We start from the raw sequence: 144,179 nt of genomic DNA on the forward strand, positions 1-144,179 counted from the left end.
ACTCTTTTTTTTTTTTTTTTTTTTTTTGCAACTTACTCTTGATTTTGGCTCAGGTCATGATCTCATCCTTTGTGAGTTTGAGCCCTGACTGGGGCTCTGCCTTGCTGGTGTGGACCCTGCTTGGGATTCTCTCTTTCCCTCTCTCTCTCTGCCCCTCCCCTGCTTTCTCCCCACCTCTCAAAATAAGTAAGTAAACTTAAAAAAATAAAAATAAGAATACAGAAAAAGAAAAATAAATCTATATATGGGGCACGTGAGTGGCTCAGTCGGTCGTGTGTCCAACTTCAGCTCAGGTCATGATTTCATGGTTCATGAGTTCGAGCCCTGAGTCAGGCTCTGTGCTGACAGCTCAGAGCCTGGGGCCTGCTTCAGATTCTGTGTCTCACTCTTTCTCTGCCCCTCCTCCATGCTCGCTCTCTCTCTCAAAAATAAACATTAAAAATAACAACAACAACACAGACCATATAAGATGATGATGAGGATACGGGGCAACTAGAACTCTTAAACACTGGTGTGGGAATATGAAATAGTAAAACTATTTTGTGAACATAGTCTAGGAGTTTCTTAAAAATTTAAACACATGCAATAATATGACCCAAACATTCTACTGCTAGGTATTAACCTGGGAGAAATGAAGGCATATGCCCATACAAAAACTTGCACATGAATGTTCATAGCAGCTTTATTTGAAACAATCCCAAACTGGAAACAATCTAAATATTAAAAGGTAGATAAATTGTGTTATATTCATGTAATGGAATAGTACTCAGCAATAATGGGCAATAAACTGTTTATACACATGACAAAATGGATGAATCTGAAAATAATTATGCTGAGTGAAAGAAACCAGACAATATACATAGTGCATGATTTCATTAACATCAAATTCCAGAAAATGCAAACTAATGTATGGTGACAGAAAGCAGAACCTGTCACTTTGAGTGTGTGTGTGGGGGGGAAGCCAAGTATTTTTCTGGGGCATGAGGATACTTTTGAAGGTGGTGAAGGAAATGTTTGTTACCTTGATTGTGAGGATGATTTCAACAGTTGTATACATATGTTCACCTATAAAATTGCATACTTTTAATAACTGCAGTTTACTGGATGTTAATCATACCTCAGTAAAGCTGTTAAAAATTAACAGGGATGGGGTGTTTGGGTGGTTCAGTGGATTAAGCGTCCAACTCTTGATTTTGGCTCAGGTCATAATCTCACAGTTTGTGAGATCAAGCCCAGAGATGGGCTCCATTCTGAGAGGAAGAGAGAGGAAGAGAGAGAGAGAGAGAGAGAGAGAGAGAGAGAGAGAGAGAGAATGAAAATGTTAAATGAGCTCATGCTAAATTCACGTGACATGAGCCGAAATCAAGAGACCAGGGCTCAACCCAGCTCAACCCACTGAGCCACCTAGGCGCCCAACAGAGATAACTTTCAACTGTTGTGCAAAGTTTGCCACAAATAGGTGCATATAACAGCTAAGCTCTACTAATTTTTGTTCCTTACTGTTCTGAAAAAAGGCCGCAATAAGAGAAAGATCTGATGCCAAGGTTTGGCTGGGAAGTGCTTGTAAAGCTACTGATTTAAAAGTCACATTTCATTTACTTATTTTCCAACTTGTATAACAAATGTTGGGATTCTTCTATTTCGGTTGTTTTAAAATTTAAATCAATATGAGCAAATTAGTAGACTGTGGAATCCAAACCACTCTCTTCCGTCATTATTTGAAGCCTTGTAAAATTAACCTCCCACCTGCCATCGCGCGTGGAGCCCGGAAGCTCAGGAATCCCCGCACTTGCAGCCTCTGTGCGCAGCTTTCCCCGTGCGTGGCCCCGCCCAGCACGCCGTGCCCCAGGCCCCAGGCTTTGGCGGCCACGTGAACCAAGCAGCGGCTCCCGAAAAGCCACGGTGATGGCGCAGCAATGTGGGCGCAAGCGCAGTGCGGGGCCTGAGCGACCTAGGCACGCGTGGTAAGTCTCTCTGCACGTGCGCGACGGCGGGCTGACGGCAAGCCGCGGTGGCGGGCGGTGGAGGGCCGAGGGCCCAGCATGTGGGGTCAGGGGCACTTTTCTGGAGCTTCTGTGGTGGAAAGTGTGAGGTCAGTGGTAGTCTTTTTGGTAGGTGCGGTGGTAGCCGCCGCAAGGACCGTCTTTTCACCTCTGCTTGCCTTTTAGGTCTCCCAAGTATGGGGTAAGGCCCATTTCCTGGCCTTCCTTCGCCTTGGAGCCGCCCACCTATTTCTGAGGGTGCCAGGCACCCCCGGTTTTGAGTGCAGGGCTGCGAGGCGAAACCTGTTTACAAATAACTTGGGCCTACATAGTCTCGGTGGAGATGGGGTCTTGCAGGCCTGTTGTGCGGTGGAGTTCTCTTTTCCCGCAAATTCTGTGCCATTTAAACTTCAAAATCCCTCATAAAATAGGTGTCAAGGGGCAACCTGGACTCACTTATTCCGAATTTTGCCACGAATTGGAGATTTGGAAGTGCCATCTGGTAATCCACTTTTGCTGGAAGCGGGTGCAGCGTCGGTTTCTTCATAATCATCGCGGGAAAGTCTTTTTGACCCCTTTTAAAAATCAGATTTTATGATGAACCATACAGCTTCTCGGCATTTCCAGATATTTTCAGTTTTACTAAATCTAAGCCAATGGCTTACAGAGAAATACAGTCTCTCTAAACATTTCATCTTGGTTTTACGACTTTTTGCTCAATTAAATAAAAAAAAATTTTTGACCAGTAGTGGAAGTAGGATACGTATTTTGAACACCTTTTCATGCAGCATAATGTATGTGAAAAAACTATATAAGGTATAACAAAAACCAGAAGAATAAAAGTTTAAAATTTTTGACTTTTTTTTTTTTTAACCTGGGACAATTTTTCTCTTCTGTAAGTACTTGAGGGAGCATTTGAAACTCTGGTGTAACACAGTTCTTCGGTAACTTTTAAAGCTCTTAAAAAGTCTGTTTTCTGTTTCCTTCCAAGAGCTAACATTTATGTAAAGGGCAGTATTCTAGTATATTAATGATAAAGTTATAAACGAGTAGACATTTATTTTGAAATATTTTGGAGTTAGAAAGTATAATACTATGTAATGAAAATTAGTTTTGAAGTAATAGGCAAAATTTGATTTGATTTTGCAGTCTTTAATTGAAATATCTCTTCAAAAATAGAAATCACTGTACCTTTTAAATAAAATTGATTACCAGTCTGAAGCGTTTGGTCTCTATATATTTGTAGTGTTTCTTTTTGTTTGAATTGTAGAAGTCCTGCTCTCCTTTTGGGAGGGCATCAATTTTTTTGAAAGAATATGCATATTGTTCTGAAGTATTGATTTATGTAACTGACTAGAATATGTCTAGATATCTACTTCAGTGTAAATTTGTAAAATCTTGGCTAAAAGAGATAATTTCAAAAGATAGAGATTGTATATGATGAAATTGCAGAGTACAGTATACTCAAGACAAGAATTACTGGAGAAAATCTCTCAGGTCATGTTTGATATAGAGGTTGAATTTTGATAACTTTATTTAGGAACAAAACATACTTGCAGGAATTTGAACATTATACAGTTTAGGCTTTCTTGATTCACTGTGAATGGACAGATTATTAGAACTTAATTTAAGGTATTGAATTGTTTTAGTTTTTCAGGAATTGCCCAGATGGATGAAGATACACATTACAATAAAGGTACTGACACTAAAAATTATTTTTGGATGTAAGAGCTAGATAATCTTGATTAATTTCTAATTTTCTTTGCATTTTGATTTGGTTTTAGTTGAAGATGTGGTTGGAAGTCATGTGGAAGATGCAGTAACATTTTGGGCCCAGGTAAATAGCCTGGTTGATTTCTTTCCCCATCCCTTTCCTCCACCAACCCAGGTCCTGCTCAACAGAAACAAAAACAAAAACCCCAGAATATAGATATCCTTGTCATTCTCAGTGCCTAATTATTGAACATTTAACACAAGCCATTTTTGGAAGCGCACTGGTTACAGCTGGGACTTAAACTACCTGAGTTATGAGTAGTATGCTTATAATGCACTGAGTTAAAAAAGAAAGAAAGCAGCAAGATTATAGTTGTGGTTTCAGAATTACACTCAATTTAACACCAACAATCTAGGCTGCATAAATTACTGAATGCGCTAAGAAACTTATATTTGTGAAGTTATAGCCCCATCTAGGGGTCTTTTATAAGATTGTTTCTTGAAAGATATTACCTTTTTAATGTAATTTTTTTTAATACTTTAACTTTGAATTTGACATATAATCTCTCTTTCATCATGAAGTTGGAAGCACTAGTGGAACATTTATAGTTTTCTACGGACTTCAAGTCAGATAAGTTTCCTTAGGTTTAAATATAAAGCAAAGTACCAAAGTGCTTGTGTTCTAGAATTTAAAAAGGTGAATTCCTCTAATTACACAATTACTCACTAGTTTTTAATTTTGTGAACTACACATAATATGGGAGGGAAAGGTATGGCATTTTTCTGTAAGAACTGCAGTATGAGAACTCTTTTGTGGTGGTGGAGCGAATTGGCAATATGGGAAATAGAATTTACGAGAAGAAAAGTTGTAGAAGAACTCGATTAACCACTGTTCTTATATCTATATAGAAAACATTGTGGAAGGGTGATATTCCTAGAAAACTTGTGGTAAATTTGTATTTCTGCTTATGCAAATATTTTCTGCTTATGCAAATATATTCTACCCAAATGTTTTATGCATGTTGTCTCTGTATTAATAGCAACTGTGTCACTCAACAATGTCCCAGATTAGATGATAGATATGTTTAAGCTCATAGCTTAAATAAGATTTTCTAGACCAGCACTGTCCAGTAGAAATGTGTGAGCCACATAAGTAATTTAAAATTTAGCAGACTCATGAAAACCTAAAAAGAAAGGGTGAAATAAATTTTAATATACTCAATATATCCAAAATATTTCAAATGCAGTTAACACAGATATATTTACAAGTATTTTATTTTCCTTTTCATATTAAGTTTTGAAATCTGATGTGTATTTTAGATTTACAGTATACTCTATCTCAAATCAGACTAGCTACATTTCAGGAGGGTATTGCCTATTGATCAGTGCAGCTGTAGACTTTGATTTCAACTGACCTTTTTGTGAAGCTGTTGATTAAATTTGGAGTTATTATTTTTTAATTTTTAAAATTTATTTATTTATTTTGAGAGAGAGAACCAACAAGGGGGGGGGAGACAGAGGATCCGAAGCAGGCTCTACGCTGACAGTGGAGAGCCTGATGTGGAGCTTGAACCCACAAACTGTGAGATCATGACCTGAGCCGAAGTTGAATGCTTAACCAATTGAGCCAACCAGGCATCCGAATTTGGAGTTATTATTTAAACCAGGAGTCAGCAAACTATTCCTGTAAAAGATTAGATTGTAAATATTTTAGGGATAGTGGGCCATATAGTCTATAGTAACTATTCAACTCTGTCAGCTCTGCTGTTGTGGTGCAAAGGCTTACGAAGACAGTACATAGATGTGGCTGTGATCCATTAAAACTTTATTTACCAAAGCAAGTGGTGGAGGCCAAAATTTGCCAACCTCTGATATCAACCATGAAGTGGAGGCCTTGTAGAAATTTAAACATTTTAAGAAGTTATGAAACATGTCATAAATGTATGAAAAGATTAAGAGTTAAAGCTACTAATGGCATTCATATGAATTGAATGATTATTTCAAGAAGCAAGTTATAAAATTTGACTGGAGTTGGAATGGGATATAAATAAAGAATAAATATTCACAAATATGTGGAGGCTGATCAAGATGAAGTTCTTCTCACCTATACTCTCTGTTTTTCTGACTCCATGGATTGCTGCCATATAGGCCACTTACATGAGAATTTTTGGTAGGCCAAGTGGAATGAGTAGCAGCTGAAGGAATCATAAGTGGCCTTCACCTTTTTTTGAAAGAAAGATATTTCCTTATTTTAGTCATATAGCTACAAAATATTTTGTTGATATATTAAGAACATATATGTACATTTAATTATTTATTTTGAAATAACTTTAGATTTATGGGAAGGTCATAAAATTAGTACAGTCTTTCTTTATACCCTTCATGTAGCTTCCAGTACTGCTAACATTTTACATAACCATAATACAGTTAAACAAAGCCAGATAATTAGCTGCAGCCTGTATTCAACTTTCAACAGTTTTTTATTGTCTTTTTTCCATTTTTTTTAAATTAAAAAAATGTTTATTTATTTTGAGAGAGTGTGAGCGCATGCATGCATGAGTGGGAGAGGGTCAGAGAGAGAGAGGAAGAGAGAGAATCCCAAGCAGGCTCTGCACTGTGAGCAAGGAGCTTGACTCAGGGCTGGATCTCACGAACCTTGTGAGATCATGACCTGAGCCAAAATCAAGAATCGGATGCCTAACCAATTGAGCTTCCCAGGTGCTCCCATCTTTTTTTCTAGTCTAGCATCCCTCATTGTATTTAGTTGTCATGTTTTTTTAGTTTCTTCTAACTTTGGTTTGTTCTTTTATTTATCCTTGTCTTTACTGATTTTGACATTTTTGATGAGTACTGGTCACTTATAGACTATTTCTCAGTTTAAAGTTTTGATGAGTACTGGTCACTTATACAACATCTCTCAGTTTAGGTTTGTTTGATGGTTTTTCATAAATAGATTGGCTGTAATACTACAGAAATGATACTTTGTCCTTTCTAGTGCATTATCTTGGGGATTCATGATATTGATAAATCATTATTGATAATGTTAACCTTTATCCACTTGGTTAAGGTGGTATCTGCTGGGTTTTTTCACTTTAAGGTTACTGTTTTTCCTTTTGTAATTAATAAGTGTTTTAGGGGTGCCTGGGTGGCTCAGTCAGTTAAACGTCCAGCTTTGGCTCAGATCATGATCTTATGGTTTATGAGTTTGAGCACTGTATTGGGCTCTGCACTGACAGTGTGGAGCCTGCTTGAGATTCTCTCTCCCCCCCACCCCCGCTCTGCCCCTCCCCCACTTGTGCCCTCTCCCCCCCCGAAAATAAATAAATAAATAAATAAATAAATAAATAAATGTTTTAGAGGGAGATACATTAAGATTGTCTAGTTGTGTTTCTCTTCAACTTTTCACCCACAAATTTTATTATTTATTACTGTAGTCATTGTCTAATGATGATTTTTTAAATTTTTCGTATGCTTTCTGCATGTATTAATTGGAATTCTTCTGTGAGGAAGCACTGTATCTTCTCCAATCATTTATTTACTCAATTATTTAGGTTAATATGGACTCATGGGTATTTATTCCATGGGCTATAATACAGCACTATCACTACTTACTTTGTTGTTTACATTGTTGCAGCTTTGGGCATCAGGAGATTATTCACATAGGCTGTTGTGCCTTTTAAAACATATCCCCATTTCTTTTTTGAGCATTTCTTTACTTTCTGGCATGACCAAAAATTCCAGGATCATCTTTTTTTCCCTATCTTCATCCTGGAATCCACCACTCTCCAGAACCCTGGTTCCTTTTATTGGAGAATGGTGTTTAGATATCAAGATCTGGGCACTAGGTGTGCTTTTTGCTGATGGTGTCATTGCTTTTAGGCCCTGTCGGCAGACAGAGCTGGAAAAAATATGTGTATAAAAACGTACACATGTACATATCTATATTTTTGTATCTTTCATATATGCATGTATATGCACACAAATGTGTATATATACACATACATACTATGAGTTCATATGAATATCTTCCAATTCTACAGTGCAGGTTCATTTTAGCCTTCTTTCTTTTTTTTGTAACTTCTTTCCTGCTCTCATTGTCTGTGGTATATTTACTTATTTGTTCGATCCTAGTATACACTTCAAAATTGTTAGCCCATACCCATGACAAATGAATTTACTAACTAGATTGCAGTATTTGTGTATAGAGGATTATATACATTTAACTTTTTTTTTACATCTGTTTTATCCAACAACAAATATATGAGAAGACTCATCATTTGACCAAAATATGCTATCCATTTTGAGCCATTAGATGTATAGTAAAATCCAGACACAATTGTTTATATTACATTTTAGGATTTAATAGTTTTTGCTTTCTTAGTTTGAATTCCAAGTAATTTGAACTCACTGCAAAGTAAAGATTTTCTAAAGCGTAGTACCACTTCTTAATAAAGAACTCATTTGAATTATGAAAAAATGTTACTGTAAGAAATTGATTTAATCTCTAATGCTCCAGAATCTTTTTAATGTTTATTATGTTTTGAGAGAGTGCATGAGTGAGGGAGGGGCAGAGAGAGAGGGAGCGAGAATTCCAAGCAGCATCTGTGCTGTTAGCGTGGGGCTTGATGTCCTGAACCGAGAGATCATGCCCTGAGCCGAAATCAAGAGTCCCAACGCTTAGCAAACTGAGCGATTTAGATGCACCTTGAATGCTCCAAAATCTTTTAAGTAATGCTTAGTAGAACTCTCAGTTGTATAGCACTGTCAAATAATGTATTGAATTTTACACTATAGCTATTCTTCCTTCTAGAGTATCAGTAGAAATAAGGATATTATGAAGATTGGTTGCTCACTGTCTGAAGTTTGTCCCCATGCCAATTCAGTTTTTGGGAATCTTGATCCAAAGAAGGTGAGCCATATTCTCAGGTATAATTATTCCCTCTCTCCTGATGGCTTTCTTATGTCTTAGATTTTATAATTGTTGGAAGTTTTGATGTATTTGAAAAAGAGAGGCAAATTTTTAGAAGTGATAGAAACTATAGTCATAATAAATTTATTCTTTCAAAAATACTATGGACTGTGTGCTCTTAAGGTGGTAAGCATTGAGTATACAATGGTGAACAAAACACAATCCTTGTCTTCGACACTGATTGACAAAAAAAAATCTGTAAAAGTTATCTTTATGGAGAAAATTTTGATGATTTTTTCTTTTTTTTTAAAAATTGAGGTATAATTTACATACAGTAATGCATACAAGTCATAGCTGTACAGCTTAAAGAATTTTTATGCAGATCAAGATATAGTAATCACTCAGATCAAGATATGGTTCCCTCTTCCTGGAAAATTCCTGCAGACCCTTTCTCAGTCAATTCTTCGTCAGTAGTCCTTCTAACAAGATGTAATTATTCTGATTTCTGTCACTGAAAATTCACTTACCTGTTCTTAAATCATACAGTGTGTACTCTTTTGTGTATATCTGGCTTCTTTCATTCAGCAGAATTTCTGAGATTCTTCCATATTATTGTGTGTATTGGTGTTGGTAGTTGTTCTTTTTCAAGCTATGCAGTACTTGTATAAATACACCACAGTTGATATGTTTGTTCTCCTTTGATGGCCGTTTGGATTGTTTGCAGTTTTTGGCTACTGTGAATTATGCTACTATGAAATACTTACACAGTTTTTTGTTGGATGTATTAACTTTTTTATTTTGACTGCATACCTAGGAGTAGAATTGCTAAATCATGGGGTAGGCATGTTTCACTTTGGTAGGTACTGGCCACAGTTTGGCAAAGTATTGAACCAATTTTTATTCTTACCAGCAAAGTATGAGGATTCTAGTTCCTCACTGTCCTCATCAATCCTTTGCATTGTCATTCTTTTAAATTTTAGCCATTTGGTGGGTGTAGTGTGGTGTTCTGATTTTATTTTCCTGAGTACAGAGCTTCACCATATTTTCATAGTTGTAGTTTTTCATAGGTTTTTTTTTTCTTTTTTTTTGAGAGAGAAAGTGCACATAGGGGTGTGGCAGAGGGAGAGAGAGAATGAATCTCAAGCAGGCCCCCATGCCCAGCACAGAGCCTGATGTGGGACTCTATCTTACAGCTGACCCTGAGGTCATGACCTGAACTGAAATCAAGAGTCGGACGCTTAACCAACTGAGCCACCCAGGCGCCCCACTATTTTCATAGTTTTATTAGCCTTTTGAATATCCTCTTTTGTGAAGTGCCTTTTTACATCTTTTCCCCATTTTCAAGGTTGTCTTAATTGATATGTAGGAAGTTCTATATATATTCATTACATAATTTGGATATGAGTCCTTTGTCTTACATGTGTATTGTTAGTATGTGCTCCTTATCTGTGTCTTCCCTACTCACTTTCTTTATGTCATTTGTAGTCTAATTTATAATTTTTTTTTTTTGGTATATACTTTTTGTTTCCTATTTAAGACCCCTTTACTTAACCCAAGGTCATGAATATATTCTATGTTTCCTCCCAACACCTCAAGCTTTTATCTTTTGCATTTGGGGCTGTGGTTTAGCTCCAGGAAAATTTTGGTTATGATGTGAAGTAGAAGTCAAATTTATTTTTTTTCCCATATGGTTATCCAGTTATGCCAGCATCACTTATCAAAACAGTCATCCTTTCTTTATTGAGTTGTACTGGAGTTTTTGTTTTCAACCAGGTGATTATAAATGAGTGTTTTTGAAATAATAAATGCTTATATTCTTGGATACATCAATTTCTCTGTCAAAAATTTACCCTTTGGACATTTTTATAAGTACACAAAGAAGGGTGTTTTATGATTAATTGCAGTATTATTTGTAATAGGTAAAATGGAGATTAACTAAATATCTACTAGTAGTAGTAGTAGTAGTAGTAGTAGTAATAATGGTAGCTGGCATTTATTGAATCTTATCCTTTGTGAAACAGTGTTCTAAGCACTTTACACATATTAGCTCATTTAGTCCTCATAGCATCCCTATGAAGCAGATGCTGTTATTTTATATGTGTTTTTGAAAATTGAAGCATGGCTATGATAACTTTATGAAAGTCACCCACTAGTTTATAATGGATCAAGTATTCAAACTCAGAGAGCCCACCCCCTTAGATGTTAATCTGATACTGGAATAATTAATGAATTGTGGTAGATCCTTATTTTGGAATACTTAGTTATTTCAGATGCTGATACTATGGTAAAGTAAATTGAAATTTTAAGGAGGCACTTACATTTAAATTAAAATTTAAGGAGGCACTCTAACGTACACCTCAGAGTGAGTGCCTCTTTAAATTTTGGCCATGGGTGCCTTGTTTGCCTCACCCAACTCTAAGCTCTGTTTGTAAATAAGATCTCTTATTTAAGATCTCTATATTTTAATATGGAATTAGGTATATAAAATAGTGGATGTAAAATGAGCACATTTGTGTAAATAAACATATCCTAGCATATATGTAAAATTAGTGTAAGTGTAAAATTATTTTTAGGAGGTGTATGTTGAAAAGTGTTTGTAAGGAAGTCTTACTTTTTTTGATGTGCTTTGATTGTCTTTTAATACTATGCCTCTATTACTTTTATTTTAAAATAATTACAACCCCAATGGCATATATAAAAATGTGTAAAAAGAAGAGATTAGAAGGAAAGAATGTAGGTTGGAGCTGAACATTAGAATGGTTAACTAGAATTTGTGAACTTCTAGGTTTTTTTTAAGCATCCTTGTAGCCTAGGACTGTGTTTACTAGTGTTATAAATTAAAATATACCCACTTTTCCTCTGTTGAATGCAAAATAAATTACTTGCTTTACAAAATACTCAAACTAGTTTCAATAATAGATTTCCTATTATAAATGATTACTCAGCCACTCTGGTTACTTATGAATGGATTATACTTTGTAAATTTTCCGAAGTGAATGAGTATCTGCCTCTCATCCTGTAGATGGGTCATGGGCTATAAATAGTGGAGCTGTGAGAGGAGAAGATTGGTACCCGGCACAATGGGAGTGCATGTGTAGTTATGATAGCGTTTGAAAGTTATGAAAGTGTTGAAATTTCCTCAAGATAGAGTTGTATTTGTGCTGGTTTTTGTGATTATTCACACTAACAGAGTCAAAAACTTCAGATTCCTCAGCTTTGTTGGGTCCAAGCTCTATTCTTGGATACAAGTATCCCCACCTCTATGTACACTGGGTTGCAGTGATGCTCCATTTATGTCACTTACTTAATATTGAATTTTTAATTATATTAGCATATTATTACAAAGTCTTAACTAAAGGTTAATGTGACCTTTTTCAGAGTTTGAAATTGGATAGGAGCTATTTTTGCTACTAAACCTTTTTGCTTGCTGAAAAATGAAGTAAGATGGTTGGGAGAATGTACCCTGCCATTTGTGCTCTCTGTTGCTCTCCAGTTTTTGAATGTTAGCTGAGGGAACCAGAGTTAAGTGCTAATTTCATACCTATCCTTTGTAATATTTGCTTTGTTAGATATCCATTGTGTTTCTGAATTGATTTGTACTTTGTTGCTTTGGGAAGTTGAGGATTTTTGTATTTCATACTGTATATATCTTTGCTTCAAAATCTGTGAATTTGTCTTACTTCAGAGTGATACACTTAAAATTAATATTTTTTATTTAAATGTTTATTTTTGAGAGAGAGAGAGAGAGAGAGAGCGAGCATGCGCATGCCTGAGCAGGGGAGGGGCAGAGAGAGAGGGAGACAGAGGATCTGTCCCACGAAGTGGGCTTTGTGTTGACAGCAGAGAGCCCAATGCAGGGCTTGAACTCACAAACTGCAAAATCATGACCTGAGCCAAAGTCGGATGCTTAACTGACTGAGCCACCCAGGCACCCTCAAAATTAATTTTACACTTCACTTAAGGCAGTGTTCCAACCTTTCATATGCCCTTTTAAGGTATTTTTTCTCTAATGAGTCTCCTCACCTCAAGACATATTAACACCATAGATACACTATTTATCTGTTTATGCTGTCAGATAGGTTTGAACTTTGGAGGGCTACAAACAATTGTAATATTGAAGACACCCCTCTCTTCCAAACCAGTTTTCACTCCCTTGAGAATAGTATTTACCCTGTTGAGAATGTATGATTAAAATGAATGATTTAAAATAGCTGTGTGGCTCAGTCGGTTGAGCATCCACTCTTGGTTTTTGCTCAGGTCACAATCTCATGGTTCATTGAATGAAGCCCATGTTGGGCTCTGCACTGACAGCATGGAGCCTGTTTGGGATTCTTTCTCTCCCTCTGTCTCTGCCTCTCCCCCGCTCATGTGTGCTCTTTCGCTGTCTTTCTCTTGATTTCAAATAAACTAAAAAAAAAAGAAAGTCATTATCAACCTAGGGTGATTTTGTATCCCCCACCCTCACCCCAGGTGATAATTTGGCAGTGTCTCGAGACATTTTTGGTTGCCACACCGGAGAGGGTGCTTCTTGGCATTGTAGGTGGAGGCTAAGGAGGATGCTGCTAACTATCCTACATTGCACAGGACGGGAATGAGCCCCTGCCCCATCTTCCTACCAAGGAATTATCCTGTTTGAAAATGTCAGTAGTGCTAAGGTTGAAAAATTGACATAAAGTATGTAAATTTTCCTTTGTTTTTAAAAAAATTTTTTTAAATGTCTATTTTTGAGAGTGAGCAAGTGAGAGAGACAGAGTGTGAGTGAGCAAGGGAGGTGCAGAGAGAGAGGGAGACACAGAATAAGAAGCAGGCTTCAGGCTCTGAGCTGGTAGCACAGAGCCTGATGTGGGGCTCAAACTCATGAACTCGAGATCATGACCTGAGCTGAAGTCAGGTGCTCAACCGACTGAGCCACCCAGGTGCCCCTCCTTTGTTTTTTATATTTAACATAATTAAGTTAAAATATAAATTTAAAATAAAATTCAGTATTAAGAATATTATCTAATTTAATTCTATCCATTTAATAACACTAGAGTCCTTACATATAAAGTAAAAAGTATAAGAATCTTTCTTGGCTGGTAGGATGTATGGATCCCACATGGTTGAGATTTATGGTATGTACTTGGCATCTTTATATTTTAAGAACAATTAATTGTACCAGTTATGTCTTCAGACATTAAAATAGCATGATTTTAAGTCTTTGATGCATATGCTTCTTTTTGAATTTTGTTTTTTATGTCTTTTTTTTTTTTTTGAGAAGCAAAATTGAATTATGGACTCTGAAATCAGATTGCCTGACTTTGAATTGTAGCTTATGAGTTTGGGGATATAATGGTGAACAGAAAGTATCTGCCTTTTACAGTTATTGTGAGAATAAAATAAGTTATTATATATAAGGTGCTTATTGCCATTTAGTAAGTGCTTAACAAATGCTAGCCATTCTGATCTATGTAGCATGCTTTGAATCATTAAAGTGCCAAATAATTTTACTTTCTTTTTCTCTTTATAGATTTATGGTGGATTATTTTCTGAAGATAAATGTTGGTACAGATGCAAAGTACTGAAAATCATCAGTGATGAAAAGGCAGGAGCAAGTGTTTCGGTTTTTTTTTTGCCCCGAGTGACAATTATTTTGGTTCGAAAATTCGATGCTTATTTAGCCCTTCATTCCTTATATATAGTAGTAATAAGATCTGAAGATCTGGTTCAAATGAACTTATAAATTGATTAAAACATTTTTTTTTTTTTTTTTTTTTTTTTTTTTACCTAGTGAACACAAAGGAATGAATTGCTTAAAAAAAATCCAGGTTAGATTCAGGAATATCCTTCTGAATTTAAGTTGTCATATAATTACTGCACATTGTCCTAGGATAGGTTACGTAATTTGTGAATGATTTTTGCTGACCAGTGGGCTCTTTGTGTCTCGGTTCTTAATTGTCATGTTTGGTTCTTGCTAAGTAACTTTAAAAGTTCATTCTATTAAGATTGAGTAGGAAAAGAACATTTGATCTACCCAAAAGAAGTTCTCTTTATCTTTTGCTTAGTTGATTTGCATATTGTTAATGAAGATTGGCTTACTGCTTTTTCATGCTTTGGTTAAATGTGATGAATTTTCTTTATGTTTAGCTATTTGATTTTTTTAAACTGAACTTGAGGGAGATTTTAAGGGGATTTGTGGAGATGAGATTCTGAATGGCTGTTTGATGGCAGTTGCACATTACAGGCTGTGTAAAAGCATCTCTGTAGGCTTTCCTTTACTTTTTTTTTCCTGTATCTGCTTTACTGGAGTTAAAATATTTTCTTTTTTTTTTTTTTTTTAACGTTTATTTATTTTTGAGACAGAGACAGAGCATGAATGGGGGAGGGTCAGAGAGAGGGAGACACAGAATCTGAAGCAGGCTCCAGGCTCTGAGCTGTCAGCACAGAGCCCGACGCGGGGCTCCAACTCACGGACCGCGAGATCATGACCTGAGCCGAAGTCGACCGCTTAACCGACTGAGCCACCCAGGCGCCCCTAAAATATTTTCTTAAATGTATATGTTTTAAAAAAAATTTTTTTTTTCAACGTTTATTTATTTTTGGGACAGAGAGAGACAGAGCATGAACGGGGGGAGGGGCAGAGAGAGAGGGAGACACAGAATCGGAAACAGGCTCCCGGCTCTGAGCCATCAGCCCAGAGCCTGACGCGGGGCTTGAACTCCTGGACCACGAGATCGTGACCTGGCTGAAGTCGGACGCTTAACCGACTGCGCCATCCAGGCGCCCCTGTATATGTTTTATAAAATATTTTTCTTGGTGTAAAAGGATATGATAAGATAAAACAAGTAATGCTCAGAGTAACTTAAAAAAAAAAATCTCATGATTTATTACCATCACAGGTAATGGTTTATCTTGGTGAAATAGATCTTTCTAATTAGATGTTTTCCCCACAATTTGACACCTGGAGATGATATATTGTGTTTGCTTTTGCTTTAGCTGTAACTTTTTAAAATTAAGGGGCAAGATGGCTTTGACCTCATGATAAACTCATTTTCTTTTTTACTTTCTAAATAGAGCTGGATGTGAGGGTGAATTTAATTCATATCCTATGTCTAACACCTGGGATGAGCTTAATTTTACCAAAGGAAGTTTGAGAATTTTGCTTTTCTTTTCAGGTGTTACTGTTTCCAACTTGGATTTAGAAGTGTTGATTGATTTTAACATTTGAGATAGGGGAGGCCATAAGCTTCATAGATTTGTTTATTTAAATATTAGCTGTTTCTTTACCTTTTTTATTTATTATTATTATTTTTTAATTTTAGAGAAAGAGAGAGAGCATGAGTGGGGGAGAGGGGCAGAGGAGGAGAGAGGGAGGAAGAGATAGAGAGAGAGAAAGGGAGAGAGAGAATATCTTAAGCAGGTTCCACACTCAGCATGGAGCCTGATACGGGGCTCAATCTCACAATCCTGGGATTAAGACCTAAACTGAAATCAGGGGTACTGTCTGATAGTAGTACTGTTTGATACTAGTATAACTAGTTTGATAGTACTGGTTGATACTAGTATAGCTAGTTAACTTACAACCAAACAGAAATCACTGGAATCTCATGAACTATGGATGGATTTTCTTTACTTTGGGGGTATTGTTTGAGCTCTTGTTTCTGAATACATTTTGTCAATTTGAGGTGAAAGGCTGTCTTGATTTACAGGTAATTAACAGAAAGCAGCAAATTGGTGGTTTCTTTGGAGATGTTTAATCTAAGTTCCCTTGTGTTAGTATTTGTCTAATTTTTTCTCAGTGTCTGGTGAGATACATTGACTATGGAAATACTGAAATTCTAAATCGATCTGATATAGTTGAGATTCCTTTGGATCTGCAGTTTTCTAGTGTTGCCAAAAAGTATAGACTTTGGGGACTACAGATTCCTTCTGGCCAAGAAGTTACCCAGTTTGATCAGGCAAGTCACAGATTTTTAATATTTTTGATAATAGAGGTAAAGCTGTGTGCTTGAAACAAAATATAAATGTAGTTAAATTCTTCTAATTCTTTAATATAAAAGCCTGTATAAATTAGTGAAAAATATGAATTATAGAACGATTCAAAAACAACTATTTGTGCTTATCTTTGCCATGTAAACATTTGTGATGATCAGAGTGATATGTATGTGTATATATATTTACATAATAAGTGTAAATAGTTTCTTCTCATGTGAAAATTTAAGAGTCTCTTATGATGGAGAAAATGATAATTATTGTTATCTTTTGCTTTTGAGAGAGTATTAAATAAGAGTGATCTTTAACCTAACCCTGGCCATAAATACCACAAAAAGTGGAGTTGTGAATTAATCAGATTTTATCATTTTGGCAAGGGTTCATTCTGTTTGGTATAGCAGTTGGCAGTGATGTTCTACTATCTAGATTCTAGTTTGTATTCATTCCATTAAATTTTGGATTAGTAGCCTAATTCTGGCCGATATTTCATAGTTTCAGGGGTAGTCTTAAATTCTACCTCTTTTTAAATCTCCTGTGCAGTAATGATGTTCTTTTGGTGGGTGTTACTGTTGTTGAGGACATACTATACTGCTAAGTAATCAGATTTATATTTTTTAATTTAGTAGCTCAAATAACATGTTAAAAATGATTTAATCAATACCATGAGGAATAGTAAAATTCAGAAACCTATTTGCCTCCTTTTTTCTTTAATTTGAGAACCTTGTAGGTTGTTGGGTGTAATTTTGTCTGCACTATAGTTACTTCGAAGAAACATTTCTGTACTTGGAACTTAAGACTTTCAGAAATACAGAGTAAAGCATAGATATTATTATAAATTGATAGCCCTAAGTTTCTGGTTTAAAATCTGAAGTTTATTATGTTTCCCTTTCATGTAGATGTTTTGACCAAGGTAGAGGCTTGTCTTGAATTTCTTGCAAGCCTAGAAATTTATTGACCTTAGAATTCATCTGCTCTCACCTCATCACTTTACAAATAAAGAAATTGGCTCTAGAACAATTAGATGACTTATTTAAAGTCATAGGCTAATTATGGCTGAGCTAAGGCTGGAACTCAAGTCTGTTCTGTTCTCATAGTAAGATGATATAAACTTTATGTTAATTGAAACAAACATGAATAAGAATAAAAGGTCATTTTTAAAATTTTTTTTTTTTTAACGTTTATTTATTTTTGAGACAGAGAGAGACAGAGCATGAACGGGGGAGGGGCAGAGAGAGAGGGAGACACAGAACCGGAAGCAGGCTCCAGGCTCTGAGCCATTAGCCCAGAGCCCGACGCGGGGCTCGAACTCACGGACCGTGAGATCGTGACCTGAGCTGAAGTCGGACGCTTAACCGACTGAGCCACCCAGGCGCCCCTAAAAGGTCATTTTTAAAAGTTGTTTTTGGAACTGAGGAATAAACATTAGTTATTGGTAATGTTTTGTATGCTTCATAGGTTCTTTACAGGTGGTACTATTTGTGTTTGTATGTTTAAGTTCAATAAAAAGACTGTTGATTGGAGTTCAGCTAATTAGCAAACTGAATGTTTTCTGGAAAAAAATAGTTATTCTTGAGTGTCTCTGCTCAAGAATCCCATGTCTAGCCATTAATTTTCAGTTTAAGGCTCAAATAAAATTTCCTGTATAAGGTCTTTGCTAATACCCACCATCCATTCCCCTGCAGCTGTTTTAGTCATTCAGTGTATAAGGCATACAGAGTTGTGGTCTTTTTCTTGCTCCACAAGATAGTGAGCTTGTAGAGATAAGACTGTCTTAGTAGAGAAAAGTATTTTATTTATTTTTGTATGCCTGATCTCCCTGCGTGTTAGATCACCATCCAATTTATCTAACATTTGAACAAATGAATAGTAGAAATTTAGTTAAAAAGAGAGAGACTTCCAGAGGGTGACCTTGGCCCTAAAATAACTTCAATACATTTTAAACCATTACTTTTATACCCATGTTATAACACAGTTGAAATTGATACTCAGAATGGTGGTTACAAATGCTGATGCTCAGAAGATTTATGCCCTAAATGCCTCCCTTGTTTTAAAAAATTTACATAGTATCAGGGAATGAGAGGTACAGATTAGAATTTGGGTATAACAGATTAAAGGCCTTTTTGCCTGTTTTCTAATATATCCAGACAAGATTAGGTAGACTAAAGTAGAAAGAAAGTTATGCTTTCTTGTTTCTGAATAAAGCTTACCAGTTTGGGAAACAGAATGAAATATGTCTTAGAAAAATGACATCATCTTTTTAATCATTGAAAGCTCTGTGTTCTAAAACAATGACCAGATTTATTTAACAGGTAAATCTTATGCCTTTTAAATGCCTAAATATGTTTTGAAAATAAATATATCTCTTTCCAGCATGCAAGATTTAATGAGAACTATAACACATTTCTCACTATAAAAATTAACTATTTGACATTTAAAAAAGAATATGTAGAAAATATATTTATGGTAAGTTATAATATTAAAATACCCATGTATCATCTACTGGGTCATTCTTTCTGTTAGTTAGAATTTAGGAGAACTTAGATTTTATTCCAAATTTAGGGTTCTTTCTTTGTGATTATAAATGATTCAGGGAGAATTTTGTTGAACAACTAATTGTTATTGGTGGCCATAACTAAAAGGAATTTGACTTCAGAGAAAAGTCTAAAATCAGATTTTTGCATAAAATATTCTAAGCAAGGAGTAGTATACCTTTGGAGCATTCAGCTTCAGGTAATTGGAACTTTTGTACAAAGTAGATTATTTCCATTTAAATCCATATGTTGCCCAAAGACAGAGTTACTTGATATTAAGAATTCTACATATTCCAGTAATAATTTTCAGACACTGTCACTTCCATTAATATTGGTTGGGAGTGGAAGTTGTACTTGATTTTATTTTGTTTTTATTAAAATCTTTTTTTAATGTTTATTTTTGAGAGAGACAGAGCACAAGCTGGGGAGGGGCAGAGAAAATGGAGACAGAGAATCTGAAGCAGGCTCCAGGCTCTGAGCTGTCAGCACAGAGCCTGATTCAGGGCTTGAACTCACAAATTGCAAGATCATGACCTGAGCTGAAGTCAGATGCTTAACTGACTGAGCCATGCAGGTGCCTCAGTTGTACTTGATTTTAGATAAACTTTCAGCATAAAGGGTTGAAACCAAGGGGTTTTGTATGAAAGAGGTTAATCCAAAACTGTGTTCTGATTGATCAAAATCTTAATCTGATATGTTTCTATGAGTTGTATTTTGAGTTTGTTAGCTTTGCTTGCTTCATCTCATTTATTGGTGATGGCTTTTTTTTTTAATGTTTATTTTGAAAGAGAGAGAGAGCAGGGGAGGGGCAGAGAGAGAATCCTAAGCAGGCTCTGCACTGTCAGCACAGGGCCAGACTTGGGGCTTGATCCCATGAACTGTGAGATCATGACTGGAGCAGAAATCAAGAGTCGGACACCCAACCAACTGAGCCACCTAGGTATCCCTCATTTGTTGGGGATGCCTACTGAACCACCTTTGCTATCTATATTGGTATTCTTGGTAAATTCAAGCCTCTCAGGATGTGTGTATTTAAACATTTTGTGGTTTGAAAAATTGATAAAAACTGTGTTTTTATAAACTTAATATACTTTGTAATTTGGTTTGTGGATGCTTGATGATCCTTGAGCATATATAGTTTGCCTTCCTGTGCCCTTTCAGATATATTCTAGGTACAGGGTTTCTTAACTGGGGGTTAAAATGTATCACAGTGAAATAGTTTTCTCTGCATTTAAAAACATTTTTCTGAGGGGTATTCCAAAAGTTCCATCAGCCTGATAAAGGAGCCCATGGCACAGAAAAGGTTAAGAACTTCTCCCACACAGGTTTCACTTTTATTCTTTACGTACACTTTTCTACTCTTCAGTAATATTGTATAGTTAAAAAAGAGAAGATAGTTACTTCCTACCAATGTTATTTAGTTTCTTGACATTTTTTTTCTTTCTGTAGCTCCTCTTCCTCCTTGGACCTTGAAATTTTTTCTTTTCCCTCCCTCCTCCCCCTCTCCTGCCCCCTCCTTTTTTATTTAAATGTAGCCAGCTCATATTTTCTAGTTTTTAGTTTGGTGTTTATGCTCTTGTTACTTGGATTATCACTGGTATGATTTCCTTTTTTTTTTTTTTCTCTCCTGTTGTCTTACTTTAAAACCAGAGTACCTAATTCTTTTTTTTTTTTCTTTTTTTTAGATTTAATTTTTAAGTAATCTCTACACCCAAGGTGGGGCTCAAACCCACTACCTCAAGATCAAGAGACACATGCTCCACCCACTGAGCTAGCCATGCACCCCTAACCAGAGTACCTAATTCTGATTCTAAAACTATTTTTATTTATTTTTTTTAATTAAAAAAAATTTTTTTTTCAACGTTTTTTATTTATTTTTGGGACAGAGAGAGACAGAGCATGAACGGGGGAGGGGCAGAGAGAGAGGGAGACACAGAATCGGAAACAGGCTCCAGGCTCTGAGCCATCAGCCCAGAGCCCGATGCGGGGCTCGAACTCACGGACCGCGAGATCGTGACCTGGCTGAAGTCGGACGCTTAACCGACTGCGCCACCCAGGCGCCCCTCTAAAACTATTTTTAAAGTTTTGTTGAATTTGAGCCCCTTAACTAGATACCAGAATTCATTTTTATGTGCTGTACTCCTCAGGACACCATTTCATTTCATTGGGGCCAAAATGGTCAACACAGTCTGCTTGCTTTAAAACAACTATTCTAGGATATTTAATTGGTACACATTTAAAAATTTAAAATTTATAAATATGGCTGCCTATACAGGTTCTAGTTCTACTTCTGGAAAGGAAGATTTTATTAAGTGTGTAATTGGAATATATGCATACACATACAGAAATATATTTGTGTACAGTCAACAACAAGGTAAGACTACTTTTATAGAGATTTCAGCATGAAAGAAGTATGGTTGTTTGAAAAACTGGGTAGAAACAAAATAAACATGTTGGTGTAGTTGGTTTACCTCTTTTTTTCCTCCTCTTCTTTCTTAGGGAAGAACCTTTCTGGGGAGCTTGATTTTTGAAAAGGAAATAAAAATGAGAATTAAAGCAACTTATCAAGATGGAACGGTTATTGCTCAGGCTGAGTATGGCAGTGTGGATATAGGGGAAGAGGTGGCTAAGAAAGGATTTGCGGAAAAATGCAGACTTACTTCCAGCACTAACATCTGTGAGGAAAAAAAATCAGATCCTGGTCAGCTTGTCCTCAGGAACCTCAAAAGCCCCATTCCTACATGGGGACACAGATCAAACCAGTCAGCCTTTAGCCGACCAAAGGGGCGTTTAAGTGGGAGGATGATTCTGGACTCGAAGAATGAAAATGATGCAGGAAATCATGTGACGTTTCCAAAGTAAGACTGTTGTGTGGATTTTAGTCTTAACCTAGTTTCTAATTCATGGAAGAAGCTCTTCTCATAGTAGAAGGAAGGCTTATGTTTTGGAGTCCTCATCTACATGTCAGTGATTTTGAGGGATGATACTCATTTCTATTTTTCTCAAACATGTATTCCTGTCTGTTTTAGCAGGAATATTTTCATTAAAAGCCACTTTGAAAGAAAAGTCATTTCTCAGTTGTTTAAAGTTCACATACCAACTCCTCATACTAATTCTTTTGAATATGTTTATCAAAAATAAAAATCTGTCCCTAAATCTGAATTATTTGGGCAGGGCCAGAATTTCAGTTAAACTTTGAAGTTTTCCTATGGCTTTAAGAATATTTTAATGGATTTCAGGGAATTGCCTTTCCTTTTTAACAAAAGAGAAACTCTTTGTTCTTCCTGTGATAACTTACTGTGGTAAAATTTGATTATTATAAAGGGAATTCACTTTTTAGTGAATTTTAAACTTTTTGAATTATAAACTTGAAGCAGAAAGCCAGGTTTAATGTTTGTAAGTATCACACCATTTGTATACTTCTGTGTAATGATCCAACAACTGGAGTGGGGTTGATGGGGAGGAGGAATTGGAAGAAACTGATATAGAATGCACTTTACTGTATTTGCCTGAGTTGATATTGCTACAAGGCAGTTGGAATATATTTGTTGATAGCATTGTTTTTGAAGTGTGACCTTAGTTATAAAACCTAGTTTGCATTAAAATATTTTATAATGTTGAACTAGATAAAGGTTAAAAAATTTTTTTTTAATGTTTATTTATTTTGGGAAGACAGAGAGACAGATTGCAAGCAGAGGAGGGGCAGAGAGAGAGGGAGACACAGAATTTGAAGCAGGCTCCAGGCTCCGAGCTGTCAGCACTGAGCCCCACGCAGGGCTTGAACCCACAAAGCAGAGGATCATGACCTGGGCTGAAGTCAGATGCTTGACTGACTGAGCCACTTATGTGCCCCAAACTAGATAAAGGTTTTAAATTAGTTTTCAAAATTAAGGTATAGTGTGGTATAAAAAGTCTAGGATGATTTAGTTTGTGATCTCTGTCAGCCTTACACAATTTGGTTTTTAAAATGAGTGAATTTGCTTTTAATAGGGACAGTTTGGCTGTTGGAGACTTGAATCTAGGGTCTAATGTCAGCCTGGCAAAAATTAAGCAGGACCAGAAACTGATTGAAGAAAATGAAAGGCTTAAAGCAGAAAAAGAAGTTCTTCTTGAAAGTTATAAAACTTTAGAATCCAAAGTAGAACAGACCATCCAGGAGCTGCAGGTATGGTATGTTCACTGGTATAAGGTAAAGAATGACCAGCTAGGAAATCTGTGTACTCCTCTGCTCTTCTTTGTTTAATTTTCTGTTACTTTGTGTTGTCTTCCTTTTCTCTCTCCCTTCTCTCACTCTGTCCTTTCTTTATATTTGTTTACAGATGAAATTTTGTCTTATACTCCAAACTAATCATCTTTGGATTTCATTGAATGTTTGAAGGACTAATTAATAATTTCTCATTTACATTTCCTTTTATGTTTTTTAAAAAAAAAACTTAACTATGAGATATTTCAAACATTCCAGAAGGAGAGAGAGAATTGAATAATTGATCCTGTGTACTCATCACTTAATTTTACAATTATTAAACACATGGGCAATCTTTTAAAAAAAAATTTGTACTTCCTGAGTTATTTTATTTTTTTAAGTTTATTTCCTTTGAGAGAGAGAGAGAAAGCACAAGCAGGGAACGAGCAGAGATAGAGGGGGAGAGAGAAAATCCCAAGCAGGCTCTGCACTGTTGGGCCTGAGCCACCTAGTTACTTCCTCCTGAGTTATTTTAAAACAAATCCCATTCATAATATTCTACTGTATATGTTTTAATGTGTATCTCTAGTTGAAAATAATTTCAAAAAAGACAACCATTATACTGTTCACACTTACAAATTAACCGTCATTCTGTAATATCTTTTAATAGCCAATGTTCAGATTTCTTGGATTTCTATGAATGCTCTTTAGTTTCTTCCACTCAGGATCTCAGTCAGGCCTATGCATTGCATTTTGGATGATAAGTCTCTTTAAATTGCTTAATCTGCATCCTTGCATTACTTAAGAGGCTCCTTTATCTCCATCTGTTTCCTTTTATGGTAGTTAGGTCTCAAGGTTTGCTTAGATTCAGGGCATTTTTTCCCCTAAGAATACTGTGTATTTTTTAAATGTGTACATTTTTTCTAATGTACATTAGAATAGATGTACACTAAATGTACTATTCCAACACTGTTTCTACAGTTCATATCACCACCTGGATGTCCTGCATTTCGTTTGTGACACTAAATACCAGGAGTTGGCACAGACCCACAAGTTAAGGACTCAGTCCCATAAGACTTCTGTTTCAGATACCAGCCATAATCATGTCCCCCAGCTACCCCACTTCTGCCTATAAATTGAGGGTTCCTATGATCCCTACTCTCTTTGTTCAATAATTCACTGAAACAACTCACAGAATTCAGGAAGGTGCTATACTTATGATTACAGTTTTATTATAAAGAATATAATGCAGGAACAACCAAATAAAAGGAAGAGATGCACTGAGGATGTTATGATGAGGGTGGAGGTGGGGTAGGGGAGCAAGGGTATTTTATTTTAGCTTGCCACTCTCCCAGTACGTTGGTTTGTTCACTAATCTGGAAGTTCTTATTATTTTAAAGTTTATTTATTGAGGGGAGAGGGGCAGAGAGAGAGTGGGAAAGAGAATCCTTGGGATTCTGAACAGAGTGGGGCTTGATCCTATGAACCATGAGATTGTGACCTGAGCTGAAACCAAGAGTCAGACGCTTAACCAACTGAGTGAGCCACCAGGCATCCCTGGATTTTTTTTGTTTGTTTTTTGTTTTAATCAGGGTTTCGTTAGGCTCAATAAATCAATGGTCAAGATTGGTAACTGAACTGAATTTTCAGCCGTTAAATCCATAAACCCATATCCATAGGGAGCTCTGCCTCATAAATCCATAAATCTTGGGTTCTAACTATTATAAATACTATTCATTTATCTAGGGACATCCTCCTAAGGGCATTTCAGAGATAAGAACTCTTTCTCTTAGAAAATAGTCTGTTTTCTTTAGAAGTCTAATTGACAAGGAGATTAATCACCTGCCTTTTCTTTTCTCTGAGTGTGTTCCTCTGTCCTTTTCCATGAAGACTGTAAATGGATTAAAGGCCATTTACTTTACCTACTCAACATTAAAAATGTTTAGTTCAACTTCATAAAGTTCCTTGGTGCCTCCTTATAGTCTGTTCTCTTCCTCCTACCCAAGGCAACCACTATTCTGATTTATATCACCATAGTTTAGTTTTAGTCTTGTACTTTATATAAATGGAATCTTCTGATACATACTCTGTTGTGTCTGGTTTCATTAACTCAACATATTGTTTGTGAGATTTATCTATGTCGTGTGTATTAGAAGTTTGTTCATTTTTTATTGCAGAGTAGTATTCCATTGTAGCAATATACCACAGTTTGTATTTAGGTTGTTTGTTTCTGGTTTTAGTTGTTATGAATGAAACCACTGTGTACTTAACTTTTGTACACCTCTATTTGTGGACATATGAATTCACATATTTTGGATTACAAAGATTCTTTCCTCAGCCGTGTCCAGTCTACTGATAAGTGCATCAAAATGGTTCATTTCTGCTATAGTGTTTTTGATCTCTAGCATTTCTTTTTGTATGTTTCTTAGAATTTCCATCTCTCTGTTTATAGTGGCTGTCTGTTCTTGCATGCTGTCTACTTTATATGTTAGAGCCCATAGCATATTAATAATACCATGTTTAAAATTTCTGGCCTGACAGTTTGAGTATCTACCCATGCCATGTCTGAGTCTGATTCTGATTCTTGCTTTATTTTTTCCAACTGTGTTTTTTTGTCTTTTACTATATATTGTAATTTTTTATTGGTAGTTGGGCGTAATGTCCTGGGTAAAGGGATTTGCTGTAATCAAGCCTTTAGTAATGTGGTGATAAGGTGTGGGGGAGGAAGGATCATTTAATAGTCCTCTGTCTCTGGACTTTGAATTTCACACAAGCTTCCCCCCACCACCCACCCCTTTTAGGTAGGACAGGGTGGCTAGAGTGGGCTAGAGTTGGGTATTTTCCTTCCCTCAGGTTAGTCTCTGATAAAACCCCAGCAAGTTAGGCTTGGTTTAAATAGTTTCCATGAGGGCAGATCTTGTTAAGAATAGAATACTCTGGCATATTTCAAAATGGTTCCTTTTCCCCTTTCCCTGGGAGCTTGAGGGGACTTTTTTATATTTATATTATGAGAACCTGGTAGATATTCACAAAACAGATGGACATCCTGATGACATTCTGCCTGGAGTTTCTAACTCCAAGTTGTTCACCTTGAGCCTTCAGCATTTGTCAGTTAAAGTTGAGGTGTACCTATACCAGACTGCTTCCCTCAGAAGTTTCTGCTCTAGTTAAGTTGTGGATGGCTTTTATTTGCCTGTCTCTCTAGTTTTGGGGGTAGCAGTTTTGCCCTGTGACCTCACCTCATGTAAAGTTTCAAGACTTGTTGCTGTTTCAGTTTATTTAGTTTTTTTTACTTGTTAAGATGGTGTGGTGATTTCTAGGCTTTTTACATGCTGGACCAGAAATGTGAAGTTTTTAGTGTTTTCAAAGAACTGATTTTTGGATCTTTTGGTTAAAAACATTTTTTTAATGTTTATTTTTATTTTTGAGAGAGAGACAGTGCAAGCAGAGGAGGGGCAGACAGAGAAAGGGAGACATAGAATCTGAAGCAGGCTCCAGGCTCTGAGCTGTCAGTACAGAGTCCTATGTGGGGCTTGAACCCATGAACAACGAGATCATGACCTGAGCTGAAGTTGGACACTTAACTGACTGAGCTACCCAGGCATCCTAGATCTCTTGGTTTTTTAATTTGTTTCTTTTGTATTGATTTCTTTGCTTTATGATTGCCTTTCTTCCTCTTTAATTTGCCCCTCTAGTTTCTTTAGATGGAAATTGATATCATTTTTAAAAATCTTTTGTTCTTTTATAACATTTAAAGTACTTTTAAAAAAATTAAAAAAAATTTTTTTCATCTTTATTTTTGAGATACATAGACAGAGTGCAAGTAGGGGAGGAACAGAGAGAGAGGGAGACACAGAATCCGAAGCAGGCTCCAGGCTCTGAGCTGTCAACACAGAGCCTGATGCAGGGCTCGAACTCACAAACCGCAAGATCACGACCTGAGTGAGATCATGACCTGAACCAAAGTCGGACATTTAATTGACTGAGCCACCCAGGTGCCCCGAAAGATACTTCCTTTTAATCATCACTTTATTTGTAGCCCACAGATTTTGATATTTGTGTTTTATTAATTAAACATTTTTGTTTTTTAATTTATTTAATTTATTTTACTAGCTGTGTGATTAAAAAAATTTTTTTTAATGTTTATTTATTTGAGAGACAGAGAGACAGTGTCTGAGCAGGGGAGGGGCAGAGAGAGAGGGAGACACAGAATCCAAAGCAGGCTCCATACTCTGAACTGTCAGCAGAGAGCCTGACCCAGTGTTTGAACTCACAAGCTGTAAGATCATGACGTGAGCTAAAGTTTGACACTCAACCAACTGAGCCACCCAGGTTCCCCTAAATATGTTTTTAAAATTATTTTGTGATTTTTTTGAATTATGAATTATGTTGCCTAATTTTAACATATTTGGAGCTTTCCCCCCAATTAATTTGGGGGAAATAGTTAATTTTTTGGTATCAGAGAGCATACTCTATGATTTCAGTTCTTTAAAATTTATTGTATTTGCTTTATTACCCAGCATATGGTTTGTCTTTGGAAATGCTCCTTGTACTTTAAAAAGTTGTGTGTATTCTATAGTTGTTGGGTAGAGTGTTTTATAAATGTTAGGTAGTTCGAATCAGTTGATAGTGTTGTTGAAGTCTTTTGTATCCTGACTGATTTTCTATTTGTCTGATCCATATCCAGGGAGGAGTGTTGAAATCTCCAAATATTATTGTGGTTTTGTCTGTTTTCTCCTTTTTTGTTAAGTTTTACTGTGTGAATTTGAAACTTTGTTATTAATTGCATACACATTTAGGATTACTGTGTCCTCCTGATGAATTGACTCTTCTTTATGCAGTATCCCTGGGAATGTTTCCTGTGTTAAAGTCCACATTGCCTGATATTAATATAGCCATGTTTGCATGGTATATCTTTTCCATCCTTTAATTTTTATCTTTTTGTGTGTGATTAGTGTGTCTTAGCATATTGTGGAATGTAAGCTTTTTTATCCAGATTGATAATCTCCTATCTTTTAATTGGAATGTTTAGCTAATTTTCATTTAATGTGATTATTGATGTGGTTGGGTTTAAATTTGACATATTTTCTGTTTGTCTTACTTGTTCTTTGTCTTAAAAACCATACTGTTTTTATCTGAGTTCTATTTTTTATAAGTGGATTAATAATAAATTCAAGATATTTGAGTTTAATTTCACAGTTTTTTTTTTAGATCTAAATGGTTCTTTCCCTCATATTTTATAGTTCTCTTCCACATATAATTCATTAGCAGCTTGTGTTAAAGATTTGTTTTAATGTAGTCTTTGTAAATCAGTAAGCACTTTTTCAAAGATTTAACAACTTTTTATTTTCCCACTTCTATTTCTTATGTTTATGCAATTTTGGAGTAATTATAAGAACAATTCCAGTAGTTGTAAACAGAGTTAAGAACAAACATAACTGATTCTTCATGTCTCCTGCTCAACAAATGAGAGCAGAAGGGCATGAGCATACCTGAGTATAGCATATTAGTAATAAACATTCAGTATATGCTGGTTCTCTCTCTCTTTTTTTTCCTTCAGTTTTTTAAATGTTTTATTTTATTCTTGAGGGAGAGAGACACAGTGTGAGTAGGGGAGGGGCAGAGAGAGAGGGAGACACAGAATTTGAAGCAGGCTCCTGGCTCTGAGCTGTCAGTACAGAGCTCGACGTGGGGCTTGAACCCACAAGCTGTGAGATCATGGCCTGAGCTGAAGTTGGTCGCTTTACTGACAGAGCCACCCAGGCGCCCCCTCTCTCTTTTTATTTAACTGAAGAGCATGGTGTTCAAATACTGAGTAGTATTTCTATGTTTAACTGTATAATATCTGGTTTGTAGTATAACTGGAATAAAACTGCCAGATCTTTATATTATTGCTCTGTATGTTATTTTGGATGATTATGGTAGACATGTATTTGAGATACCACTCAGAATCAGGGAGTTTAATCTAGTTTGGGTCAAGTAAATAATGTTTTTGATTCTTTTGTAATGTAGAATGACATAAGACTTTGTCAGAAAATAAATTGTCATTGAGAATCATTGGGTTTCTATGGGGATCTTTTACTTATCTTTTTAAAATTTAAGTATTAAGACATGTATTATATGAAATTTGTTTCTGTTTGGCTTATTAGGATGAATCCTAATCTGACTCAGTGAATGAGTCCCTAATCTGTGTGAAGGTAGAAGCCTGGAATATATTATCTTTTTCAGATCCCAATTTATAGGGAAGTCAGTTGTCCTCTGGCTTACCATTAAAAAAATTTTTTTAAAGTAATTTCAGTGCCCAAAGTGGGGCTCAAACCCATGACCCCAAGATGAAGAGTTGCATGCTCCACTGACTGAGCCAGCCAGGTGCCCCCCAATTTTTTAACCTTTAAAATTTTAGTTATGCCTTAAAATCATGTAAGTGACAGTAGAAATACAGTTTCCTGTTTGAGACTCACTAAGATGTGCTTATTTTTTGTTGCAGCAAGAGAAAGCAACTACCATGGATTTGACTAAACATTTAGAAAGCACTCTGAAGACTCGTGTAGGTACCAGAATGAAAAATCTGGCAGCTAAGGTTGAAATACTGAAAGAAATTAGGTAGGTTTTTTAAGAAGGACAATTTAAAATAATTGCAATTTGTTAGTACTTTATTTAAATTGTATGCCCACCATTTTTGCTTTGAGACTTAATCTTTATATTTTTATGCCTCAAAGAGAAAAGCTAAAACTCCTGAGATAAATTTTATAGTATTTTTGTCAGCATTCCTTTGTCATTACATGTAGTTATATTCTTAAAAAAAATTTTTTTTTGAATATTTATTATATATTTTTTGAGAGGGAGAGAGAGAGAGACAGAGCACGAGCAGGGAAGGGGCAGAGAGAGCCAGAGAGAATCCGAAGGAGGCTCCAGGCTTGGAGCTGTGAGCACAGAGTTCGACGCGGATCTCGAAATCACCAACCATGAGATCATGACCTGAGCCGAAGTCAGACCCTTAACCAACTGAGCCACCTTGGCGCCCCCACATGGAGTTATATTCTAAAGTCATCTATGAGAGTGAAATGTAAAAATTAACACAAGTTCTAAGTGGTAGTTTGAAGGGAAACTACGAAGTCCAGTTGGAGTTCTTAGTGTTATTTTCAGGCTTATACTGAAACTAAAGATTTCAGTAATTTATTTCATTTTATTTTTTAATGTTTTATTTATTTTCGAGACAGAGAGAGACACAGACAGACTGCAAGTGGGGGCGGGGCACAGAGAGAGGGAAACATAGAATCTGAACCAGGCTCCAGACTCACCAGGTGCTGACAGCTCAGAGCCTGATGTGGGGCTTGAACTCATGGACTGCGAGATCATGACCCAAGCTGAAGTTGGGCACTTACCTGACTGAGCCACCCAGGTACCCCATAGATTTCGGTAATTTAAATACTTAATAGTACTCTATCTAAAGAAAGAAAAAAGTGGTTTTCATACAGTCAGAAAAGTAGTCTTCCTAGAGTCAGAAGAAGAAGAAATTGATAAGCAAGTCTTGTACACAGTTTATTTGGCTTTTCTTAGACTCCATATATGATTTATGTAGGTATTTTATATTAATAGAAAATAGCTTTATTGTTGGTTAGTGATAATTTGTCACCCTGTTCTGGAATGTGGAAAAAAATAGTTCTCAAGAAAACTTAGTTCCCTTTCCAATCTACACAAAGAACTTAAATCAGTAATTCATTTTCTCATGTACTTTCAAACACTAAGAAGTTGGTGACCTGAATTAATACTGTGTGTTGGTGTTTTGTCCAGTAGAAATTTATATACTCCAGTATAAATCCATCAGTTGTCATCTGGTTTATAAGCCTTTAGGTAGTTTGAGTAATTTTGTCCTTCTAGAACCTAATCAACTTTTGATGCACTACCAAAAATTAAGTGGCTACACTGGCACAGCTGTGAGTCAGACTTAGGACCAAAATAACCCAATAATTTTAATCCATCTTTGAGGAAATAATGTGCCGTTAGAATGGTGGCAGTCTAGTTGGAAACTAGAAAAGAATATGGATGGTCCTCATTGGTTTTGCTAACTGGCCTGCTTCTCCAAATGTTTTTTTGTTTTTTCTTTTTTCAATTCCACAAATGCTAATCTGCTTATTAAGGTACAAGAACTATGTGGCTGTAGTCTTGGTAAGCAAGATTGGCCAAGTCTAACATTTTTAAGGAAGTATTCAGAAATCTAATTGTAGACCAAAATTTAAGGTCTGTTTGATATCATTTAAAGTTCTGCAGACTTCCAAAGTTGTCCTTTATGTAAAGGTTTTTTAACAAGTTTTATTTGCTCTTTTTCTCAATCAAATATTTTTAAGTTTTTAATGGTTATTTTGAAAGAGAGAGCACATGCGTGTGAACAGAGGAGGGGGGGTGAGAGGGGGAGAGAGAGGGAGAGAGAGAGAATCCCAAGCAGGCTCCACGCTGTCAGCACAGAGCCTGATGTGGGGCTTGATCTCATGAACTGAACAGTGATGTCATGACCTGAGCCAGAATCAAGAGTCATATGCTTAACTGACTGAACTACCCACATACCCCTCAACCAAATGTATGTTTAATTATAAGTTATACTAATTATTTATGATTTTACGTAAGGTTTTAAAAAGTACCTCTTCATGTTAATGTTGTACATAGTTACTTTAGACCATTATTATTTAAGTGTAACTTCTTCCCACATCCATTAAAAAAATTTTTTTTTTAATGTTTATTTTTGAGAGAGAGACAGAGCATGAGCAGGGGAGGGGAGGAGAAAGAGGGAGACACAGAATCTGAAGCAGACTCTAGGTTTGGAGCCTCATCTGGGGCTCGAACTCAACCAATGGCAAGATCATGACCTGACCTGAAGTCAGATGCTTAACTGATTGAGCCGCCCAGGTGTCCCGAACTTAAAAATGTTTTTTGATCTTTTCCTTTTTACTTTTGTTTTTGAATAGACGTGTCAACATCAATGTTCGTTTTGGAAATGACCTTTCAGATGCTTTGCAAGTGTTAGAGGAAGAGTGCTTTACTAACCCAGCTTCTTTGACTGAATTAGAGAGAATTTGGGCAGAATACAGTCTTGCTCAGGAGAACATACAAATTTGTGAAAATGTGGTAGGTCAAGAATTTTTTTCTGTTATGGTTTTATTTGTTGAACATAAGGAGATATCTTTTGAAAAAGAAGAAGGATTGTAGATACTGTAGTGCTACTTTGTATGAAATCTTTAATTTTTATAGCATCTTCATGTTAATTTGATATCTTTTATTGCCTTGTTAAAAAAAAATAGGATAGATAATGGTGACTGCGGATAAAGCGTCAACAAAATCTTTTCCCCTTTTGCATGAGAATTTGACCTTTGGATAATTCTCTTTCTGTTCCCTTGGTAATTTGATAAAATGATAATTCAGTCATGTTACTAGTTTAGATAAATAAAACTTCCTAGTTGGTAATTTATATCTGGACTTGAGGAGCTATAAAGTACAAAGAATTGGTGGAGGCTTTTGCAACTGGGCATACCATCCTTGAGGGATCTTGGAAGCTATGCCTATAAAAGATGGTGGCTTTTGAGGGGAGTGAAGCTTGTAAGCCAGGGTGACTTTGACACTTGCTAATGTATCTTGTTTTTGGGTCTGATTGGTGTGTTTTAAGCTTCAGTATTCAACTCTGCCTTACTATTAAATGCTATTAAAGCACCCCTTGTTTAGAGGTGATTATTTGTGGGTAGGGGAGGGGTATGGAGAATGGATTATTTCCGATGAATTCTTTATTAGCATAGGTACAAGTATATTTATTTCCTCTCACAGTTTTCTTTAGTTTATCATATTGAGCTGAACGGAACCCCTTGTTTTTCATGTAAAGATAATTCACCACAGTCATAGCTTTCCAAAGTACCTGTAAGCTCTATACTTGTGTTTGGAGTTGCCCTGTTGTAAGTATTGGTGATTTCTGCCTCTGGGGATTGTACTCTGAAAGTCGTCTTCCCAGTTCATACCTGGGCTGCCCAGTTGGCAACCTAGCTGGCTCTCAGTTGAGAAGTGAACAGAATCACTAGGCCTTTGGAAATGTCGGGGATGTTTAATTTGGAGAAGCGATTATATTTGTGTCATTTTACATATTTGACCCTAACTGATTAATTCTGATGATAGAAGAAAAAAAAGTGACAGAAGCAAGAAGTTTTGAATCTCTATGAAACACAGGTAATGTTAATAGGTACTTTATAAACTTTTTCTTACACTTACTTTTGAAAGGACATTTTTGCTCTTATTTATAAATGAGGAAATTGAGGCCCACGTAGCTTAAGGAAATTGCTGAAGATTACTTAGCTCTAAGTGTTAATATGGAATTTCAACCCAGGTATGTCTGACTGCAGAGTATATTTATTCTCTCCCCATTTAAACTGTACCATCAATATTAAAATATTTCATAATGTATTTTCATGTAATAAGATGAATAAGAACTGTTTTTTAACTTTTGTTTTTCTGGTTTGAGCATAGGACAGTGATTCAAGACAGAAAGGAAGAGGGCTTAATGTAGCTCCAGGACTTAGTATTTTAGTAGAACAAATGTGATTTTTTTTTAAAAGTGATATTTGTTTCTCCTTATTGCTAATATTTTCAGGACTTACTTTTAGGCTTCATTGCCCTAAAGCTCATTTGATAGGCCGAAGAGTGGATTATTGGATAAATACAGTCATAACTGCCACTCAGAGTTGCCATTTTATTTCCCTTATTGAACTTAATTTGGGTCTTAGCATTGTTATTTTCATTTATGAATTTGTATTTTTGATGAAGAGATTCTTTTCTTTAGTCTATAAAGCTATAAAATGGTCTGGGTGGACACAAAAAATATTCTAAAATTCAAGCTTTAAAAATTTTTTTTAATGTTTATTTATTTTTGAGAGAGAGAAAGAGAACACAGCATGAGTGGGGGAGGGGCAGAGAGAGAGGGAGACACAGATCTGAAGCAGGCTCCAGGTTCTGAGCTGTCAGCACAGAGACCAATATGGGGTTTGAACCCATGAACCATGAGATCATGACCTGAGCCAAAGTCAGATGCTTAACTGACTGAACCACCCAGGCACCCCTAAAACTAAAGCTTTTAAGTGTTCATGCCAGATATTGTTACAGGTAGCAAAGATACAGATTTGTTTAAGACATGATCTTCTCTATCCTTCTTGGGTATGGGAGAGATATACAAATAGTTTCAATATAGTTTGATAAGTACTATAATAGAAATCATGTATGGGGTTCTTGGATATCTCTATATACCTAGGCAAATTGGAGGTTTTACTATGGTGATTAACTGAATCTTGAAGGATAAGTAGATGAAGGAATTGAGGGTGGAATGGGAGTAGGAGGGAGGTAGTATGTAATAATAGAACTTGTATAATTTTCTTAAGAAAAACAAAAATTTCATTGTTGCACAAATAACAGGAAAAATTAGGATTGTTAAATATCTTATTTCTAATTAAGGGAAAGAACTCTGTGAGTTTGGCGATCTCAGGAGAGATATATTTGTCTTTTTTTGTTTGGTTTTGAGAGATTTGTCTTAAAGGCTACTGTGTTTGAAGAATGTAATGTTAAATTTTTTAAAATTAATTTATTTTGAGAGAGACAGAGACAGTGCAAGTAAGGATGGGCAGAGAGAGAGGGAGACAGAATCCCAAGCAGGCTCTGCATTGTCAGTGCAGAGTGCAACCTGGGGCTTGAACTCATGAAACTGTGAGATCATGATCTGAGCCAAAACCAAGAGTGGGATGCTTAATCGACTGAGCCATCCAGGCGCTCCTATAATGTTAAATTTTATTCACTTTAAGAGATCATTTTTTTTTGATATAGGTGAGTATGTTAAAAAAAAAACAAACCTGATATATTAATGACGGTTATTCTTTGTTTTCTTTTTCCAGAATGAAGTGAGTATTTTGATTGCCAAAAGAAATGAAGTGCAACAGAAGCTGAACATGGCAGTAGAAGTTTTTATTCTGGAAGTAGATGAGTTACCTCTTAATAAACGCTTGAGAACATTGCAGGTTAGAATTCAAAAATATATTATATATACATTAAAATACGTTTATCATTTGAGAGGTGAAATGAGCCGAGAGACCTCAGATAGTACTGATGGCTGCTAAATTTTCTCTTGTCTTCTTTGATGAATTCTGATTTTTTTAATAGAATTAAAATTTTACATTTATCTATTTAATATTTATATATATGTGCGTGTGTCTATCTTGCAAATAAGGTAAAATGATCAGACACATCATGCTTGCTAGAGCAGCATTCACTGGGAAAGCTCATAGAGACAGAAGCAGTAGCAGGCATGTGAATCCCTGTTTTTAGCAGAAAATCTGGTAGGGTCATGTCAAGAGTTACAAGAGTCCTGATCCTTGAGTTTTAGGGCTTTTAAGATCCAGGATTAGGAGCTAGAGTATAATAGCTATAGGATGTCATGGCACTTTGTCTTCAGCCCTTTTCCTCCATCCTAGCAATGACTTTAATTTGGAGTGAACGGGCATGACAGTATTATCATTCTACCTATTAACATAATTTTTCTCCTCACTTATTCAGATCTTTTTTTTTTATTGTCTCCTTTAATGATGTTTAAAATTTTTCTCTGAAAGTCCTCAGCATTTCTTCATTTAACTCCAGGATGTTTATTTATTTCTTAAAAAAATTTTTTTAATGCTTATTCGTTTTTGAGAGAGACAGAGAGAGAGAGGAAGAGAGAGAGGGAGACACAGAATCTGAAGCAGGCTCCAGGCTCCAAGCTGTCAGCACAGAGCCTGACACTGAGCTCAAACCCACGAACCATGAGATTGTGACCTGAGCCAGACTCAAATGCTTAGCCAACTGAGCCACCCAGATGCCCTTAAACTTGGTTTTCTTTTTAACCACTATATAACTTTGTTTTTCCCTTGTGGTGTTAAAATACTGTTTCCTTTAAAAATTCCTATTCCACCTGTTTTTTTGGTTAATAATTGCTTTGTAGATCTTTCCTTTTTCCCATCCTTTGTTTTAAATTAAATGTCTTTCTTAGACAACATGCTAATGGATCATTTTTTTTTTTTTTTGAAGTTTACTGATTTTGAGAGAGAGAGAGAGAGCGAGAGAGCGAGCGCGCGCTTGAGCCGGGGAGGGGCAGAGAAAGAGGGAGAGAGAGAGAATCCCAAGCAGGCTGCACACTGTTAGTGCAGAGCCTGATGTGGGGCTCAAACTCATGAGCTGTGTCATGACCTGAGCTGAAATCAAAGGTCGGAGGCTTAACTGACTAAGCCATGTAGGTGCCCCAACTAATGGATCATTTTTTAAAAGAATCTAATGTATAAAATTATCTTTTGATGGGTAACTTGATTTATGTATTTGTAATTACTGTTTTAATAGAACTTATTTCTGTAATTATTTTGTATGTTTATCATGGATTCTTTTTTTTCCCTCCTTTTCTACCTTCTCCCCCTATATCTTAGAACATTCTCACTTGCCTGTGGTGTGTCTTCCTCCTTTGAATTTCCCTTTCCCAGATCGGGTAACCGAACAACCACAGTTGTTTAGGATTTTAGGCACAGAGTGTTATGGGTATTGTATAGCATAACTCAGATAAAAAACTTTAGAGTTATCGCCTCATTCTTGTTTTATAAATTGTTGGTATCTTTTGATTTTTCTCTGTGTATGAAAGTATTTTCTCTAAGAGTGCTTTCAAAGATGTCTTTGTGTGGTTGATTTTTGTGAGGTATTAAATGTCTCAGGATATCTTATTTAAACACTAAAATAATTGCTTACATTTAAGCACTTTAAACATTTGTTTAGTTGGCTGTAAAATATTAGGTCCAAAGCCCATTTTTCCTTCAAGCTTTTGACAACAGTAATCCGTTGTTTTCTTATTTCCATTGTTGTTGGTATCAGTCTGCCTTTTGTTCTGTGACCTTTTCCCTCACTGGAAACTTTAACATTTGCCCTTGACTTTGTTCCTTAAATTGCACTCAACATATTTAAGTTTAGATTTAATCTGAGTCAATTTAGTCTGGGGTTTTATATCTTTCTTTAACTCTAGGAAATATTTGATAACTATTCCTCCTTTCCCCCCATTTACTTTTTCTCATTCTGAGACTTCTGTTAAATGGAGATCTAACAGAATGTTCTCTACATATTTTAATTGTTAATCCATTTTTTTCTGTTTTTTTTTTTTTATCCTTTTCTGTGTCTTTTTGGAGGTATCTGAGAAATCCTTGACTTAACCATCTAGCTCATTAATTGGTTCTCTAGCTGTATCCTTTTTGCAGCTTAGCCAACCCATTGTGTTATTTATTTCAAAGATTATTTTTTTATTCTTAATAACTTCAGTTGGTTTTTGTTTGTAAATAATTGGTTTCGCTTTGTATTTTCAATATTTCTTTTTGTTGAGAGTATTTGTTATGCTTGTTTTGAGTTTGTGACTTTCCTTTTTATAAGATGACTTAATTTGTTATATTTCTTTCAGAGTTCTTGTTTTATTCACACATTTCACCCTCCTCTGAACCTCCCTTCAAAGATCTTATATTCCCTTTGAAAACTATAAGTTGTCTTAGTTTTGTGCTGTTTTGTAGGTATGGGATAGGGTGGTAGAGGGGTCCTAGGAAGGGGTGAAAGTTTGGACCATAACTTAAAAGACTTCGGGTGGTTTAGGGAATAGGATGAGATAGTTTGTCAGAGCTTCTAGGGTTACAATCTGGGTTCAGATACTTCCTGTTGGCTTTTCTTGTAGAGGATCTTACTGTTCAGTGGACCTCCCAGTCCCTCTGCCTCAGCCACTAACTACTGTTTTCCAGGGCTACTACCCTTGGGTGTAAATGGTACCAGGTATTCATGGGAAAAGAGAAGAAAAGTGTTTAGGAGTGGGCAACTTTTCTGTACTGGTTATCAGTTTTTGCCTCATCTAGGTTCCTATACTGTACTTGTATAAACCCATTGCTTCTTGTTTTGTACTTCTGCTTTCCGGTGTGAGAGAGAAGGGCATATGAAGAAGGTTTTCTTTTCCTACATGCTATTTTCTGTTGCAGTGCAGGCTTTTTCCCACTTTGCAGTGGTTATATTCATTATTTGCTAAGCACCAACTGTCTTCTGTCTTTCCAAAGGTTTCTTAAGAGTTTTGTGATAAAAATTTCTGGGACCTTTTAAGTTTTCCTCTTGCTTCAGTGACATTTCTAATTTTTAAAAAAAATTTTTTAAAAAAATTGAGAGAGAGAGAAAGAGACAGAGCATGAGTGGGGAAAGGGGCAGAGGGAGAGAGAGAGAAAATCCCAAGCAGGCTCCACACTGAGCATGGAGCCCAATGTGGGGCTCAATCTCATGATCCTGAGATCATGACCTGAGCCGAAATCAAGAGTTGGATGCTCAACTAACTGAGTCACCCGGGTGCCCCTCAGCAACATTTTTAGAGTTTGATTCCTAGAGAGAGCAACTAGGCTCTAAGGTCTCATCTAGTCCTTTTAAAAATGCTTTTTAAGTACATGTATATGTTCAGTGTCTTCCTTAATAGAATTGTCTAACTTACACTATTATAGTCCAAGTAAATCACCTTCTACGTAGTTTTATGCTTTCATACCTAACTTTTCTAAGTTTTATTTATAATATTCTCAAGGATAGGGATTCAACATACTATTATGTCTCATAGATTATAATATAGTGTTTGAATCCTAATATGAAGTTACTAAACTTTAATAAACAGAAATATCTTTTTGTAGGATTTGTCAACCTCTTTAGAGGCAGTATATGGAAAGGCCAAAGAAGGGGTGAACTCTGAAGAAATACTTAAGAAATTTTATGACTGGAAGTGTGGTAAAAGAGAGGAGTTCACCAGTGTTAGAAGTGAAACAGAGGTTTCTCTACAACGTCTTGTAGGATGGTTCCAGAACACTGTGAAGGTAATAAGAGCTCCTGCCCAGTGGTGGTGTTGGTGTTGCAGCATAAACCAGGGAATGTGGGCTTTTTAGGAATAATTTTTCAAATATAATTTACTACTTATCTGAGGGAAAAAGGAGGAAAGGGATTGAGGAGAACAGGGCTAGGGTGAAGGAGTGAGGGACCTACCTATTTCTATTCTCTAGGAGTATATATGAAAACAGCTTCAGTAAGCTGTTGTGGGTATAAGACAGTATTATTGGAATTTATTACAAGTTGTAGTGTATATTCTATAGCTGTAGTGTAACTGTATATACATGTGTTTTAGAGGGTAGTAGCGCTTTCTCTTCGTTTAGTTTCCTTTTTAGCAAGACGTGTTTTAACATTAGTTGACTGACTAGTCATGCTTAAAATATGTGAATTGTTTGGCAGTGTTTAAATCTTTTCTGTTCTAGAGATCTTAAATATCTTAAAGATATCTGAAATAAGTGAAGAACACTAGTCTTAGTTGATACTAGATATTAGAAAAGGTGTTTTTTGTATCATTCTTTTTAGTTCTTATTTATTACTGTAAAAACACCATGTAATTTTCTAAAAGCTATGGGGGCATATGGTTTTGTATAATGAACTCAGAAACCTAGTTAAATTTCAGCCTCATTTTGATACTGATTCTCTGTTTTTTCTGTTCTTCTGTCTGCTTTACAACCTTCTCAGCAAGGGCAGGGATATCCGTGGTGGCATTTATCTGTGTGAATGATTTACAAACATGCATTTCTAGCTTTGTTTTGGAAAAAAAAGTCTTTAATCTCCAGCTACTTCCAGAACTCTTCATTTTTGGCACTTCTTAGTAGATATATTAGTATAACTAAGTTATTTCTTTATCTTCTTATATTATCGATGAGCATTGTGTCTCTGCTTAGGTTAACTCTCACTTACCCTTTTCTTTCATTTCCATATCCCAAATCCATATCTCCATAATCACATATCTGAATCTCTGAAATCAAAGTGACTAGTTATGACCTTTATATTCTATAATTTGGGCCCTTGATTTTATTCTGTTTAACACTTTATTTTAATAAAGTCTATTTCCTGATAGAAAATACCTTTGTTTTCCTAATGAGATGGAAGTCATCTGGGTTTAATCTTTAATTTTTAATCTCCAGATTGCTAAATACTTAGCAGGTCACCACCAAATAGCAGGTATAATTAAAGGCCTTTTTTATTTGAAAGGCCTGACATTGTCTGCTTACTGTTTATCAGCTTTTAACTTTTCACCTGAGCACTTAAGGTTCCTACCAGTTTTTTGTTTTTTGTTTTAGATAGTGTGAAAGCATGTGTGTGCATGCGTGTGTGTACATGCAGTTGGGGGAGGGGCAGAGGAAGCGAGAATCTTAAGCAGGCTCCACCCTCAACATGGAGCCTGATGGGCTCCACCTCATGAGATGGACTGTAAGATCATGACCTGAGCTGAAATTGAGAGTTGGTCACTTAACTGACTGAGCCACCCAGGTGCCCCAAGATTCCTACCAGCTTTTAGTCTGACTGCTTCTTTTACTTTCCCCCCTCCCCCCAAATCTTGGTCTTATTTCTGTTTGTTTGTTTTTTTTCATACTTTTCCTCTGTATTGTCCTCTTCTGTCTCTTAACCACAGATTATGTTAAAAAAAATCTGTATTTAGTGTGTAATATGTGTGTACTTTTTTTTTTAATGTCTATTTATTTTGAGAGTGAGAATGTGCATGTGAGCAGGGGAGGGGCAGAGACACAGGGAGAGAGAGAATCCCAAGCAGTCTGCACAGCCCAGCGTGGGGGCTTAGTCTCACGAACTGTGAGATCATGACCTGACCCAAAATCAAGAGTTAGATGCTTAACTGACTGAGCCACCCTGGTGCCCCTTACCTTTTCTTCTTTGATGTGTAAGTTTTGTGAGGGTAGTTTATCTTTCTTGTGTATCCTTATTTCCGCCATATTGCCCAGTGCATAGGCTAATGCTCTGTTCTAGGTATAAGGACACAATACTAATTGAAATAATTAAATGAGATATTTCATGTTTTAATTTTTTGCAAATGAGGCTTTCGATCTCTCTGTGGAAGAACCACTAACTTCTGAAGACACAATTGGTGTTATTGATGAAATCCTAGAGAAGACTGAGTCAAGTGTCTGCAAAGAGCTGGAGCTCTCTCTGATTGTGAGTAATGTTAGTCTATTATTGCTTCCTTTGAAGCAATATAGTTTCTCTTGCTATTTAGAAAGTATGAAGACTGATCTTAGTTTTCTTCTTATAGACCTATTTAAAATAGTAACACCGTCAAGTTCTTTTTTTTTTTTTTTAACCCTGTCAAGTTCTAATCCAACTTCTAGTCCAAGAACAATGCAAACTCTTATTCTACCACAGAGTAATATTTTCATTTAATAGGACTTTTCACATTAAAAATAAAGCCTAATGTTTAATTCTAGGAAAACTCCTAGGAAATTAATTCTAGGAAAAATTCTAGGAAAATTCTTCTTAATCTGAGTGTATCAGCTTTCTGTGTCATTTGATTCTTGGGTTTATCATACTCAAAGAGAAAGACTCTTTAGAATTTGTGAAAAATTGAAATAAAATCTGGGAGAGCTTTCGAAGTATATACACAAGACTGATTAGTATCTTCCTTTAGGTACTGTGTATGTTCTCTATTGCTGTGCCAAGTTAGAAATTAGTATAACTCCTTATGTTATTATTGCTTACTGGGACTCCTTCCCAGTTTTTCAGGCTGCTTACAAAAGTTTCATTGCTTATGTTGTTCATTTTACTTATTTCTTTTTTACCTCTTGCAACCTTATTCAGATTAGCGTTAAAAAATACATCTATGTTACTGTATTTCCCTATTTTCAAATAGTCTGTATTTAGAAGGTTTAGTCAAACTTTACTTTTATTATTTTATTATTTTATTGTTGAAGTATGATTAACATATAGCATTATATTAGTTTCAGGTGTACAACATAGTAATTTGACAATTCTGTACATCACACAGTGCTCACCAGGATAAGCTTAGTCACTGTATGTTTATTTTGTAACATTATTGCAGTATTATTGACTATGTTTTCTGTGCTGTACTTTTCATCTCCATGACATATTTATTTTATAACTGGAAGTTCTTACTTCTTTGTCAGACTTGATTTTAGAAGTGTTTAATAGATGATTTCTAAAAATAATTTAAAGTGTTGAAGTTCTGTTTAGTTCCTACATTTAATGGAGTGGTATCCCTGATTTCCTTTAATACTACTCTAGAAAGGTATAGGAATAATAGTGTAATGGGAGCAAAATTTCCTATATGAACATCTTTGACATCAGTCTCCCTTTTGCTTAGAAAAATATACATGTTTAAGAAATACTTTGAAATAGAAATTTCTTAAAGGCAACATTTTAAAGTTTATTCATTGTTATTGTAGGTTTAAATTATTTTGGATACTCTTTTGTCATTAATTCCATATGTATGATTTATTTCACTTAGGAGCAAGGTGATGCAGACAAGGAGATCATTTTAAATACATATAGTCAAGTACTACAAAAGATCCGTTTAGAGGAAAGGCTTATCGCTACAGTACAATCCAAGTACAAGGACAGTATTGAGGTTGGATTATGCTTTATTTTTTGGTCTTATATGTTGATGCTTTGAATTTTTTAGGACTTAAGTTTTTTTTTCAAATAGTTTAATATCCAGTGTGTAGGTAATTATTTATTATTGCTAGGAAAACAGTGTAGCCATTGTTAGCTGATTTGTAATTAAATTCATCCTACAGTGGAAACAACAATTTAGTTGATAAAAAATGTTGAATTTTTTGATTGTTATAAATCTTTGATTTCCTTGTATTCTTTAAAACCTAACCTTTACCACATCTTCTTTATTAATTCGTTAGTTGTTGGACATTTGGGTTCTTTCCATAATTTGACTATTGTTGATAATGCCACTGTAAACATCAGGGTACATGTGCCCCTTTGAATCCCTATTTTTCTATCCTTTGTATAAATACCTAGTAGTGCAATTGCTGGGTAAAGATGTGGGGGGTGTATATATGCATAGACACACAATGGAATATTAGTCATCAAAAATAATGAAATTTTGCCATTTGCAATGACATGGATGTGTGGATGGAGCTACAGTGTATTATGCTAAGTAAAATAAGTCAGAGAAAGACAAATACCATTATGATTTCACTCATGTGGAATTTAAGAAACAAAACAGATGAACGTAGGGGAAAGGAAGAAAAAAGAAGAGAGGGAGACAAACCATAAGATACTCTTAACTATGGAGAGCAAATTGAGGATTGCTGGAGAGGAGGTGGGTGGGTGATGCGCTAAATGGGTGATGGGTATTGGGAGAGCACTTACTGTGATGAGCCCTGAGTGTTCTATGTAAGTGATAAATCACTAAATTCTATTTCTGAAACTAATATTACAACTCCGTGTTAACTAAGTAGAATTAAAATAAAAACTTGAAATTTTTAAAAACAAAAAAGAAAGAAATCTGTGAGTCAGGATCTGTGAAGATCCCAATTTGGTAAATCAAAAAACAAAACCAAAACCAAAAAACCTTATAGTTAGAATGATACTTTTGAGGTTTAAATCTGTATCATTGGGGTTTAACATTTCCCTGGTGATGGGTATCCAGAACATGGATAATGTTACTTGTGGTAATGTTACTTATGTTTAAACTTAGTGTGGTTTCATCTGTGGGACTGAATTAGAGGTGGTATGTAATATTCAACTAAACTTGATGAGTCCTTGCTCTATTCTAAATGTCTGTGTAGAATAAATAAGCAAGAATAAAAAAATAAATTAAGTATAATGGAGACGAAACAAAAAAAACCATTGTTATCTTTATGCCTATACAAGTTTACAGTAGAAAATTTGCTAAAAACAGAAAGATAAGGAGAAGTAAAAATATCAATTATAATCCCCTTGCCTAATGATCAGTGCCAGTTTCAGAGTATTTTCTTTTTGGATGGTGACTTATACACACACACACTGAGATATATATATATATATATATATATATATATATATATATATGTCTCGTGCATTGATTGCACTGTGTTGTAAGTTGTTTTGAAGATGTTTCTTCATTTAATGGTGTATTATGAATATTGCCTATGTGATTAATGATTCTTCTATACTGTCATTTTGAGCAACTATAACATCATCATTTGCATAGATGTATAACATGATTTAACCTTTCATCTGTGTTAGATGTTCAGGTTACTTCTAATTTTTTTTAACCATGAATAACACTGTACATACTCTTTTGCATAATTTTGTGTGTTTTTAAGATAGATTCCCAAAAATTGTTAATTACTAAGTCAAAAGGAGTGAACATTTGTCTTTAGGGCTTATTATGAGAGAGAGAGAGAGAGGGAGAGGGAGGGACGGAGAGAGGGAAAAAGAAAGAATCCCAAGCAGGTTCTGTGCTGTCAAGGAGCCTGATGTGAGGCTGTATCTCACGAAATCGGAGATCATGACCTCAGCTGAAATCAAGAGCATACACTTCGTCTACTAAGCCACCCAGGTGTCCCAAAAGGAATGAACACTCTTAAAACTTGATACATACTGGGGCGCCTGGGTGGCTCAGTCGGTCAAGTGTCTGACTTGGGCTCAGGTCATGATCTCATGATCCGTGAGTTCAAGCCCCACGTCGGGCTCTGTGCTGACAGCTCAGAGCCTGGAGCCCGTTTCAGATTCTGTGTCTCCCTCTCTCTCTGCCCCTCCCCTGTTCATGCTCTGTCTTTCTCTGTCTCAAAAATAAATAAACGTTAAAAAAATTAAAAAAAAAAAAAAAAGAAAAACTTGATATATATTGTCAAACTACTTTGGGGAAAGGTAATTTCAGTTTACATCCTCACTAGAAATCCCAGTTTGCATCATCTCTAGCAAAATGTGTCTCATTGTGGGTCTCAGCGTGAAATATTTCTTTGCCCTTTGCTACTTTGATTGCTGGGACTGATATTCTTCTGAAAAGAAATGTGGTAACTAAGAAATCAGTTAGTAGAATTGTCTTGTTGAAAATTGTAGAATTTCTTATTTCATTCTGAACTCAGTTCAATACTAGTTGAATTTTAATAGAAATATAATAAATGGTCAGTAAGTGACTTCAATAAATATTGTTGTCTATGTTTTGAAAATACAATAACTTTTTTTCTTACTTAGTTTAAGAGGCAGATTATCGAATATTTAAATAAAAGCCCCAATGTGGATCACTTGCTGTCCATTAAAAAGACACTGAAAAATTTAAAAGCTCGACTGAGATGGAAATTGGTTGAAAAGAATAATTTGGAAGAAGTAAGGAAACTCTTGGTTCTTGCTGAATTCTGTGTGTACCTCATTTTACTCTGCTTCGTCAAAGTAATGTGTACATACATTCTTTAAAATAGGAGAACCATTATTTACATTTTGTTTTATATATTTCATGTTTTTTCTTTGTATGTAAGTAAAATTATTACATTAATAGTGTGAACATTTTACCATGTCATTAAATGTTCTTTAGAAACATTTTATATTGCTGCCTTGGTTTTTAGTAACTGTAAATCCTTGAGAATAATTTAAAAATTCTTTTGGTTTAGACTGTTACAATACCTGTTATAATATACACCTATTAAAGCAAGGTACTCCTCTAAAGGTAGAATTTTGTCCTAAAGTATTTTTAAGATCATGATGTTTTTTGTTAGCTCTCTTTTTAATGGCTGGACAAACTATTTCTTGTGAATATACTAAGTTGTTTTCATATGATAATAGAACTGGAAGAATTAAGACACTCTAATCTGGACTAACCTTCTGCTTTAGGTTTGAAATTGAATAAATTTGTAATTCCTTGGGTTCCCTTGAGGATTTGATTTACAGACAAAAGGAATCCTCATTATATCTTAATCCAACTTGAACTGTCTCTCTTCCTCTTTGGAGCACTTAATTGGGCTTGAAGTGAAACTAATTTAATGGTTTAAAGATTTTTCTAGCTTCTTATTCTATTTTGGGCTGTGGGGAATGGGGTCTTTTTTAGTTGAAATTTTTTAACTTTTGGAGAAATACAATGTTGAAAACATATGTACTTTTTAAGGTGGCTAATTTATTATTGGAGTTTTGTGGAGTCTTTGTGAGTCCTACATTGTCTTTCCTTTAATAGACATACCATACATTTACTCATTTTTTTTTTTTTTTAAATTTTTTTTTTTTTTTCAACGTTTATTTATTTTTGGGACAGAGAGAGACAGAGCATGAACGGGGGAGGGGCAGAGAGAGAGGGAGACACAGAATCAGAAACAGGCTCCAGGCTCCGAGCCATCAGCCCAGAGCCCGACGCGGGGCTCGAACTCACGGACCGCGAGATCGTGACCTGGCTGAAGTCGGACGCTTAACCGACTGCGCCACCCAGGCGCCCCTTACTCATTTTTTTTTTTAAACAAAATCTCATGTAGAAAACAATTCCAGGGAATGTAATTGTATTCTTGTTCCTATTCTTGACATTTACTTTGTGATGGCAGTTGGTCATCTTCTTGGAGAAAATGTATAGCAAATTAAGAGACCAGAAAAATCTGTGTTCATTTATGTCTTTAGTTTTTAATCCTTTTTGTAGGTTTGGGAAAAATCAGTGTTAGAATAAAGTAATAAATATTAATTCAGCGGGTGTTATGAGGGTCTGTTATGTGCTAGGTACAGAAGGATACATAGAAATCAGAGCGATTTGTTATAGAAGTTATATTCTAGTATACTAGGAAGACTTGTTTTGAGTCTACTTTAATAAACCTGTAAGGTCACTTTTTTCTTTCTGGTTAAAGTCTGATGACCATGATGGATCTGAAATTGAGAAAATAAAACAAGAAATAACTGACTTGCGCAATAGTGTCTTTCAGGAAGTTTATCGTGAGCAGGAGGAATATGTAAGTATTTAATTCTTTGAAGTTTTGAATTAGTTTTTACTCTAGAAATTGAATTCATATATCCATTTTATGAAGTAGACTATAATGACAAGGCTGGAGATTATATTGGCATAGTTATGTTTGCATAGTAATGTTTATGTGACTTTAGAAATTAATTTCTGATGAGAAAATAATTCATAACCATTGTACCAAATGTGGAAATCACAGAAAATTATAAAGAGGAAAAAAATCACCTGTAACTTTTCCATACAGTTATAACAGTAGTAATCACTGTTAACTTTTTACTTAACTTCCTTTTAGTCTACTTTCTGCCTGTTTTTGCAAGAATCAAGATTATAACACAAACATACTTTTGCATACTGCATGTTTTCTGTTTCATACAAAGCTAAAGATTTTTTCCTTTATTAAAATCTAAATGAACACTGTTTTAACGTAATGCTGCAATGAAAACACTAATGGGGCAGTGTAATTTAGTTGAAGAATATAACAGAATGCAACTACCTGATTTTTGGGGGCAAATTACCTCTTTAAGTCTCTATTCTTTTTTTTTTTTTTTAATTTTTTTTTCAACGTTTATTTATTTTTGGGACAGAGAGAGACAGAGCATGAACGGGGGAGGGGCAGAGAGAGAGGGAGACACAGAATCGGAAACAGGCTCCAGGCTCTGAGCCATCAGCCCAGAGCCTGACGCGGGGCTCGAACTCACGGACCGCGAGATCGTGACCTGGCTGAAGTCGGACGCTTAACCGACTGCGCCACCCAGGCGCCCCCTTAAGTCTCTATTCTTATGCTAATATTTAGGAGAGTTTGTGAGTGTATTTTCTTTTTAAAATGGAAGGATCTTTTCCATTTTAAAATGGAAAGACTATTTTATGTTTCATGGATGTTATGGGGAACAAGTAAGGTAGACACTGCTTTGAACATTAAAAATACAATGAAAATAATACACATTTAAAGTGTTATAGTTTATAGTAATCTCATCTGACTGTGTATTTAATTATTTTCCTTATGTGTATTTAATTATTTGCCTTATGAACCTTGGATAAATAGCTGTCTCCCAGTGACTTGACAAGTATCCAAAAGTTTTACTTAATAAATGTGACAAGTGACTTTTCTAAGGATCCTCAGTTTTCACATTTGCTTCACAGTAGCTTTTGTAGGGCTGCATATTTGTTTCTTCTTTCAAGGATTTTATGATTTTTTCTCTCCTAAATGAAATAGCTATTATTTTAAAATGTTAAGTGTGTTCTTAATATTTTGAGAAATGATGACAATTCTATGATGCAAATTGATGTTATCAACACATTTTCATTTTAGCTGGGAAGTGATTATATACTTTGATTTTAGGCAAGATATTGTGCCTATTTATGTATACCAAGAGTAAAATTGGTAATTAAGTTTTTCTTCTATTAGTAAGATGGTAATTGAGATCCAAGATGACTGGTAATTGAGATCCAAGATGATATTTCTTGTGGTAGAAGGCAAAGTCAGTGATTACGTATCTTATTAGGCTATCTATATACAATAGATTATGTATCTTGTTAGAGATACAATAAGGGAGTTACTGGTATGTTTTTTTTTTCCTGAAGACCAACATGTCACAATTGAATATATATGACCTATACGCATACATATAGATCCTTAATGAAAATATTTTTTAAATTTAGGAGAAGCTGAATAGTTTGGTACATAAATGGTTTCCTGAGCTGCCTCTCCTTTTTCCTGAAATAGGATTACTTAAGTACATGGTAAGCTTTGTTGCCCCTGAAAATTACTACTCTGCAGAGAGGGTTAAAAGTGATGGTACAATCATGTGTTAGTGTTAAATTTATCCTTACTATGAAAATGTTCCTGATGAATAGTTTCTGGGTAATGTTAGAACTTTTCCTCAAGATTGTCTTTAGTATTGGCATATTGTATTTTAATGTTTATATTAATTTGCATGTTTGTTTCTGTTTTCTCTTTTCTTCATGTCTGTTCAGTACATTGCATGGCACTTGTTTGAATGACAGGTGTTTATTTTCTTAAATGATAAAACAGTTTTAGCTATTGTTTCAAGAGTTAGAATAGGGGTGCCTGGTTGGCTGAATCGGTTAAGTGTGTGACTGATTCCAGCCCAGATCATGATGTCACAGTTTGTGAGATCGAGCCCCTGTCAGCTGTGCTGACAACTGGAGCCTTTTTGGGATTCTCTCTTTCCCTTTCTCTCTGACCCTCCTCCACTCACATGCTCTCTCTTTCCCTCACTCTCTCTCTCTCTCTCAAAATAAATAAACTTAAAGGAGTTAGAATAAAAGCAGGACAGTGCCACTCATGAGGAATTTAAGCAGAATATATTTTTTAAGTTAAAGCAGGTAGTAAAGAATTCTAGAGAACTGGTTAAGTAGAGATGTTGACATGGGTATAGTTTTCTAGGTAGGCAGGATTCAAAGCGTGGGAGATCAATGTATTAGATAGAAGGGTAGTATAGAGCAGGATTGGTAAACTCTGACTCTTAGGGCAGAGTCTATTAGCTCTGTGTTTTACATTGCCTGCTAAGGATAAGGGACTAGATGAAATATCTATTCTGTAAGATTGTCATTAAACTCATGATAATAGCTTAAATGTAGTACAGAAAGGGTTGTACACATAGACTTATGAACTATAAATATGTAAAATTAAAGTCTCCTTAAATTGTTACAGCAATTACTATCAAATTTTTCCAGGCTAGACTTTAAAATAATGTGGTGTTTTCCTCATAATTATTTAATTCTAGCTTACACACTCTCTCATGTAGGATGCATGGTGGGTGAGTATGTGGTGCTGTGTAGGACTTGGAAATTAGTTTTTAAAAATGTGCTGATCTCTTCATTATGGAACGTTATAAAACATTTTAATCATAGCTGATGGACTCTTTTATTGATTTTAAGTTGTTTGTGATGTATGCCTAGGAAACCCCTGTTGGTTGATTATATTTTGTGGTTTACTTAAATATATTGACAACACATAAAAATAAAAACCAGAAAACACTTTTGCAACCCTTCTTACTAAAACTACACCACGATAAGATTTACCTTGATCTAAAATGTTGGTAGTCAGGTTTTAGTGCAAAAATTTTATTCCTTTTAAAGAGTGGCAGAAATATCTAATAGAATTAAAATATTTGAAAGCCATTTTCACTTTTCAGGATTCCACTTCAGAGGCAGAGGTGTTAGAATTACTTCATAGGGGTCATAATTTTTAGAGTTCTCATTCTCATTATGCAACCTTCTTTGTATTTGTCATCATTTTAATATTTTTTAGGAAACACATGAAGTTTTCCAAGTAAACATCAGGGTTTTTTGGATGCATGTCTGATTAACCCAGTTATATTTAGAATTTGTTCTGGAACTGTAGCAGCCATTACATTTATGTTAATTATACTTTGGGTGAGAGGATTTCAAGAGCTAGGAACTAAAAAAACTAGGAAGCTTTCAGTATTTTTATTTTATTGGTTTCTCTAGTAGGGTTGATGATGTTCAAACCATCTCATAGCATGTAGTTAATTATGTCGATGATTTAAAAGTAGTGGAATTGTTTGGATTCTTCAACTGTAACAAAAATTTGTGCCTAGAAATCTGGTGGTCTTCTTACTATGAGTTTGGAACGGGATCTTCTTGATGCTGAGCCCATGAAGGAACTTAGTGGCAAGCGCCCTTTGGTTTGTTCTGAGGTAAATGGACAGATAATTCTTTTAAAGGTAAGTTTAAGTTTTGATTTATGGGAGATTCAGACATATTACAGGGGAGTGGTGGCATTACTTTCAGGAAAATGAAAATCCACTGCTTGTTTTTTGAATTATATGAGTTGACTAGCCTGATGATTATGCTTCCAGTTTGGCTGCCAGACCTAATTTTGAATTCAGAGTTTCCCTCATTTCCCTAAATAACACATGTCTTTAATTGGATACACTTGGTTTTCTTTTTTGGGTGAACTTATTACTTTCTGTCCAATTCTAGCCTTTTAAAGTTCTTATTTTCTTATGCTTCTCTTAGAAATCTCAGCTATTTTGCCAATACAGTCTTCTCTTTGGCTACTTTACTGATCTGGGAAACTGTTTATCATAATAGGATAATTAATTTGGCCATTGTGGCAGTGTGTTATAGAATATTTATTAAGGTATAGGTAGAATTGTTCTTTCTAAATTATAAAGGAAATTTATATATTCAAAGCAGGTAGAAAAGGTACTTATACAATTAAAAAATAAAATTAGATGTAATTTAATTTATAATTACTATGTTTAAGTTGGAATGATGTATAACTATAGTAGGATTTTTAATGTTGGGATTATCATTGCCTCTTTTTCTGGTATCAGGGCTATTCTGTAGATGTGGACACAGAAGCCAGGGTGATTCAGAGAACAGCTGCCTATCACAGAGCTTGGAGAGAAACTAAAGAAGACTCTGGGTTGCTACCACTGATATTCCTATTTTTGTGTAAGGTAAAGTTTTTTTTTTTAATGTTTATTTTATTTTTGAGAGAGAGAGCATGATGGGGGTAGACAGAGAGAGAGGCGGGGGGACAGAGGATCTGAAGCAGGCTTTGCGCTGATAGCACAGAGCCTGACACAGGGCTCGAACTCACAATCCGCGATATCATGACCTGAGCTGAAGTCAGACACTTAACCAACTGAGCCATCCAGGTACCCTGGTAAAGTTTTTATGCTAATCTCTTACAGAAAACATTTTATTTACAGTTTTACCTCCAAGCTTTAAAAAGGTAGTTCATTCCTTTTAACATAAAGAGAAATTTATTTTGTATAATCACTATATACTGAAAATACATTGAAGAATTTTTCACTTTGAGTTTCATTCTGTTTTGCTTTTAGTCTGATCCTATGGCTTATCTGATGGTCCCGTACTATCCTCGGGCAAACCTGAGTGCTGTTCAAGCCAGTGTGCCTTTAACTTCAGAAGTGAGTAAAAAACACTATTTCTAATAAATGAGAAAATAACACCTAATGTTAGAGGGAATACTACATGCTTTATATATTATGTAAAATTTTGCCTGGTATCAGGCTATTTCATTGTCACATCAACCCTGTGATGCTGTTATATACAGATGAGAAAAATGAGGGTCACAGAGATTCAGTGACTTGCACAGGGTCCTCAGCAAGAGGCAAAGATGAGAATTGAAATTAGGTCTTTTGGTACCAAAGCCCATGCTTACAACCTGTAAGCTGTGCTGTATGTAAATTGCATAGTATAGTGTATTTGATATTATAAGTGCTTAAGTAACAGCTTTAATTTGTATTGTAAATTTGAATTAGTAATAAAAATACAGGATGCCCTGATTCTTCTTATCTGGTAACACTATTTAGTCTCTCTTTCTAGGTGCTTTATATGTTCATTATTTGTAATCTCAATCTTAGGGGCTGTAGTGTCTTAAGTTATATGTGTATGATGTTACATAATCAGGGCTTCAGGTCTTTAATTCCTTCTCTATGCTATATTCTTATTAAAGGATCATTTGGAGGTACTCTCCTGGAAAGTCTTTTAATTAAAGAAGAGATTCAGTGTTAAGATGATTTGCCTACTTCCTGACTTCTTTTTTGTGTGCTTATCTGTAGGAAGCTTTAAAGGTCATGAGAGGTGTTGCCCAGGGCCTGCATACATTGCACAAGGCTGACATAATTCATGGGTCACTTCATCAGAACAATGTATTTGCTTTAAATCGTGAACAAGGAATTGTTGGAGATTTTGACTTCACCAAATCTGTGGTAAAATATAGTGGTTTTACAAATAGGTTAATATTTAATATTATTAGACATTAGTTCAGCCTTTTACATAATATGGTAATTTATTATAAGATCTTTGCCTTGGTTAAGACATGTAGCATGTAATATAAACAATTAACTGTTACCAGCTAGGTGCTAGAACAAGAGTTTCTAAGTCTGTGTATTGTATTTTTTAAACCTAAGTATTAGGAGCAGACTAACATTATATTCATTGGCATTGACGACACTACTTGTTAATTATTTTTTCATCATCAAGAAATATTTAATTCCTTGGATATATACAAGGAAAACTCCTGTGTCCCCTTCTGCTTGTGCCCTCCCCCATGTAGATTGAATGTAGTTATAGGTACTTTGCTATTTTTTGATTAATGGACATTTTTAGAAACTTGGGAACCTTGGACTTTTCAGGGTTTTTTTTTTTTGTTTGTTTATGTAAAAGTATTTATTTTAAAGTTTATTTATTTTCAGATACAGAACATGTGAGCAGGGGAGGGGCAGAGAGAGGGAGAGAGAGAATCTGGGGCTTGATCCCATGAACCGTGAGATCATGACCTGAGTTGAAATCAAGAGTTGGATGCTCAACTGACTGAGCCACCCAGGCATCCCTGGACTTTTCCATTTAGTTTAAGTGCTGGTTCAACTACATTAGTTGCTAATTTGGTGTCTTATAACCTCAGAACAAGCAGTTTGTAGAGATAGGAGATATCAGACAATGAAAGAGCATATTGTGGTCTGTTTTTTTTTTTTGGCAGAATGGGTGGCCTCAAAATATATATGATCACAAGGGAGCAGTTTTTTAAATTTTATTTTATTTTTTTTAGAGATAGAGTGCATGTGCACATGAGCAAGGGAGAGTGGCAGAGGCAGAGAGAGAGGATCTTAAGCAAGTTCCATGTGCAGCATGGAGCCTGATGCAGGGCCTGATCCCATGACCCTGGCATCATGCCCTCATCTGAAGTCAAGAGTTGGATACTCAACTGACTGAGCGTCCCAGTCGCCCCAAGTTTCTTTTTTAAAACAACAGCTTTATTGAGATATAATTCACATATTACAATGTGTACAATCAGTACTGTTTTTCAGTATATTGACACAGTGGTGCATTGATCACCTTTCTAATTTCAGGACACTCCCTCCAAAAGAAACTCCATACAAATTTGCAGTCACTCCTCATTTCCTCCTTTACTCAGCCCTTTGGAAACCGCTAATTCAATTTCATCTCTGTGGATGTACTATTCCGGACATTTCCTATAAATGGAATCATTTAATATGTGGCCTTTTGTGATTGGCTTATTTCATTTAGTGTAATGTTTTCAAGGTTTATGTGTCTTATAGCATGCATCTGAACATCATTCCTTTTTTAAAATGCCCAAGTAATATTTTATTCTGTGGGTATACCATATTTCGGTTTTATAGTCATCATTTGATAGACATTTGGGTTGTTTCCACTTTTTGATTATTGTGAATAATGCTGCTATGGACAAATTTTTGTGTGGACATATACTTTCATTTCCCTTGGTAGTGGAATTTTTTGCTATATATATTTGTTTTGCTCTATAGTAACTCTTCCACCTTTTTAAAAAATTTTTTCTTTTAATGTTTATTTTTAACAGAGAGAGAGAGAGAGAGAGAGAGAGAGAGAGAGAGAGAGATAGCAAGCAGGGGAGGGGCAGAGAGAGAGGGAGACAGAGTCTGAAGCAGGCTCCAGGCTCTGAGTTGTCAGTACAGAGCCTGATAGGGGGCTCTAACTCATAAACCGCAAGATCATGACCTGAGCTGAAGTCGGATGCTTAACCCACTGAGCCATCTGGGCTCTTCCCACTACCCCTTTCTCCATCATTTTCCAAATATACCATTTCCAATGATTTCTAATGTCAAAGGATGATCAGTAACAAGAACATGAACCCTGGATTCAGACAGACCTTGGCTGCAATTCTTACCCTCCCACTTACTTGCTGTGTGACCTTGGGTTTTAAACTCTTTGAGGCTAAATCAACTATAAAATGGGAATAATATCTACCTTAAAGAGTGATTGTAAAGGTAAAGGTAATTAGCACGATAATTACTTAGCACATACCACTAATTGTTAATTATGTCTTCTCCTCCCAGTATGTTTATCCTTGCTTCTCACAGTGTAACCTAAAGACCAGCAGCTACAGCATTACCTGAGAGCTTGTTAAGAAATGCACGGGGTGCCCGGGTGGCTCAGTCGGTTAAGCGTCCGACTTTAACTCAGGTCACGATCTCGCGGTCCGTGAGTTCGAGCCCTGCGTCAGGCTCTGGGCTGATGGCTCGGAGCCTGGAGCCTGCTTCAGATTCTGTGTCTCCCTCTTTCTCTGCCCCTCCCCTGTTCATGCTCTGTCTCTCCGTCTCAAAAATAAATAAATGTTTAAAAAAAAAAAAAAGAGCCTCTTAAAAAAAAAAGAAGAAATGCACAATCTCCATCCCAAAAATGCTGAATAAAAATTTGCATATTAACAAGATCCCAGGTGATTCACATGCACTATAAAGTCTGAAAAGCAGTGATCTTGACAACAGACTATCTTTCAAATTTTTCTTCCTGATTAATATTTCAATCTGAAAGTAGTGTGAAAAAGTTGAGCAAAGGTGAGTTTAATCAGTATTTCAGTGTCAATAATTTTAAATGAAAATTAAAACAATGTTTTGGGGGATAACGACAGTTGACAAATCAGTATAAAGGGGGAAGAATAATTCTTGGAGTAATCATGATATGTATAATATTGCAAATGGCATGCTCAAAAGGTGAGTTAACCAGGACCCTTACCAGTTGAGAACCTTTTTAAACTCCTAACTTAGTTGTTTTTCTTAGGACATTATCTGAATTTTCAGATAAACTAATAGGATAAATATTTCAATAAATATACATTGTATAAATCCTTCATAATCCAGCATTTCTTTATAGTTTTACATTTTCATTTTCTCATCTTTTTGAGCTACCATATGAAAACCATTAAGACTGCATATACACAGGTGGCATTACCCTGTGATTTGCAGATGACTGAAGTATAAAGCGTTATGACTTATACTAGTCAAAAGGGAATTGCTCTGGGGCACCTGGGTGTTGCACTCTGTTAAGCATCTGATTCTTCATTTTGGCTCAGGTCATTATCTCACTGTTCCTGAGTTCAAGACCCACATTGGGTTTGGCTCTGACAGGGTGCCTGCTTGGGATTTTCTCTCTCTTTCTAAATAAACAAACTTCAAAAAAAAAAAACTGGTCAGACAATAAAATGTTCGCAAGAATGCAGAGAAATTGAAATCCTCAAACATTGCTGATGAGAATGTGAAAAGATAGAGGAATCACTTTGTAAAATAGTTTGGTACCTCAAAAAAACCCCAAAAAACAGGGGTGCCTGGGTGGCTCAGTTAAGCGTCTGACTTCGGCTCATGTCATGATCTTGCATGGTTTGTTAGTTTGAGACCTGTGTTGGGCTCTGTGCTGACAGCTCCGAGCCTGGAACCTGCTTCAGATTCTGTGTCTCCCTCTCTCTCTGCTCCTCCCCTGTCACTTTCTGTCTCTCTTTCTCTCAAGAGTAAAAAACAAAACAACAACAACAACAAAAAAAATTAAAAAAAAAAAAAAAAACGATCACGGCGCCTGGGTCACTCAATCGGTTAAGTGTCCACCTTCGGCTCAGGTCACAAGTTCACGGGTTCGAGCCCCACTTTCTGCTCTGTGGTGACAGCTCAGAGGCTCAGAGCCTGGAGCCTGCGTCGGATTCTATGTCTCCCTCTCTCTCTCTGCCCTTCCCTTGCTCCTGTTCTCTCTCAAAAATAGACATTAAAACAATTTTAAAAAATGAGGCGCCTGGGTAGCTCAGTCGGTTAAGCGTCCAACTTTGGCTCAGGTCATGATCTCATGGTTTGTGAGTTCAAGCTTGGAGTCGGGCTCTGTGCTGACAGCTCAGAGCCTGGAGCCTGCTTTGAATTCTGTGTCTCTCCCTCTCTCTGCCCCTCTCCCGCTCACACTCTGTCTCTCAAAATAAATAAATAAATAAACAAACAAACAAACAAACAAACATAAACAAAATTAGAAAGCAAATTAAAAAATAATGATCAGTAAGGAAGAAAAGTACTTTGTTGACTTCCAGTTTTTAAAGTTATTTAGAATTTTCAGAATTAGAAAATAGCACTCCTTCTTGCCCTAATGAACTTTATTTTTACAAGAAGTACCAATTATTTAAATAACTGGTGTTTTTTGGTTTTTAGTCTACTTCAATCTGTAATGTGAAATGTAACCAAAGTCTCACTATTAATTGTATGAGACTAATTTTAAGAGCAATTTATAATAGCAAAAATTGAATAAAAATATTTTAAAGCAAGAGAGAATGAAATATTTCAAATGAATTTGTTTTTTTTGTGTTAATTAAATGCAGAGGACTTAACTCATCTGTGTTGCCTCTAAAATTTTTAACCTGTTGTTTTTGTAGAACCAGCGAGCCTCAGTGAACATGATGGTTGGTGACTTGAGTTTGATATCACCTGAACTGAAAATGGGAAAGCCTGCTTCTCCAAGTTCTGACTTGTATGCTTATGGCTGCCTTTTATTATGGGTATGTAATTTTTTATTGTAATAGATTAGTTTCATATATATATATATGTGTATATATATATGTACAAACATATTTGTATGTACTTAAGTATATAAAGTGATAATTTTATAGTGGTTTTGCTCAACATATTGCTCTGGATGAAAAGCAGTGGTAGATTTTTAGAAGAATTAGAAAAATTTAGTAGAAAATTGTTTTTTCTTTTTTTTGTAGTTTTTTTCAAAAACTATTCATATACTTCCTGTCACCTATTGTATACTTTCTACAATTTGCTTGATATATATTTTACATATTATGCTATTGTTTTACCTTTCTTTAAGACAATATTATCAGTGAAGATAATTTTGTCCTATATTAATCTGTAAGCAGTTCCTGCATATGTGGAAAGTAAATGTTAAATGAGCCTTGAGTAAGTGTTCCTGTTTTCATTATAAACCAAATAGCTGTTTTTTAATCCATGGCTTAAACCTATTCTTTCCTGTGAATTTTGAGGGATTGGTATTAACAAGGGAGGAATATCTGTTTTTACTTCTTTTTTTTGTTTTTCTTGTTTTATATTTTTCTGTTTTTATTTCTTTTGCTTAACATTGTTCTGGAGGTTCTAGCCCAGGGGTCAGCAAAATTTTCTATAAAGGGCCAGATGGTAAATATTTTAGGCTATGTGAGTCATACAGTCTCTGCTGCTCTATAAGGTAGCCATAAAATATGTAAATGAATGAATGGCTCTGTTGCAATAAGTAAATAAGTAAAACCTTATATGGAATTGAAGTTTGAATTTCATATAATTTTAATGTGTCATGAAATAGTATTCTTTTTTTTTTCAAGTTTATTTATTCATTTTTGAGAGAGAGAGCGAGTGAGCAGGGATTGGGGCAGAGAGAGAGACAGAGAGAGAGAATCCCAAGCAGGCTCTGCACTGCCAGCCTGGAGCCCGACATGGGGCTTGAACTCACGAACTGGGAGATCATGACCTGAGCTGAAATCAAGAGTTGGATGCTTAACTGACTGAGCCACCCAGGTGCCTCGAAATAGTATTCTTTTCTTTATTTTACTTTTTATTTTTATTTATTTATTTATTTTTTAACTTTTTTTTTTTTTCAACGTTTATTTATTTTTGGGACAGAGAGAGACAGAGCATGAACGGGGGAGGGGCAGAGAGAGAGGGAGACACAGAATCGGAAACAGGCTCCAGGCTCTGAGCCATCAGCCCAGAGCCTGACGCGGGGCTCGAACTCCCGGACCGCGAGATTGTGACCTGGTTGAAGTCGGACGCTTAACTGACTGTGCCACCCAGGCGCCCCTTTATTTTACTTTTTAAATGTTTATTTAAAAACTGAGAATAAACTGAGGGTTGATGGGGGTGGGAGGGAAGGGAGGGTGGATGATGGGCACTGAGGAGGGCACTGTTGGGATGAGCACTGGGTGTTGTATGTAAACCAATTTGACAATAAATTTCATATTAAAAAAATAAAATAAATGTTTATTTATTTTGAGAGGGAAAGAGCGTGAAGGCAGGGGAGGGGCAGAGAGAGAGAGAGAGAGGAGAGAGAGAATCTCAAGCAGGCTCTGTGTTGTCAGTGCAGAGCCTAATGTGGGTTTTTATCTCATGACTGTGAGATCATGACCTGAACTGAAATCCAGTTGGGTGCTTAACTAACTGAGCCACCCAGACACTCCTAATTTTCTATTAAACATTTAAAAATGTGAAAACCATTCTTGGCATGTAGGCTGTATAAGAAATAAGCAGTGGCATAAGTTTGGTGTGCAAGTGAGAGTTTGCTGATCCTAGTTTTAGCCAGTATAATAAAACTACAAAAACAAATAAAATGCATACAGTTTAAAAATGAAGTAAAGCTGTTTTTATTCAAAAATGACATGATTAATTATGTACAGTCTTGAGGAATGTACTTAAGAGCTACTACGACTAACAAGTTTAGCAAGGTTGCAGGATGTAGTCATCATAATAATTAACTGTATTTCTCTATACTAGCAACCAACAATAGGAAATTGAAATTAAAATCATTTATATAGGTATCAAAAATACAGAGTTTTTAGGGATAAACATGACAAAAGATACGTAAGACCTATACCCTGAAAACTATGATATATTGTTGAGCAAAATTAAATAAGATGTAAATAAATGGAGAGTTGCATCATGGTCATGGACTGAAGACTCAATGTTGTGTGGATGTGAATTCTTTTTTTTTAATGTTTATTTTTGAGAGAGAGAGAGAGTGTATGTGTGTGGGAGAGGGGCAGAGAGAGAGGGAAACACAGAATCTGAAGCAGGCTCCAGGCTGAGCTGTCAGCACAGAGCCTGATGTGGGGCTTGAACTCATGGACTGAGATCATGACCTGAGCCAAAGTCGGACACTCAACTGACTGAGCCACCCAGGTACCCCTGGATGTGAATTCTTAAATAAGTCTATGGATTCAATACAATTTCAGCAAAAATGGTTCTAGGCCTTTTTTTTTTTGAAAAATTGTTTTGATGTTTATATTTGAGAAAGAGAGACAGAGTATGAGCAGGGGAGAGGCAGAGAGAGGGAGACACAGAATCTGAAGCAGGCTCCAGGCTCTGAGCTGTCAGCAAAGAGCCCAGCGTGGCGCTCAAACTCACAAACCATGAGATCATGACCTGAGCCAAAGTTGGTGCTTAACTGACTTATAAGGTATTTTATATAAATTATACCTGGATGTCAATTACTGCCTCAGTGTATTTCTTCTTATTCTGTACTTCTCTGTCAGCCTAAAAATATGGTTAAGTCTGGTGTATCACAAAAACAAAACGGGTGCCTGGGTGGCTCAGTCAGTTAAGTGTTGGACTTCAGCTCAGTCCAACTGAGCACAGCACAGCTCAGTCTGTGCTGACAGCTCAAAGCCTGGAGCCTGCTTCAGATTCTGTGTCTCCCTCTCTCACTACCCCTCCCAGGCTCGTTCTCTCTCTCTCAGAAATAAACATTAAAAAATTTCAAAACAAACAATCCATATTTATTTATTTATTTATTTATTTATTTTAATGTTTATTTTGAGAGAGAGGGAGAGAGTGCAAGCAGGGCAGGGGCAAAGAAAGACAGATACGAAGCCATCATGGTCATAGACTGAAGACTCAATGTTGTGTGGGTGTGTGAATTCTTTCTTTTTTTTTCTAATGTTTATTTTTGAGAGAGAGGGAGAGAGAGAGAGAGGAGGGAGGGAGTATGTGTGTGGGGGAGCAGCAGAGAGAGAGGGAGACACCGAATCTGAAGCAGGCTCCAGGCTTTGAGCTGTCAGTACAGAGCCCAACATGGGGCTTGAACTACCAAATGGTGAGATCATATGACCTGAGCTGAAATCGGCAGCTTAACCAACTGAGCCACCCAGGTGCCCCCACAGTAATTTCTTTACTCATTGTTTTCTATGGCACATCTTCTGAGTTCCTTTTACCTTTGTGACTGGGCATTTCTTTTACTCTTCTTTAATGCATGTTAAGTGTTAGTGCCCCCACCATTTTTCCTTACATTCTACTAAAATTTTCATTGTATAGCCTTTCCTTGGGTTTTCTTATTTACTCTCATAGTGTCTGGTACCATTTATTTGTTAGAGCTCCCACATTTATGACAGTAACCCAGTTCTCTGGCCAGAGTTTCCAGTAGTGTGTACTTTCCTGCTGCATAACTTCATCTTAATTTACTAGATACCTTATATTGTTCCAGAAAGGACACAAGGCAATTCATTCACAGAAGTACTTTAAAATAGAACAAGACATGATAAGTTGAAAGTAGATAAGAAAGAAAAAGAGGGTGTGAACATAAAATCAAACCATGAATGAGAGTACTACCAAATATCCACCACAGAAACCTGTTGAGTACTGCTGATACACAATTCATGTGTTACCATTCTTATAGCAGACACTGCAAAATGATCATGGTCATGTTCATTGGGCTCAGATATGACCTGAAAATAGCACTCAAAAGGAATAGTACTGATTGAAAAACAAGCCTTTTTTTCTATCCTTGATGAATACATTTTCTATGGATAAGCCACTATGATAGCTCGAATCTTTCTTCTAGCAATTATAAGAAAGGAAATCTAGTCTGTCATACAAACCATTATCCCTAAGATCAAAGTGGGCCAGTTAGGATAAGCACAACTATTAGTTTTTGTTTTGTTGTGGAAATTTTTACTCAGAAACAAAGAATCATGAAACTCTATACTCTTCAACCAGATTCAACTATTGTCAACATTTAATTACCAAGCTATTCTTAGGGATAAGACTAGAGGCCCTTATAAAGACAACATTTTACATTGCTAACCCTATGTCCCGAGTTACCTGATACTTAAAAAACAAAAATAGGTAATACTTATTGAGTGCTTACTATATATCTGTTACTTTGCATGTATTTATCCAACCTAATTCTTGCAGTGGCCTTATGTAGTAGACTCTGGGTCTGGAGTTCTCTCTTGTCCAGCAAGAGAGTGGATGCAGGATTGAAATGAGAGAGAGGCTAATATCCAGGAGGAGACAAGAGCCTGAGTAAGGGTCCTTGCTCCATTTTTACTAGGATCAGAAGACTTATAAGCATGATGGGAGTGCACAAAGAGACAATTAAACTGTGAACATTAACTCATAGGTGTGAGGGAAAGGGGGTTTTGAAGATATGTAGTATTAGGGGTTTTGGTCAATAAAAACATATTAGGGGTTTGGGTCAATAAAAAACAAAGTCCTGATGCCAGGCAGATGGTTGTTTACAGCAGGCATGAAGTACCCCATCTGTTTATCTTAGCTAGCCTAGGGAATAAGACAGAGCATGCTACATCAGGGTCAACAAGGCATCTATCTTTTGCTAATTAGCTCCACTCTGGGCAACTTTGCCCTGCTGCTGTCTATAGCCCTGTTTAACTATTTACCTATTTTGGTCCCTCCTTCCTGTGAAAGCAGCTTTCTGCTATTGTGCTAAACTGGGGGGTGCTTCCTCCCTGAATACCTAATCTTGTTTACCCAGTCTTGGGTATTTTCATCCTGAGATTTCCTGTTCCTATACCTTTGTCCTATATTGGGGGCCTTTGCCCTGTTTACCTAATCTTGTTTATCTAATTTTGGATGCGTACATCCTGTGTCTTTCTATTTCTTTATGGCTTGTTGACCCATCGGTGCAAGCTCAGGGAATTCCTAAGCTTATTCCCCACAGCCTTATAAGTGAGGAAACTGAGGCAAAGAGAAATTAGATGATTTGTCTAGGATCCCATGGCTGCTAAGAGGTGGAACCAAGATTCAAACCCAGCCAGTCTGTCTCCAGAATGTGAACTCTTTACTACTATCCCATTTCACCCAACTTTCCCCCAATAGCCTTTTCCAGTCATCTGAGCCAACAACTTGTGTTCTTCTTTGATTCTTCCATCTCCCTCATTTTGCCTTCTAGTTAATCATGCCTTGGCATTTTTACCTGTTATGAATTCTCAAAATTTTCCAATTATCTCTTAGATCAGTGTGCTAGTTCATGCTAATAAGAGGCTAATTAGCTTCTTAGTAAGAGGCTTGTTAGAAGATAATCCTTTGTTAAATAACAAAATGTCAACTGAATAAATTTTAAAGATCTGTTAGCTTTATTAATCAATTCATGGATCTGGCAATATCCCATCTAGTAAGTAGAAGCGAGCTCCAAAGGACTATAGAAAAGGAAAGGTTTTTAAAGGTAAAGTGGAAGTAGAATAAAAGAAATCATTTGCAAAAAATCCTTTGTTTTAGGCAAGATCATTCTCCTAAGGGGAACAAAGGGGATTTGTCAGTAAATTTCCTAGTGCTGACCAGGAAATTCCCATGTTGATTGGCTAGAGGTTACATTCCTGGGGGGAGGTTGAAACTGAAGTTAAGTTAGATATTAATAAGTCTTGGTTTACTGACTTGGGAGCTTAACTTGAGTGATACCATTTTTGGGCCTGTAGTTTTCTTTTTATTAACTTATAATTTGCAATTTGCTTTGATGCTGGATAGAATGTAGTTTTGAGGACTCAGTTAGGGTTCAGTCAGGAAAACGGAAGCCACACTTATTTTACTTCTGAAGAGTTTTAATACAGGAAATTGAAGCTTTTGTTGGAAGGTGTAGGATAACAGAGGTAAGGGAAATAGTAATCTATTTCAGCGTGTAGCACTTGAACCACATGGTTCTTAAGAGTTTGTCTGGACGCTGCTGGGAATCTCAGGAATCAGTGAGCAAATCTTACCTGCCGTTTCATTTTGTTTTATGTATGTTTTAACTTCCTTTGAGATTTCTTCTTGACCATGAATTATTTAGAACTGTGGTATTTAGTTTTCGTGTGTTCAGACATTTTCTTACTGTATTTCTCTATTTCCACTTTGATTTAATAGTGGCCAAAGAGCGTAATCTATGTGATACCATCCTTGAACATTGGTTGAGGTTTGTTTTATTGCTAGGATATGGTCTATGTTGGTGAATATTTCTTGAGATCTTGAAAAAAATGTATTCTGTTATTGGGTGGAATTTACTATACATATACATGTAAATTACATCTTGTTGGTTAATTACGTTCTTCATATCTTTTTATCCTTATTGTTTTTCCATCTAGTAGTTTCATTAGTTATTGAGAGAGCTGCTGAAGCCTGCAACTCTAATTTGAATTTGTGTATTTCTCCTTTCAACTTTACCATTTCTGCTTCCTATATCTTAAGATCTTATTGTTTGGTGTGTACATATTAGGATTGTAATGTCTTTCTGGTGTATTGATCCTTTTATCATTATGTAATATCCTTCTTTGTACTAATTTTCTCTACTCTAACATCTACTTTATCTTATAATTAATATGACCATCTCTTTGTTTTTAAAATTAATTTTGTGTGGTATTTTTTTTTACCATCCATTTATTTTAAAACTGTGTTGAATTTGAAGTCAATTTCTTGTAAATATGGTTGTACATACTATTGCATTGTGTTTTATATTTGCTAAGTCTTTGCTTTTTAATGGAGGTAGTAGACACTTATGGTGATTTAAGAAATATTTTTTTTTTTTTAAACATTTATTTATTTTTGGGACAGAGAGAGACAGAGCATGAACGGGGGAGGGGCAGAGAGAGAGGGAGACAGAATCAGAAACAGGCTCCAGGCTCCGAGCCATCAGCCCAGAGCCTGACGCGGGGCTCGAACTCCCGGACCGCGAGATCGTGACCTGGCTGAAGTCGGACGCTTAACCGACTGCGCCACCCAGGCGCCCCAAGAAATATTTTTAAAACGTGGGAATTTTCTAGTTAACACTAGGAAATTTTATTATTTTTTTAATTGAAATGCAGTTGACTTACAATATTATATTAGTTTCAGGTGCACAATATAATGATTCAGCATTTATATATACACATTATGAAGTGAATCTAGTTGCCATCTGTCACCATATAAAGTTGCTGAATTATTACTAACCATATGCCCTATGTTTTCCATTGCATCCCAATGTCTTGTTTATTTTATAACTGAAAGTTTCTATCTTTTAATCCCTGTCTCATATTTTGTCCATCTCCCCCAAATTCCACCCCTTTAACAATCACCAGATTATTCTCTGTATCTATGCATCTATTTTGTTTGTTTTTTAGATTCCACATTGAAGTGAAATCATATGGTATTTATCTTTCTCTGTCTGACTTTCCTTTAGTATAATACTCTCTAGGTCAATTTATGTTGTTGTAACACTTAAGGTGATTATTGATACTTTGGGGGTAAATCTATCATTTTATTATTTGTTTTGTTTTTTTTCTTCTGTTTCTTGTTTATTGATTTTTCTTGCCTTCCTTTGGGTTACTTGAATATTTTTTAAGAGTTGATCTTGATTTATTATGGTGTTTTTGAGTGTATTGCCTTCTATAGTTTTCTTAGTTGTTAGTATGGATATTATATGTATGTGTCTTATTACATTCTACTGGTATCAGTGTTTCAACACTTTGAGTGAAGTGTAGAAGCCTTTTGTTTAGGTTCCTTTGCCCTCCTACTTTTAACCAGCATTGTCTTGAATGTGAGATAGTGTAATACAATCAGTCATTGTATATGATTTAGGAAACTTATGGTGAGAGGGATAGTCTTTGGTATTCCCTCATATTTCTGTTCTTTCCATTGTTATTCCTTCCTGATGCTCCAATATTCATTTTTCTTTTAAATGTTTATTTAATTTATTGAGAGAGAGAGAGAGAGAGAGAGAGAGAGAGAGAGAGAGAATGAATGAATCCCAAGCAGGCTGTGCATCACAGAGCGTGTTGCAGGACTCAGTTCCATGAACTGTGAGATCATGACCTGAGCCAAAACCAAGAGTTGGATGCTCAACCAACTGAGCCGCCCAGGTGCTGCACCCTGTACTCTTTTCAAAATTTATTTCCTTTTTGGTTGAAGTGCTTCCTTTAGCCAGTCTTTAAAAGTATGTCTTCTGGTGACATATTCTTTTAGTTTTCCTTCATCGGAGAGCATTTTGATTTCACCCTTTTTCCTGATGGATAGTTTTGCTGGATATAGAATTTGTGGTTGAAAGTTCTTTTATCGGGTGAAAGATGTGCCACTTCCTTCTGGTTTCCATGGTTTCACATAAGAAATTCTCTGTTATTCAAATTGATATTTCTCAGTAGGTAATGTTTTTCTTTGGTTGCTTTCAAGATTATTTTGTTTTGTTTTTAGTTTTCAGAAGTTTCATTAATTTGAGTTTATCCTATTTGAGTCACATTTTTTTTGTTTTTGTTTTTTTTATGTGGGGGCCTTAAGACACCCTGTCACTCTCACTCCTCCTGTCCCAGGGTCTCTAATCAGTTTATTTTCCTCTTTTGACCTTTTGGAGATCGCCTTTGGTTGTTATGTTATTTGAAACATAGTTTTACTTAATGGTGAGAAGCAGGAATAAACCAGAAGTCCTTTTGCTCATTAAAAAAAATATTTATTTTTGAGAGAGAGAGAGAGGAGGGAGGGAGGGAGGGAGGGAGGGAGGGAGGGAGGGAGAGAGAGAGAGAGAGAGAGAGAGAGAGAGAGAAACAAGCAGGGGAGGGGCAGAGAGAGAGGAGGACAAAGGATCCATGCTTACAGCAGAGAGCCCAGTGTGGGGCCCAAACTGTGAACTGTGAAATCATGACCTGAGCCAAAGTTGGATGCTTAACTGACTGAGCCACCCAGGCACCCTGTCTTTTTGCTCATTTTTAAATTACAGTGTGTGGAACTTATTTGGGTATGGATTTAAATAAACTTTATATAAGTAAAGTAACTTATGATATTTATGAGATGAGTAAAAATTTGAAAACTAGGGGTGCCTGGCTGGCTCATTGGGTGTAACATGTAACTCTTGATTGGGGTTGTTAAGTTTGAGCCCCATGTTGGGTATAGAGATTACTCAAAAATAAAACCTTAAAAAAAATTGAAAATGATATTTTATACAGGCATATTTAGTTTCATTGTGCTTCACTTTATTGCATTTTGCAGATGCTGCATTTTTTACAAATTGAAAGTTTGTGGCAACCCTGTGTCAAGCATTTGTTGGTGCCGTTTTTCCAACAGCATTTGTCTCCGTAGTGTCTGTGTCACATTTTGGTGACTTTCATAATATTTAAGGCTTTTTGATTATTATTAAATTCATTATGGTGATTTGTGATCAGTGATTATGACTCACTGAAGCTTAGATGATGGTTAGCATTTTCTAACAGTAGGTATTTTTTAATTTATATATATATATAGTTTTTCTTTTAGGCATAATGCTATTGTACACTTAATAAACTACAGTATGATATAAATGTAACTTTTATATGCACTGGGAAAGCAAAAGATTCATTTGACTTGCTTTATTGTGATATTTGATTTATTGCAGTGGTCTAGATCCAAACCCATAATATCTCTGAGGTATGCCTGTATTAAAGAATTACTAAAAAAAATTTACTGATTTTTAATGTGATAATATTGTGTCACAATAAAAGACTTTATCTTTTAGAAATATGTACTAAAATATTTACAGATGAAATTATGAAACATACAGGATTTACCTCAAAAATAATATATATGGGTTTGTGCATAGGGTAAAAGTGATCATTGGTTGATGGTTGTTGGTGCTGGGTGAAATACATAGGATTTGGAATACTTTGTGTATGAAAGAAATTCTCCATATGTAAGAGTTTTAAAAGTTTAACACGTATTTCTTGAATTATATGGGTTAAGTATTAGGGAGGAAAGAAACATGCTTAATTTATTTGTACTTAATGTATACAACCAACATGATATAAACTGCTGAGTTTTAATATATTTACTCAAAAGGTGATGAAGTATTGAAATTGCATGTAGTATATTCATCAAATCTGATTGATACTTGAGGAGCCCCAGGAACTGTTCAGTTATCTGTGAACAAGTAGTTATTAACATGAAAGTTTTTATTCTTTAAAAGCTAATGTGTGTCCTTTGAGTGAGCCCTTCTTTTTTCTGCAGAATCTGAAGAGTTCCAGATTTGACTGGGTTGTAAGGATTAATGTTTTGTTACATTGGGAATTTATTTGTTCTCATTTTCTTTAACAGCTTTTTGTTCAAAATCAGAAATTTGAGACAAATGAAGATGGAATCCCAAAAGTGGATCAGTTTCATTTGGTATGTGGTCTTTTTGTCATTTATTGGTTGGAAACATATGCTGTAGGTGTAGCAGTAATGTAAAATGTAAATATTTGAAAATGCCCTCTACTTTTTTGTAAGAATGCAAAATGGCATTCACAATAAAGAAATACTGAAAAAATTCAAATGCCTTGCTTACACCACTGCCAGAGAATTATTGCTAGAAAATGCTGCTAGATTGTCTATTTTCCACACAAATTATATAAATAATATAAGTAATAATTAAAAATAGTCTTTATGGTATCTTTCAAGATCATATTATATTTTTTTTATTTTTTTTTTTAACGTTTATTTATTTTTGAGACAGAGAGAGACAGAGCATGAACGGGGGAGGGTCAGAGAGAGAGGGAGACACAGAATCAGAAGCAGGCTCCAGGCTCTGAGCCATCAGCCCAGAGCCCGATGTGGGGCTCGAACTCACGGACTGCGAGATCATGACCTGAGCCGAAGTCGGTCGCTTAACCGACTGAGCCACCCAGGCACCCCTGTAGTAGTCATCTTAATGCTCAGCTGAGGAAGATCTACTTTTAAGCTCACATGATTGTTGATAGACTTCAGTTCCCCTCTAGTTGACCAGCAGTTGCCCTCAATTTTTGCCGTATTTCCATCATGGCAGCTTGTTTCATCAAAGTGTATGAGCAGAGAAAGTAGTAGACAGAGTCTGTTAGCTAGACTGAAGTCACAGTTTTTCATAACCAACTCACTAGGTCAATCCTACACTCAGCAGGAAGGGATTGTATAAGGACATGAATACCAGGAAGGAGAAATCATTGGGGAACATCTTAGAAGTTTGCCTACCGCAGGTTGTAATCCATTAGCTGTGTGCTAGGCACTCTGCTAGGTGTATACATAAAGAAGGTGAATAAATAGAAGTCTTTATTTAATGTGGGTAGCTACTTGTGGAAATCAAATTAGAAGAATACTTGGCTTGTGTAGTATTTGCTTGTGTGATCTGAGGCAGCTGTTAGTGCTGGGAATGGGGCTGTCTTTATGTTTTGCAGTCACACATAGTTATCAAACAAATGAGGGAACTGTAGTCTAGACCTTACAGGGGCGATATCACAAGTGGAGAGAAATCATGGAATTATGTAACTGACAGAGGTATTAGAGGATAATTAATTCACTAGTTTCTAGCCCTCAGAAGAATTTCTTCAGTAATAGATCCAACAGATGGCCTTCAGCCTCTGCTTAAGTTCAGAGCAGTTCATTCTCTGTTGTACAGCTCTTATGTTGATTTCAAGGTAGTTCCTTAATATATCATATGTATGATAAAATATTCAAAAGTTATGAAAAGAAGCACATCTCTATCATTATGTACCTCAGCCATCCAGAAGCACCATTGTTATTGTGAATCTTCCCAGAAAAGTCTATGTATGTATCTGTCCTTTTAAAAATAGATTATTGTGGGGTGCCTCAGTGGTTCAGTCAGTTGAGCATCTGACTGTTGATTCTGGCTCACAGTTTGTGAGTTCGAGGCCCATGTTGGGCTCTGTGCTGATGGCACAGAGTCTGCTTGGGATTCTCTCTATCCCTGTCTCTCTGCCCTTTTCCTGTTTGTACTCGCTCACTTTCTCTCAAGATAAATAAGCATTAAAAAAATAAAAATAGATTATTGTTTCATTAAGTTTTTAAAAAATTATATTTAATCTGTAGCTCAGTAAGGGCAGGGACTTTGTGTTGTGCATCATTGTATCCCTAGTGTCCATAGCAGTGTTTGAGGTATAGTAAGACCTTATTAAATATTTTTTGAATGAATGAATCTTTTCTATTGTGGTAAATGTTCTTCATCTGCCATTTTTTGGACTCACTTTTTCCTCTGTTTCCCCTCTGTATTTTTAATCTCTCTGGAATCCATTTTTGTATATATTCAGTAAGGTTCTAATTGTATCTTTTTATATGTGGATAGATAGTTGACCCAGCACCATTTATTCAAGTGTCAGTCTGTCCCCACTGATGAATGATGCCACTCTGTTCTGTGCCAAATTTCCATGTACTCATGAATCCTGGGCTCTATTCTGTTCTTTGGCTTGTTTATTGATCCTTGTGCCAACACTATGCAGTTACATGGTAACTAGTGAATTAATTATCCTCTAATACCTCTGTCAGTTACACAATAACAGTTAAGAGGCCGTTTCTTGTTTTGTCTCTCTTTTTCTTCTGCTTGTTTGTTTTGTTTCTTAAATTCCACACATGGGTGAAATGATATGGTATTTGTCTTTCTCTGACTGAGCATTTCTTATTTCACTTAGCATTATACTCTCTAGGTCCAACCATGTTGTTGCAAATGGCAGGATTTCATTCTTTTTTATGGCTGAATAATATTCGTATTGTTATTGTGTGTGTGTGTGTGTGTGTGTGTGTGTGTGTGTGTGTGTGTCTGTGTATGTACCCACATTTTCTATATCTATTGATCTATGGGTAGACACTTGGGCTGCTTCCATAATTTACACCACATTTTCTTCATCTGTTGATGTACACTTAGGTTGTTTCTATATCTTGGCTATTATAAAATAATACTGCAGTGAACATCTTTTTGGGTTAGTGTTTTTAGTTTTGGGCTATTATAGTTCTGGGCTATTATAAAATAATACTGCAGTGTATATCTTTTTGGGTTAGTGTTTTTGTTTTCTTCAAATAAATACCCAGAAGTGGAATTTCTGGATCATATAGTAGTTCTATTTAAAATTTTTTTTGGAACCTCCATACTGTTTTCCACAGTGGCTGTACTAGCTTACCTTCCCAGCAATGTTTTTTTTATTTTTTTATTAGAAAAATTTCTTTTAATGTTTATTTATTTTTGAGAGACAGAGTCAGAGTGGTAGTAGGAGAGGGACAGAGAGAGAGGGAGACACAGAATCTGAAACAGGCTCCAGGCTCTGAGTCGTTAGCACAGAGCCTGATGTGGGACTCAAACCCATGAACCGTGAGATCACGGACCTGACCTGAAGTTGGACACTCAACCGACTGAGACACCCAGGTTCCCCCCACCCAGAAATAATTCTTCAAGGTCATGTTTTAGTTTCCTGATTTTCTCAAATATATTTATATATATGTATTTTTTCTGATCAAGATCTCAGCAAGATCAACTTGTATTTGGTTAATATATCAAATTTCCTGTGATCTGTAAAGTTTCCTCACACCCACATCCTTTTCTACATGCCATTTATTTGGTGAAGAAACTTTAATTTCACATTTTGGAATTGATTGATTATATCTTTATGGTATTCATATTTCCCCTTTCTCCAGTTAAAAAAAAAACTTGTAGATATGGAGACATAGTTAATTCAGATTCAGTTTAAAAAATTTTTTTTTAACATTTATTCATTTTTTGAGAGTAAGGGAGACAGAGCGTGAGTGGGGGAGGGGCAGAGAGAGAGGGAGACATAGAATCTGTAGCAGGCTCCAGGCTCTGAGCTGTCAGCACAGGGCCTGACACAGGGGGGACTGCGAGATCATGACCTGAGCTGAACTCGGACGCTTAATTGATTGAGCCACCCAGGCGCCCCTCAGATTCAGTTTTTACACCAAGTATGTATTATAGGTGGTGCTTTCCACATCTGTTGTATCATGTGAGGGGTGTCATAAGGTGTCAGGTGTCACAGTAAGAGTTATCAATGGGTTCAGCCTAATCTATGCATTAATTAATTTTTCCATTTACTGCCTAATAGTTTTAGCATTGATGATTGTAGTATAGGTATTTTGTTTTATTGAAGAATGGTGATTTTTCAGTTCTGTTACTGCATCTGTGTTTATTAATTGGAATCCTTCTGTAAAAATAAACTTTGTCTCACCAGATATTGGGTTACCCTAAATTTTACTTCATTCAGTAATTTCAGGGAAAGCAATTTTAACAATAGTGAGTTGGTGTCTTTGTATCCTCCAGAAGACATCAGTCAGATTTCAAAATTTTGTTTTAAATATTTTAAAATCGTAATAGATTTAAACATAGTTTCATGTGTCTCATTTAATTTTAAGTCAATTTTTTGCTCACGTCCCATTTTTTGGAGAATGTTATTTAAGATGCATCCTGTGACTTTTTTCACAGATCTGTCTTTTATAAATTGATTTTTGCATGATACTATGTACCTAATTATCTTCTACAATCCTTATCTAATAACTGGATCGGCCAATTTTCCAAGGAATCCTGAATCCTTTTAGTTGGAAATTTGGAGACAAAGATCTGGGTTTAAAGGTTGCTCATTGTTATTGGATCTTTTCAAAAGGCAGTGCATATTTTTTTTTAGAAAAATAAAAATGAGGGGCGCCTGACTCGGTTGAGTGTCTGACTTTGGCTTCAGGTCATGATCTCATAGTTTGTGAGTTCGAGCCCCACATTGGGCTCTGACAGCCCAAAGCCTGCTTTGGATCCTCTGTCTCATCCACTTCTCTCCTCCCCACCAGTAAATAAACATCAAAAAATTTTTTAAAAAAAAAAAGAAAAGTAAAAATGAATACATTGTATAAGTTTTTCCAAGTCAAATTCAAGATTATAGACATTTTACTTAAATTTAAATCTCCTCTTCCTTTTACACTAATTATCTTAATATTTATGATATTAGCAGTTACATAATAGCTTTATTCTACAACAAAAGTAATAGTTTAGTAATAACAATGATATTATTAGAAATACTTAAGGTTCTTGAATATAGTTTTTAACATTTCTTGGTAGGTTTTTCTATTTGTTCTTAGGATATATCTCATTAGAATTTTATCCCACTAAGATCGTAAAGTCAAAATACATGTCTTAAAGTTACTTGAATTATTTTCTATATGATTATATCATCAGATACATAATTAATTTTGGTTTTGATTTTTTAAAACATTTATTTATTTATTTATTTATTTATTTATTTATTTATTTATTTATTTATTTATTTTTGAGAGGGAGAGAGAGAACCAGCAGAGGAAGGGCAAAGAGAGGGGGGACAGAGGATCTGAAGAGGGCTCTGTGCTTAGAGCAGAGAGACGGATGCGGGGCTCAAATTTGTGAACTAAACCATGAGATCATGACCTGAGCTGAAGTTGGATCTTAACTGACTGAGCTACTCAGGTGCCCCTAAGTTTGAGTTTTAGAGAGATGGTTTTTGTATTTGTTCTTTAATTGTGTTTTAAGATTTAGTGAAATTTAGTAATCTATGAGAGGGAAAAGCTTAAGGAAGAATTTTTTGTTTGTCATTACTTTCGGGAGTTGAGTAGTTTTTTCCTAGTACTTATATAATTTTATTTTTTACATTTAGATTTTTGATACATTTGGAATTATCCTTTGGTGTGAGGAATAGATCTGATCTTTTTCCATGGGGTATCCCTTTGTCCCAGTGCCTTTTATTAAAAAGTTATATCCTCCCTTCAAATACCATTGTTTTGCATACTAAAATTTCATTTGTGCTGGAGTTTATTTTTAGTTTTTCTAATTTGTTTCATTGGTTTGTTTTTTTCATATTTCAGTGTTATATTCTTTTAATTAACAGATTTTTACCTTTTAATACTTGGGAGGGCTAATTTCTTCCTCATTGCTATTTTTTTATTAGAGCTTTCATGTCACTTTTTGCTTATTGTTTTTCTAAAAGATCTTTACAGTTAACTAAATCTAGTTCCAAAAAAATGATTATATTTTTTTAGAATCGTATAAGGTTTATAAATTAACTTAGGGAAAGTTGGCACATTTGTGATGAGAGTCTTTTTCCAAAATCCTGATATGATTTTCTACTTATTTTAAATCTACTTTTGTGGTTTTCACAAGCATGTGCTAATTTTTTCTCATTTAGATTTTGTAATTTTTAGTTGTTTATATCTGTTGAAGTTTCTGTCTTTAAACATTTTAAAAAACATTCTGTAGAGTGCAATGTGGGCATTGTCAATCATAAATTTAGCAGGTGTTTACTGAATATCTGCTATATCCCTACCACTGTGCTAGGGGATGTGTTGGGGATGAAGTGATATACTAAAATTTCTGATCTTGAGGATCTTAGAGTCTAATGAGGACAGTAGCAATAAATAGGTGATTTTTATTCAGGGTGAAATATGTTCTGTTAGGAGTCATCATAGAGAGGAAAAAAAGACATACCCAGATGCTTTGTCAGGTGGAAATAATGGAAGAGCAGTTTTATAGTGTTGTTTAAATTGATAATACAAATAACTTTGAAATAGTGATACCTAATAAATTCTGGCTCCCATGATGATGATGATATAAAAATTGAAAAAAAAATGAGAATGATGACAGTGGTGGTGGTGGTTGAAGAGTTCCTAGAGGTGATAACCTCAAAACTGAAACCAGAGACAGTTGATCAGTAAAGGAGATTACCCTTCCAGACAGAGCTTCAGTGTAATAATTTCATAGTGTCAAACTCTGACCAGTGCCCTAAAAAAAGGGAAAAGGAATAGTCTTAAAATACTCTTTTTTGGAATTTCACTTGTTTTTGAGATATTTCAGCTGTGATTCTCTTTCCTATTACAGTTTTTCCTTGTAATTCAGTGCCATTGTTTTATTATAGGAATAATAATTCCTTTCCAATAAAAATTAATTGAATTTTGTAGAAATCGTAAAAAATCTAAATAGGAAAAATTGATTTTAGCTTTGTGTTATTGATTAAAAGTATTTTTGAATTGGATCCTCCTTCCTTATAGAGGTTTGTCTTTTTGTTTTGATTTTACTTTTGTTTTGTAACCTGTCTTTTTCCTTGCAGGATGGTAATGTCAAATCCCTCCTCTATAGCTTGATCTATTGTAGAAGTTCAATGACTGCTGAGCAGGTTTGGAATGCTGAATGTTTCTTGGTGCCAAAGGGGAAATCACCTCCAAACCCAGAAAAAGATACTGAATATACCCAATATAAAGAGGAAGAAGAATTAAAGACGGAGAACTTGAATAAATATAAGGAAAAGACAAGAAATGGTGAAGCCAACTTTGATTGATAGATTAGTATTTTTTTGTTGTTGCAGATGTTCCTTTTAAAACTGTTTAGTTAAATAAACAGAAAAAATCTGGAAGTGTTCTGGAGCTAGTTAGGTTGTGTCTAGTATTCCAGTTGTGAAAAATAAAAGATGTTTGGCTATACAAAAAATTGTATACTTTGAAATTTCATTTAACTGGAGTTGTTATGGAAGGATTTTTTTGTCTGTGGTTACTTTTTGAAATTGCATAATTAGACTATGATACTTACAGTAGAAAAGTTATTAGATTTTTGAACAAATCATATGCAGATTTTCAGTTATATGAGCCAGCTAATGGTGAAAGGTGATACATTCAACAAATGATAATTGGTTTTGTACTCAGTTCTGGAGATATAAAGGTGATTAAAACATTGTCTGTACGCTTATAAAGCACACAGTCTATTGAGAAAGTCAGAGATACAAATGAATCTTCATCATACAGTGTGGAATATCCAGTGATAGCCCTGTACAGAGCTTTATGGGAATGCACAGGAGGGATACTTACACCGTGGAAGAGGGATGTCATGGAAGGCATTCTGGAAGAGGTAGTACCTTAGTGAAATGTTAAAGAATGAGTAATAAAGTTGAAGGAGGGGCAAGAGTATCTTAATTGGCAGAGAAAGCATTATAAAAGCACTGAAGGGAGAAACAGTTTGTTGTGTTTAATAGTATAGGCAGGGAATAGTCCTATAGTAGGTGGGTGAAGGCTTTGTAAAAATAGCAAAATACTCAGACCTAATCATTTTATAGAAAATGTGGAGTCGTTGAAGAATTTTAAATAGCTTTACCTTCTTCAAAATCCGTCTTCTGCTTACTACCAGGATAGGAGGTAGGGAGACTGGTTAGAAGGCTGTTAAAATAAAGTAGGTGAGAAATGATGAAAAGAAGGTCTAGAGAAATAGAGATAGTGATGAAACTCATGGGACAAATTTATGAAATAATTAGAAGGCAGACCAGTTGAACTTGGTGATTGAAGTGTATATGGACTAAAGTAGTATGGTAGAGTATCTAGTTGCCTATTTAAAACCCAGCCTTCCTTTCTTTGTTAATAATAGGTCCCAGTTTCATTTGGGATGGTAATGTATTTGCCTAAAAGACTACATTTACCATTTCCTAACCATTAGTTGAGGTCTTTTGCATAAGTTCTTGCAAATAAGGCTCCTTAAAAGGAGCTGACTTAGCTGGGAGATGTGCTCTTTTGCCTTTACCCCTTTTTTATTGCTTAGAAGTGAACATGGTGGTTAGAATTTAGGCAGCCTCCTTGGATCATGAAGTGACTTTGATGAAAGTCAGGATGAAACCCTGACTGGAGTGATGGAGTAGCAAGTTAGAAGGGGCTAATGTCCTTAATATTCTGCAGCTTCTGTACCAGCCTCAACCTTTCATATTACTTGAGAGAATAAATCCTTACGTCAAAGTGTGGTCCCTGTACTAGCAGCTTCAGCATCACCTGAGAACTTATTAGAAATGCAGATTCTTGGCTCCATTCTAGACTTACTAAATGAGAATCCAGGGGTAGAGCCTGAAAATCTGTGTTTTAACAAGCACTTTAAGTCATTCTAATGCATAGTAAAGAGAACCATTGCCACACATTCAAGCCATTGCTACTTTTTGGGTTTCCTGTTTTATAGTAGAGCTTAATTTTAGCTGATTCAGTTATAAAGATGCAGTAGTTAGGTTTAAAGTAAACTTGGATAATTAAAAAGAACAAAGAATAGATCACTTTGTTTATACTCAGTGTTTAAAGAATTAGACCGGCATTTTCCAAATGTGTTTTGCTGAACACTAGTCCCTTGGGATGTTCAGCACAAAAAGAGTTCTGTGATTAGTTGTTTGGAAAATAATGAATGCTAAATTGGAGATTGATTATACACATTAGATGGTAACATTTCTAAAATGTCTAGAAAAGAAACTGTTTAGTTTTATTTAACCCAGTGTATGCCAAAATTGGTGAGATCCTTTTTTTTCCACATAATGCCTAGCAACTTTTCTCTTGTGAAACTGGGGTGGCAATTAGATTTTGTGGCATACTAAGGTAGTATTTATTTTTATTTATTGTTTTAAAATGGCAAATAATGATGTGTGATGAAAAGAGACAAATTCTTAAGTATCTCTTTAATGCCACATGTTTATTTAAAACAATTTTTTTTAAAGTTTATTCATTTTTGAGAGAGGCAGAATAGGGGAGGGGCAGATAGAGAAAGGAGAGACAGAATCCGAAGCAGGATCCAGGCTCTGAGCTGTCAGCACAGAGCCTGACGCGGGGCTCAAACTCACAAACCGCGAGGTCATGACCTGAGCTGAAGTCAGACGCCTAATCAACTGAGCTACCCAGGCACCCCAAATGCTACATATGTTTCTTGAAATATGTGTATATATGTTTAACGGCAATGCAAAGGCAAGTAGATATGTTCACTGTCCTGTGGGCAGTTTGAGAATGATGCAGTATAATGAGCTATAAGAAAAGCAATAATGTATGTCACTACAAGAAAGAAAGGCAAGAGAAGAATGATAAGGTTGAGGAATAGACATTTGAACCATTTTAGAGGAACAATGGAATTTCACTTGTTTGTAAATGGAGATGGTATTTCAGGCCAAGGGAATTAAAAGAGCTCAAAGAGTAGATTTGGGAAAAGGCAAGAATTTGGCTGGAGTATAGGACATTAATGGGGGAGCTGAGAATGGGCTTGGAAAAGTATTTTGCACATAGATCATAGAGGATTGTGAGTTCTATAAGAGATGAAACTATTAGAAACTTGTGAGCAGCTGAATTGCACAGTCCAGTTTATGTTAGAATAAAGTAGCTAATCAGGATGATTTGGGCAGGGAAATAATGGATGTGAGGAAAGAGTCAAGGATGGCACATTTCACTAAAGTAATTGAGGCAAATAAAATGTCCTGTATTAGATCAAGGTACTGAAAAGGAGAGAATTAAGAATATGAACTTTTTCTGAAAAGAAATTTATGGGAAGCTTCTGGTTCATTTCATACTATCAATGCTAAGTCATTTCAGGGTGTATTTAAATGTCAACATCTGTTAACTCAGCAAGTGACATGCTTTATCATTTCTTAGTTGTTGGTATAACATATCTTCTGTTATTAAAACTACATGTGGAAGCAGTTCTGGATTGGTCAGAGTAAGGACTTCTGAAAATATCCTCCATAAAAGCAATAAGAACACTGGCAGAATATTGTCAAAATCAACTTTTTCAGAACTCTGGGAATTAACCAAGGACTTGCATCAATTTGAAGAACATTTATTCAAGGAGAAACAACTGAATCTTGGTAAGAATTGCAAGCTTTGTCATGTTTTAACTTGTCCTGTTCCCATGCCCCTGCCCCCAGCTCTGCAGTAGCCTCATAAACCAGCAGCCTTACAGTCATGTTAGCTGTGAAAACCAATGGCTTAATAACCAATATTCTCAAAAAGCACCATTGCCAGGAATTGTCACTATTTGACCTATATGGCAGCTCTCTTGGAAAGCCCCATGCACAGGGCTTGTCTTTATTGACCTGAGTCAGAGTTTGCTCAGTGGAAAAACTCTTTTCCCAGGGCATTTGTTGAAAAAAAAAGTCATGGCATTTGTTGAACATCACAGCTGCCTGAGGTGGTAACACCTCAACACCTGTTGAGGGAAAACAGTTTAATAGGAAAATCTGGGAATGATGTTAATAGGCTGCTTTGAAAAACTGTAATGAATTCCTGGATTTCTAAAGGCTGTGGACATGTTCAAAGCTGTGTGTACGTCCTGCAAAGACTTTGATCTTTCACACTGGCTGATCTTGAGGTTCTGGAAAACAGGATGTGAAGGCTAAGGCAGAGTTCTAAACTGCCAGGGTGTTGAAAATGTGCTCTAAAATATAGCCTCTAAGCAAAGGTTCAGAGGTTTATTGGTTTCAGGCATTTTAAGGAAATGTCTGTCCAATTATTAACTGACCACTAAACAAAGCTCAACATGAAAAGAGTACACATTTGATAGAATTAGCCCAGGAAAGTCACTAAGTAAACATCATCATCATTATTAATAAAAACTGGTAGTGACAATAAACTCTGGGTTGAGAGGGGAAAAAATATGATTCCACAGTTGGAAATTGCTATATTTAAAATGTCCAGTTTTGAAAACAACAAAAGTGAGCGATGCAAAGAAACAGGAAAGAATGGTCTGTGTGCAAGAAAGAATAAGCAATCAAGAAACACTGTCCAAAGCAAGCCTGGATGTTGAACTTAGTACACAAAGAGTTTAGATCATCTATTATAAATATGTTCAAAGAACTACAGGAAACCGTATATAAAGAATTAAAGGAAGGTATGAGAATAATATCCCCCCAAATAATAAAGAGAAATTATAAGAAAGAATCAAATAGAAATTAGGGAGCTGATAAGTATAATAACTGGAATGAAAAATTCATTAGAGAAGCTCAAGAGCACATTTGGATTGACAAAAGATCAGTGAATTTAAAGATGAGTCAGTTGAGATTATCTTGAATGAGGAACAGAAAGAAAAAGAAGAAAACTGAAAAGACTGAGGATTCAATAGCACTGCTAAGAATTTACCCAAGGAATACAGGAGTACTGATGCATAGGGGCACTTGTACCCCAATGTTTATAGCAGCACTCTCAACAATAGCCAAATTATGGAAAGAGCCTAAATGTTCATCAACTGATGAATGGATAAAGAAATTGTGGTTTATATACACAATGGAGTACTACGTAGCAATGAGAAAGAATGAAATATGGCCCTTTGTAGCAACATGGATGGAACTGGAGAGTGTGATGCTAAGTGAAATAAGCCATACAGAGAAAGACAGATACCATATGGTTTCACTCTTATGTGGATCCTGAGAAACTTAACAGAAACCCAAGCGGGAGGGGAAGGAAAAAAAAAAAGAGGTTAGAGTGGGAGAGAGCCAAAGCATAAGAGACTGTTAAAAACTGAGAACAAACTGAGGGTTGATGAGGGGTGGGAGGGAGGGGAGGGTGGGTGATGGGTATTGAGGAGGGCACCTTTTGGGATGAGCACTGGGTGTTGTATGGAAACCAATTTGACAATAAACTTCATATATTGAAAAAATAAAAAATAAGAAAATAAAACAGACACCAAAAAAAAAAAAAAAAAAAAAAGACTGAGGCTTGGGACCACCTTCAAGGATACCAACAGCACAATGGGAGTCCCAGAAAGGAGGGAAAGAGATGGAAAGAATATTTGAAGAAATTGCTGAAAATTTTCCAAATTTCATGAAAATTATGAATCTGCATATTCAAGTTTAGAAAACTCCAAGTAAGATAAACTTGAAGAGATCTACCACCAAACATATCATAAGCTATTAAAAGCTAAGCTAAAGTGGGAATCTTGAAAGTAGCAAGAGAAATGACTAATTGAGTACAAGGTATCCTCAATAAGAGTAACAGCTGATTTTTCATCAGAAATAACAGAGGCTAGGGCTGCCTGGGTGGCTCAGTCAGTTAAACCTCCCACTCTTGATTTCAGCTCAGGTCATGATCTCATGGTTCGTGGTCAGCGTGTCTGCGCTGACAGTGTGGAGCCTGCTTGGGATTCTCTCTCTCTCCCTCTCTGTCTGCCCCTGCCCCACTCTTGTGTGTGCACACATGTGCACTCTCTCTCTCTCTCTCACTCAAAACAAATAACCTTAAAAAAAATAGAGGCTAGAATTCATTTGGATGACATATTCAAAGTGTTAGAAGAGAACCCTCTCAACCAAAATTTTATATCTAGCAAAAATGAAGGTGTTATTAAGACATTATAACATTAAGACATTGTTACATACACAAAAATTGAGAGAATACCTGCTCTACAAAAAAAATACAGGCTGAAGTAAAGGCACAGTAGATAGTAACTTCAATCCATACACAGAAATACAGACACTGGTAAAGGTAACTACATAGGTAAATACAAATGACAATATGTATTTTTGTTTGTAATTCTTCTGTCTGATTTAAAAGAAAACTACATAAAGCATTAATTATAAAACTGAAGGGGCTTAAAATGTGTAAAGATACAAATTGTATGACAATTATAGCACAAAGGAGAGGGGAGCAAATGGAAATATGTTGGGGTAAAGTTTTTGTTTCCTATTGAAATTAAAGCTAGCAAACTAGATTGTTTTAAGTAAAGTTTTAATTGTAGTTACTGGGGAAGCCATTAAGTAAATAAAAAATGTAAAGGGGAAACAAGGGAATGGTATATTAGAAATATCGAACACTAAAGAAGACAATAGAAAAATTAAGAGAAAGCTTAATATATTTTATTGTACATAAAATGATACATAAAATGTATTTTATGGTATATAAAGTATATTAAGCTTTCTAATCAAAAGATACAAACTGGAAAAGTATATGTAAAAATATCAGATTATGTGCTGTCTTTAGGAGACAATTTAGAATCACTATCACAGGGCAGTGTTGACACCTTCAGATCAACAAGAGGAAATGCCCTTCTGTTAACATTGGCGAAGTTGGTATTCAGATTGGGGGCACTTTCTGGGAACACAGTTGCCTGGAATATGGAATCCAGCCAGGCGACATCATTCTTGACAATAAAAAGCATCAGTTGGAAAAATTAAAATGGAGACTATGAGTGCCTTTTGATACCTTTTTTTGTGAGGCAAGAGCTGGGAAGTGTGTGCCCAAGGAACCCCTCCCAGATCAAGAACCAACTGTTGTAGATGGAATTCTTACAGGGAAGTACCATTCACTCTTCCACCTAGAGCAGCTTCTTAGCATAACGGAAGGAAGATGCTACAAACAGCCACGCCTGGGTTCACAACTCTGTGGGGTCAGAGATTGTCAGTCTTGAACTAGAGATGATCCAAAAGCTGGCAGAACACTAGAGGACTTAAGGGAAAGGGATTTTTAATTTTCTTAAGCTTTGGAGGAGGTGTTGAATTAGGATTCACATATCTCTTAATAGTGTGGCTTTTGATAGAATATAGCAGGAAGATTAAATTGGGAGTTCTTTGTGTATCCAGCGCTCAGGATCCCCACTGCTGCAGTAGAGCCTTACAGCTCTATCCTCACCACCCATGACCATCTATGACATGTGCCATCATGTAGTTGGGGTAGAACACCTGTCTTATTACTGCATAAATAGGCTGATAGATCTTCCATTACTGTTTCCCTCTGGTTTGAAGGGTCCTTGAATGTAGACCTAATTGAGTTCCAGACTAACACTGTACCTTATCTGAGAATACATTTCCCCATGACAGCCTTTGCCCTCATCATCTCTGCTGACAAAACCTACTGCAAGTAGATCTCTGTGTCAGTCATACCACTATTTTCTTTAAGTTCTCTAGCCAACCAGTCAAGTGTGATTTTCAACTTGGCAAGTATATGGCCTGCTGCTTACTATACAGAGGGGATATGGTCCCTAAGGATGTGAATGCTGCAATTACAGCCATGAAGTCAAGGAACTCTGTTCAGTTTGTAGATTGGTTTCCAGCTAGTTTCAACAACCATCCAGCCTTGATGCCAGGAGGCAATGTGACGAGAGTGCAGTGGGATATCTGCTTGCTGAGCAACACCATGGAGGCCTGAGACCTAATGGACAGCAGGTTACTTAAAAAAGAAGTAAGAGGTCAATCAAAAACTAACCTAATCTAATCTTAGTTTCTATCTAGTTAACAACTAGAAGGAGATGAGCAAAATAAAGCCAAAACAAGCTGAAGAAAGGAAATGAGAACCAAAATAAAGAATAGAAAAACAATAAAGAAAATTCGTGAAAGCAAAAGTTGGTACTTAGTAAACGTCAACAAAATTGACAAAACTTCAACTAAACTGACCGAGAAAAAGAAGACTCCAGTTATTAAAATCAGAAATGAAAAAAAATTTCACTATAGACCTTACAGAATTAAAAAGGATTATAAGGGAGTACTATCAACAACTGTATGCCAACAAATTAGATAACATAACTGAAATGGACAAATTCCTAGACCTGTGAAACTGACACTAGAAGAAGCAGAAAATCTGAATAGATAATGAGGAAAGAGAGAGAATTAGTAATTATAAAATTCTTACAAAGGAAACGTCAGGCTAAGATCACTTCATGCTGAATTGACCAAACATTTAAAGAAGAGGTTTCAGTTTTTTCCTTGTAATTGATTTCCAGTTTCATCGTGTTGTGGTTGGAAAGATGCTTGATATGATTTCAATTTTCTTAAATTTATTGAGGGTTGTTTTGCAACCTAACATGACCTATCTTGGAGAATGTTTCATGTGCATTTGAAACAAATATGTATTCTTTTTTTGGATAGAATGTTCTTTATTTATCTGTTAGTCTATTTGGTCTAATGTGTTGTTTAAAAACACTCTTTCCTTACTGATTTTCTGTGTGGGTGATCTATCCATTGATGTATGTGGAGTGTTAAAGTTTCCTACTATTGTATTACTGTCAATTTCTCCTTTTATGTCTATTAATATTCACTTTTAAGTATTTAGGTGCTTCTATGTTGGGTATGTAAATCTTTACAATTGTTATCTCTTATTGGATTGATCCCTTTATCATTATGTAATATCCTTTTTCTCTTGCTACTGTCTTTGTTTTGAAGTCTATTTTGTCAGGGTGCCTGGCTGGCCCAGTCATTGGAGCATGTGACTCTTGATCTCAGGGTTGTGAGTTCAGGCCCCATGTTGGGCATGGAGCCCACTTTTTTAAAAAAAAAAGTCTATTTTCTCTGATAAGTATTGCTATCCTGTTTTATGTTTTTTCATTCTTTCACTTTCAGTCTGTATGTGTCCCTAGGTCTGAAGTAAGATTCTTGCAGGCAGCATATAGATGGGTCTTGTTTTTTAAAGCATTCTACCACCCTGTGGTTTTTTTATTAGAGCATTTAGACCATTTACATTTAAAGTGATTATGCATGGGTATGTACTTATTGCCATTTTGTTAATTGTTTTCTGGTTGTTTTGTAGTTCTTTCTTCCTTTCTTATCTTATTCTCTTCCCCAAAGTTTGATGGCTTTCTTGAGTGTTATGCTTAGCTTTTTAACTCTTTATTTTTTATGTATCTATTATAGGTTTTGTGATTACTGTGAGGTTCATATGTAACATCCTATAGCAGTCTATATTAAATTGATGGTTGCTTAAGTTTGAACACATTCTAAAAGCACTACATTTTTAATTTTCCTTCCATGTTATATATATATATTGTTATATTTTACATTTTTAAATTTTGTGAATTCATAAATATAATTGATTTTACTACTTCTTTTAACCTTCATAGTAGCTTTATAAGTGATTGATCTCCTACCTTTACCATGTTTGCTTTTATGCATGACATTTATTCCTTTTATAATTTTTTCTAGTTATACCCTTTTCTTTTAATTTAAAGAATTCTCTTTAGTCCCAGTAGCTCAGTTGGTCATTTGACTTGAGGGATAAACACCATTAGTTTTCCTGCTTCATAGATTAAATGTTTGATTGTCTGCTCTACTGCTGAGGTATCTCACGGGAGGTCCAGGAGAAATAAAACATGGGACAAATAAATAGTAGAATCTTCATTGTACTCCTGGATTACATGGGTTGTGAAGAAAGCTTCAGGGTGCAAGCCAGCAAAACAAAGGAATCTGTGTTCTGCAGTGTGCCTCATGACATGAGGAAAAATAATGTGACCTATGGTACTTAACCTTATATGTTCCAGATGGCAACATGAGAAGGACTTCTTGTGACTTTAAACATATAATATGGAGAAGGACCACAGTCCAAAGGAGGGAGCTTATCTGCCTCTGGGGGTGCTTCCTGGAGAGCAAGAGCTTAAGAATATTATCTGTCTGGGGGTTCCTGAGTAGCTCAGTTGGTTAAGCATCTGACTTCAGCTCAGATCATGATCTTGTGGTCTGTGAGTCGAGCCCTACAGCAGGCTCTGTCCCTCTCCCTCTGCCCCTCCCTTGCTCATGCTCTGTCTCTGTCTCCCTAAAAATTAAATAAATTAAAAAAAAATTATTATAAGAATATTTTGTATTATAGATGTTCAGCTGGGTTTTTAATGTTTTCAGTTAAAAAATTGTTTTTCAAGTATGCAAAGATGCAAAAAAAAAACCCCTAAAACCAAACATAATGATTATGTGTATACTTACCTCTCAACTGAAAAAATAAAATAAAGCATTATCAGTATAAGTTAAAAAAAAAAGAAAAAAATTCTCTTTAACATTTTTATAAGGCTGTTTCAGTGGTGATTAATTCCTTTAACACTTGTTTATTTGAGAAACTCTTTATCTTTCCTAATTTGAATGATAATCTTGCTGGATAGAGTATTCTTCGTTGTAGGTTCTTTTCTTTCAGCATTTTGAATATATTAAGCCACTCCCTTCTGGCCTGCACAGTTTCTGCTAAAAAATCAGGTTATAGCCTTATGGGGTTTCCTTTGTATGTAACTAGTTGTTTTTCTCTTGCTACTTTTACAATTCTTTCTTTATCTTTAATCTTTGCCATTTTAATTATTATGTGTCTTGATATGGATTTCTTTGAGTTCATCTTGTTTGGCATTCTCTGTGCTCCCTGGCAACCCCCAACCCCCCCCTCCAGCTAGAGAAGTCTTCAGCTATTATTTCTTCCCTTTTCTCTTCTCCTTCTGAGACCCCTATAATGTGAATGTTATTATTCTCAATGATGCTACAGATTTCTCTCAAACCCTTCTCATCTTTTATTATTTTTCTTTTTGCTGCTCAGCTTTCTTGCTTTCCATTATCCTCTCTTCCACATCATTGATCTGTTCTGCATCCTCTACCCTGCTTTTGAATCCCTCTAGTGTTTTTTCTTTTAAATTTTTTAACATTTATTCATTTTTTTTTTGAGAGACTGTGAGTAGGGGAGGGGCAGAGAGAGAGGGAGATGCAGAATCCGAAGCAGCTCCAGGCTCTGAGCTGTCAGTACAGAGCCGGATGCAGGGCTCAAACTCACAGACTGAGAGATCATGACCTGAGCTGAAGTCGACACTTAACTGAATGAGCCACCCACACGCCCCTCTAGTGTATTTTTCTTTGCAGTTATTGACTTATTCAGTTCTGACTAGTTCTATTTTTCTTTTTAATTTTCTGTCTCCTTGTTGAAGTTCTCATCGAGTTCATCCAGTCTTAAATCCAGTGTGTATCTCTATGACCATTACTGTGAATTTTATATCATGCATATGTATCTCCATTTCATTTAGCTCTTTTACTGTTGATTTTGTCTTGTTCTTTCATTTAGGACATATTTGTCTCCTTGGTTTATTTAACTCTCTGTTTGTTTTATGTATTAGGTACGTAAGCTACATTTCCTGGTCTTTAAAGTAGTGGTCTTATGTAGAAGAGGTCTTGTGGAACCCTATAGTGCAACACCTGCCAGTCACCAGAACTGGATGTCCCCTGTGTGGGCTCTTTACACCCTCCTGTTGTATCTAAGCCATGATTGTTTTTAGCCCAGCTTGCTTCAGTGACCTGCTTTGCCTGCTGTAGGTGCATCGGGCATCGTTTGCTCTCTGTATTGTTGAATGGTTTGGTGAAAGCTGCTACAGTCTCATTGGTAGGTGAGGTTAACAGTCAGCATAGCCATCTGTAGTTAGCCTTTCTGTCATAGCTGCATGCCCACAGAAAGACCGGGCTTGTTCCTTGCACAGCCAGCTGAAAGGCTTGGCTGCAGGAACTGGGTGCATTGGTGTGTGTAGTTATCCCCTCTGCCTCCTCAGTGAGGGTGTCACTTTGGAGTGGCACTGATCCTGGCTGAGACTTCCTGCTGGGTGTGGTGGGGTAGGAGCTGCTTTGAAGGAATACTTCTGAGGCAAGTGGTTTGGATGGGGTGGGGCCACAGGGAAAAAATGGAACAGGGCACGAGGTGCTAGCAAGGTAGATGAAGAATGTTGGCACTGGCTCCTGCAAAGGTCTGGCTATCCAGACTTGGGCAGAGGAAGAAAAATGGTGTCCACTAGCACTTTTATTCCTGTAGAAATCTGCAGGTCCTTGCCCCTCTGGCATAAATTCTAATACTAGTCAGTAAATGTCCTTTATGTATACCCCAGGTGCTGCTTTTGTGCTTTGTCTTGGGCTGAGTTATTTAGTATGCTGGGTATTAAGGTCAGAAACTTGGTTTCCTATTTCCTTCCAGCTCTCCTGGAGTTAAGCCAGGAGAGTTTTATAATATATAAAATTTATATAAATTTTAAATTATATATATAGAGAGTGCATGAGTTGGGGAGAGGGGCAGAGGGAGAGAGAGAGAGAATCTGAGCATGGAGCCTGACACGGGGCTTGATCCTCTGACTCTGGTACCACATTCTGAGCCAAAATCAAGAGGACACTCAACCGACTGAGCCACCTAGGTGCCCCCAGCCCACTAAGTTTTAAATCTCTGAATTAAGCCCTGCTGGTTTTCAAAACCAGACATTATGGTGGCTCGTCTTCCCAGTGCAGTTCCCCAGTACTGGGAGTGCCTAGTGTGGAGTCTGATCCCTTTGCTTCTCTTTGCTTGTGTTGTCCCTCCCATTTGTGGTTGGTCACTCAGGGGGTCTGTTTCCAAACAGTATCTCTGCCTCTCCTACCCTTTTTGATGTGGCATTTTCTCTGCAACCAGCGATGGTAGGTCTGCTCTGCCAGTCTGCAAGTAATTTTCAGAGTTAGTTGCATAGTGCTAGCTGTTACCTTGGTGTATCTTTGGGACATGGTAAACTCAGGATCCTTCTCCTTTGCCATCTTTCCTTCTTCCATATCTAGTAACATTTAAAAAGGATTATACCTATGAACAACTGGGATTTATCTCAATACAAGGCTGATTAATATTTGAAAATCAATATACTATACTATATTAACAGAATAAAGACAAAACTCCATGATCATGTTAATAAATACAGAAAGAGCATTTGACAAAATCCAGCACCCTTTTATAAAAACACTCTACAAACCAAGAATAATAAGGAACATCCTCAACCTGATAATATTTATAAATAACCCACAGTTAACATTATACTTCATGGTAAAAGGTTATGGATGCTTTCCAGTAACAAGACAAAGATGTCCACTCCTGCTACTTCTATTCAACACTTGACTATTTTTGTTCTAGCCAGGTCAATTAGACAAGAAAAAGATATAAAAGACATCTAGATTGAAATGGAAGATGTAAAACTGTCCTTATTTGCAAATGACATGATCTTGTACATAGATAATCTTAACAAATCCATTAAAAATCTTTTAGAATATGTTCAGCATGGTTGCAGACACAAGATCATTACACAAAAATTAATTGCATTTCTATACCCTAGAAATGTCTATAACTGAAAGCAAAATTAAGAAAACAATTCCATTTACAATAACATCAGAAAGAATAATTAGTAAATTTAACAAAAGAAGTGTAAAACTTGTACACTAAAACTATGAAACATTGGTAAAAGAAAGTAAAGAAGACCAAAATAAATTCAAAGTAATAATGGATTCGAAGATAATATTGGCAAGTTGGTAATACTCCCCAATCATCTAAAGATTCAACACAATCTCTATCAAAATCTGTGCTTCTGTTTTTATAGAAATTAACAAGCTGATGCTAAAATTCATATGGAAATATAATAGACTAAGAATAGCCAAAACAATACTGAAAAAGGAGAACAATTTAATTTTTCTAGGAACATACTCCTAATTTCAAAACTTACTATAAAGCAACAGTGATCAAGATGGTGTGGGTGCTGGTGTAAGGATAGACATACAGATCCATGAAATAGGATTGAGAGGTTTTTTTAATGTTTATTTATTTAGTTTTGAGAGAGACAGAGCAAGCGGGGGAGAGGCAGAGAGAGGGCATCCCAAGCAGGCTCCACACTGTCAGTGCAGCCCAATGTGGGGCTTCATCTCATGACAGAGAGATCATGATCTGAGCTGATATCAAGAGTCAGATGCTTAGCCGACTGAGCCACCCAGGCGCCCCTAAGATTGACAGTTTCTTTTATAAATTTCATTATGGTCAGTTGATTTTTAACAAGTGTATCAGGACATTCACTAAGGAAAGAAGTATTTTCAACAAATGATGCTGAGACAGCTGGATATGTAAAGGAATGAAGTTGGACCTCCTATCTCATACTGTATGTAAAAATTAAGTCAAAATGGTTCACAGACCTAATGTAGAGCTAATACTATAAAACTCTTAGAAGAAAAAAACATAGATGTAAATCTCTGTGATCTTGGGTTAGGCAAAGTTTTCTGAGATACGATGCCAAAAGCACAAGTAAGAGATGAAAAATTAGATATATTAGAATTTATTAAATTATAAATTTTGTGCTTCAAAGGACACTATTAAGGAAGTAAAAAAACAACCCACAGAATGGGAGAAATACTTTCAACTCCTATATCTGCTAGAGGACTTGTATTTAGTTTAAATAACTCTTACAACTCAATAATAATGTAAAAAAAAACTATTTAAAAATGGGCAAAGGGTCTGAAGAGACATTTCTCCAAAGAAGAGATAAAAATGGCCAATAAGCACACGAGAAAATACTCAATATCATTAGTCATTAGGGAAATGCAAAACAAACTACAATGAGATACTTCATACCTACTAGGACAGTTACAATCAAAAAGTCAGATGACCAATGTTGGGGAGGACTGGTAGAAACTGGAATGCTGGTGGAAACATACAATGGTGCAGCTGCTTTGAAAAACAGTTTGACAATTCTCCTAAATGTCACACATGGAGTTACCATATAGCCTGGCAAACATGAAAACTTATGTTCACACAAACACCTCATACATGAACATTCATGGCAGCATATTTATCAGAAAATGGAAAAAATCCATTTATCTACTGATGATAAATGTAATATGGTATATTCATACAATGGAATGTTATGGGGCAATGCAAAGGAATAAAATACTAATACATGTCATAATATTGATGAACCTTAAAAATATGACACTAAGTGAAAATCAGTCACAAAAGACTATATACTGTGTGATTTCATTTATCTGAACATTTCATATCTGGGTATTGTGGAATGTCCAGAATAGGTAAATTTGTCAAGACAGAAAGTAGATTAGGGATTGCCTGAGGATGGGGAGTAGTAGGGAGAAGGTGTGACTACTAATGGGTATGAAATGTCTTTTTTGGTGTGATGGAAATATTCTCTAGTTGATAGTGGTGATGGTTTCACAATTCTGGATATAGTAAAACCACTGAATTGTTCACTTTTTTAAAAGGGTGAATTTTGTGGTGTGTGAATTATACCTCAAAAAACTATCCTGTGAGAAAAAGATGCATGTATTATTCATTCAGAACATATTTGAGTATCTCCTGATTGTCAGGCATCTTAATAACCCCACTGTGTGACTCACCTAGAATCTTACTCTTGGTTTGTGATTTTGGGCCAAAATCAGCATGAAAATCACTTGGTTATCTTTTTAAAAAATGGAAATTTCCCAGTGTCCATACCCAGAGATTCAGCCTTAATATAACAGAGATGGGATTTGAGAATGTATGTTTATAACAAGTGCCCTTAAGTATCTCTGATGCAGCTACTTGGGGGGACCACATTTAAAAACAGTGCTCTGGGGGCTTCTGGGTGGCTCAGTCAGTTAAGTGTCCAACTTTTGATTTAGGCTCAGGTCATGATCTCACTGCTTGTGAGATTGAGCCCCAGGTGGGGCTCAATGCTGACAGTATGGAGTCTGCTTGGGATCCTCTCTTACTTGTTCTCTGCCCCTCACCTGCTCACACACATGCACAGGTGCGCTCTCTCTCTCAAAATAAATGAATAAACTTAAAAAATAAAAATAAAAACAGTGATATGGGAGAATAAAGTCTCAGTTTTACCAGCTACATTTTTATTTCCTTCTTCTCTTCTTAAAGCAACATTTTCTCCTCCTCCTCCTCCTCCTCCTCCTCCTCCTCTTCCTCCTCCTCCTTCTTCTTCTTCTTCTTCTTCTTCTTCTTCTTCTTCTTCTTCTTCTTCTTCTTCTTTTTTAAAGTTTATTTATTTTGAGAGAGAGACAGAGAGAGAGACAGAGAGAGAGACAGAGAGAGAGAGAGAGAATGAGCAGGGGAGGGGCAGAGACACAGAGAGAAGGAGAGAGAGAGAGAATCCAAAGCAGGATCTGTGCTGTCAGTGTGAAGCCTGATGCGGGGGAAAGGAACTTTACTTTCTGAACTGAATGTGTATAGATTAAAATAAAAACATTTTATTTTTAAAGTTTATTTATTTATTTTGAGAGAGACAGAGTCACACAGGGCTTATCCCACGAACCTAGAGATCATGACCTGAGTGGAAATCAGTAGTCCAAAGCTCAACCAACTGAGTCACCTAGGTGCCCTGAAAACATTTTATTTTATTTTTTTCATGTTTCTCAGTGCCTTTGATCAGGTCTTTTTTCAAAATTAGCTGTCCATAATGGTTTGACATTTACGGAGTAAACATTTATGCAGCAGGCTTCGCTTCTTCCGTGGTGGGTTGCTTTTCTGCAGGCTTCTTCTCAGCTGCTGGTTTCTTCGTAGCTGCAGCCTTTTTCCCACCAAAGGTTCTTCTGCTTCTTCACACCAACAGCCTTCTTTCTTTTCTTCCCACAGGCTTCTTGCCTAGATACCCCTTCTCATCTGATTTGGCCTCTAAGCCTACTGCTGCCTTATCCATCTGGAGTTTATGATTCCTGGCCTGGTGAAGAATGGTTGTTCCAGCACATGGTCTTTGCATATGGATTTATGTTCAGCATGATACTCGGGTTATTCAGTGGATTCTTTTTTAGGACTCTGTGATGACTCTTCTTGGATGGTGCTCAGAGGGTTCTTTGGATCTCTGGGCTTTTTCAGGATTCTGCTAAGGTCTGTATTAAGCATCTTGTGCATGGGAAGGTTATAGTCACTCTTGAGAGAGGCAGCCTTATGCCAAGTGCCATACAGATCGTCTAACTGCAGAAAGCACTTTCAGTACAAATGGAGAAACATCCCACATGCCCACGAGGAACAAGTTTCAAAATGTTCAGTTTACTTACATTAAGTAGATTAATTCCAGGGATGTTTCTGCAGGCCTTGATGGTACTTTTGTCCTCATTATAGATAATGCAGGATCCCCTGCATTGGATACAACAATTTTTTTTTTTTTTTTTTTTTTTTTTTTTTTTTTTTTTTTACATTTTGCCCTTGCCATTTCTCATGTACAGAGAGGCATAGACCTTTTTGATCTCATTCTTGGCTTTAAGTGTCTTAAGAAGCAAAACAGCCTCCTTGGTCTTCTTGTAGCCTTCAACGTTATCTTCAACTACCAGAGGAAGTTCAGGAACTTCCTCAATACGATGATCTTTAAGACATGAGCAGTGATGATAAGGCTGAGGAGGCAGCCAAGGCAGAGCAGATTACGTATTGCTTGTGTTGTGTTCACTCTGTGGTGCCAGTGGTTGGTACAAACATGTGGCCCCCATGACACATATTTCTAGAAGCACCCTGGCCAGAAGAGTGAGTCCCACCACCTCAAACTCTGGGAATTCAAGCCACTGCCCTGCTAGTACCCCAAGATTCAGCACTGGTTTGATGACTGGCTAATTCACTGACAGCATAGTACTGTCTGTTGTTTTTGTGCAAGTTGGTGTGAACAAAGTTCACAATATCAGGTAAAATGGGAGCCTTGAACCCAGCAGGCAAAGTATTTTTTGCTCAATGACTGCCCCTTTTTAGAGTACATGGATATCAGTGGATAAGCATATGTAATGGCGGGGACAGGAGAGAGCCCTGCTCTTCTCAACCCTACAGCTCCCACTGGAAAAAAAAGAAAACAAAACATTTTAGAATATTTATTATTATATTTCTGGAGAAATAGTCTATTTCTTAGTTCTCAATGGATTGAAGAAATCACAATAGATGATACTGACAGATTAGAATGTATAAAAATAAACAATGAAAATGGTAAAAAATGGTAGCTGATGAGAAAAACTTACCTGAGTGTAGGAGACAGTGGATTAATAGTTATAACAAAGTGATTATTCAAATTTATAAGAAAATTATTAAGATTCCAGTAGATGAATGCAGAAATAAATATGTAAAAAATTTAAAAAATAAAAGAATGCAAATTAACTTCTGGATTATATTTTTATGCTTAATAAAGCAGCAAATTATTAAAATGGTTAGGTCCTATGGTTGTGGTTAAATTGGTGTGGGTTTCCATTTAGGAAGGCAGTGTGAAGTTAGTATAAAGTAGTTTGATCATGTCTCATGAGCCATAAAAATATTTATCTCCTTTGATTCCAGTGATATCAGTCATAAAAATTTGTCTTAGAAACATGATTTAACAGAAACAAAAATGTGAATTTTTAGATATTCAGTTGGAAATTGAATAAATGTGAAACAAGTAAATTGTTTGATAATTCATTGTATGTCAATATAATAGACTGTTACACAAGCATGAATTATAAAGACATGCATTATGCTCATACATAAGGGAAACAATACCTAAAAAGGTGTTTGTGCTACAAATAACAGTGGTGGAATGTTTTTAAAAATCCTTAATTTTTTCAACATTTTATTATGGAGATTTCCCAACATACAACAAAGTTAAAAGAATTTTACAGTGAATATCCATATATCACCACTTAAATGCTGCCACTAACATGTCGTTATACTTTATCATATAGTTATAATACTGTAATATTTTTATATTTATTTTTCATTAAAAATTTAAAATTCCCCCTGTTATGCATATTTTTGATTAACAGAGACATAACTTCTAAGTTTCCATTAAAAGATTTAGAACAGTTTCTTGTAAGTTTGTAAACTGGCCACCAGGTGTAGCTCTGGACCCATACATCCTGGGATAAGCATCTTCAAGGAACGTTTTAGAAAGGTAACTTCCAAATGCAATCAGACTTGTTTTGTTCATTCAGTAAGGGTACAGTAAATCTCTTTTTCATTAAGATCTAAAGTAATTTAGGTTACATATTTATTTTATTGTTCATAAAGTCTTTGCCACAGTTTCTTTTACCTGGAACTTGACTTTCTGACTCCACAGCATCCAGGTCAAAAGTTTTGGGTTATGTTATTTGAAATGATTATTTTAAGAAGGTTAAAATTAGTTATGGAAATGCAAATGTTCATATTTTTTTGTACAATGAAAACTCATCTGAACTATAATTTTTCTTTAGTGTGATTTATGTCCTTATCTCTTTAAACATAAACTCTGTAAGGTTTGGAACTATGTCTAGCACAATGACAGGCATGCAGTGAATATTTGTTGAATAGGTACGCAAAAAGAATAATTTGAAACATTTTTCTGAAGGCTGTTTTGAAGGAATTGGAAAATCTATTCTTTAAGAAGTATGATTGTTCCTTTTTATTTTCTTTTAATAAAGGAGAAAATGATTAATTTTAAATATTCTTCATAGTTTAAAAATAGCTCCCAGATAAAAATATTTTTCTGCTTTTAATTGTAAAAAAGAACATTGTCATTTTTAAAGGAAAATAGAGCCTAACTATGTTGAAATCCATTTTAAACAAAAATACTGTCTCTTCTTTTCTTCCCCTTAAAGGAATCCTCAATTTCTCTCTATGTTAGATGCCATCGACTATCAATTTGTTTCTACACACCAGAGGATAAAATCATGGAGGCAAGAACCTAATGGTATGGTCAAATAAACTCTCAACTGGAATAACCAGGGGGAAGGATTTTCCAATTTAAAGTCTCCCCCCCCGCCCCTTTTTTAAAGGAGAGAATATTTGATAAGCTGTCTATGAAACAGTAGTTTTTTTTTTTTTTCTCATAAAATAAAGCTATTCAGAATAAAAGGTGTTGGGAGAATTTTAGTGTAAGTAGAGATGTCTTTCTCAAGGAATTTAATATCATGTTTTAGAATTTTTTATAGTAAGATGGAAAGATTCATCATGAATAAACATTATAGTTGTTTTGGGGCACTTGGGTGGCTTAGTCGGTTGAGTGTCCTACTTTGGCTCAGGTCATGATCTTGTGCTTCATGAGGTCGAGTCCTGCACTGGGCTGTGTTGACAGATCAGAGCCTGGAGTCTGCCTGGAATTCTGTGTCTCCCTCTTTCTCTGCCCCTCCCCTGCTCACCCTCTGTCTGTTTCAAAAATAAATAAACATTAAAAAAAACAACAACAACCCAAAACATTATAGTTGTTTTCAGAAGGATTTTTGTTGTATAGAAAAAAGAAATATTCTAAGAAATAGGACCACAAAATTACTTAGCTCAAGAATTAAATTACTGGCAAACTTTATGTTTTGTCACTGTATTCTGCTTTTACATGTATTCTTTTAATTATACTTGACAAAGAAGAGTCATTTCATATATAGCCTGAAGGGCTGGAACTTTGAGGGTCTTTACTGTTCTTCATTTCCTTGAAAAGTAAGTAATGTCTATATTGCATACCTGTCTTGCATACCTTCTCTCCCTTCCTTTGTCTTTTCTCTCCTCTTTCCCCTCTTTTCTAACTCACGCTTTTTTTTTAAACCACTACTAGTTTGTTTAGAGAAAGATTAGTTACCGCTGAAAGAATTTTACAACAGATATTTGGGGAATATAAAATACTTGTTAAACAAAGTTATACTAGGTACAGATTTAGGTCATTATCACCATGTTCTTTATAACTGCCCCCAAATATACAGATTAATATTTTAACATTTACTTGCTTTTACTTGAATATCTTGATTCATTTTTATCTAACATCAGCTCCACTTATGATAATCAGCAGATAACTTCAAATTACAATTCCTATTGGAAAGTGTATATGAAAAATGCATGCATAATTTTGATCATGATTATTGTACTCGCCTGAGTCATGGGTTGCATCATCTTCTGCAATCTGATTTATGATTCAGAAACTTTTATTTCCACTATATATTTTCAATCCCTACATAAGCATCAGTCATAGCAGATAAATATGCGATTACAATTTGCTTTAGTAGAAAAATCTGGATAATTTCTTCTGGACTATTGTAAGAATTTTCAGCTTTTTCTTTAAATAATAAACTTTATGCCCTGCTAAATGACAATTTTTTTTCTGTTTCATAATTCTTAGAGGTTATTTTAAATTTTATTTTTTACTAGTTAATGAACTTGACAAAATCATTTTATTTTGCAAGTTGGGAAGGCGTGTGGTTTGTTCTCATGTGAATTTAGCACTTTCACAGTAACAATCAGAGCCAGAGTAGCCATAGAAGACTTTGATGTTCTAGGGGAAGGAAACTTTCCCCTTCTTTTCTTCTAGGCTCTTTGGCTGGACTAATATTACATTGAAATAAGACAGATTGACTAAAAAACAAATTTAATTTTGTATGTATGGGAGCCTGACACAGGCATTAGAGGGTCAAAGATAGTATATATGCCATCTTAGGCTAAAGAGAAAAGGGTAGGCATCTGGGCTCAAAGGGAAGGAAGACAATTCATAGGAAGACGAGAAGAGCAAATGTTTGCCATGTTATGCAGTTAAGTCTTTCTGATTAAAAATTATCTCTGGTAATTGCTCTCTTCCTGATACAAGTCCCATATCTAAAATTTTTTAGGTAGTTAAGGGGGAGGTAAAAAGCTCTTCTTGAGTCTGAGAGATGCCTTGATTGCCTTCCAGTCAAATAATCCATATGCCAAAGTGGCACATTCTAGGGTGGCTTGTCCTGAACCCCATCAATATTATTAAGTAAACCTTCAGACCCTGACAGAACAATTGATTTTAAAATATACGTTGGTTGTTAGTTTAATTTCCTTGCTTTCAATTTTCACCTCCTTTTTGTGTTTAAAAATTGGTGAATATGGAAATGTTATTTTGTTTCATAATTAAAGGCTATGTACAATTATCACAATACCCAAGATGAGGTGGGTGCTAGGCATTATGTCTACATTATCTCATGGAATCTTTACCATAACCCTATAAAGTACAAGTAGTGTTGCAGGATTTTTACCGCAATACCCAGGATTCGTTGGCTTGTTGCTTCAAAGAATAAAGAAATGAACAAAACTGAGTAGCAGGCAAAAGTTTATTAGAGTATAAGATCAGAAAGGAAGAATAGGGGGCACCTGGGTGGCGCAGTCGGTTAAGCGTCCGACTTCAGCCAGGTCACGATCTCGCGGTCTGTGAGTTAGAGCCCCGCGTCGGGCTCTGGGCTGATGGCTCAGAGCCTGGAGCCTGTTTCCGATTCTGTGTCTCCCTCTCTCTCTGACCCTCCCCGGTTCATGCTCTGTCTCTCTCTGTCCCAAAAATAAATAAACGTTGAAAAAAATTAAAAAAAAAAAAAAAGAAAGGAAGAATAGTATGAAAGTACTCTTTACAAAGAAGGGGCATTGGAAAGTGAATACCCGCAACTATAGGCAAGGGTCTTTGTTTTATACGGTTTTGGTCAGCCCCCTCTTCCCTTCCCCCTTATTCCTTCTCAGGTTCTACCCTCATTGGCTGGATAACTCTAGGTGCTGTGTTGTCCATTTCTTATTGGCTCATTTCCATTGTGTGAGGGGTAGTCTATGACCATACCATTCCTTGTGGGTCATATGTTTTATGGTCTACTTATTTTTAGTCAGGTTTTTTGTCAAATTCCTGAGGGAAAACTGAGGGGGAGTTGGTGGTGTCTGTTACATTCTTAAGAGGAACCTTATGCCTGAGGGGGTTTGCTGTGGTCAGACACTCCCAGCATTGTTCCAAAATATGTGTTTTTCCCTACCCAAGGACCTCAGGTTCTAATCTTTCCCTACTGAATCCTATCTTTTCCTACCATAGTAGTAGTATTCTTTTACAGAGGATGAAGGAAAATGAGGCACAGAGGCTAGGTTCTTAGCAAGGATCACATTTATCATCGTTGAAATTATGTGTGGGGAACCAGGGTAGATACTGAAGACACTAAGAGGTATGAGTCTTTATTCTAGAAAATCTTCAGTATGGGTTATTGAGACAAGGCATATCTGAAAAAAAGAGAGAGAGAGAGAGAGAGAGAGAGAGAGAGAGAGAGAGATAGATAAGACCTTTCATTTTTTGGCAAGTGCCATAAATCTTACAGTAATATCTCCTGGGAGAAGTGAGTCAATTTTGGGGTTGGAAAAATTATCTGAGACTATTCTAGAGACCAAAGTGAAGTGCAACTCTACTATTTTTTCATGAATCTATTTATTGCCCTTATATTCTTAAGAGTTAAAATGTATTTCCCCGTATTATTTTTTTGAAATGAGATGGAAGGATAATTTCTTTTCTTTTCTTTTCTTTCTTTTTTTTTAAATTTTTAACATTTATTTATTATTGAGAGAGCGTGAACAGGGGAGGGGCAGAGAGTGGAGAGTGTTAAAGTCCTCATATGAGTGAAGTCATATGATTTTTGTCTTTCTCTGACTAATTTCACTTAGCATAATACCCTCCAGTTCTATCCACATAGTTGCAAATGGCAAGATTTCATTCTTTTTGATTGCCGAGTAATACTCCATTGTATGTATGTACCACATCTTCTTTATCCATTCATCCATCATTGGACATTTGGGCTCTTTCCATACTTCGGCTATTGTTGATAGTGCTGCTATAAACATTGGGGTGCATGTGTCCCTTCAAAACAGCAACCCTGCGTTCCTTGGATAAATACTTAGTAGTGCAATTGCTGGGTTATAGGGTAGTTCTATTTTTAGTTCTTTGAGAAACCTCCATACTGTTTTCCAGAGTGGCTGCACCAGCTCACGTTCTCACCAACAATGCAAAAGAGATCCTCTTTCTCCTCATCCTCGCCAACATCTGTTGTTGCCTGAGTTGTTCATGTTAGCCTTTCTGACAGGTGTGAGGTGGTATCTCATTGTGGTTTTGATTTGTATTTCCCTGATGATGAGTGATGTTGAGCACTTTTTCATGTGTTGGTTGGCCATCTGGATGTCTTCTTTGGAGAAGTGTCTATTCATGTCTTTTGCCTATTTCTTCACTGGATTATTTGTTTTTTGGGTGTTGAGTTTGATAAGTTCTTTCTAGATTTTGGATACTAACCCTTTATCTGATATGTCGTTTGCAAAAATATTCTCCCATTCTGTCGGTTGCTTTTTAGTTTTGTTGATTGTTTCCTTCGTTGTGCAGAAGCTTTTTATTTTGAGGAGGTCCCAATAGTTCATTTTTGCTTTTGTTTCCCTTGCCTCCAGAGACATGTTGAGTAAGAAGTTTCTGCGGGCAAGATCAAAGAAGTTTTTGCCTGCTTTCTTCTTGAGGATTTTGATGGCTTCCTGTCTTACATTTAGGTCTTTCATCTATTTTGAGTTTATTTTTGTGTATGGTGTAAGAAAGTGGTCCATGTTCATTCTTCTGCATGTCGCTTTCCAGTTTTCTCAGCACCACTTGCTGAAGAGGCTGTCTTTATTCCATTGGATATTCTTTCCTGCTTTGTCAAAGATTAGTTGGCCTTATGTTTGTGGGTCCATTTCTGGGTTCTCCATTCTGTTCCATTGATCTGAGTGTCTGTTTTTGTGCCACATAATGCTTACTTTTTATTACTAAATGTGTATACACACATGGGAAAACCCAGAAGAGTAGAAATATGAGGAAATAAAATACCACATTTCAATCAATTAAATTTTTTTTTTAATTTTAGTGTTTCCATTACATTTTTTCTGCAGATTTAAAAAATCTGTTATTTTAATGTTATATATATAATATTTTTTTCAGTTTAAATCATAACTTTTTCATATAATTATAAAGTCTGTACAGACTTTTAAAAAATGGCTTTAAAAAGTATTCTTTTGGGGTACTTGGCTGGCCCAGTCAGAAGAACACGTTACTCTTGATCTCAAGGTTGTGAGTTCAGGCCCCACATTGGGTGCAGAGATTACTTAAAAAAATAAATTCTTTTTAAAAAATGTATTCTTTTAAGTAAATATATCATAGGTCACTTAACTTCATATTTTTGTTTTTATTTTTTCCAGTTTGTTCTGGAAGGTAGGAGGAGATAGGGTTAAGTTAGTTAGGTGGACTGGACTTAGAAGGTGGAACAGAAATCTGGATTCTGGTGCACCTGGGTGGGTGGCTTAGTCGGTTAAGCATCTGACTTTGGCTCAGGTCATGATCTCGTGATTTGTGGGTTTGAGCCCCATGTCAGGCTCTGTGCTGACAGCTCAGGGCCTGGAACCTGCTTCAGATTCTGTATCTCCTTCTCTCTCTGCCCCTCCCCTGCTCATGCTCTGTCTCTGTCTCTCAACAATAATAAGTGTTAAAAAAAAAAAGTCTGGATTCTGAACTATTAAATTAATGATTAAAATTACTCAAATTGGAGACAACTTAAAGATCAAGTCCAGGACAAGATTAACAAAAACTAAAATGCTACCCTCTGGCTCCATGGTTGATTCTTTTTTTTTTTTTTTTTTTTTTCAATATATGAAATTTATTGTCAAATTGGTTTCCATACAACACCCAGTGCTCATCCCAAAAGGTGCCCTCCTCAGTACCCATCACCCACCCTCCCCTCCCTCCCACCCCCCATCAACCCTCAGTTTGTTCTCAGTTTTTAATAGTCTCTTATGCTTTGGCTCTCTCCCACTCTAACCTCTTTTTTTTTTTTTTCCTTCCCCTCCCCCATGGGTTTCTGTTAAGTTTCTCAGGATCCACATAAGAGTGAAACCATATGGTATCTGTCTTTCTCTGCATGGCTTATTTCACTTAGCATCACACTCTCCAGTTCCATCCACGTTGCTACAAAAGGCCATATTTCATTCTTTCTCATTGCCACGTAGTATTCCATTGTGTATATAAACCACAGTTTCTTTATCCATCCATCAGTCGATGGACATTTAGTCTCTTTCCATAATTTGGCTATTGTTGAGAGTGCTGCTATAAACATTGGGGTACAAGTGCCCCTATGCATCAGTACTCCTGTATCCCTTGGATAAATTCCTAGCAGTGCTATTGCTGGGTCATAGGGTAGGTCTATTTTTAATTTTCTGAGGAACCTCCACACTGCTTTCCAGAGCGGCTGCACCAATTTGCATTCCCACCAACAGTGCAAGAGGGTTCCCATTTCTCCACATCCTCTCCAGCATCTATAGTCTCCTGATTTGTTCATTTTGGCCACTCTGACTGGCGTGAGGTGATATCTGAGTATGGTTTTGATTTGTATTTCCCTGATAAGGAGCGATGTTGAACATCTTTTCATGTGCCTGTTGGCCATCCGGATGTCTTCTTTAGAGAAGTGTCTATTCATGTTTTCTGATTCTTTAGTAGATCATGGCATTCTTTCCTGTGAACCCAGGTACTTTTGCCATCATAGGCTAGAGATTTAAGATAATCAGTTTTTAGGTGAAAGCCAAGGATATGAAGTTAGAGATTACAACAACCAGGTCTAATTTGTCAAAGAGAATATACAAAGATCCAGGAAACAGAAGCAGAAAGTCATAGGTAGCATCAGTAATCAGAACATAGATATTTGAACTGGGGGTAAAGATAATTTTCCTACCGAATGTCTTACACTTATTTGCTAAATGCAGTTTCTCTAAATGTTTTCAAGAAGTCTCTGCATTGTGATATAGTGTTAAAGGGAAAATAATAAGGTTATATGTTAGAATAATAATAATAGTAATTTTTTCTTTCTCTCAAGTTTCTAGATTTTCTGTGTTATGATTATATTTACTATTATAATTAAAATAATTTAAAAAGTATTCAAATAATTTAAGGACTATCAATTATAATAATGAATTTTAACCAAAAATTTCATGGCACATAATACATGTTTCAGATGCCTGTATGTGAATTAGCACTGGACTTGGGGGTTAAAGGAATTGGGTTTTAGGCCAAACTGCTCCAGTACTATGTATGCTTTTTATTCCAATTCTGATGTGTATTTTTTCCCCATACCATCAAGCAGTTTTTGGACACCAGCTCAGTATCCTACAATTCAACTCATTTCTGATACTGTCTACCTAGAGATAGTGTCAGATTCAACAAGTTAATGGTTCAGTTCCACAAGACTGCCCCTACTTCAGATGTCAGTCATAAGTTCAGATTGGTATCTATGCTTCTGACCAACTGACTGTAAATTAGAGGTTCCCAAGGCCCCTTCCTTAGGTTTAATTAATTTGCTAGAGTGCCTCAAGAACTCAGGAATCTAGTTTACTTAATAGAATACCAGTTTGCTGTAAAAGGATATAACTCAGGAATGGTCAGATGGAAGAGATGCATAGGATGAGGTATGTGGGAAAGTATGTGGCTACAGAGCTTCCATGCTCTCTCTAGGTGTATGACTCTCATCAAATCTCCACAAGTTCACCAGCTGGAAGCTCTCCAAACTCAATCCCTAGGTATGATTGATTAAATCATTGGCCATTGACTATCAATTCAACCTCCATTTCCTCTTCCCTTCTGAGGGATCAGGGTGGGTGGGATTGAAAGTTCCAACCATCCAATTTCATGGTTCACCTGGCTTTTTAAAAAGTCACTACATTAACATAAACCCTGGTGTGTTTAAAAGAGATTTGTTATGATATCAAAGCCCCATCATGGTTCTTACCATTTCGGAATTATAAGGGTTTTAGGAGCTCTGGGACGGCAACAGGGACAAAGACCAAATGTATATAATTCTTATTATAAGTGACAATGTTACACCCTGCAAGTCACTTTTATATCTGGTTTTCTACTTTCTTTTCTGTAAAATTGAGATAAAATAGTATCTACCTCTTGGGCCTATTGAAGAGATTATGATAATATCTTTGAAAGTGCTTCCTAATATGCCTCACAAATGTAAGCTATTGTGGAAATTTTAGAATGATATATAACAAAAGAAAGTTCTTTCAAGTTTTGAGAAATATTTAAAAATACAAAATGAAAGTTAAATGTTATAATTAAGGAAAACAGCTTTTTTCTAAATGCTGCCTCTTCCTAAAAGAAGTATCTGGAAGTATAAGTATAAAAAAATCTAAATAGTTGGAATAACACAGTAGATGAGGCAAATAATGAAGATATAGCTAAAGAGTGAATTGGTAAGTTGTAGGGAACACTCCTTACACATTTGTAAGCACATTTCTAGAAGGAAAACTTGAGATATGGAAGATGAAAATGGTAGTATTAATAATAGAATTTCAGAAACAGAAATGAAAATAGAGAGGAGGAAACAATTGAGGAACATAGTGGAAATATATTTCTTGGAATTAAAAAAAAAATGACCTCAGATCAAAAAGGCACAAGGAGCACCAATCAGGAGAAAGAAAAGCTCACATCTAGCCATCCAGAATATTTAAGGAATTCAAGATTAAAGAAAAATTTTAAAGCCTTTAGAGAAAAGGAAGTAACTTGCCTAAAAATTAACAAAAATCAAATTAATTTTAGGTTATTATTTTTTTTGACTTTAGGTTTCTTAACAGCATTACTGAATGCAAGGAGACAATGGAGTAAAATTAAAAAATCTTTAAAAAAATTAAATAGTTGAGGGGCGCCTGGGTGGCGCAGCCAGTTAAGCGTCCGACTTCAGCCAGGTCACGATCTCGCGGTCCGTGAGTTCGAGCCCCGCGTCGGGCTCTGGGCTGATGGCTCAGAGCCTGGAGCCTGTTTCCGATTCTGTGTCTCCCTCTCTCTCTGCCCCTCCCCCGTTCATGCTCTGTCTCTCTCTGTCCCAAAAATAAATAAATGTTGAAAAAAAATTAAAAAAAAAATTAAATAGTTGACATACAGTGTTGCATGTGTTAGTTTCATGTGTACAACATAGTGATTTGACAAGTCTATAATGTTATGCTAATTCACAAGTGTAGCTACCACCTGTCATCACACAATGCTATTATTAAATACAATTGACTATATTCCCTATGCTATATCTTTCATCTCCATGACTTATTCATTCCATAACTGGAAGCCTGTGTCTTCCACTCCCTTTTACCCATCCCCACCTGCTCCATGAGTTTGTTTTCTGTATTATGGGTCTGTTTCTCCTTTATTTTTGTTTGTTTTTATTGTTTTTTAGATTCCATGTATAAGTGAAATCATGTGGTATTTGTCTTTCTGTCTGATTTGCTTAACTTAGCATAATATCTTCTAGATTCATCCATTTTGGGGTACATCCAAACATGTACACACACACCACATCTTTATCCATTGCTCTATCAATGGACACTTGGGTTTCTTCCATATCTTGGCCATTGTACATAACGCTGCAGGAAACTTTGGAGTGTGTGTATGTCTTTTCAGATTAGTGTTTTCATTTTCTTTAGATAAATACCCAGTAATGGAATTACTGGATTATATGATATTTCTTTTTTAAAAAATTTTTAATGTTTGTTTTTGAGAGAGAGAGAGAGAGAGTGGGCACCCAAGTGGGGTAGGGGCAGAGAAAGCCCGAGACACAGAATCCAAAGTAGACTGCAGGCTCTGAGCTGTCAGCACAGAGCCTGACATGAGGCTCTAACCCACAAGCTGTGAGATCATGACCTGAGCTTAAGTTGGATGCTTAACTGACTGAGCCATCCAGGTGCCCCTGGTATTTCTGTACTTAATGTTTTAAGGAACTTCCATGCTGTCTTCCACAGTGGCTAACCAATTTACATTTCTACCAATAGTGTGTGAAGTCTCCTTTTTCTCCACATCCCTGCCACATTTGTTATTTCTTATCTTTTTGGTATTAGCCATGAGTGATAGCTCATTATGGTTTTGATTTGCATTTCCCTGATGATTTGTGACATTAAACATCTTTTTTTTCTTTTTTCTTTTCCGGCTATTTTATTTTATTTTATTTTATTTTTTCCCCCCAGATTTTATATAAATTCAAATTAGTTAACATATAGTGTAGTATTGGCTTCAGGAGTAGAATTTAGTGATTTATAACTTACATGTAACACCCACTCCTCATCACAACAAGTGCCCTCCTTAATACCCATCACCCATTAAGCCCATTCTTCCCTTGCCTTACCTCTAGCAGCCCTCAGTTTTTTTTTCTATACTCAAGAGTCTCTTATGTTTGTGTCTACTATTTCTCTGTCTTCTTTGGAAAAATGTCTGTTCATGTCCTCTGCACATTTTAAAATTAGATTATTTGGGATTTTTTTGGTGTTGATTTGTATAAGTTCTTTAGATGTTCTGGATTTAACCTTATCAGATATATCATTAGCAAATGTCTTCTCCCATTCACTAGGTTGTCTTTTTTTTGTTGTTGATGTTTTCCTTCACTATGCGAAAGTTTTTTATTTTGGTGTAGTCCCAGTAGTTTAATTTTGCTTTTGTTTTCCTTGCCTGAGGAGACATATTCATAAATATGTTGCTAAGGCTTATGTCCAAGAGATTAATGCCTGTGTTTTCTTTAAAGAGTTTTATGGTTTCAGCTCTCATGTTTAGGTCATTTATCCATTTTGAGTGCATTTTTGTATATGGTATAAGAAAATGGTCTTAGAATTTTTTTGCATTGTAGCTTCCAGTTTCCCCCAAGCCATTTATTAAAAAGACCATCTTTCGCCCATTGTGTATTCTTGCCTCCTTTGTCGAAGATTAATTGACCATATGTGTGGGTTTACTTCTGGGCTCTCTATTCTGTTCCATTGATCTAAGTGTCTATTTTTATGTCAGTATCATATTGTTCTAATTACTGTGGGTTTGTAGTATAGCTTGAAATCTGAAATTGTGATACTTTGTTGTTCTTTCTCAAGATTGCTTTGGTTATTTGAGACCTTTTGTGTTTCATACACATTTTAAGATTATTTGTCCCAGTTCTGTGAAAAATGCTATGGGGGGGTGCCTGGTGGCTCAATTGGTTAAGCATTTGACTCTTGATTTTTGGCTCAGCTCATGATATCATGGTTTGTGGGTTCAAGCCCTGCATCAAAGGTTCATACCTCAAGGTTTGAGCCCTTCTTTTTTCTCCTTGGTTTATGCCTAGGTATTTTATTCTCTTTGGTGCAATGTTAAGTGGGATTGTTTCCTTAATTTCTCTTTCTGCTTCTTCATTATTAGTGTATGGAAATGCAATGGATTTGTAGTTTTCTATATATACTATCATGTCATCTGCAAATAGTGACAGTTTTACTTCTTCCTTACCAGTTTGGATGCCTTTTATTTCTTTTTGTTGTCTGCTGTGGCTAGGACTTCCAGTACTATGTTGACTATGTGAGAATGGATATCCTTGTGTTATTCCTGACCTTGGGGTAAAAGCTCTCAGTTTGCCCCCATTAAACAGGATGTTAGCTGTGGGTTTTTCATATATAGCCTTTATTATGTTGAGGTATGTTCCTTCTAAACCTATTTTGTTGAGGGTTTTCATCATGAATGTATCTGATACTTTCTCAAATGCTTTTTTTGCATCTATTAAAATGATCAGATGGTTTTTATCCTTTCTCTTATTGATGTGATGTATCATGTTGATTGATTTGCAAATATTAAACCACCCTTGCACCCCAGGAATACCACCATGATCCCAACTGGTCATGGTGAATGATTTTTATTGTTGAATTCAATATGCTAATATTTTCTTGAGATTTTTGCTATGTTCATCAAAGATATTGGCCCATAGTTCTCTTTTTTGATAGTCTCTTTATCTGGGTTTGGTATCAAGGTAATGCAAGCCTCAAAGAATGAATTTGAATATTTTCCTTCCTTTTCTGTATTTTAGAATAGTTTGAGAATATGTATTAAATATTCTTTAAATGTTTGGTAGAATTCACCTGTGAAGCCATCTGGTCCTGGATTTTTGTTTGTTGAGAATTTTTTGATTACTGATTCAATTCCATTGCTGATTCATTCATCAATACATAAAGCAAATATTAGCAAACACAAAAGGAGAGATAGACAGTAATATAGTAATAGTAGGGGAATTTAACACCCCACTTAAGTTGATGGATAGATCATCCAGAGAAAATCAATAAGGAAACAGTGTCTTTGAAAAAAACATTAGACCAGATGAACTTAACAGATATATACAGAATATTCTATCCAGAAACAAAATGAAAACAAAACAGTCCAAAATCTTAAGACACAGCAAAAGCAGTTCTACGAGAGAAGTTTATAGCAATACAGACTTACCACAAGAAACAAGAAAAATCTCAAACAACAACAGCAAAACAATCTAAACTTGCTTCCAAAGGAACTAGAAAAAGAAGCACAGACAAAAACCTAAAGTTAGTAGAGGGAAGGAAATAATAAGATCAGAGCAGAAATAAATGAAAGAGACTTAAAAAAAAAAAAGGACTTCCAAGGAAGTTGGTAGAGAAGGAAGATTCTTTGCTCACGTTGTCCCACAGATACAACCAGGCAACACCCACACCAATATAAATTACCCAGAAAAATGGCCCCAAGACTGGCAGAACAGACTTTCCACAGCTAAATGCAGAGAAGAGGCCACATCAAAGTAGGCAGGAAGGGTGGAGACACAGTCAGGAGCTGTTTCATTGATTTTGCACTGAGCTTAGGGTCCTGGCCCACAGGCTTAGAGTGGGCAAGTCCTCAGGAGAACTAATGGACAGGACACACTGCTAGCAGGGAAGGTAGCAAGTGTTTGGGCAGCACCACCTCCCATGGGTGGGTTCATTGTTTATGCTGAGGGGGAGGAGTGGAAAATGTTTTTTTCCAGCTTCTTTGTTCCCAGAGAAGTCCCCCAGTACCCTCTAAAATCCTTATAAACAGATTTCTCTTCTGTGTTGCCCAGGCTTTGTGCAAACTGTTGATTTTAAACTCTGTGCAAACTGCCTCTCCCTGGGCTGTTATCTCTTAAGGGCTGGAACCCAGCTATCACTTGCCCTCCTTGCTAGCCTAGTGCTGAATCAGCAGACTTAGAAAAAAAAGTTTATTTATTTTGAAAGAGAGAGAGAGAGAGAAAGAGAGAGAGAGAGACAGAGAGACAGAGGGAGAGAGAGATATCCAAGCAGGCTCCATGCTGTCAGTATAGAGCCCATTCTGGGGCTCATACTCACAGATCATGACCTGAGCCAAAATCAAGAGTTGAACACTAAACCAACTGAGCCACCCAGGCACCCTGAGTTAGCAGACTTTTAAAGCTCCAGGCTCCAAGTCTCACTGGTTGTACAAACTCACAGAATTCAGCCTCTCTTGTTTTCAAGCCCAGACGTTATGTGGGATTTGTTTTCTCTGTGTGGGCTCCCTGGAGCTTTTCCCTCTCTGCAGGAGCAGCTCCCTCCCTCCTGTGGGCAGCTCTCAACCATAGATTCTGCCCTTCCCAACTTGTATGGTGTGGCTCCTTCTCTACATTTAGTTGTGATTTGTTCTCCTAGTCTTCCAATCACTCTCCAGTTTGTTGAGTTGGATGGGAGTGATATCTAAACATGGGTTGGGATGAGTTTAGGGTCCTCCTACTCCACCATCTTTCTGGTACCCCCACTAGTACACACACTGTGTCTTTTGATTCGAGCATTTAGACCACTTACAACTTAAAGTAATTATTGTTGGTTATGTACTTTTGTTGCTTGATTTATGATTGTTTTTGTAGGTCTTTTCCGTTCTTTCTTTTGTACTCTTTCTTGGAGATTGATGACTCTTTTTTGGTGGTGGGGAAGGGGAGTTATGCATGGTTTTCTTTCTCTTTATTTCTTTTGTATCTTTTATAGGTTTTTGGTTTGGGTTACCAAGAAGTTCATTTATAGCATCCTAAGTATATGGCACTCTATATTAAGTTGATGAACACTTAAATTTGAACACATTTTAAAATGATTTTTCTTTTACTTCCCCCTCCACCTTTTATGTGTGTGTTGTCATATCTTACATCTTTTATTTATAATTTTCTTACTGCTAATTATGGCCTTTCTTTTCTACTTGGAGCAGTCCCTTTAAAATTTTTTCTAAGGCTAGTTTATTGATGATGAACTCCTTTAACTTGTTTATTTGGGAAACTCTCTCTCTCTCTCTCTTTCAAATCTGAATATCCTTGCTGGGTAGAATATTTTTGGTTGTAGGTTTTTTTCTCCTTTCAGTTCTTTGAATACATAATGCCATTTCCTCCTGACCTGCAAAGTTTCTGCTGAAAAATCAGGTTGTAGCCTTATGGGACTTCCCTTGTATGTAACTATTTGCTTCTCTCTGGCTGCTTTTGAATTTCTCTCTCTCTTTATCTTTTAAGTTTATTTATTTATTTTTGAGAGAGAGAGAAAGAGCACAAGCTGAGAGGGGCAGAGAGAGAGGGAGACACAGAAGCAAGCTCCAGGTTCTGAGCTGTCAGCACAGAGTCTAATATGGGGCTCAAACCCATGAACCATGAGGTCATGACCTGAACTGAAATCAGATGCTTAACTGGCTGAGTCACCCAGGTACCCCTCTGATTGGTTCTTTTAATATTTTCCTTGTTCAAGTTCTCACTGAAATTATCCACTCTTCTCTGAAGTCTGGTGAGCAGATTTATGACCATTACTTTGAGCTCTTTATCAGGTAGATTGCTTATCCCCCTTTTGTTTAGTTTTTTGTCTCAAGTTTTTTCTTGTTCTTTCATTTGGAGTATATTCCTCTGTCCCCTCCTTTTATTTGACTTTCTATGCTTGTTTCTATGAGTTAAGTGAAACATCTGCCTTTCCCATTCTTGAAGGAGTGGTCTTGTGTAGGAACTCCTCCTGTATAAACTGTGTGTGCCTGGTGACTTTGGCTGGCTGGCTGGAGCTAGGGTGGGTGTGGGCTGAGGTGTTCTGTGCAAGTGGTGTCCTAGTGGGATGGGTGGAGTTGAAGTGGGTCAGCTGGGGGTGTTGTGGGGTGCTTTGCACCTGGGCTGCCTTGATGATATGGAATTTACTGTAGTGGGTGCAAGGTGGAAGTTTTCTGGTGTGCATTGTGCTGGGACAGCCTTGGTGGGATAGCAGGAGCTGGGGTGGATGCTGGTAGGTGAGAGACACCTTGGGAGGACTACTGGACCTGGTTTGGCAAGGCACCTGGTGCTCACTGAGATGGCAGGCCAACTGGAGCACCCTGACTGTGTTCTTATTTGTACTATCAAGATGGAGGGGTAATGTAAACCATGGTGTTGCCAGCAGCTATGACTCTGGAGAGAGTTCCAGCAGTTCCCTTACCATTTGGTGAATGCTCTAGGATTAGTAAATGAGTTTCCTTCAATTATAGTCTAGTTGCTTTTTAAATTGTTTTTAATTCTGTGCCACCACTGAGATTTTTAGTAGGTCTTTGTATTTTAGAGAAATTTATCTTTGTTTATTATAGGAGTTGGTAATGCTTATTTAGTAAGTCCAACAAAAAGGCTGTTCTGTGCTGTCAAAGTTACTTGCATATCCCAGGACCTGGGTATCTCTTGTGATCTACAGTGCTCTGCTCCCTACCCTACTACCAAGGCTGAATAACTAATGGGGATATTCCTTAGAAATAGCCTGGAAAGTCTTTGAAAGAGCAATTTCAGCATTTGCAATCTTTGTTTTTCTCTTATATTTATGGAAAACCTTTGATTTTTACATAGTCTTAGAATGGATAGAATTTGTTATATCTCACAATTAATGTAGTTGCGTTAGTGTAATTTTGACAGTCCTATCATGTTTTTCATAGTTACAAATTCTTCCTTTTGCATGGGAGATTAGGGATATCCACTTATGGCCATTACTAATGGGATTTCCTGATATTTGGACTTAATGGTAGCACATGTGTCTGTATTATAGGTATCGCAAAGATGAATATGAGTGGGTGTCAGAGAACTAAGGCCCTCCAGGGCAGATGGCCACTACCATCAAAAAGGAGAGACATATCTTCATATTTCCTGCAGGATTTAAAGAAGTGGCCTTGGAGCAGAAGTGGGTGAAAAAACTGAAGGTCAGTATAGATAATAATTCCTGATATATATAGAGTGCCTTTTAAATATATTATCTCTAGGGGCGCTTGGGTGGCTCAGTCGACTGAGCCTCTGGCTCCTGATTTTGGCTCAGATCATTATCCCAGGGTTGTGGGATTGAGCCCCATGTCAGTCTCCATGCTGAGCATGGAGCCTGCTTGAGATTCTCTCTCTCTTTCCCTCTGTCCCTCTCTCCTGCTCACACACTTTCTCTCTAAAATTAAAAAAAAATACATTATCTCTATTAAGCGTACACAATGATCCAGTGACATAATATAATAATCCTCTTTTGCAAATGAAGAAATAAAACTCAGAAGAGTATCTCCCATGGCCACATAATTGATAAACTAATTTCAACACAAAAACTTAGTAATAAGGGAAAATATTGCCCTCTGAGATTAAAGTTTAAATTAAAAATGTATTGCGATACACACACACATGCACGTGCGCACACACACATGCACACACACACCCCTAGGATTGCTCCTAGGTCTGGAATGGTTGACTATAATTTGATAGACTGCTTTAATCTCTCTCAACAACAGATGTGTGACATGGAAAGGGGCTTAATCTGCAAGTATGAAGAGAATCCTGCCTGGTTTGCTGGCTTGGAAGACAGTTGGCCTTTTGGGGGACACACTATTCCCTATGCATGCCTTGTGAACTTTTTTCTTTAATTTCTCCATTCTCCATTGCACCATGCAACGTCTTTGTCATTTTATGTATTCAAAATATAACCCAAAGATTTATAAGGCATCTCCCTATCATGTGCATAGCAGTAGACCAGATACTGGAGACACAGAATAGAACAGACTATATGTAGTTCCTCTGTACATTGGAGAGGATAGATGTAGCAACAGGTAAGATTATTTACTCATTAGGTATGTAAGCGTATTGTGACCACAGTATTATGCAAAACTAATACCTAATTTGCACTGAGATGAGAGAGGAAGGCAGGAAGTTATCTTTTTCCACACCTAATTCATCACATTCCCCCTTCACTCTTTCAATCTGTGCTGTAATACTACTTGGAATTGTAAAATGAACATCTGTGCAGTAGGAAATTGCCATTGGACTTTGATAGACTATCAGTATTTTCTAGACTCTGGATTTTTAGGGGGCATAAAAGTAGTTCATAATTGATTTTTGATCAATTTATGCTCAATTTTGATCATAATGCCAAGTTCCATTTTAGGCCTATTCTGAATTCTGGTTCACCTTCAAACCACTTCTTTTTAAATGTCTTTTTTTCTTCCTTCTGTCTGTCTAGATCTTTCTCTGTATCTATCTCTGTTTCTACTGAAAGCTAGAGAAAAGATGATACAATTGGAACAGAGTATTTGTTGTGGAAGAAGCATTTACACATTTAAAAGATGGTGTTAAAAAGCAATAATAATGAAAACAGCAACAACATGTGGAACATTTTGTTTCCTGACCCTTTGAAAATTATTTCACTCCTGAGATTTCAGTAGCCTGGTTATGACAAACTGAAATACGAAGCTACACTTAAAATATAAAGAGTATGGAGGAAAAAGAGTTTGTCATATAGTAGTTAAGTCTTACTGCTTCTTTTAAATGCATTTTCCCTTTTTACCTTTAATATTTAATTATTAAAAGTTTCAATCATGGAATCAAGTTGCATTTTGCAGAAAACACCAATATACACAACTATAAATTTGGAATTGTCATGTTACAGTACTTGCTTTATCTATCCATCCTTTTAATCTATCTTCTTTTTTTAATACATTTCAAAGCAATTGCTTAAAAATGCTTTTGCTATGATTTCATGGGAGTGAATAGAGAATTTTTAGTCTACAGTGTTAAATATCTTCTCTTCATTAATTCATATCAACTCCCCACCCATCTACTCTTTACTCTGTGCCATGAAAGTTGACTACATCTGTGGGCTTCCCTAACCTCGGGTTTCTGGTTGGGTTCAGATTATGGAAAATGCTGGTAGAAATCAGAGGAAGGAAGGAGTGTAAGGTTGGATTATTTCATCTCCCAGTCTCCCTCCCAGTATGGTTTCTGGTAACTGGCTATATTCTTCAGGCTGCAGGCCTTGACTCTTGACTGTTGATTTGACTTCCTAACTAGTTCTTTAATTAAACTCTCCTCAAATTTTCCTAATTCCAGTGTTTCATCTGTTTCCTGCTGGGACCTTAACAAAGAGACTTTAGAGGATTAAGAGTTTACTTTGGTTTGGGTCATCCAGGATGATTCCACAAGTAGATTGTATTGTATTTTATTATTATTATTTTTAAAAGCTTATTTTTTCTGAGGGAGAGGGAGAACAAATTGGCAGGGAGAAGAGGGAGAGAGAGAATCCCAAGCAGACTCCGCATTCTGAGTGCCGAGCCTGATATGAGTGCCTTGAACTCATGAATCACGAGACCATGACCTGAGCCAAAATCAAGAGTCTGATGCTTAACTGACTGAGCCACCCAGACGCCCCAGTAGATTGTATTTTAATTTTTTTAATGTTTATTTATTTTTGTGTATGTGTGTGAGAGAGAGCGTGTGCGTGTGAGCGGGGGAGGGGCAGAGAGAGAGATGGAGAAACAGAATCTGAAGCAGGCTCCAGGCTCTGAGCTGTCAGCACAGAGCCCAATGTGGGGCTTGAACTTACAAACTGGGAGATCATGACCTGAGCTGAAGTCAGACGCTTAACTGACTGAGCCACACAGGCACGCCATTTTGTATTTTAGTTGGGTCTCCACGGAAAGGAGTAGGGTAGATAGGAGTGGAGAGTATTCAGAAGGCTGGAATGACAGGAATAGTGTTACAATATGAAGGGTTGGAGAGTACCAAATATGTTTGGGCATAGTTTAAAAACCACTTTGATTAGGGGCACCTGGGTGGCTCAGTCGGTTGGGCATCCAACTTTGGCTCAGGTCATGATCTCACCGTTTGTGAGTTCAAGCCCTGTGTTGGGCTCTATACTGACAGCTCAGAGCCTGGAACCTGTTTCAGATTCTCTGTCTCGTTCTGTCTCTATGCCCCTCCCCCCGCTTGTGCTCTTTCTCTCTTAAAAATAAATAAATCAACTTAAAAAAATACACTTTGATTAAAGTAAGAGGCTTATGAAGGAAGGCTACTAGTTGGAATTAGATCATACATGACCTTGAATACCAGGCCAGGAAGTCTGTTCTTTATCCTGCAGTCTTTGAGGTCCCACTTAAAAAGAGTAGCAACATGGTCAAAAAAAGTATTTTCTGATCTTTAACTTGGCCTTGGATCGATTAGAGTGGAGATATTCTAGAGGTAAGGAAAAGACTCCAGAGGGAACAGTTGAGACTTGAAGTAATTAAGATGTAAATTATATCGATATCATGGAAATGAAATGGAAGGGACAGATTCCAAAGGACAGAATGAGAGATCATGGTGCCTGGTGGATGGGAAGGAGGAATCAAAGAAGGTTCACTTTGGAAAAGAGTGATCCCATGGAGAGAAACAGTAAGATGATGAGAAAGTGATTTTGAGAGGGCTATGGTCTTATATTTAGGTTTTTTAGGCAGGTTAAATATATAAATGTAATTCAGGTCATAACACCTGAATGGAAATTACTGGCAGGCAGAGAAAAAGGCTAAATTTGAGTGTAGATAGAGAAATGAGAGCTTAAGGGCTTGTCCTGGGGTCATCTACTTAGAAAAGGAAGGCGGATAGAGAAATATTATTATTTCAAAAAAATTTTTTTAATGTTTATTTATTTTTGAGAGAGAGAGAGAGGCAGACAGACAGAGAGTGAGCAGGGGAGGGGCAGAGAGAGAGGGAGACAGAGAATCCAAAACATACTCCAGGCTCTGAGCTGTCAGTACAGAGCATGATGCGGGGCTTGAACTCAATGAAGGGCGAGATCATGACCTGAGCTAAAATTGGATGCTTAACTGACTGAGCCACCCACGCACCCCAAGAAACATTATTTATTACATGCTTACCATGTTCTAGGCTCAAATCATTGACTTGCTTAGTAAAGTATATTTTATTGCCCCATTATATAGATGAGGAGACTACAGTATCAGGTCAAATAAATTTGCTCAGGTGCTAATTATCAGAGTTGGGGCTTAAACTGAAGTCCAAAAGTTTCCACATCTAACATCTTTCTAAAATAGTATATCAGAGATAGAATTAAAGCTATGACAGTAGATAAAATCTCTCAAAGAAAGTGTATAGCAAGAAGATCAGTGGATTAAAAATAACTCATAGAGGGTTAACCAGGACTCTTTTGGTTGAAAGCTACAGAAACTAAATTGAAGTAGTTTGAACAATTAAGTAAGTTTTATTGGTTCTTTTTTTTTTTTTTTGGATATTTATGCTTTTATTTATGTTTCCATCTTAAAAAATTATAATGTTTAATTGAGAAAGAGCCATTGATAAGTAGAATAAAAAGATTTCAATTTGTATGCTGTAGAGGTTAAGTATTTTGGAGATTAGCAAGATCTCAGTGAATATAAAGTAGTTTCCATGACTTTTTTTCTCTGAGCATGGAATATAAATTATTTCGCTGAATACATGAATATCCATATTTTAATGGTTTCTTTTTTTTCAATATATGAAATTTATTGTCAAATTGGTTTCTATACAACACCCAGTGCTCATCCCAAAAGGTGCCCTCCTCAATAACCATCACCCACCCTCCCCTCCCTCCCCTCCCCCATCAACCCTCAGTTTGTTCTCAGTTTTTTTCCCAATATATGAAATTTATTGTCAAATTGGTTTCCATACAACACCCAGTGCTCATCCCAAAAGGTGCCCTCCTCAATACCCATCACCCACCCTCCCCTCCCACCCACCCCCCATCAGCCCTCAGTTTGTTCTCAGTTTTTAACAGTCTCTTATGCTTTGGCTCTCTCCCACTCTAACCTCTTTTTTTTTTTCCTTCCCCTCCCCCATGGGTTTCTGTTAAGTTTCTCAGGATCCAAATAAGAGTGAAAACATATGGTATCTGTCTTTCTCTGTATGGCTTATTTCACTTAGCATCACACTCTCCAGTTCCATCCACGTTGCTACAAAAGGCCATATTTCATTCTTTCTCATTGCCACGTAGTACTCCATTGTGTATATAAACCACAGTTTCTTTATCCATTCATCAGTTGATGGACATTTAGGCTCTTTCCATAATTTAGCTATTGTTGAGAGTGCTGCTATAAACATTGGGGTACAAGTGGCCCTATGCATCAGTACTCCTGTATCCCTTGGATAAATTCCTAGCAGTGCTATTGCTGGGTCATAGGGTAGGTCTATTTTTAATTTTCTGAGGAACCTCCACACTGCTTTCCAGAGCGGCTGCACCAATTTGCATTCCCACCAACAGTGCAAGAGGGTTCCCGTTTCTCCACATCCTCTCCAGCATCTATAGTCTCCTGATTTGTTCATTTTGGCCACTCTGACTGGCGTGAGGTGATATCTGAGTGTGGTTTTGATTTGTATTTCCCTGATAAGGAGGGATGTTGAGCATCTTTTCATGTGCCTTTTGGCCATCCGGATGTCTTCTTTAGAGAAGTGTCTATTCATGTTTTCTGCCCATTTCTTCACTGGGTTATTTGTTTTTCGGATGTGGAGTTTGGTGAGCTCTTTATAGATTTGGAATACTAGCCCTTTGTCCGATATGTCATTTGCAAATATCTTTTCCCATTCTGTTGGTTGCCTTTTAGTTTTGTTGGTTGTTTCCTTTGCTGTGCAGAAGCTTTTTATCTTCATAAGGTCCCAGTAGTTCATTTTTGCTTTTAATTCCCTTGCCTTTGGGGATGTGTCAAGTAAGAGATTGCTACGGCTGAGGTCAGAGAGGTCTTTTCCTGCTTTCTCCTCTAAGGTTTTGATGGTTTCTGTCTCACATTCAGGTCCTTTATCCATTTTGAGTTTATTTTTGTGAATGGTGTGAGAAAGTGGTCTAGTTTCAACCTTCTGCATGTTGCTGTCCAGTTCTCCCAGCACCATTTGTTAAAGAGACTGTCTTTTTTCCATTGGATGTTCTTTCCTGCTTTGTCAAAGGTTAGTTAGCCATACATTTGTGGGTCTAGTTCTGGGGTTTCTATTCTATTCCATTGGTCTATGTGTCTGTTTTTGTGCCAATACCATGCTGTCTTGATGACAGCTTTGTAGTAGAGGCTAAAGTCTGGGATTGTGATGCCTCTTGCTTTGGTCTTCTTCTTCAAAATTACTTTGGCAATTCGGGGCCTTTTGTGGTTCCATATGAATTTTAGGATTGCTTGTTCTAGTTTTGAGAAGAATGCTGGTGGAATTTTGATTGGGATTGCATTGAATGTGTAGATAGCTTTGGGTAGTATTGACATTTTGACAATATTTATTCTTCCAATCCATGAGCACAGAATGTTTTTCCATTTCTTTATATCTTCTTCAATTTCCTTCATGAGCTTTCTATAGTTTTCAGCATACAGATCTTTTACATCTTTGGCTAGATTTATTCCTAGGTATTTTATGCTTCTTGGTGCAATTGTGAATGGGATCAGTTTCTTTATTTGTCTTTCTGTTGCTTCATTATTAGTGTATAAGAATGCAACTGATTTCTGTACATTGATTTTGTATCCTGCAACTTTGCTGAATTCATGTATCAGTTCTAGCAGACTTTTGGTGGAGTCTATTGGATTTTCCATGTATAATATCGTGTCATCTGCAAAAAGTGAAGTTTTATTGGTTCTTAAACAACTATGGGGAGGGCAAGAAGTCACATAGATCAAGGGCAAGGATGATGGGAAAGACCACTGTATTTAGTGATTAGGATGGTGATTTTCATCTTTTGAAAATTTGATAAACTCTCACCATGCCAAACACTTAAAACTTCAGATGCAGTTAGGGTTTCATAGTCTCCCACTTAAATCTAGGATTAGGGCCACAATTTATGTAGAGCTGAAGGAACGGAAATGAGATTTCATGGAAATAAGGGGGTAGAGTGTGCTGATTAATTTTATGTCAACTTCATTAGGCCATGGTACCTATATCTTTGGTCAAACATTATTCTAGAAGTTTCTGTGAAGGTATATTTAGATAATATTAACATATAAATCCACAGACTTTACATAATGCAGATTACTTTCTGCAGTGTTGGTGGGCCTTATCTAACTAGTAGAAGGCTTTAATTAAAGAAAAGAAAAACCCTAACCATCCTCAGAAGAGACAATTCTGTTAGCCAACTGCCTTCAGACTCAAACTTCAGCATCAACTCTTCCCTGGGTCTCCAACCTGGCAGCCTACCCTGCAGATTTTGGATATGTCAACCTCCATAATCATGTGAGCTCTCTCTCTTTCTGTATGTATATCATGCACACACACATATTTGTGGATATATGTAAATATCTATTCTGCTTCTATTTCTCTGAAAAACCATGGCTAATACATCATAGGAGAAATGAGGATATCATTTGTAGCTTGCTCTTTTGAGAAGTTTCATAGTGAAAGGGAAGAGAAAAACAGACCTATCACAAAAGGAAAAACAGACCTATCACAAAATGCTATTTTCAGTAATATGCTAAGGAAGAGAGAGATAAAAACACTGTAAGAAGTTGTGAGAGTCTGATTAAGTTTGGCATGCACTGGTACTGTACTGCTATGAAGTGGAAGTGCTGGGTCTGTTGAATAAGAGAGGCTTCTGAGAAGTCTTAATATTAAAGGGTCTTAGCAACAGAGGAGGATGTGTGATTGCTAGAGATGTCTATAAAGGATGAGATGGTAAGCAAACCATTTCCTCGGAAGTTTGGAAGTGGGCCAGATAGTAGGTCAGGGAAATTATGGTGATGGCATATATTACTTGGGGCTAGTTCTGATTGCCATAATATAGACCAAAATCACAATGACTTAAACAGGACAAAGTTTGTTCTCTGTTACATAGCAGTCTGAGTATAAATAGCTGAGATGTGGCATGGCAGTTACATGGCATTAGGGACTCAAACTCCTCTCTTGCTGCTTAGCTATCCCTGGGCCAAGTTTGTTCATCAGTACATTCAAAGATGGCTCGCTACCCCCATTTCCACATCTGAGGAAGAAGAAAAAAATAAAAGGGAAGGGTAAATCTTTTCCTTTTAAGAGGATGTTTTAAAAGTTGTACACTTAACCACTAGTCACAGGGCCATGCCTTGCTACAATAGAAACCAAGATTATGTTCTTTTCCTAGTGATTATGTGTCCAGCTAAAGCTGAGTACTCTGTTAATAAAGGATGTAGGAAAGAATGATTACAGAAGGACAACTGACAGTATTTCCCATGTCATGGTAAGCAATAGCAGCAGTGATTTTATGAGGACAATATATAAGAATGGCTTCTATGCAAAGAGATCAGATATATATGTCAGTTACATGGTTCCAAAATGGTGTTAAGAATGAGCATGAGACCAGCTCTCTTCTCTCACCCGTTTTCATTAACTTAGATAACATGGTACCTCTATAGATAATGGTAGTGAGAAATGATAGTATCTTCATGGATAGCCAGGAAAGGACTAGAAAAGATGGTCAGGTGAGTAGGAATGAATGAGTACCATAGGACATATGTTCTACCCTTCCCCCAATCAACTTTCCCAAGGGAATTTAAAACTTTGTGGTCACAATGAAAAGAATGGTCATGAGAAAGTGAAATAAAATATGTAAATGATAAAATATAAGTCATGGCACACCTACCAGAATGGTTATAATCAAAGAGACAATCACAAGTATTGGCAGAGATGGTTGGCAGAGAAACTGGGACCTTCACACATTGCTGGTAGGAATGTAAAACGATGCAGCCACCTTGGAAAATAATTTGGCAGTTTCTAAAAAGGCTCAACAGAGTTACCATATGACCCACTCTAGGTATATACCCAAGAGAGATAAAAACCTATGTCCACATAAAAACTTGTACATAATATTTATACCAGCATTATCCATGATAGCTAGAAAGTAGAACACCCCAAATGTGTGATGAGTGGATAAATAAAATGTGGTATATCCAGGGGTGCCTGGGTGGCTTAGTTGGTTAAGCATCTGACTCTTGATTTCAGCTCAGATCATGATCTCATGGTTCGTGAGTTCAGGCCTTGAGTTCTGTGCTGATAGTATGGAGTCTGCTTAGGATTCTCTCTTTCTCCCTCTCTGCTCCTCTCCCACTCACACATGATTGTATCTCTCTTTCTGTCTCTCTAAAAAAAAAAATAAATAAGGGGTACCTGGGTGGCTCAGTTGGTTGAGCGGCCGGCTTTGGCTTAGGTCATGATCTCACATTCCTGGGTTCGATCCCTGTTTTGGGATCTGTGCTAACATCTTGGATCCTGGAGGCTGCTTTGTAATCTGTGTCTCTTTCTCTCTGCCCCTCCCCTGCTCACACTCTTTCTCTCTCTGTCTCTCAAAAAATAAAATAAAATATTAAAAAAAATTTAAAAAATAAGCACTTTAAAAACTGTGGTATATCCGTAAAATGAAATATAATTTGGTAATTTGTCTATAAAAAGAAATGAAATACTGATACATGTCACAATGTGGACTAAACTTGAAAACATGCTAAGTGAAAGAAGCCAGTTACAAACGACATATTACATGATTCCACTAACATTAAATGTCTGGAATAGATAAATTCATAGAGACAGAAAGTAGATTAGTGGTTGCCAAGGGCAAGGGGAATTGTGGGACAATGTGGATAATCCATATGGAATTTCTTTTTGGATGGGAATGTTTTAAAATTGAACGTGGTGATGGTTGCACATCTCTGTGAATATGCTAAAAATGAATTATATACTTTAAATGGGTGAGCTTTATGGTATATAACTTGTGTGTCAATAAAGATTTTTTTAAAACAATTATCTATTTTTTGAAAGAGAGAGAGACAGAGCATGAGTGAGGAGGAGCGGAGAGAGAGGGAAACACAGAATTTGAAGCAGGTTCCAGGCTCTGAGCTCTCAGCACAGAGCCTGATGTGAGGCTTGAACTCATGAACTGTGAGATCATGACCTGAGCTGAAGTCAGACACTCAACCAACTGAACCACCCAGGCGTCACATAAAGATGTTAAAAGTAACTCATGGTTCACCTATTTGCAAATATTTTCATTATGATAAAAAGTAAAGGCAAAGAAGTAAAGGCATTAGGATTGATTGGTCAAAGGTTACCAGTGAACCAAGGTACTCTGGCTTATAATGGCTATTGAAGACCATAGACATAAGCACACAGTCCCATTTCAGTGACAATACTCTTAATACTGTACAAATGCAAGTAAGCTAAAGGAAAAAGGAGTGTGTTAAAAGATAATATTTTTAAAAAGGTAAAATCATGGTTCTTGTGCAGTTTAAAAATGAATATGTGTTAAAGATTTTATTTAATTCATTCATTGAGAGAACTAGACAGATGTTATAACCATTTCAAAAGAGAATTAAAAAACAGACATATTTTTACAGAGTTGTAAAACAAAGATGATAAACAGGCCCAGAATCAGAAAACCTGGAAGATTGTGCTGTATGTAGAAAGTGTTAAAAAAATGAGGGGTCCCTGGGAGGTTCAATTAGTTAAGTGTCCAACTTGTTATCTCAGTTCAGGTCTTGAACTCAGGGTCAGGAGTCCGAGTTCTGTGTTGGGCTCCATGCTGCCATGAAGCCTACTTAAAAAAAAAAAGTGTTCAAAAATGAAAGTCTGGAGTCATACGACCTGGAGGAATATCCTCAAGACAATGCATAGTTGTCTATTGAAGCACATTTTTTTTTTCCTCACTAAATGTTTACTTCCAATAGGGCATAGTGTGGATGGAGGGTTAGGGTAGAACTCGGGTGAGAAGGAATAAGAGTTGGGAGGACAAAAACATTCAACAGTTTGTGCTCTGAGCAGTAGACCTGGCAGGAATGATGGAGGCATATACCAGAGATAAGAGAAAGGGAAATTTATTGTGACAAGAGGCAGTAGCTACAGGAGTAGAAGGACACATAAAAGGGAAGTCAGGGTCACCTAGGTGAAGGACAGGAGAACTTAAATAGATGGACTTTGACATATGACTTGATCACATGGATACTGCCACAGAGACAGTCCAGGCTAGATCCCTGCTTTTAAAATGCAAGGCTCAGTCATTGCTCAAGAAGTGCTTTATAAACAATGACCAATTTTTCAAGTGACTAATTTACCTATAAAGTAGTTTGCCAACATCAACTTACCAAATGATTAATTTGTCAAATAATCAATTCACCAATTTGTTTCAGTTTTGCTGTAACATTGGCAAATTGCTCCTTCAATGAATTGATTTTCATTGAATTGGTCTACTTCCAGATTCTGATCCCTTAGGCAAACGAGTTTGCCAAAGTTGAGCTACCTTTTGTAAGCCTCACCCCATATTCATTAACTTATGCATTGATTTACTGGCAATTTCTTAAGTACCTACTGTGTGTCTGACACTACTTTAGGAGAGAACTTTCTGCCAATAAAGCTGTGGACAGAAATGCTTTCATCCACTGTATATAATGCATACATACTGTATATAATTGACAAAGATGTCTTATTTCTGTAAAAAATATTTTTACCAAATATTAAAAAATTGCAGGACTCCTGAAATAGGAGTCTAAATGCACAATATTAAGACATGGGAAACTGGTTGGGGTGCCTGGGTGGCTCAGTCGGTCAAGCATCTGACTTTGGCTCAGGTCATGATCTTGTGTTTAGAGGGTTCAAACCCTGTGTCAGGCTCTGTGCTGACAACTCAGAACCTGGAGCATAATTTGGATTCTCTGTCTCCCTCTCTCTTTGCCCCTCCTCTGCTTGTGCTCTCTTTTCTCTGTCTCTCAAAAATGAGTAAGTGTTAAAAAAAAAACAAAGCTAAAAAAAAAAAAAGACTGGTTAAAAATCCAACTGGTTAAAACTGGTTAAAAATCCAACAGAAAGTTGTGGAGTGTTTTCCTGCATTGTGCTAGGTAGGACAAAAGGGGTAACAAATATACTGCAGGAAGAACCCAAGGATAGACTATATTGGGTTTTTAAAATTCATGTGTAGGTTGCTTGACACAGGTCACCCTTTCCTTCCATAGAAATGATGTTATGAACAGGGATTATTTTCCTGGGTTGGCTCACAGCACTTTAATCCTCAATGTAGCAGTGAGCATGGCAAGAAAGGCGGTGTGTGATATAGTGTTAAAAACAAGAACTTTGGAATCTGTTAGACCTGAATATGAGTAACTGGGTAACTCTGGGTAAATTACTTAAGTGTTTTTTTTTTATATTTGTTCATTTTATTTTATTTTATTTATTTATTTATTTATTTTAATATATGAAATTTATTGTCAAATTGGTTTCCATACAACACCCAGTGCTCATCCCAAAAGGTGCCCTCCTCAATACCCATCACCCACCCTCCCCTCCCTCCCACCCCCCCATCAGCCCTCAGTTTGTTCTCAGTTTTTAACAGTCTCTTATGTTTTGGCTCTCTCCCACTCTAACCTCTTTTTGTTGTTGTTGTTGTTTTTTCCTTCCCTTCCCCCATGGGTTTCTGTTAAGTTTCTTAGGATCCACATAAGAGTGAAACCATATGGTATCTGTCTTTCTCTGTATGGCTTATTTCACTTAGCATCACACTCTCCAGTTCCATCCACGTTGCTACAAAAGGCCATATTTCATTCTTTCTCATTGCCACGTAGTATTCCATTGTGTATATAAACCACAATTTCTTTATCCATTCATCAGTTGATGGACATTTAGGCTCTTTCCATAATTTGGCTATTGTTGAGAGTGCTGCTATAAACATTGGGGTACAAGTGGCCCTATGCATCAGTACTCCTGTATCCCTTGGATAAATTCCTAGCAGTGCTATTGCTGGGTCATAGGGTAGGTCTATTTTTAATTTTCTGAGGAACCTCTACACTGTTTTCCAGAGCGGCTGCACCAATTTGCATTCCCACCAACAGTGCAAGAGGGTTCCCGTTTCTCCACATCCTCTCCAGCATCTATAGTCTCCTGATGTGTTCATTTTGGCCACTCTGACTGGCGTGAGGTGATATCTGAGTGTGGTTTTGATTTGTATTTCCCTGATGAGGAGGGACGTTGAACATCTTTTCATGTGCCTATTGGCCATCCGGATGTCTTCTTTAGAGAAGTGTCTTTTCATGTTTCCTGCCCATTTCTTCACTGGGTTATTTGTTTTTTGGGTGTGGAGTTTGGTGAGCTCTTTATAGATTTGGGATACTAGCCCTTTGTCCGATATGTCATTTGCAAATATCTTTTCCCATTCTGTTGGTTGCCTTTTAGTTTTGTTGGTTGTTTCCTTTGCTGTGCAGAAGCTTTTTATCTTCATAAGGTCCCAGTAATTCATTTTTGCTTTTAATTCCCTTGCCTTTGGGGATGTGTCAAGTAAGAGATTGCTACGGCTGAGGTCAGAGAGGTCTTTTCCTGCTTTCTCCTCTAAGGTTTTGATGGTTTCTGTCTCACATTCAGGTCCTTTATCCATTTTGAGTTTATTTTTGTGAATGGTGTGAGAAAGTGGTCTAGTTTCTTTTTTTTTTTTTTTATGAAATTTATTGTCAAATTGGTTTCCATACGACACCCAGTGCTCATCCCAAAAGGTGCCCTCCTCAATACCCATCACCCACCCTCTCCTCCCTCCCACCCCCATCAACCCTCAGTTTGTTCTCAGTTTTCAAAAAAGTGGTCTAGTTTCAACCTTCTGCATGTTGCTGTCCAGTCCTCCCAGCACCATTTGTTAAAGAGACTGTCTTTTTTCCATTGGATATTCTTTCCTGCTTTGTCAAAGATGAGTTGACCATACGTTTGTGGGTCTAGTTCTGGGGTTTCTATTCTATTCCATTGGTCTATGTGTCTGTTTTTGTGCCATACTTAAGTGTTTTGAATCTCATTTGTAACATGAGAATGATCATATCTACCCAAAGTGATTGGTAATTAAATGAAATAATGTAATACAAAAATCTTTCTCAAGACATACTTCACCTTTTTATATGTAAATAAGCCCATCCCCTTCCCTTTTTTTTTCTGCTTTTTTTTTTTTTTAATGTTTATTTATTTTTGAGAGAGACAGAGACAGAATGCAAGTGCGTTAGGGGCAGAGAGAGAGGGAGACAGAGAATTGGAAGCAGGCTCCAGGCTCTGAGCTGTCAGCACAGAGCCCGACGCGGGGCTTGAACTCACGAGGCGTGAGATCATGATCTAAGCCGAAGTTGGATGCTCAACTGACTGAGCCACCCAGGCACCCCTTTTCTGCTTTCTTAAAAAGCACAGAGTAACCATAATTTAGTATTTTAGTGACTCTGGTTTATCAGCTACTTGTGTTCCTGAGGGCACCAGTCATACACCCACTGACTAGGCCACCCAGGCACTCCGACACTTACCTATTTTTGTCCATTGCACAGGTGTAACATTTGCAGAATTGCTCTTGGGTCTTCAGAATTAATCCTGTTAAACAATTCTCCCCACATGCCCATTTTCTCGACATTCTATTATTTTTATTCTTTGCTTTCATTTCCATCCTATCACATGCATTTTAACTAGCACTGTCAAAATTCTGTTTTGCACTTAAGAAACGTGAGGTTAATAATGTCCATTTACAATCTCAAAACTAGATGCAAACACAGTAAACATGTAGAAAACTGATAAGTCATATTGTGATTACATACAACCATTGTTGCCATCATATCTTTGTTGAAGGAGGGCAGAGATGATATGTTTTGGCTCTGGAATGTAGCTTTGTTCCTGATCCGTAACTTTGGGTAAAACTATGGGTAAAGGAGTTTCTACAGCAATAACAAAAAACATGCATTCTTCATGACAGGGCCTCTAAATCCTCAGAGCCTATCTACATTTGGCTTACAGGCAATTCTAACGAATTAAGTCCTCTGGGTTCTCTCCCCAGAAGATTAAGAGTAGTACATAAGAAAGCTAGAATAACAGCCAGAAGTGATGCTTTACAGTGAAGGTGAGGCATCTAAATGATAAAAACATAAAATAACACTCTAAGACCATTCAATGTAGGAGAAATAGCCCTATATAAGTAAACTGTTCCTGAGGGCACCAGTTACTCTTGATTTCGGCTCAGGTCATGATCTCACGGTTTGTAGGATTGAGCCCTGTGTCTGGCTGCATGCTGACACTATAGAGCCTGCTTGGGATTCTCTCCCTCTCTCTCTCTGCCCCTCCCTATTCTCTCTGTCTCTCTCAAAATAAATAAACTAAAAAAAAAAAAAGATAGGTGTTGCATGTATAAAATGACTTAGTATGAGGCTATTCACTGCAGCTTTGTTTGTAATAGAAAAAGCCTGCAAACAACCTAATTGTACAACAAAAGGGGAGTTGGTAAATAATTATTATATATTCCTGCAATGGAAAACTATGAACATCTGAACAAATGAGGATACATATTGTTTGCATATTGATATTGAATGGCTTCAGTTTAAGTTAAAAGAGCAGAAAAGCGTTTATAGTATACTATCATTTCTGTAAGGGAAAGAATAAAAAATATATACTTACATATACTATTTTAAATGTGTAGAATATCTCTGTAAGAACATCTATAATATTACATCTGACACCGCAAAAATACAAAGGTTTATAAGAGTCTACTATGAACAACTATATGCCAGCAAGCAGAATAACCCAGAAAAAATGGAAATGTTATTAGAAATATACAACCTACCAAGACTGAATCAGAAAGAATAGAAAATCTGAATGGATCAGTTGCTGATAAGGAGCTTGATTCAGTAATAAAAAATATCACAACAAAGAAAAGCCTGGGACAAGATGGCTCAACAGATGAATTTTACAAAACATTTAAAAAAGAATCAAGACCAGTCCTCCCAAAATCTTTCCAAAAAATCAAAGAGGAGGGAATACTCCCAATCTCCTTTTATGAGGATAGAATTACCCTGATATCAAAGCCAGACAAGGACAACTACAAGAAAAGAAAACCATAGGCCAATATCCTGATGCAGAGATTCTTAAATAAACAAACAAACAAACAAACAAACAAACACAACTAACAAATTGAGTTCAGCAGCACATTAAAAGGATCATTAACCATGATCAAGTGTGATTTATCCCTGGAATGCAAAGAAGGTTAAACGTATGTAAATTGATAAATGTGATACATCATAGTAATAGAGTGAAAGAAAAAAAGCAATGTGATCATCTCAGAAGACATAGAAAGAGCAGTCAGAGAAAGACAAATATCATGTGACTTCACACATATGTGGAATGTAAGGTACAAAACAGATGAACACAAGGAAGGGAAGCAAAAATAATGTAAAAACAGGGAAGGGGACAAAACATAAGAGACTCTTAAATACAGAGAACAAACTGAGGGTTGCTGGAGGGGTTTTGGGTAGGGAGATGGGCTAAGTGGGCAACGGGCATTAAGGAGGAAGCTTGTTGGGATGAGCAGTGGGTGTTGCATGTAGGGGATGAATCACTGGATTGTAATCCTGAAATCATTATTGCACTATATGCTAACTAACTTGGATGTAAATTAAAAAATGAAAATAAATAAAATAGAAAAAAAAGAACAAGCATTTGACAAAATTCAACATCTGTTCATGATAAAATTAGGTATAGAAGGAACATACCTCAGCATAATAAAGGACATATATGACAAGCCCACAGCTAACATCATACTCAATGGTGAAAGTTTGAAAACTCACTCTAAGATCAGAAACAAGACAAGGGTGTCCACTCTCACCACTTCTATTCAACATAGTACAGGAACTCCTAATCAGAGCAATCAGGCCAGAAGAAGAAATACAAGACATCACAATTGGAAAGGAAGAATATGTTGTTTTTATTTTCAGATGACATGATATTATGTATAGAAAATCCCAGAGGCTTTACCAAAAACTGTTAGTTCTAATCAATAAATTCAGTAAAGTTGCAGCATACACAATTAACATACAGAAATCAGTTGTGTTTCTATATACTAACAATGAATTATCTGAAAAAGAAATAAAATGATCCCATTTAAAACAGCATCAAAAACAATAAAATACTTAGGAATAAATTTAGCCAAGGAGATGAAAGAACTCTACACTGAAAACTATAAAATAGGGATGAAGGAAATTGAAGAAGACACAAATAAATGGAAAGGTATTCTCTGTTCATGAATTGAAAGAATTCATATTGTCAAAATGTCCATACTACCTAAAGCCACCTACAGATTCAGTGCAATTCTTGTCAAGATTCCAAATGGCATTTTTTACGAAAGTAGAAAAAAAAATCTTAAAATCTATATGGAACTGCAGAAGACCCCATATAGGCAAGCAATCCTGAGAAAGAAAAAACTAAGCAGGAGGCATTAAACTTCATGATTTCAAACTATATCATAAAATTATAGTAATCAAAACAGTATGGAACTGGGACAAAAACAGACAAACAAACGAATGGAACAAAACTGAAAGCTCAGATGTAAACCCATGCATATATGGCCAACTAATATTTCACAAAGAAGCCAGGAATATTCAACTGAAAAAAGACAATCTCTCTAATAAATGGTACTGGGAAACTTAGATATTCACCTGTAAAAGAATGACACTATACCCTTATACTACTCACAAAAATTAACTCAAAATGGATTAAAGACTTAAATGCAAACCTGAAACTATAAAAGTCATAGAAAAAAACATGGGAAAAGCTCCTTGACTTAGGAATTGGTAATGGCTTTTTGGGTATGACACCTAAAACATAAGCAACAAAAACAAAAATAAGCAAGTAGGACTATATCACTCTAAAAAGCTTCTGCACAGCAAAAGAAATAGTGAGTGAAATGCAAAGGCAACCTACAGAACAGGAGAAAATATTTGTAAATCATTATCTGATAAGGGGTTAATATCCAAAATCTATGAAGAACTCCTACAACTCAATAGCAAAAAGATCAAATAATCCGAAGTTTCAAGGAGGAAGTAAGGTGGATCTTGGGGGATGAATAAGAATTATCCAGAAGGATAAGGAGAGTATGAAATAAGGAGAAACTACATTTATTGGGGGAGATAATATGGTATAAAAATATATTTTAGGATATATTTGGTTAGGGGGTGTGTTGGGGAGTGGTATGAGTGGTCAGAGAGGTAAGAATGGAAAAGCAGATTGGGGTTTTGTGATGAGATTTATAAGCTCAGGAGTTTGGAGTTTATGCTCCTGTTTTATGTCTGTTATGATTTCCCTTCATGATGTTGAAAACTCTAGGAGAGTGTACTTCTTACTGACAGTTCAGAAGCCAATGGAGGTGTTTCAGGTAGAGTGAGGATCAGGATTGCCTTTTGGAAAGATGGTGGCGGTGGGGTAGAGGGTGGACTAAAGGTAGCGACAGATGAGAGAAGAAATTATGGGAGGATTAGAGAAGGGTGAGGGGATTCACACACAGGATATTTAGGGTGTCTTAGTCTGCTTAGGCTGCCATAATAAAATGCCATAGACTGGGTGGCTCAGACAGAAATTTACTTTTTCACAGTTTTGGTAGTAGGCCATGATCAAAATTCTTGCCAATGGGATTTCTGGCTAGTGTCTACTTCTTGGCTTGCAGATGGCTGCCTTGTCACTGTGTGCCCACATGACCTCTTTTTTGTGTACCCTTAATGGGGGGAGCTCTCTTGGTATCTCTCCTTACAAGAACAGTAATTCTTTTGGATCAGAGCTCCACCATCATGGCCTCATTTATTCTTACCTCCATACAGGTCCTATTTGCAAGTATAGTTACATGAGGATTGAGATTTCAACACAGGAATTTTAGAGGAACACAATTCAGTCCACAGCATAGAGTGTCTTTTTATTCCTCAGTGCGTAGGATGGCACCTGTTCTTCATGTTCACAATGTAGAAGAACAAACATGAGTTTAGGAATCAGCCATAACTGGGTGTTTATCATTTACCAACTGAGTGACTTTAAGTTACTGATTTACTTAATCTCTCTAAATTCTCTTACCTGTAAAATGAAGATAATACTGTATTTTCGCAATGTTGTGAGAATTATTTAAGACAGTGTATGTAGAGACTTCTGGCCCTTGGTCAAATAGGTGCTCAGGAATGGATATTTTTGCATAGTGGTATATACTTTATCTGCTGATTTGTCATTTCTTTTTCTGTCATTGATTTCATGGTTTCCACTTATAACCACAGGGTCACTATCTGCCAGGAAAAAGGGAATGACTGTAGGATTCAGTGCCAAAAAGAATAAATTTGCTTTTCTTTTTCATGTGATTTTACAGAATACACTGCATTGAAGGGGGCTGGACTACCTATATGCACGTGAGTGTGGCTTATGTAAACCTTTACTGTTCAAATGTTTAATTTTCAACTTTTCATTTTTTTGTGGTCACCATTCTTGCTAGCCTAGTTCTCTATCTAATATTTATGAGATGTTTAAGTAAACATTGGAATATAACACAGTGCAATGCACTGCTAATAGAAAACAGCAGGGGGAAAGAGAGAAGTCCTTTTAATTTTTGTTACCAATATACCTCTATTAAAGTTCCCAATTGAGATTAAAGTTATCTGGGAGAAACACAGAGAGGAAACCTGAGCTAACAATATGAACATTCTGTATAGTAGGTCTTCACCTGGGGCTTTCTGTTCTTTGAGGAATCTGCAGATACATCCTTTTTTGACTGCAATCATACATTTGTAGAATTCAAAATAGAAAATACAGTGCATATCAATAACAGCAGCATACCAACCTTAGTCTTTTTAAAAATTGAGAAGTTATATGGTTTTGGTGGTTTGTTTGTTTGTTTTTAAATATACTAGGCTTAAATGTAAGCATTTGCTAAGGACCAAATCCTAAGCATATCTTAAGGAGAATTTTTTATTTAAGTGGAACTAGGTATTTTTTTCAAGTTCAAAGTATCCTCTGAAAGAGTTTCAATTTGCTTTCTGTTTTTGTCTTTTCACTAAATAAGGTGAGTGCAAATTGCCTCTAGTAGGACTCTTGGTGCTTTAATCAAAGACCTGGTGACATATGTGGGGAAGGGGATGTGGAGAGCAATTGCTTCCTTGGTGGATGGTGAAGTCTTGAATGAAAACAAGTATCATTTTCATTTGTGGGTTTCTGTTCAGTCTGTATCAGAGATTGGTAAGGAAAGGTGACAATAGGGACTCGCAAATTAAAAAATAATGTTTAAGGTGGCTACTTCTATGAGAATCCCAGCATAGCAGAACTGGAGAGGGACCTGAGGAACACTCAGTCCAGCTCCTTCCCTGTTAGGAGAAAGGAGGTGAAGTGACTTGATCAAAGTCCATCATAGTTTGTTATAGAGCTGGTATTAAGATCTACTATTCCTGATGGATTTTTCCATGAAATGTGAGTTTTGCCCCTGGGAATCAATCCTTCCCTTCCCTTCTCTTCCCTTCCTGTCCCTTCCTTTGCCTTCTCTCTTCCCTTCCTCCTTCCCTTCCCCCTTCCTTTCCCTCCCATACCCACCTCGCTCTTCCTCCCTTCCTCCCTTCTTCTCCCCTCCCCTCCCCTTTCCTTCTCTTCCCTTCTTCTTATTTAAAACAGACTAATCATTTAAAAAATATCTCCTGTAGCACCTGGGTGGCTCAGTTGGTTGAGCATCCAACTCTTGATTTTGGCTCAGGTTGTGATATCACAGTTTGTGAGATCTATCCCCACATCAGCTTTTACACTGACAGCATGGGACCTGCTTGGGATTCTCTGTCTCTTCCTCTCTCTCTGCCCTCCCTTGCTCTCTCAAAATATATAAATAAACATTTTAAAAAATTATAAGAAAAATAAAAAATGAAAAATATCTCCTGAAAACTTTTTGTTTGCCCTCTATTGGGTAAATTATGAAGGACTGTTGCTATTCTGGATGGAATATTTGTGCCCTCCAAACCCCAATTCATATGCTGAAAACCTAACCCCCAATGTGATAATATTTGGAGGTGGGGCCTTTGAGGGATAATGAGGTTGAGGTAAGGTCATGAAAATGGGCCCTCCATGATGGGATTAGTGTCCTTATAAGAAGAGAAAGAAAGAATTCTTTTTCTCTCTCTCTCCTCCCTTGTGAAGACAGAGCTAGAGATAGCTGTTTGCAAACCAAGAAGAGATCCCTCACTGGGGAACTGAATTTAGTGGCACCTTAATCTTGGACTAAGGTCCTCCAGAAATGTGAGAAATAAATTCCTGTTGTTTAAGCCTCTCGGTCTAAGGTATTTTGCTGTGGCAGCCTGAACAGAATAAGGCAGTAGCCAATGAACTAGATACGTATTAGGAGTAAACACAATAATTTTTAAAACTAAAAAAACTTAGTTAAACTATCCTGACTTCTCCTTCTTTTTTAAAAAAAGCATAAGTTTTATAAAGTGTTGAATTCAACCAATCGTTCATTTCATTCAACAGTTTTTTGTTTTGTTTTGTTTTTTGAACACCTATATGCCAAGCTTGAAATGAAGAATATTTGGCTATGACTCTGGAGTCTAATGGAAGAGGCATATCTATAAGTATATAATTACTCTTACAGGGCAGGGCTCAAAGCTGTTTTGCTCACCATTTTATCCACATTGTCTAGTAAGGACAAGAGGGCATTCAATTACTATTTCTAAATGGCTTCAGAGAAGAGGTGATTTTTAGGTGGTTTTAATCACTCAAGTAGACTTGCCTGAAGGTAAAGATACAGAATCTGAGCAGGAATTTTCATCTGATTTCATGTTGTTTATTTGACATTGATTTTATCTGATTACAACATGCAATACCCAATGGCCATATAGTAAGATACTGAAGTCCAGGAACCAAGAAATGGAATTGAAAGCTGAGCTCTCTGCTTACAGAATCAAAAGAAACCATTGATACTTTGATCAGAAAGAAGAAAAGAGAATTAATTAAAAAAAAAAAAACCTTTCCATTTACATTTATTTCATTCCTTTACATTTATTGCCTCATTTAATACAGCTCTGAAAAACAGGTTTTATTATTTCCATTTTAGAGATGAGAAAAATGAGACTCAGAATGATTGAACAATTTGTCCAAAGTTGTATAGCTATTAGGTGGTAGAGCCAGGACTTGAATCTAGATGTTTCTGACCCCCAAGTCCAGTAGCCTCCAAAGCTCATGCCTTCCACTGTATATCTCCTTACCAGTGGGGTTCAATGCAATCCTTATGTAGTCAGTAAATTCCTACAATCTTACTATCTGCCATGTTTCCAAACTCATAAAAATCTGGGCTTTAATCAGCTCAGTGTAAACACAAGCAATGTTAACTTCAAGTTTCTCTTAATTCACTGGAAATCCATTTGGATGAAGATTCACATGGTATGTTTGTCAATGTGACTCACCTGAATTTTGTCAAATAAAGGAGAGGAAGTTTAGGGAATGGGTAGTAGGAAGAAGAAAGGAAGAGAGAGGGGAAGAGAGCAAATATTTATAAGGGAGTGGCTGTAAGGAGAATGAAGCTTCCTAGGAGGGGCACTGTTGGTTTTAGATAGGAAATGGCTAGGAGCTAAAGGCCATTAATGGACAATGATTGGCATTGCAGAGCTGAAGAGAGTTTAGTATTACATTTAAAGATAAAATTTTTAAAAAGTTAGTTTTGCGTATGAAGATACTTTCAGCTTTATCTCATGGAGCTCTGAATACCATGAGAGACCAGTCGTGAGGGCCTGGGCTGGACGAGGGATTTACTGGGTTGCAGTATAAATTCTAAGAGTTTTCTTACTCTTGCCTCTGCCAGATTCCCACATAGTCATCCAGCAGAGCTGAGAAACTCAATTTCTGCACACTAATAATGTTTAGGTGTTCTCTATTCATGGAATTTTATAAGGGTACATTTGACTATGCAATATGATAGAAATTATTCATTATGGTAGGGTTTAAGTTTCATGATAGGCTAGTTTGAGTTAACACAGCTACAGCCTTAAAATCATATCACACACACAACTACCACTGTGTTATGGGCAAAGATGGTCCTATGTTGCGTTCTAAGATAACTGTTCCTTGGGGGAAAGGCTGGGTTGCAGTAAGGTTTCTTTATACTGTCACCTACCTGCAGAAATGCAGGCCTCATGCAGGACCCTTGAGCAGAGCCACAGCATGTAGAGAATTCCTATTCACTGTAGTTCACAGGTGGATCTGACAGCACAGACTCATTTTTCCAGGGCCTTGACTATTGAGAAGGATAAATTTCACCTTCCAAACAAGAAGCATTCCTAGAAATATGAAAACATTCCTCTGTAACTGCCACTAGAGGGGAGATCAGAAGCTGCAACCTGTAGAGGACCTCCTTTCAGTGTCAGGAGAACTCTGCATCTGTGTGACATGTCTTTCTTCTTTATCCACATTGTAACACCTGAGCAAGAAAGAAAATGAAGTTTTTTTCCTAACTCATTTTGACAGGCTCTTCAGGGTTTGGGTGGAGAGCAGTTTTGCTTTGCTGAGGTTACAGGAGTAGTGATTAATTATACCTCAGAGCTCTGCACCTGTTTTTACCAGCAGTACTACCCTCCTGATGCCTTGTGTATATGCCATTTTTGTGTGTGCAGGCATGCATGTGCACGTGTGTAACTCTTTTTCTCTCAATTTACTTCCCAGTTTGTTGCTGATATCTCTTATCTGAATGTTTCAGTCTGACTACTGACTCTCCCTTTTGACACAAGGTTGAGGTTTTCTTTAATTGACAGTTCTTTATCAGTAGATAGAATATTAGAAATGGACTTGGAGATAGGCTATCCCTGTTACACTTTTAGTTCAGATAATCTTATCTGCATCCAGCCCCTGGCATTCACTGCTTCCAAGAAACTTAAATTGGTCTACTTGCTGGCCTTTTTTCACCACACCCCCCACCTTAAATAAAATCCTTTTCCTTTGTGATAACCAGTTCCTGGAAAATGGCAAGCAACTATGACTGAGTCCACCAGCCCTTTGATGTGGCAACCACATAAAAAGGAATAGATGATGTCTGTTTTGGGTTACTCATTTTTTCTTCTTCAACTTCTAATAGGTTTAAGTGAGTATTTGGTGAAACCATATGGATTTTGGAAAGGACCTTACAGAAGCAGAGTGGAAATCAAAGAGGGGTTGAAATTTAGCTTCCTTGTTGATGAGTGTCTAGCTTGAGATGCCTTCTTGAGGCCACCTGGGTCAGTAGAAGGAGGGTTCTGTCAGAAAACTCTGTCTCAGCCTCTTGACAAACCCACTCTGGAAATGCTTCTTGACAAAGTGGCAGTGGAAGTGCTGCCCCTTATCACTCTCAAGGCACACAATATAAGGCAGAGATTTGACAAGGTGAGGGTGTTTTTATGTTTATCTTTTGGCTTGTTGACTTCTGGCACCCCACCTTGGCTTGGGCACAGATCCTAGATCTGCAAGCTGTCCTGACCTCACCCCGGGCCTGGCACAGGTGGGGGAACATCACATTGACAGCTGCAGCTTTGCATCCAAGCTAGAGGAGCTGACAGCATGGACACAGGTGAAAGCTCTTTGTCCACATCTGGTTATAGAGAAGGAAACCCTGCTGGCCTTCCTCTTGAGCATGACTGTGCATCGTGAATGCTGGAGCTCTGTTCACCAGGGGGTACTTGGCTGAGCCTTTTGTACTACAGGCCTGAGAGACTTGCTTTTGTGACATTCCCCAGGCTCAGTTTGTAGTCTGATGCCTCCTGGTTTAAATCAGTACTTTTTGGACACTGTTTCTGGGACTTTAAAATTTCAAAGGACATTGAGATTGGGCTGTGTGACCTTTTTCTAAGCTACCTCACTCCATGTCTCTGGCTGCTCATTATTCTTTCTTTTGTTATGTGTCTCCTCCTCCCTACCCAACTTCTAATTTGAGTTTCTCTGTTATCTTCTTCATCATGGCACTGCTTATTTCAGTAGAAATAGAGTAAGCAAGCAAACAATCATAATTTCCATTTTATAAATAATATGTACTCAGACTAATACAAGAAGTTTTTTAGAAACATGTAAAAGTATAAAGAAAATTTTTAAAAAATGCATAATTCCATCATCAAATAATGATCCTGTCAGTCCTGAATCTTTTAACTAGCTAGTCTAGATATTGGTATTTCATTCATAAAAATAAGCATGTCAAATACCTTCAGGGAAGCACAGCTTTATAACCAAGGGAGATAGTGAGGACAGTGGATAATGTAGACTGATCTATGCTTGAAACTTAACCTCTTGGAGCCTCAATCTCCTCAAGACTAGAGCAGGGATGATAAAATATGGTTGTTGGGAGTATTAAATGTTACACTAAAAACTGCAAAGGCAGCCTTTCATAGGACAAATGTTCAACAAATGGTGCAATGTTGACATAATTTAAAAAGTAGGGAAGTGTTTTGAGGTTGTTGAGTGAAGTGAAGGCAATGGAGGCACTTAGGGCTGGAGTGAGGGAGAGATGTGAGGAAGCAGCCAGCTGGGTAGAGGAGTCTTCAGAGTACATTGGGATTCCATCCAGATGGAGGCTTACTTTGCTGCTGCAAAGCCCTGAAAGCTGCTTCATCTGGGAAATCTTCCCTGACAGTTCTTCCCGTGAGGAAGAAGGAATCCTTTCTCCCTCTCTGCAGCACTTTGTAGCTTTATTAATGGATTTATCACATTATAAAGTCATTTAAAAATTGATAACTCGATTCCTCACATGCCTGTGAATTTCTCCAGGGTAGGAACAACACTACACTCATCTTTGTATCCTTAGGTGCCCAACTTAGTGATTGTTAGGTGGGGGGATGGATGGACATGTCCATGTGGAATGCACATTATCATTGGTGCAAATAAAGTTTTGTTGACTCAGAATTCTTGAGGACAGTGGGAATATGTGCATGAGTTTCTTTTTTGCAGGGATTGGGTTGGGGGGTATACTGTGGTGCAAAAGAAAAATGGATAGACTCAGAATGGAGAGATGCTATGTCCTGATTAATTTTCTGTATATTTAAAGTACACACAAATATCCTTTTTGGTGTCAACTTTCATCCTATATTTCTGAAAATCTACAGGGATTCAATGCTTCTTAAACTTTTCCATTGCAAAATACCCCAAGGCAAAGGGGATTGATTATTAGACTAGTTGGGGTTGGAGAAAATGGGGACGGGAGTTAGAACCTGAAAGTGCTTGCAGCAAACTCACAGTCTTTTCATTTTTCATTTAATATTTGAAGTTAATGGACATTTTGCATTAGGTATTATAGTATGTCTAACTTGTTTTTATACCAAAATATGTTTTGAGCTACTTCCCATTGTAAAAGAGCAAAATTCAACTAAGTAAATGAGAAGATTTAATTGGCTTTATTTATTCAGTGATTCATGAATCAGACAGCATTCCGTCTAACAAATAGTAGTGTTCCAAGGAGCTGTACAAAATAGAAAGACTTATAGGCAGAAACATGGCAGGACAAAGAAGTTATTAGCAAAGGAAAAGAAAGGATTGTTTTAGGCAAAGCCACCTTCTCTTGGGGCAAAGGGCAAGGAATCTTGTCCTAAAGATGACCTCACTGGTGCTGATGAGGAAATTCCAGACTGATTAGTTTATCTTTTTTATTTTTATTTTTTAAATTTTAGTTAACATACAGTGCAATACTGGTTGCAGGAGTAGAATTCAGTGATTCATCTCTTACATACAATGTCCAGTGCCCATCACAGGTGTTCTCCTTAATACCCATCACCTAGCTAGCTCATCTCCCACCCACCTCCCTCCATCAACCCTCAGCTTGTTCTCTATCCTTAAGAGTCTCTTGTGTGTTTGCGTCTCTTCTTCCCCCATCCCTTCCCATATGTTCATCTGTTTAGTTTCTTAAATTGCACATGAGTGAAATCATGTGGTATTTATCTTTCTCTGATTGACTTATTTTGCTTAGCATAATACATTCTAGCTCTGTCCATGTCAAGTGGCAAGATTTCATTCTTTTTGATGGCTGAGTAATTACATATCTATGTCTATGTCTATGTCTCTGTCTATGTCTATCTGTCTATATCTATATCACATTCTTCTTTACCCATTTATCAATCAATGGGCTTTTGGGTTCTTTCCATAGTTTGGCTATTATTAAAAAATTTTTTTTTCCAATGTTTATTTATTTTTGGGACAGAGAGAGACAGAGCATGAACGGGGGAGGGGCAGAGAGAGAGGGAGACACAGAATCGGAAACAGGCTCCAGGCTCTGAGCCATCAGCCCAGAGCCCCACGCGGGGCTCGAACTCACGGACCGTGAGATCGTGACCTGGCTGAAGTCGGACGCTTAACCGACTGCGCCACCCAGGCGCCCCGAGTTTGGCTATTATTTAAAAAAAATTTTTTTTTAACATTTATTTATTTTTGAGACAGAGAGAGACAGAGCATGAACGGGGGAGGGTCAGAGAGAGGGAGACACAGAATCTGAAACAGGCTCCAGGCTCTGAGCTGTCAGCACCGAGCCCGATGCGGGGCTCAAACCCACGGACCGCGAGATCATGACCTGAGCCGAAGTCGGCCGCTTAACCGACTGAGCCACCCAGGCGCCCCCATAGTTTGGCTATTATTGATAATGCTGCTATAAACAACAGAGTGCATGTACCCCTTCAAATCTGTATTTTTGTGTCCTTTGGGTAAATACTTAGTAGTGTAATTGTCAGATCATAGGGTAGTTCTATTTTTAGTTCTTTGAGGGACCTCCATACTCTTCTCCAGAGTGGCTGTCGCAGTGTGCATTCCCATCAACAGCACAAGAGGGTTCCCCTTTCTCTGCAACCTTGCCAACACCTGTGTTTCTTGTGTTGTTAATTTTAGCCATTCTGACAAGTGTGAGGTGGTATTTCATCATAATTTGGATTTGTATTTCTCTGATGATGAGTGATGTAGAGCATCTTTTCATGTGTCTATTAGCCATGTGGATGTCTTCTTTGGAGAAATGTCTATTCATATCTTCTGCCCATTTCTTAACTGGGTTGTTTGTTTTTTGGGTGGTGAGTTTGATAAATTCTTTACAGACTGGTTTAAAATTCTACTTGTGGGAGAGGCTAAAACTGCAGTTATGTTAGGTATTAAGTCTTGGTGGTACTTAACATAGTGACTCCATTTTGGGCCCATTGTTTCTTTTCAACAGTTCCTCCCTTTCAATTAAACTTTCAACCTAACAGAGATGTGGTTAAAATTAAAGGCATTAGTGATACTCTCAGTTACTGCTCTGTAGTTCTTGAACCTTTTGTTAAATAACAAAACTTCAACTGAGTACATTTTAAAGATCTAATTAGCTTTATTAAAAAATTCATAAATTGGGCAGTATTCCATCTAGCAAGTAGAAGAGATCTCTAAAGGGCTATAGAAAGGGAAAGATTTTTTTTTTTAACGTTTATTTATTTTTGGGACAGAGAGAGACAGAGCATGAACGGGGGAGGGGCAGAGAGAGAGGGAGACACAGAATCGGAAACAGGCTCCAGGCTCTGAGCCATCAGCCCAGAGCCTGACGTGGGGCTCGAACTCACGGACCACGAGATCGCGACCTGGCTAAAGTCGGATGCTCAACCGACTGCGCCACCCAGGCGCCCCAGAAAGGGAAAGATTTTTAAAGGTAGGCCAAGGAAGTCTTAAACAGAAAAAAAGGATTATTTCACGTAAGGTCATCTTCCTTTGGGAAAAAAAGGGTCTTGTTAGGTGAATTGCCTTACCTTTCTTTGTGGGATGGAGAGAGCCCATGTAACAGATTACCTTAACTGGTGCTGACTAGAAAACTCTTGACTGACTGGTTAAGACAACATTTCTGGGGGAGGTTGAAACTGCAATTAAGTGAGGTATTATGTCTCAGTTTGGTGACATGGCCTAGCATAAGTGGCTCCATTTTGGGCCTATGGTTTTCTTTTCAATACATTGATCCTATTTTTTTTTCTCAATCACTGTGTTATTCAGAGATCACAAGTTTAGGCTCATAATTTTTTAGTTGGTCATATTCTTTGTTCCTTTTTTGATGTTCCATTTCTTTAGGGAGATAATTTGTTTGGTGGTTAGCTGCTGTCAACATGTATTTAAAGCTTGTGAGCAATACAGTGCACCAAGGAGATTATTATGATAACTATAAGCAAGATAATTCCTGATGTTTGAAGTATATTTCAGAGCCATGGTCACCAAACCAATCAAAGAAAGTTCCGATGGATGGAGTCACCCTTTATGTCAGTTGGCTTGCTCAATGATCTTATGTAAGTTTGTTTCAGCTTCCCCAGAAATAGTAATCCAGGTACAACAGGTGGTGTTGGTCATAACACAGATACCTCCTTGCTCAGCTAAAAGATAATATTGTTAGTGAGAACAGCTTTGACCAGAATCTAGGGATCTTTGCTGGGTACCTAGTGTCCTAGTAATGGAAATCTGCAATGTCTCCAAGAGTTAAGGAGAACTTCCTGATCTCATTTGTATTTACTCCTAAACCAGGGGTCAGTCAGGTTTTTAGCACATATGGGAAAAGAATATCCTCACCTGAAATGAAAAGTCATCTTAAATGATTTACAAAGATGGGTGTTTCTGGTGAAATCTGATCTAGAGAATCATGGGAATGTAGGGGTGCAAATGTACTAAGATTCATGTAGGTAAATGTGTCTAGTTTGGCACATACTTCTAAGGGGGTCAATTGTAGTTTGCAGTGACACTGGCAATAGAAGAGAAGTTGGTCACAGGGAGGACAAGGTGATGTCTTGCATAATGATCAGTTCAGCATCTGAAAGGTTACTCTCCTTAACAATGGCCTGGGATATATGGACAAAGGCATTATCTTTCCAGGTTAGTGCCAGAGTAAATTGAAAAGAAAATTAAAAAGGAGAAAGGGTTTTAGCACTTTGGGTGGAGGCCATCTACTTTGATGTCAGCTACTTCTCTTCCTCATCAATTTGATTTGTAGGTCTCCAGTGTCTCTATAGGACCAGATATTAGGTGGAGCCTTCTTTAGCTGTGAGATGTGTGTCCAAGGCTCAGTATCTTTTAGTTTTACAGCAGTGTCAGTGGTCATGAATACTTACCAGGACCTTACCTAGGTCCCTTCCAATGGAGCTCAAGGGCTGTCTTTCTCTCATGACACTTCCAGAATACCTAATCACCTGGCTATGGATTGTGACCAACAGGATCCTTTGAATTAGGATCTGGGAAAATGTCTGTAATCTGTTGATGATACACTTAAACATGAGACATTAAAGATTTAAACTAGCTGGTCATACGGATATGAGATGACAAAGGATTAGCAGAAAGTTGCATACCAGTAGACATTGGTCTGCCAATAACTATCTCATGTAGAGTGAGTTCATGTTTCCCAAAGTGGGTACTGTTAACAGTCAGCAAGACCAAAGGCAAGACCTTTGGTCAGGGGAATCCATGGTTGATTTTAGTCAGTTTAGAAATTTTAAGTTGGAGGATCCCATTAGTTCTCTCAACCCTGTCCAATGATTCAGGGTGTTAGGGACAGTGATAGTTCCAAAAAGTTTGCAAGGTTTTCGTTAAGGCTCATATGATTTGCCCAGTGAAGTGGGTGCCTTCACCCCCAGAGACTGTGGAAGGTGTACCTCAAATGGGAAACATATATTCTAACAGTTTCTTTGCAAGTGTGAGGGCATCAGGTTTGTGGCAGAGGAAACTTCAACCGATCCAAAAAACATACATACAATAAAAAAAATATAGGGATAGCCCATACTAAGTGATGGTTGAATGAAGTCCAGCTGCAGGTGTTCAGAGGAAGGAGGCCTGATGCCTTGAGGACAAAAAATAGGTTTTCCAGGATTGTGGACCTAGCAGATCAAACATTGCTATCAGACCGATTTTGCAACTTTATAGAAGTCTTCCTACCAATGTTGATTCATAGTTTGAGTCATCTTATGCATTATGATACGTAAAGGGATGCAAAAACCAAAAAATGGGGTTTTCCAGGGAACTGGGAGGAAACAAGCAGCTGTTTTGGGTTTCCCATAGCCCCGATTGTTTGTTTAATTTACAGCCATTGTTTACCCATCCTAATTTCTCTGATTCAGGAGCAGACTGTCAGGATGGCAAAAATATGGCCACTTTTTGAAGAAGCAGAATGGACTTCATTCACATGTGCTACAATCTTTATAGATTCTGGTGCTGTTGCCTTTGCATAAAGTCAGCCAGGGCATTTCCCTGATACTCAGGTTTAGTCCTTTCAGTGTGAGCCTCAGTTTCAATGACAGCAATTTCAGAAGGTAAGAGAATAGCATTAAGATCATTTACCTGTTGCTCATGGGTTGTAAGAAAACCCCTTTGTTTCCATAACATCCCCAACTCATGGATGACCTCAAAGGCATACCAACTATCAGGGTAATATATTAAATATTAACCATTTGTCCTTCTGATAACTGGCGTGCACAAGTAAGGGCATGGAGTGCTACTTATTGGGTTGATTTAGCTTGTGGGAAGTTTTCCCTTTTGAGTAGGTCACATTGAGTAGAAATATCATAATCAGCTTGAAAATGCTCCTATTCCACAGTATGATTCATCAACAAATAGGATTAGGTTGGGACTAGTTAAAGGGGTATTTCATAATGGGACGTTATTACCACACAGTAATGGGGCTTGCCTGCATCAGGTAGAGGTAGTAACATAGCAGGATTAAAGACATTACAGTGTTTAAGTTGTAGATTACGTGGTGAAAACAGAAGGATCGCATAGGAAGTTAGTCTACTTGCAGAGAAATGTTGAGTCAGTTCAGAGTTAAGACTTTGGACAGCAAGTAGAATTTACAAGTAAATGTCATTTCCTAGGGTCTGATCTGCTGAGGCTTCATTAACTTTGCAGCTGCGGCTAAAGCCTTAAGACAGCAGGGATAGGCACTAGCAACTGAATCAAGTCTTGTGCTATAAAAGGCAATAGGCCTATGTTTATTACCATTACTTGTGTGAGGGTTCCCAGAGCTTGATTATCCCTTTCATGTACAAATAACGTAAAAGGTTTTGAATAGTTCGGTGGCCTTAATGCAGGTGGTTCTTGTAGTGCTTGTTTTAGTCTCATAAAATCCTGCCTATGTTTGTCTTCCTAAGGAAAGGGTTCAGGGACTAATATTTTAGTAAGTTCATACAGTGGGGAAGCTCATAGGGAAAAATTAGGAACCCCTAGTCTGTAATAACCAGATAAACCTCAAAGTCCATGAAGCTGTCACTTAGCTGTAGGTCTAGGAAGTTCCTGGATTAGCTTAATTCTTTTTGGAGACATCTGAATTCCTTTCCTTCAGCACTTAGATTACCTAGGTAATCCTTACCTAGGTAAGGGACAGTATCTAGAGATAATTGTAATTTTTTCCTAGAGACTTTGTGTCCCTTTTTAGCCATGGCAACAAATAAATGAAATCTGTTATGGATGCCTCTTTGGTAACTGAGCATGACAAAGATCATCTAAATATTATAAAAAAGTGCCTATCTCCCAGGGAAACGAGATGGAAGTTGCTTAAATCTTGGTGAAGTACTTGAGAGTAATAAGAAGGGGCCTCAGTGAACTCTTGAGGTGTAACCGTCCATGTATATTGTCAGTTATTCCATGTAAAGGCAAATAAAAATTGGCTGCTAGGGTCTACAGGGATGCTGAAAAGGGCTGAACAAAGGTCTGTGACAGTGAACTACTTTGAGTCTGGTGTCACTTGTGACAGAGGGTGTTCTGGTTTGGAGCAATGGGGAAATGGTGAATAATTATTTTCTTAACATCCCTCCAATCCTGGACAAATCACTATCCCTATATATTAGGTGTCTGGACCAGCAAGACCAGTGCGTTGCAGAGAAAACTTAGCCCCTGGGCAATTAGACCTTCTTCTATGGTGTGAGTCCTTGTGTGTCCTCAGGCTTTAATGGATACTGAGGTAATTTAGGGAGAGGTTTAGTTATATGTAACTGAATCTTTATAGGTTCCATGCTTTTTATTCTTCTAATGTCAGTATTAGATGCAGCCCCCAGTTTTGAGGCACCTCAATTAAATTCTGGGACTTTTGCTGGAATTCTTCTTCTTTTATGTCAAGGACAGACTGTAAGGAGCATAAACAATCAGATTCAGTTGTTTGGGAAATGCTAAGGTGAGATTTCCATTGGAGGCACAATGTATTAGCTCTTTTAATTGCCTGATAGATTGGTTGGGGCTTTGTCATATAGCAAAAAGGAATGTTTTTCAGTAGAGGGTCCTAGAGTCATGTGTACTGGTTGAGATAAAGACTTTATTAGATACCCCTAGTGTTCAAACCTTCTTACTCTGAAGGATTTGTCGTCCTATGAAGGTAGAGTTTAAAGTAGAAAGTGTAGCTCTGGCATCAAGTACATTTTGGCAAGGTTTCCCATTAATTTTATTTTCAGTTTCCTTTTGGCTGTTTATGAAATTACTGGTAGTAGTTTATCAGTGAACTCCCCGGTGTCCTGTCAACTGTAGGAGGGGCTCATATAGGGACTTTCCTTTGGAGGTAAGTATGAGGGTGTTTGAGAAGAATTTGCACAAGACCTTTGAGGACAATCTCTCTTTCAGTGTCTGTTCAGTTGCTATTTTGTGAGCTTCTCCTAGTCCCTAAGATGTTGAAGACAGAGATCTCAAATATCATCCTTGGGTTTTTGCCATCTTCCTTCTTGCCTCCTGTTTTGAGCTCAGCAGGTGCTATCACCATGTGTACAGGCTGATAAAGATCTGGCAGCTGGGGTCATAGGCCCTGATAGTAACTTTGAATTCTTCAGGAAAAAAAAAAAAAACTTTTGAGGTTCCTCCGTAGGTTTAGGAAATCTTTATCTATGGCCCTTAGTTTAGTTTTTGGCCAAACGGTGAAGGATCCTAAGGAAGTTTGCCTGA

At 36.7% G+C, this 144,179-nt stretch overlaps 1 protein-coding gene and 1 pseudogene across 1 annotated transcript; one reads left to right on the forward strand and one right to left on the reverse strand.

Annotated features, from left to right (window-relative positions):
- Window positions 1–1,968: 1,968 nt before the first annotated feature.
- STK31 (serine/threonine kinase 31) lies at window positions 1,969–74,978 on the forward strand. The gene is made up of 24 exons (XM_043589094.1): window positions 1,969–2,092; window positions 3,632–3,678; window positions 3,767–3,819; window positions 8,506–8,604; window positions 14,111–14,185; window positions 16,380–16,538; window positions 21,603–21,961; window positions 23,094–23,268; window positions 29,774–29,889; window positions 32,250–32,409; window positions 35,202–35,324; window positions 39,009–39,188; window positions 41,236–41,352; window positions 42,659–42,778; window positions 45,349–45,480; window positions 46,971–47,072; window positions 48,740–48,820; window positions 50,665–50,790; window positions 51,406–51,531; window positions 51,919–52,005; window positions 52,660–52,809; window positions 57,276–57,398; window positions 67,906–67,974; window positions 74,679–74,978. The coding sequence occupies exons 1-24, from the start codon at window positions 2,043–2,045 to the stop codon at window positions 74,904–74,906; spliced, it is 3,057 nt and encodes a 1,018-aa protein (XP_043445029.1). The 5' UTR covers window positions 1,969–2,042; the 3' UTR covers window positions 74,907–74,978.
- A 16,322-nt stretch (window positions 74,979–91,300) lies between these two features.
- Window positions 91,301–97,662, reverse strand: LOC122488286 (annotated as a pseudogene).
- Window positions 97,663–144,179: the final 46,517 nt, after the last annotated feature.

The sequence above is a fragment of the Prionailurus bengalensis genome, chromosome A2 (assembly GCF_016509475.1).
Source record: "Prionailurus bengalensis isolate Pbe53 chromosome A2, Fcat_Pben_1.1_paternal_pri, whole genome shotgun sequence".
Lineage (NCBI taxonomy): Eukaryota > Metazoa > Chordata > Mammalia > Carnivora > Felidae > Prionailurus > Prionailurus bengalensis.

What these genes read in the sequence shown, in the direction of transcription:
- STK31 (XM_043589094.1), top strand. Translation starts at nt 2,043, where the DNA reads ATGTGGGGTCAGGGGCACTTTTCTGGAGCTTCTGTGGTGGAAAGTGTG. An exon ending in GGAATCTTGATCCAAAGAAG is followed by an intron (nt 8,605 to 14,110) that starts GTGAGCCATATT and finishes TTCTCTTTATAG; the next exon opens with ATTTATGGTGGATTATTTTC. An exon ending in GAAATACTGAAAGAAATTAG is followed by an intron (nt 29,890 to 32,249) that starts GTAGGTTTTTTA and finishes GTTTTTGAATAG; the next exon opens with ACGTGTCAACATCAATGTTC.